This window comes from Vipera ursinii, assembly GCF_947247035.1.
Source record: "Vipera ursinii genome assembly, chromosome: 3".
Lineage (NCBI taxonomy): Eukaryota > Metazoa > Chordata > Lepidosauria > Squamata > Viperidae > Vipera > Vipera ursinii.
Window position 1 is genome coordinate 79,156,417 of NC_139516.1, and position 144,179 is coordinate 79,300,595.

The 144,179-nt window shown below is 39.8% G+C and overlaps 4 protein-coding genes across 5 annotated transcripts in view; 1 reads left to right on the forward strand and 3 right to left on the reverse strand.

Annotated features, from left to right (window-relative positions):
- Nucleotides 1-8,502, reverse strand: part of MCOLN3 (mucolipin TRP cation channel 3) — an 18,265-nt gene extending 9,763 nt beyond the window's left edge. Inside the window, exons 1-4 of the mRNA XM_083359768.1 lie at nucleotides 8,300-8,502; nucleotides 4,213-4,436; nucleotides 2,544-2,711; nucleotides 1,956-2,109 (exon numbers count right to left, since the gene is read on the reverse strand). Of these exons, the coding sequence (XP_083215894.1) occupies nucleotides 1,956-2,109; nucleotides 2,544-2,711; nucleotides 4,213-4,434 (544 nt within the window). The 5' untranslated portion in view covers nucleotides 4,435-4,436; nucleotides 8,300-8,502. The remainder of the gene's footprint in view (nucleotides 1-1,955; nucleotides 2,110-2,543; nucleotides 2,712-4,212; nucleotides 4,437-8,299) is intronic.
- Nucleotides 8,503-25,758: 17,256 nt separating this feature from the next.
- On the forward strand, nucleotides 25,759-56,546 carry DNAI3 (dynein axonemal intermediate chain 3; the record flags this gene model as incomplete). Its single annotated transcript, XM_083360174.1, has 22 exons — nucleotides 25,759-26,023; nucleotides 28,022-28,063; nucleotides 29,188-29,369; nucleotides 29,723-29,827; nucleotides 29,987-30,127; nucleotides 32,210-32,409; nucleotides 33,145-33,261; nucleotides 33,849-34,039; nucleotides 34,796-34,920; nucleotides 35,052-35,141; nucleotides 35,957-36,040; nucleotides 37,232-37,360; nucleotides 39,036-39,109; nucleotides 40,888-41,035; nucleotides 43,130-43,217; nucleotides 44,409-44,545; nucleotides 47,868-47,931; nucleotides 50,379-50,509; nucleotides 51,108-51,312; nucleotides 53,047-53,138; nucleotides 53,968-54,090; nucleotides 56,353-56,546. 22 exons carry the CDS (start codon nucleotides 25,759-25,761, stop codon nucleotides 56,500-56,502), a joined length of 2,883 nt encoding a protein of 960 aa, XP_083216300.1. The 3' UTR covers nucleotides 56,503-56,546.
- A 1,939-nt stretch (nucleotides 56,547-58,485) lies between these two features.
- Nucleotides 58,486-109,855, reverse strand: SYDE2 (synapse defective Rho GTPase homolog 2). Of its 2 annotated transcripts, XM_083359770.1 has the most exons (8): nucleotides 107,911-109,855; nucleotides 99,900-100,604; nucleotides 84,731-85,818; nucleotides 81,886-82,012; nucleotides 72,965-73,146; nucleotides 67,442-67,673; nucleotides 63,686-63,740; nucleotides 63,048-63,268 (listed from the first exon to the last, which is right to left on the reverse strand). In XM_083359770.1, exons 1-7 carry the CDS (start codon nucleotides 109,496-109,498, stop codon nucleotides 63,730-63,732), a joined length of 3,933 nt encoding a protein of 1,310 aa, XP_083215896.1. In that variant the 5' UTR covers nucleotides 109,499-109,855; the 3' UTR covers nucleotides 63,048-63,268; nucleotides 63,686-63,729. The 2 variants fall into 2 exon arrangements, with proteins under 2 accessions (XP_083215895.1, XP_083215896.1); XM_083359769.1 differs by lacking the exon at nucleotides 63,686-63,740 and having other exon boundaries at nucleotides 58,486-63,268.
- Nucleotides 109,856-139,782: 29,927 nt separating this feature from the next.
- The window catches only part of LOC310637881 (UPF0690 protein C1orf52 homolog), a 5,985-nt gene continuing 1,588 nt past the window's right edge, over nucleotides 139,783-144,179 (reverse strand). Inside the window, exon 3 of the mRNA XM_083358485.1 lies at nucleotides 139,783-143,126. Coding sequence (XP_083214611.1) covers nucleotides 143,047-143,126 — 80 coding nt within the window. The 3' untranslated portion in view covers nucleotides 139,783-143,046. The remainder of the gene's footprint in view (nucleotides 143,127-144,179) is intronic.

A 144,179-nucleotide genomic window follows, 5' to 3' on the forward strand; every position in this document is an offset into this window, starting at 1 on the left:
CAGAAATGTTGTACAGATATGTTCACTAGAATAGTTCACTAACGCAGATCATTATTTATGTCGTTATTTTCAAACTCCAAAACAAAGTCCCAATGCTCTCTAGCCTGAAAGGCAGGGCAGAGTCAGCCAAGATATTTCAGTATTTGCCTGAAGCAAATGAATTAAAGAATGGCACCTGCCCAGCTCAGGTACACAAGTTAACTGGATTCGTAAGTACATTTAAGATGACATTTTGTTCCATACTTGAGGGCAACAGGGTAGGAGAGCAAAATAGTTCACACAGCAAACATTTCTGTCATTCAACAGGTTAGTAATGCTTATCTCCTGCTTGAGGTGACTTGTCTCACTTTGCATAATAGTAAATCTCACCCTGAGCCTGAATCACCAATCGGTGTTGAGATTACATGTCTGATGTCCGTCTGCACTGTTGAGTTGGCAAGAAACTTCTGTGCATGCCTCTTTCTGAAAGAGGGATGGCAATCTATTTCAATGTTGATTATACTACAGTATCTTGCAAGTAGATGCCCCCTTAACTCTGCTCAATAATTATAAAGAACCTGCTTTGGATACAATTACAATAGAGTCATTCACACTGGCCTCTGAGTCAGCAACTTTTATCAACAGAGTTATGAGGTCACTTGGAAATTAAAACAGGTATGGAACATATTAGGTCTGACTGAAGCTGACATAGTTTGAGTGACATGAGGCTTGCAAGGAATTAAGTGAAGTACATCACTACTGCAGTTTTCATAGTGACTTAAACAAGACAAAATGATCAAAGGCCTGGAGACTAAAACATATGAAGAGCAGGTGCAGGACTTGGGTTTGGCTAGCCCAGGGGTAGGCAACCTCGGCTCTTTTATGACTCATGGACTTCAACTCCCAGAATTCCTGAGCTGACTCAGGAATTCTGGGAGTTGAAGTCCATGAGTCATAAAAGAGCCAAGGTTGCCTATCCCTTGGCTAGCCTAAAGAAAAGAAGAAACAGGGGCGACATGATAGCAGTATTCCAGTATTTGAGGGGCTTCCACAAAGAAGAGGATATCAAATTATTCTCCAAAGCACCAGTGGGTAAGACAAGAAACAATGGTCGGAAACTGACCAAAGAGAGAAGCAACCTGGAATTAAGGAGAAACTTCCTAACAGTGAAGACAATTAACCAGTGGAGCAGCTTGCCTTCAGAAATCGTGGGGCGCTCCCTTACTGGAGATTTTTAAGAAGAGGCTAGACAGTCACTTGTCTAAGATGGTATAGGTTCTCCTGCCCGAGCAGGGGGCTGGACTAGAAGACCTCCAAGGTCCTTTCCAGCTCTTTTCTATTCTAATGGACAGGTAGTCCAACCACAGCTGCTAAGTCATAAAGTCATAAAGTGACTATATAAACATCACATGACTGTGCCATGCTCAGAATGTCAGTTCCACTGCGGTCATTAACCAAAAATCCTCACGTTGTTAAGCGAAATGTCATCTGACCATGATCTGTGACTTCTTGCCATCTTCCACAATGATTTTGCTTGTTGGAAGCCAGCTGCGAAGGTTCACAAATGGGAATCACATGATCCTGGGATGCTGCATCTATTATAAATGCATGCCAGTCGCAAAGCACCCAAATCGTGATTGTGTGACTGCAGGGATGCTGCAACAGCTGCAGGTTCAGGGAGGGGTCTTAAAATTACTTTTTCACTGCTGAATGCAGCAATTGGTAAGTGAGGACTATCTCTAGTACTTGAGTTTCTTCCTGCACAGTGTGCCTAATAAAATATCTGAAGTATCTATCCATTATAGTGCAATGTTACTGGAAATTACCATGTATTTGCTTTTTAAACACAACATCTTTCTTCAAGTTATCTCTCTCACACACACACCTCTTTCACTCTCTTTCTCTCGCCCTCATTCTCCTTTTTCTCTCTCACACACAGAAACAATCTATCTGATTTGAGTAGTTCAGTATATCACCAGTTTCAATTTCTGGGTCAATATCGAAAGTGTCATTCCCAGGGCTGATAATTCCTCTCTTGTAGAAGTACTGACATATTGCCATGGGCGTCTCTTCGGTTCCTCTCTTTTCATAGGCATGATTTCCAACAGAAATAGTACGCAGCTGTAAGAACTAAATGACAAGGGACAACCAGTTAATGGATTGGCCTGCTAATTAAAACTGAACTAATTAGACAGGCAAGAGAAGCAAGGATGTCTGTGAGGAAACATTCTGCTTTTCAGATTTATTGACCTCACGAATGGAATTACAAAAGCTAAGGTTCAAATGAAAGCAAAATTTATTCAATTTCAGAAAACCTCATTTTTATGGGCCAATTGGCTGTGTTACCTTTATCTCATGAGACTGTCATGAAATTATCAGGTCTGCATCTCTTGACTTGTTAGAGCCAATGCAAGCTATACAGTACAGGAAACCAATCTGATTTTCCTTCTACTTGTATCTGTTCACTTATACTGACTTGGCTTTTTTCAAGCTTAGTTTAAATTCAATGTATAATTTTACTTTTATACAAGGTAAGGATGCTTTTTATATATATAAAAAAATACCTGGTTTATTGTGAAGGAGATCTGGTCGTAGACCTCAGCTTGTGTGTACACTGCATAGGTGTCATCCATGCTGTCCATGTAACCTTTCAGGAATAGATGCTTAAAGGAAACCGTGTTTTCTTCTTTAAATGCAACCACCATTTGATTACTTAGCCCAAAAATGACAAGCTGAAAATATCCCCGCCCCCGAAAAGTTAGATATTAGCAGACTATAATGTAAATTTTTCTGCACAAATAGTTGGTCACGCATTGATAATTACAGCTCAGGTCATTAAATGTGGTACTCATATGTTGTATGAACTTAGAATCAGTATCAACAGAAAGGGAATAATTCAGCTAAAATATTCAATAATGCATAAATTCTGACAAGCACACTAATTTTTTATAGCTGGTGGAGCATTCTTAACCAGTTCTATCCCTTCCACTATTCCCTACTCCCTCCCTTGGTAGATTTTAAGAGTAAAAAAGGTATCTTGTAAATAAATCAGCAACTGAGCATATAGCTGGCTAGCATTCCCTCTTGTTTTACAAATGTTATTTTTATTCAGTGATCAAAGCCTTCTCCTATATTTACATAATTATTCTCTTGTTACACTTATAATGTAGCCCAGTTCAATATTACAGCTGTATTTTTCTTTTTGGTCATGGATCTGGTTTGCTGAATTGGATACTGTTAGTTAAAAGTTCATACTGGACATTTTCATATTGTATTCTGAACAAACCGAGAGACAATTTTCTCCTAGTTGGTGAGCAGTGAGCATTTAGTAAAAGATTGAGGGTTGCCATATATAATAATGAAATGAAATGAAACAAAACTGCAATTGTAAACCTGTTATTCTGTCAGTTACTCTAATTCAGCACCTATCAGATATTTGAAGTAAAAGTTCCATAGTTCCTAAACAAGGTAGCTATGTGGAGTTGGCATTCATGAAAGTTCTTATACAACACAGATGGAGAACATATGGTGAGTGTATGTATAATATTATTAAACTTGTCAATACTAAATGCTTGACAAAAATATTTTCCTCAAAAATATTCAGGATGCCAGAACACTTGGGGTCATTTCAATACTTACAGGTGATCCTCAACTTACGATCACAATTGTGACCAGAATTTCTGTCACTAAGCAAGGCAGTTATTACATAAGTTGCACCTGATTTTATAACCCTTTTTTGGGGCATGGTTGTTAAATGAATCACCACAGTTATTAATTGAATTATGAGGTTGCTAAACATGTCCAGCTTTCCCCATTGAGTTTGCTTGTTGAAAGCCAGCTGGGAAAATTGCAAATGCTCATCACATCTCCCTAGGATGCTGCAACCATCATTAGTACATGCTGGTTGCCAAGCACCCAAATTCTGATTATGTGACCATGGGGATGCTTGACGATTGTTAAGTGCTATAACCAATCATAAGTTGCTTTTTTCAATGCCATTGTAACTTCAAACGGTTGCTAAACAAATGGTTCTAAGTTGAGGGCTACCTATATTAAGTCTCAAGGTCTGCAAGTTCCAAGTAGCATACAGATGGTTCTGGAAACATAATTCTCAAAGGGACAATAAATCAGGGGTTGCCACTTAGCTGGTTATAACTTCTTGAATTTGTATTGCAGTAACTAAAAATGAGTGAGTTTAAAAAATAACAATTGTATTGCAGCTCTCTACCTCACCTGGATAGTAACCATGGCTATTTTCAGAATTTGTATGCCAAGCTTCCATGGTTTCCTCCCTCGGGCCCAGAATTTTTCACAGGGATTCATAAAGAAAAATTTAAGTTTCCTTCTCAATTGATCTTCCAGAAGCCGGCACATTGGTGGATGATGCTTTACATTGTATAAGTTTTCCTCATCCTGGTTATTGCAGCTGCTTACAAGCACTTCTGGATTTTCCATTGCTGGAACAGAAAAATATTAGCAGTATTGGAATGATTAACCAAACATACAATACTGTACATGTGTTTGTGAGCACATCTAAAATTCAGTCTGTTATTGTCTCCTTTAACAATGAGTGAGAGCTTCATCTGTGAACTACAAGTATTACAGCACCTTCCATGCTAAGTTATAGCCAGCTGATGTTATTACATCAGCTAATCATAGCAGTAAGAGATATTAACAGTGAAGAAAAATGAGTTCTCCCACAGTTCTCATGTTCCTGTCACAGAAAGCACTATTTTTGGAACCAAACGTAAGCAAGTTATTTTCCATAAACATATTATTTTGTATATCAGTTTTCCTGTTTAGATTTTACAGTTGGATATTGTTTCAAGGGTTATTTTTCAAAGCAGAATTCTTTTTCTTTTACATGTACATTCATCCTTGCCTCTTCCTTGATTTCTGCAACATGTAAGGGCTGAGAATCACGGCTTCTGAGTGGTCCAGAAGTCCAATAAATGAATAATTGTGCGGTTCTTCAAGACATATGTATTATATGGCACGCCATTCTATTAGTCTCATACAGATCAGAGAAAAGCCACAGAACAAACCAGTTTTTCAATCCAACTTTTTGAAATGCTGTGAGCCAACAAACTTTTAGCACATTGGGAGACTTCCATAAACAACTTTCTGGGTCCCTTAGTATTAGGAACTCTAGAAATTACAATACATTCTGTTTGCTCTTAGAATATAAATGTCACAGAATCTGCTTGGCCTTCCTTCTAGTTCTGTTGATCCTCTCCTTCACAGAAGGCACATGAATTATTGAGTGCTGTATTTGCAACATTGGCCTTAATAGGTCACAAGTTTTTGGTAGAGGGCGACACATTGAAAGTAGGTGCAGCTCCATTCCTAAGCAAGTGGTCAGAGGCAGGGCCCTCATCTGAACAATGGTGCTTTCTCCCATTTGTGTCTGGGTAGAAAGACAATAGGGAGGAAGCAGATCCACAGTGAGACAGATGAGAAGATATTATCAGCATCTTCAGTACTGAAGATACTAGGAGACCAGGTTAAGTAAATTCAATGAATGTACACTTGAGTGCTGTATAACTGCACTATTGGTATTGCTATGAAAAACAAAAGAAGCAATATTCGGAGAACAGTCCTATGTATGTGAAGGACAAAGAAGCTAATCTATAATGCAGTATCTCCCTTCCCTTCCCTCCCCTTGTCCAGCATCTATTCTATACTATGTGGCAGATTCTTCATCTCCTTCTCTCTCAAAAAAGCACCCACACACAATATCACATCAGTAGAAGAACAAAAACACAAAACGTATCCATGTCAGATTTTTTTTTATATCAGTGAGATATGTTGATATATGCAGATAAATGGGAGGAAAATCATCATAAGTTATCTCATTTGACACCAGCATTTAAACGAGAACTAATTTTCTGCTCATTCTAAAGCAGTATAAAAATATCTATACTGAAATATAAAATTGAAATCATTTTGTGGGACCTATAATATTTGTGCAAGGTGATTGTCTATTCCTATATGCTTACTAAAGTCGTATTGATCCTGTAATACTGCCAGCCCAAGAAGGATGCTTACAATCTCACAAGGTACAGTAAAACACACGCAAAACTGGGTCTGATCCCAAGGTATTTATATAAATGTTGCAGTCCACTTATCAAATATAATTGCAAACATTCTCTTTAATTATTTACCCTTAAACTGTCAAATTAGAGCCAGAGGAAGTATCTATGCATAGAGTCAACTAGTGAATATAAAGTCCCAGAATCCATTTTTTGGTACCATCATTTGAAAGTGATCAGAATTCAGAAAAATCTCGAAAGAATAGGAAGCCAGTAATGTAATTGTGTCCTGAGTTGAATTTTATTCCTGATGATAACATAGGCAGATTCTTAAGAGGCGGAGGGCTTGGCTACAATATGGAATTGGTCTTGCCACTGCCTTACAGGATTTTTTTAGCTAGTCTATACATGAGATTCTTCACAGACTTCCATCCACGTAGTAAGTACCAAATACTAAGTAATCCCTACTCCACTGTTCAACTAGACAAGATACTACCACTTGTTGAAACTTTTCATTTAGTTGTCCAGATTTTTCAATTCAATACAATTAGTATATTTTCCATGCATTTATTAGGTTTGCATTTAAGGAGTTCAGAATAGCTTTATAAAATAAATTAGCATGGTAGATTTATTTGGGCATCTATGTTTTGTCAACCCTACTAGATGTGTGTCTCACAGAAGCAGAATCTAACTTTCTGACACTCAGTCTCAATTATTCTAGCTACTAATGGATTATACCATACCCTGTAACTAAAATCCACTTCAAGGAACTGAACTGTTCTATAAGCTAAAATTAAAAAGCCAGTTGAATTTGAAAAAGTGTTTCTGATTAACCTCACACCACTCAGTTGAAGTTAAAAACAAAATTCTAGAAAACTTTTGTTTATTCACTAAGATATGCAAGCATTTTAGATTTTCCACAATTTTGAAAATTATTCAAATATCCTTCAAATAAAAAAATAGCCTCCAGAAAGATGTGGGTTTTTGTCCTTCTAAATGTGCAGCGTGATCATGCTTGTGGGAATGATAAATAGCCATGACTCATCTGCATAACCAAGTGTCATTCATTAAAATGAGGACATATAGAATTAACATTATCTCTACAATATAACATAAGGCAACAATAACTCTATAACAATTTTAATCTGATTGGGAAGGAAAATATTTTATCATCCAGGTGTTTTTTATTTAAGAACTCTCCTAAATTGTCCAGTTGAAGAAACTTAACACCAATTACTTAAAGAGAATTCTATAAAAAAGGGGCATATAGATTTAATATTACGTCCACAATAAAACATAACATAGCAATACTTTCATATAACTTTTTGGTTGAATGGGAAGGGATTTTATTATAATCCAGGGGGTTTTTTTAATTCAAGAAGTCTTTTAAAAATGTCAATCTAAGGAGGAATCTAAAACAACGCACACCTATCTAAGAACTTAACCTTAATTAGAGTAATGCAAATTTCCATTAAGTCAACATAGGCTTCCACTGATGAATTGAATTAGGTTTTAACAGTTAATGATCACTTCTATACACATCGGCATTTGAGTGAAACTATAATTTGAAAGGAAAAAAGGATGCCATCTTCATGTTTAGATGACATACGGAGCAGCAGAAGAGGGGGGGTGCGCGTGCAAACTTAAGAGTTGGTCCCAAGTACAGAAGCATCCCTTTTGAGAAAAAAAGGGATACTATAAGCACCGTAAGTAATAAATAATTATTATTTTTTTAAAAAAAATACTCAAAAATTCCCCACCTAAGAGGGAGAACAGCTTTTCAGTCCAGTAGAAAGGCTACGAAAATTAAAATTCAATATTTTGCCTTCCCTCCTTCCAGCCACCAGCTCTAAGTCCTGGAATTTTACTGCTTCGTCCTTAGAGGTTTAAGAGCAAAGATTCTCGGGGGGGGGGGACCACCACAGAAAAGCAAGCCCCCTAACCCCTAAAAGTCTGTTTTAAAAACACGGCTGGGACCCTCTCCCTGGCCAAGTAGTTCCATCATTCAGAAGCGCGATCAGATCCCACCAGAGGCAGCCCATGCTCGGGAAACCTTCCTCCCACCACCCAAAGGAAGGACATAAACATCTGTCACAAACACACACACAAACACACACACACCCAGACTCACCTTTCCAAAATAAAGTGGCACAACTCGTGCCAGGGCGCCCTAGCGCCTAGAGCCGGGAAGGTGCTTTTTTTTTTTTTTTTTAGCTCTACTTCAGCCCTGGCAGGTGAAGCTGGCTTCTCCAAGCCAAGCGATCAAGCGATCGCCGGGGTTCCCTTACATCGCCGCCAGGCAGAAGAGTCACCTGAGCCTCGCGGCAAGGCAAGGACGAGGCGACGCAGGACGTGGCGGCTTCCACCCGACTCGGCTGGCAGAGCCGTGCCTGGGGAGCATCCCCAGAAGCCGGGCGAAGGCAGCGGCAGTCGGGAGATTTGCAAGGAGGCAGAAAAGCTGCTCCTCTGCGCCGGCGCCACGTGACCGAGGACAGCTTCTGCTGCCGCCTCCTCCTCCTCCTCCTCCTCCTCTTCGCCCAAAGGCAAAGGCGATCCGAGGCCAGCCGCCCCGCCCGGCGGCAAAGCGCGCCACAGGCCTGACGGATCGCTTTTGGGAGAAGGTGGGATCTGCTCTCCGTCGTCCTAGATCTCCTAAGTCAGGGGTCTTCAAACTTGGCCCTTTTATGACTTGTGGACTTCAACTCCCAGAATTCCTCAGCCAGCTGAGGAATCCTGGGAGTTGAAGTCCACAAGTCATAAAAGGGCCAAGTTTGAAGACCCCTGTCCTAAATCGATCACTTCGCAAGCTGACTTTTCCTCTCTTCGGGCCAGAGTCAGGGTCGAGCGGCCTGAGCTATTGTGAATGGTGTCGCCAGGACAGGACTTTGGGGCGGAGATCCAGGAGAAGACCTGATGTACCAGATTTTGAATGTAGTAGCCCTTGGCCTTGAGAAATCTCCCTCGCGCTTAAATCGCTACTGGATTAAAGGGATTTGTTATTAAACATGTTACTAACCCTAGTTTGTTAGCCTTATTAAGTGCCCATCTGAAATTTGCCCCCAGTGTTTACAGTTTTCTGCTCTATACCTCTGTGTTGGTAGACCCACACAAGCTACAACAAAGGACTACACTTTCAAGCAACTATCCATTTTGTACCCACGTAATTTCATCAAAAAGCCCTTGACCACTCAACCCAATACAGCACAACCAACACAAACTCTAAAAAGAATTACACTGCTATACATCAAGAATATCTCAGAAACTCCAAATAGACTACCACAACCACATGGAATCAGTGTAGCACATAAGCCAACTAAAGCCCTTCAAAACATCCTAAGTAAATCCAAAGACCCAGCAACCCCAGAAGAAAAAACGAGTCATCCACAACATACAGTGTAAGAACTGCAACAACCACTATGTAGGACAAGCAAGCAGAAGATTGGCAGAACGCATCCATGAACACCAACTGGCAGTCAAAAGGCATGATGAAAATTCTTTAATTTCACAACATATAGATTTAACCATTGTTTCAATTGGGAAAATGTGACAGGCCAAGTCCACAAATGCCAGGAAATTTCTAGAAGCCTGGCACTCTAAATCAGCCATCAATAGACACAGACATTAACAACATCTATAGATTATGCAAAAGAGACAATCAACCAGCCCAAAACAGAACTTCTCCACTAGTAATCAGCACTCAGATCAGCATAGATTAAGGTCACATTCAGACCAACAATCAAGTAATCAATAACCCAATCAAGAAACTGCCACAGATCCATTAGTAAACACCCCAACCAAAGAATCCTTAAGACCACCCCCACCTTACTAGCACTGATGATACCTAATGTTAATTAGGTAATGAAACATCTGCAAGAAAACAAGATCAGAGAGCACCAAGGACCCCTCAATTTTATTTTATTTCAGATCCTTGGAGCTAGATTTCATAATGATTGCTGAATGATAATGGGAGGCATGTTATATTGAAATTACTATTATTTTCTTGGGATTATCACATTAAACCAAACCCATTTCTGTGCCAAAGAGCCTATAAAAACATTTAATCTGGAATCCTGGCAATTAAACATTGCACACTGATGCACAAAGGCTCACTTCAAGTAGAACACTGATCCAATAAATTATCAACAACCCAGAACTGGGCATATAATCTGTTTGGATTGAGATTTATTTATTTGCTTGTTTATTAGATTCCACCCATCTCCTTCCACTCTACTTGTGCGATCAATTGTGTAGACTGGCATGCTGTTAGATTTGCTACAGCTTTTGTGTGTTCAGATGTTAGCAAAGACTAAGGACACATTTGCCTAATTTATATAACAGATTACTCAATATAATTTTATGCTTGAAAACTATAGTTATTATAAGACTTGTGAATTACAATCCATACATTCTGTACTCTGGTTGCACAATGTGGATTTTAAAGTTACTCTGTAGTTTTTCCATTTTTTCTAAATCCAATCCAATTGAGAGTTCTGGTTCTTACCAATAAAATTATAAATATTTTAAGTCTAGGATTTCTGAAATTTTCCTCACATTTGTATCTGAATGTAATTTGGAGCCCAGTTGCATATACCAACTGCTTATATAAATTTGATTAATAAATAAAACCCAGTATTATCCAAAAGAGCTCTTGAGATATCTTTGGAACTTCAATTTCCCAAATTCCCAGCATCCATTTTTTTAAGTTGTATAATTTAGTCTTGGGTGGTTTTTAAATATAGATTGTTTCAAGTGCTAATTGAATAGAAAAGCAATGCTATAATAGGCACTCAAACATTATGAGATTTAGAAAATAGCTTCATGAACATCACAAGTCACCTTGTTAGTAGGGGCCATAAATTTTACTATGGCTACCAATGCCATAAGAAAAACTTCTCCTAAAATTTATAGATGTTATAGTTGCTACATATTGCAGGGTTAAGAAATCAATTATCTCCTGTGGTTGTACTGTATGCGTAGCAATTTGTGAGCTCCTCGGTCTCTAATGAAATCTTCTTTAGCTACTGAGAAAGATCTTCTGTATTGTACCTCCAGAAACGAAGACAAAGTAAAGCCAAAGTGTAATTAAGTTATTAAAGTGATTAGATCGGTTTAATGGAAGAAGTCAGCCATATATCCGAAGACAGATTTTGTTCCAAAAGAATTAAAGTCGGGGAATGCATTTTTTTAAAAAAAAAAAAATCCTAAAACACCGAGGGCGGGCAACAGAACAGAAGAAAATGATTACTGGAAAACAACATCGCTGCATTGATTCACACCTACAACCAGTCATCTGAACCTTAAAGCGAATTCAGAACCCAACAAAGCCGAATGAGCACAGTTCGCGCTTACACACCGACAGTTCATGAGCACGCTAAGGCAAAGCATGCCGGAATTTGTAGTTCGCTCTATGCTTTCGGCTCTTTTCTGTAAGAGGGGGAGGGTTAAGCGTAGAGAATGTTCATTCGTTCTTGGAGACGCCAATCTTGGGCGGCTGTTGACCATAGCAACTGAACGACGCCTGTTGCGGAAAGGAGCTTTAAGAGCCGAAAGAGAGAAAAGAAAGAAAAGGGGGGAAAGACGGAGGATAACTTCGTAAGCGGTAAGTAGCGATCTATGGGAGGAGGGAAAAGTGGTGTACTGGGAACAAAGCCCCATCGAGAGTATGAAGCAACAGACAGACTTGTACCGAACTGAAGCATCCTTTTCCCTGGACTACATAACAACACGTTCACAAGCTGTACTAAGTAGGAATTGTGAAAGTTGTAGCCCATTCCAAACGAAGGGGCCCAGACTGGCAAGAATGGTTTCAACATTTTCTCTTCGTTGTGCCAGGATTAAAACTAGATATTTGTGTGCCCATTGCATAAACAGGCAAATAGTGGCTTCCTTCCACCTTATCCAGTGTCAAACAGCTGAATGACTGAATGACTCCCGGACTCAGTCATATGTAGGAGTTTTGCAGCATTGGTGGCTTTTTGTTAATGGGACTATAGGGCAGATAGAGGGAGCTGAAACAAGAGATTTGGTTTATACCTTGATCAGGAGCATCCTAAGTCATTTTGCTGTCTAAAGCAGAGACTATATGTCCTTCTAGGAAGGAAGGAAGGAAGGAAGGAAGGAAGGAAGGAAGGAAGGAAGGAAGGAAGGAAGGAAGGAAGGAAGGAAGGAAGGAAGGAAGGAAGGAAGGAAGGAATTGATTTTCATGTCATTCCAACCAGCTAACACTATAGCTCATTAGATAAATTGAGATTTTAAATTCCTGGCTGAAAAGTGTTTCTTAACCATGGCAACTTCATGCTATATGGGCTTCATCTCTTTAGAATTGCCCAGCCAGTATTCTGGGAACTGAAGTCCATAAAGCTTAAAGTTGCCAAGGTTGAGAACCACTGACTTAGTGTGATGAGTTATCTGGCTCTGACGGATTTTAATAATACTGACAATCAGGTGGCAATATTTAACTGACTTTGGACCTAGTCCACATTTGGATGGGAGCCCTATGGAAAATCCCAGGGCTATATGTTTTTACCGGGAGGAGGAAAAATATATTGGAGTAGACAGCAGCAAATCACTCCTATATTGCTGATGAGAACATTATGGAGACATTTTCCTGGAATCACCAGGAACCAAATGTGACTCAAAGATGACTTTACATTTTCCTTAATCTAATACAATATTAAAAGTCCTTTTAAGATCCATTTTTTAAATAAATTTCCTCTGATTGCTTTATACCTCCAAGATGGAAAGGATTTGTGCAATTTCTGGGTTACAGTCTTCTCTTCTTGAGGAAGTATCTGGAGAGAGATAAGGGAAGAAATATGGGGAAAGGCAGCACATGCAGTTCAGATCCTAGTGGGTTATTCTTTCAAATAAGGATTATAAGTATTTAAGCCTAATGTGGGCATGTAGTCGACAGTTGAACAAAACATGAGTAATGTCTTCAAGGATTATGGCACTGCATATACACAAGTGCCAATTAGATACTTATGAAAAGGCCACAAGTAGACAAGGATAGCAGTATCTGCTCCTATGAATCTTAAAATGATACTGCTGATATTGGTGACAAGATAAGCCATCCTTACCATCATTCATTAATATTTTTATTTCCTGTGAATTTTTTAAATTGCCTGTGCAATTCATGACTATAATAGCAAGAAGCTGATGGATTACATCCCAGAGTTCTGAAGGAGCTGGCAGATATTATCTCAGAACCATTGTATCATATCTTTAAAAAATCTTGGAGCACTAAGGAACTACCAGAGGATTGGAAAACAGCTGATGTGGTTCTCATAATTTAAAAAAAGTGGGGGTGGGGGTGGAAAACAGATCCAGGAAACTACGGACCAATCAGCCTAACTTCAATACCTGGGAAGATACTGGAAAAATAATAAAAAAACAGATATGTGAACATCTAGAAACAAAGTTATAACTAGCAGCCAGCAAAGGTTTGTTAAAACTAGATCATGCCAAACCAATCTTATTTCATTCTTTGACAAAGTGATTAAGTTAGTAGACCAGTGAAATGCTGTGGACATAGTATAGTTAGATTTCAGCAAGGCATTTTGACAAAGTAGATTACAACCTACTTCATGGTAAGCTAGAAAAGCATCACCATCAGATGGATTTGTAACTATCTGAAAAACCATGCTCAACGTGTAGTCCTTAATGGTACTACATCTACATGGAGGGAAGTAAGAAGTGGGGTACCACAAGGTTCTGTCTTAGGTCCAGTGCTCTTCAATATCTTCATAAATGACTTAGATGAGGGTATAGAAGAGGAAATAATCAAATTTGCAGATGACACTAAGCTGGCAGGAATAGCCAACACCCCAGAAGTCAAGCTCAGGATCCAAAAAGACCTTGACAGACTTGAACAATGGGCCCTATCCAAAAAAAATAAAATTTAATGTGGGGAAAAGCAAAGTTTTACACCTGGGCAGGAAAAACAAAAGGTGCAAGTACAGATTAAGTGAAACCTGGCTCAAAAACAGTAATTGTGACAGGGACCTTGGAGTCCTAGTGGACAATCACTTAAATATGAGCCAGCAGCATGCAGCAGCACTCAAAAAAGCTAATACAATCCTTGATTGTATAAACAGGCATAGAATCAAGATCACATGAAGCATTAGTACCACTTTATAAACCCTTAGTAAGGCCACACCTGGAATACTGCATCCAGGTTGTTTTTTTAATCCCATTTATATCCCACCCTTCTCCGAAGACTCAGGGCGGCTTACAATCTAAGAAGCACAAATCAATGTGCATATTACAAAAAAGATGTTGAGAGTTTGGAAAAAGTGTGAAGAAGAGCAACTAAGATGATTAAAGGCCTGGAGACTAAAACATATTTATTTTATTTAATTTAATTTGTATACCGCCCTTCTCCCGAAGGACTCATATGAAGAACGGTTGCAGGATTTGGGTATGGCCAGTCTAGAGAAAAGAAGGACTAGGGGTGACATGATAGCAATATTCCAGTATATTTGAGAAGCTGCCACAAGGAGGAGGGGATCAATTTATTTTTGAAACCACCAGAAGGCAAGACAAGAAACAATGGATGAAAACTAATCAAGGAGACAAGCAACCTGGAATTATGGAGAAACTTTCTAACAGTGAGGACAATTAACCAGTGGAACAGCATGCTGTCAGACATTGTGAGTGCTTCATCACTGGAGGTTTTTAGGAAGAGACTGGACAGCCACTAGTCTGAAATGGTATAGGATCTCCTGCTTGAGCAGGGGGCTGGACTAGAAGACCTCCAAGGTCTCTCCCCAGCTCTATTTTGATTCTAAAGGAGGAAGAACATGGATTAAGTGACTGCTTTTTCTATAGTAGACCAGAGCTTTAGAACACATTTCCTCCAGAGATATATTAAACTCTCACTCTCTCTCCTTGCATTTTACAAGGGAATAAAAACTGTATTGTTTCATCATGGTCTAAGCTGATTGTGGTCACCCATCAAGAGTATGCATGTGTTTAAAATTTTTACTACTTTGCTTCTTGTGGTTTTGGTTTTATCTCTGTTTTGTTAATCACAATCTAATGTCTTCACTGATTGGACAGTCTGCAAATACTGTAAAACAAGCAAGTATCTTGTGGCAGTGAACATTATCATATATGTTTTATTAAAAACTAACTCCCTTTAGCTATAATGAATCTACTAACATTCAAGTTCACTGGAATAACATAGGTTCAAATGCTCTGAGATAGGAAGAAAAAGTCCTCTTCATCCATTTTCTCCCTACCATGCTCCTGTACCTATATTTGTCCTTTCATACTCAATTTTTAAAATAAAGGCTCAAACAATATTTTCTCATGGGAAAAAGTGCATTTTACCTTTTTACAGCTCTGCAATATTCTAGTGCAATAAGAGGAGTAATCCAAGATGTAGCCATTCCAGATTTGTATAATATGTGGCAACTTGGAACTGACAACCAAAAGCTCCTGCCCAGTAAGATGGGAGGATACCACCAAGCCACGGACTTCCCTCTTAGAGGACAAATGGGCCAAAGCCTCTTGGAACCACTTCACTCGCCAGGAGGCATTAGGATTTGTTGAAGGCCAACACAACCCAGATCATCTTGGTGCCCGCTGCCTTGGCGGCCCCCACCTCAGGGTCCCTATCCACCAGATCCTTGGACCTATGGAGCCCTAACCTTCAGTATGGTATGTAGCTTTTTCACAACAGCCGTAAACTAAGAAAGCTTAGCTCTGCATGTTATTCACTGGAATGAAATTTTCAAATAGATATAAATCAGGAACCATTTTTTTAAAAAAACTACAATAAAAATCAACAGCTACAAGAACAAATAATCATAAAAACTACGAAAGCCAAGTAACAACTATAATCTTATGATTGAAATATATTCAAAAGAATAGATAAGTAAAAAAAGGCACATAGCAAGAAGAAGAAACGCAACTGGTGCTCGACAGTTCCCCTAGAGCAGGGGTAGGCAACCTCGGCTCTTTTATGACTCATGGACTTCGACTCCCAGAATTCCTGAGCCAGCCATGCTGGCTCAGGAATTCTGGGAGTTGAAGTCCATGAGTCATAAAAGAGCCGAGGTTGCCTACCCCTGCCCTAGTGAGAGCATTTGAAAGACTAAGTGCAGCTAGAACAAAGAAGGCTACTGTAGATGGTGGATCTCCAAAGAAGGATCTCAAAAAGGATATGCTACAGCCAGGCAGATTCAAAGGCAGCAACTCTGCAGCATTTTATAGCAGATTGACAGCTACATATAATCAGCAGGAACAGTAATTTGATACAGGAGACTAGAGTAGCATCCATAGATATACACCTAGTTTTCATGTAAAAAAATAATATTTATGTTTTGGTATTTACTGAACGCCCTATTAACCTCTACAGAACAGGGGTTTTTTAATACAAAGTTTTAGTAGTTTATAATATACAATGGGACGCGGTGGCTCAGTGGGTTAGGACGCTGAGCTTGTCGATCAGAAGGTCGGCAGTTTGACGGGTCGAATCCCGAGTGCCGCGTAACAGAGTGAGTGCCTTTTAATCGTCCCAGCTTCTGCCAACCTAGCAGTTCGAAAGCACGTAAAAATGCAAGTAGAAAAATAGAGACCACTATGGTGGGAAGGTAACAGCGTTCCGTGCGCCTTTGGCGTCTAGATATGCCGGCCACATGACCACGGAGACGTCCTCGGACAAGCGCTGGCTCTTCGGCTTTGAAACGGAGATGAGCACCGGCCCCTAGTCGGAAACGACTAGCACGCATGTGCGGGGAACCTCTACCTTTACCTTTACTAATATACAATACAATCAAAATACAAAGTAAATAGCGGAAAAGATGGGGAAGGGAAAAGGGAGTAGAAAAGTGAGGTAAGGGAGAAACGTTAGAGTAAATTCACAAAATTGCCACCATTTAGAAACAAAGTCAAAGAGTAAAAAAATGTAAATGTAACAAAATAAAAAAGCAATAATTAAAAACTTAATACTAGACCCTTTTTATGTTTAGCACAAGAGCAGAAGGCATCTACCCAATGAAACAAACAGGGAACCCCAAAGGCTCATGTTGTGGTTACTCCTTTTTTAGGTTAAGACAGGATTTTTTTTTAACACCTGTGTCTTTTGATGATTCAGGGTTTTTGCCCCAAACTAATTGCAATCTTTAATGAGTAAAGTGCATACACTTGACATTGAAACAGTTCAATCCCAGTACCAATTAATCATTCTTCCTTCCTGGAACAAATAACATTCATGTTTTTGCTGATAACTAATTAAATGTTCCCATCCTTGCATACTTAGCAACATGCTGGTTCAGTTTGGTAAGGTTAAATATCTCACCCCATTAGCTAATTACAAGAATGTGCTCTTACTCTATTTTTCCCCCCTTCTGGCCTAAGATAACTTTTAGTTTTCTAGCACAACAACCATCTGTCAGTCATTTTTTAATACTGGAATGAGGGGAGTCGAATGCACAAATCAGTCCACACCACTTTACAAAGAAAACAAAAGACAGATGCCTTTGGGTCAAATAAAAGGTGATTGGAAAGATGGAATTATATTTTTGTTTTGTTCCAAAACATGAAATGTTGGCTTACAGCTGAAGTTGCGGGTTTGTGGAAACTGCCAGGAACTACTCCTCTTTAAATGAGCTTAATGATCTTTTATTTAATTCAGCTTATATAGCTGTGTATCTCAACAAGTGACCTTGGGTGGTGTACAAAATTAAAATAAAAACAATTACAGAAATTAAAATACAAAGCAATTGAAAAACATCCAACCCAAATCATTAGTCCAACTAAGAAGCAGGGAACCAGGTCTTCACGGTTTTATGAAAGGCCAGCAAGGTTAAGGGCATCCTGATCCCTGAAGGAAGAATGTCTACAAGGTGGATGCTATGGCAGAGAAGGCATATCTTCTAGGACTAGGCCCCGACAACCATCAGTTTTTGATGGAATCCAAAGCATGACCATCCTGCTTGACCAGATTGGATGGGTAGAAACAACTGAGAAGAGATGGTGTCCCTCAATAATGTGGTCCTAAGCCATGAAAGGTAAAGGTACGCGGTGGTGGTAAGGGATGCGGTGGCTCAGTGGGTTAGGATGCTGAGCTTGTCGATCAGAAGGTCAGCAGTTTGGTGGGTCAAATCCCGAGTGCCGCATAGCACAGTGAGCACCTGTTACTCGTCCCAGCTTCTGCCAACCTAGCAGTTCGAAAGCACGTAAAAATGCAAGTAGAAAAATAGGGACCACTACGGTGGGAAGGTAACAGGGTCCCGTGAGCCTTTGGCGTCTAGTCATGCCGGCCACATAACCACGGAGACGTCCTCGGACAAGCACTGGCTCTTTGGCTTTGAAAAGGAGATGAGCACCGGCCCCTAGAGTTGGAAACGACTAGTACGCATGTGCGGGGGAACCTTTACCTTTACCTTTATTTGGGGTGCAAAATAAATCGCTACAGTTAGCATCTTTTCTATCCCTTTCCTGAGGTCAAATGATTGCTGCTTTTAAATCTTAGATATAGTGCCCTCCATAATTACACCTTAAACTGTATTTGGTTTTACTGTATACATTTATATTTGAATTCTGTGGATTTAGTGTAGCATAAAATTAATTACCAGTATTATTAATTACAGATTGACAGAATATTAAAAGAGATAAATTGGATTTTTTTTAGACTGTATGCAATTTATATTTGCAATTTATATTTGCAATTCTCTACTGCACTATTTAATGCCAATAATCAAATACTTAAATTATTTAACGATTTTTTTTCTCCCTTTTTTTTGCTGGTTTGACATTAGACCGTTTCATATTCTATTAGACCGTTTCATATTCTATTAGAGGCTATAATCATAACACTATTAATATTAATATAGGAGCCTTGGTGGAGCAGTGGGCTAATGCCTCCTTAAGTAACACCAGCTGCCTGCAATTAGTGCAGGTTCGCATCCCACCAGGCTCAAGGTTGACTCAGCCTTCCATCCTTCTGAGGTTGGTAAAATGAGGGCACAGATTGTTGGGGGCAATTAAGCTGACTTTGTAATAATGCCGCTTGGGGGGGGGTGTGAAAGCCCTAATAAGCAGGCATATACATGGAATGAAGGCTACTGCTAAGCTTGTAAGCCGCCCTGAGTCTTCAGAGAAGGGCGGGATATAAATGGAATAAAAATAAAAATAAATAAATAAAAATAAATATTCATGGACACTGTTCTTAGGCTACTGCTGCTTTGGTATCATTATATCAGTAGTAAACAGTGTTGGGATTTATATTATGAGGCAATGATATCAGTTTGTAATTGCTCAGAATTTTGTGCTTTGATGTGAGCACCCTTGGAAAGAGTAATTTTGAAAGACAGCTTTATAATGAATAAATAGATGGCAATTAAAAGAAGGCTATATATATGGCCAGGGACGCGGTGGCTCAGTGGGTTAGGACACTGAGCTTGTCGATCAGAAGGTCGGCAGTTTGGCGGGTGGAATCCTGAGTGCCGCGTAACAGAGTGAGCGCCTGTTACTCATCCCAGCTTCTGCCAACCTAGCAGTTTGAAAACACGTAAAAATGCAAGTAGAAAAATAGGGACCACTATGGTGGGAAGGTAACAGCGTTCCGTGCGCCTTTAGCGTCTAGTCATGCCGGCCACATGACCACGTAGACGTCCTTGGACAAGCGCTGGCTCTTTGGCTTTGAAACAGAGATGAGCACCAGCCCCTAGAGTCGGAGATGACTAGCACGCATGTGCGGGGGAACCTTTACCTTTACCTTATATATATGGCCAGTTAATGATTTCTTTTTATAATGGCTATATAAAACCTCCAGGATTAGAAGTGGTGCAATTTTGAATATGGATTGCTGGAGAATAACAGCAGATGGGACCTGTTGCTTCTGTGTTCTGCTTACAAGTTACATTGAGAGGCTTCTGATTGGCCTTAATGGAAACATGATGGTGGAGTAAAGGATCCTTTAGCCTGGTCAAATAGGGCTCTTGTGATTCTTTCTCATTTTCTGTCTGCCTGACTGTCTGACAGTAGTGTAATATAAAGCAGATTTTCAGCCAAACACAGTAATTCAAATGTGAGCGTTCTTCCAACATTTCATTACTATTTTCCCTTTTGCTGTTGTTTGCAGAACTGTGACTTAGTATCTATTTGAACTGAATTTATTAATTGCAAAGAAATCTGCCCTTTGCTGTCTACGTGATCTAGGCATATCACTAAAAGGCATTCTTGACCTTTTACATTCTTGTCCTCTCCTCTACCTCAGCCTCCTTTGTTTTCCCTGCATCCTCTTCCCCTTTTTTTTCTGAATATAGAAAAAGAGCAAAGAAGCACTCCAGGCCTTTCCTGTGAGAAGGAGTCACTGCTGCACACAATACTTGTTTCAAAACCATTGCTGCCTTATGGGCACATGACAATGAGTACAGGCTTGCTCTGTTTACTTGGCGAGCACAAGTTGCACACAAATGCAGAGTGTTATATGTGAGGGAGAAGTAGCAGATGTTTGAAAATCATATGTCCATGATCATTAATGGCCTTACAGACTCCAGGTGCAGTAGAGTGTTCTTTGTGATAAGCAGGGCTTTTTTTCTCATAGAACGCTCAGAACGGAGTTCCGGCACCTTTTTTGGATGGAACCTTGTAGGATAAACAAGGTGGGTTGTATGACGTGTGAGTTCCGGCACCTTTTTCTTTTACAAAAAAAGCATTGGTGATAAGGGTACAATTTTTTTTTGTTAAAAAAGTATGCAAACAGTTCCTGCGCAAAGTAGATATAACAATTAATTATGGCACCACAACACCATTATTTGAGCTAGAAAGTAAGCAAGGTAGGACCTGGTTAATACTGGATGAGAAATTTCTAGAAATCCCCGGACTATAGTCTAGATTGGGAAGTAAAATAATAATAATAATAATAATAATAATAATAATAATAATAATAATAATAATAATAATAATAATAATGTCTCAGAAAAAAAGATATTGGAAAACCACACCCATATTTTTACCAAGTGATATATGGCCATTTCAAGTTTAATTGGATGAGTTTTTCTATTTTGTTCATGGCTTCATACTTTTACGGTCTCCATTTTTCTGATCTTAAATGTAATGGCAGCATCTACCTGTTGACCTAGAGTGGGCAGAATATATCCAATATCTCTTTATTCTTTACTCAACACTTTCTGGTTTCACTGCTTTGGTCAAATTAGGCATCCTTCCCTCATAAGTGATACTTTGCCATTTTGCCACACATCATTAACTGGTTAACTAAAACGTATAAATATATTTAGTTGCATCTCCCATCCAGCAGCTGGGCGCAAATGATGATTTCTGATTCAGTCTTAGATGAGATTTTACAGTAAATATAGTTATTATTTAGGATCTTATTAGTATGAAGGGCACTGTAGGATTACATTAAATGTGATATAAAACACTATATATTTTTGTTTTGATTAAAAAACAGCGCTTTAGCAACAGTAAGGATTTTTTTTTGTTTGGTTTTATATACAATAATTTCCAGTCTAACTCCGAGAATGTTATCAATACACAAAAAGTTAATCCTATTTTTCCTCTTTTTTCCACTTTATTCGCTTGGCTTTATTACAAATCATAATCATCTGCTAGTTAATTTATTCATTCTAGCTTGCTACCTTTTACTCATGTAAAAGTTTTATATATAGCTTAAGTTGTTCTGAAAATATTCATTATAACTATGTGAGATCAATCCCGTAGGAATAAGTAGGAACTTTCTGCATGGTTTTGTAAATTGTTTTCTAAAAATAGCTCGGTGATTAATCTCTGAAACTTCAATGTTGTTCATGTGACTGAAGTCTGGATGACTTGATAGAAACAATCATATTTTCCAATCTGTGGGTTATTTCAGTTCCTTATTGTCAAAACAATAGTCCTTGTTTCTACAATAACCCATTTTTTTATTTTCTATTTTGGACCATTGAGCATTCTTGTGTGTTCCTTCCATTTTCTGAAATCTGCTGTTACATCAGATTTAGTATTTACTTTGATGGTGATGAAGGAAAAGTCTTCATCAATGGGATGCCTGTTCTGTTGCAGGGAAGACATCCAAGCAAAGTTAAAGTCTTTTAATTAAATGAATACTAATGCTAATTTTGAAGTAAGTTAATGCTATTCCTGGGAAACTTTGGAAAGAAAACTTGTTTCTGTCCAATTATGCCATGTGATGTAGGCCATCTCCACACGATGGTGCTGCAGTTATTCTTTACTATTATCTCTACCCCCTCCCCCCCCTTCAATCTCACCATTTATGCTTTAGTAAGGAACAAAAGAACCATCTCAACAGACGTGATTTCTGACCCTGACATTTTAATAGTATTAAATGGCTATAATACTTAAGGGTCACTTAAAAATCATCTTATCTACATAAGAAATACAAGCAAGCTTTCACTAACATCCCTGCCCCATGCCTGGGGGAAAATTATGTTGTTATGCTCTCTGAATCTTCAAAGGGAGGCTGTTTGTGAAGCAGGTACTGTATCTTGGGATAGAAAGCACTGTTCCTCATTCCTATCTGTCAGCCCTGTGAGGTAGTCCAGATGAGAAACTGCTTCATTGAGGGGACACAGAACACATCCACTTTGCCTGATTGGACATATTTTGCTAGAAAACAAATTGAAAACCACTTCAGAGCTTTAATTATACGTGCAAGATGGGCGTGCATTGTTCTTCCAAAATCAGCATGGCTCCAACTTTGTGTCAGCTGGAGTGCTCGAATTAGACGTAAAGTCAGGATCCACATAGAACAGAGGTCCCCAACCTTTTGAGCACCAGGGACCGGTTCCGTGGAGAAAAGTTTTTCCACGGACCGGAGAGTACATGGGTTTGTGTGCTGCCTGCATCCCATGGATGGGGCTTTGCTTGTTTATGCGGCCCGGTTGCTGGCATGCTGCGGCCCGGGACCGGTCCATGGCCCGGGGTGGGACCCCTGACGTAGAATGCATTACAATGATCAAGGTTGTAGGCTACCAGCATGTGCCACAAATGACTGTTGTTAGCTGCGAAGTCGTGTCTGACCCATCGTGACCCTATGGACAACGTTCCTCCAGGCCTTCCTGTCCTCTACCATCTTCTGGAGTCCATTTAAGCTCACGCCTACTGCTTCTGTGACTCCATCCAGCCACCTCATTCTCTGTCGTCCCCTTCTTCTATTACCCTCAATCTTTCCCAGCATTAGGCTCTTCTCCAGTGGGTCCTTCCTTCTCATTAGGTGGCCAAAGTATTTGAGTTTCAACTTCAGGATCTGGCCTTCTAAAGAGCAGTCAGGGTTGATCTCCTCTAGGACTGACCGGTTTGATAGCCTTGCAGTCCAAGGGACTCGCAGGAGTCTTCTCCAGCACCAGAGTTCAAAGGCCTCAATTCTTTGGCGCTCAGCCTTTTTTATGGTCCAACTTTCACTGCCATACATTGCAACTGGGAAGACCATAGCCTTGACTATATGCACTTTTGTTGAAGGGTGATGTCTCTGCTTTTTAGTGTGCTGTCTCGATTTGCCATGGCTTTCCTCCCGAGGAGCAAGCGTCTTTTAATTTCTTGGCTACAGTACCCATCTGCAGTGATCTTGTAGCCCAGGAAAATAAAATCTGTCACTACCTCCATTTCTTCCCCATCTATTTGCCAGGAATTGAGAGGGCCGGATGCCATGATCTTGGTTTTCTTAATGTTAAGTTTCAACCCAGGTTTTACACTCTCCTTCTTCACCCGCAACAAGAGGCTCTTTAGTTCTTCTTCACTTTCTGCCATTAGAGTGGTATCATCTGCATATCTTAGGTTGTTGATATTTCTCCCAGCAATCTTAATTCCAACTTTTGATTCATCTAGCCCTGCCTTTCTCATGATGTGCTCTGCATATAAGTTAAATAGGCAAGGCGACAGTATACAGCCTTGCCGGACTCCTTTCCCAATTTTGAACCAATCAGTGGTTCCGTGTCCAGTTCTCACTGTTGCTTCTTGGCCCGCATATAGGTGGGACCCCTGACGTAGAATCCATTACAATGATCAAGCTTGTAGGCTACCAGCATGTGCCACAAATGATATGGTCTAATAATTGCCATCTTGAAGAAGGAGCCATCCTGCTCTCCTTCAGAGAGGCATTCATCTATCAGTTAAGGAACCCCCCCCAAGAACCCAATTCATTATTTTATTTTGCCTCTGACATTTCTAAGTTGTATAGTAATTTTATTTAAAAAAATATACTATCATACTAATGCAAACTAAAAAGAAAAGAAAGAAAAAGAAACAAATAGGCTCAGAAAATAAAAAAAGGACAAAAGCAAGAAAACTAAGAATGGAGAAAAGAAACAGAAAAGAAATACATAAAGAAATGACTTTCCAAAGATTAACTGTAATCTTTGGTTCCATCTACTTCCCTGTAGGGTCCAATCTTCAAAGATCCACTTAAGATTTTTCTAAAAAAAAAATTAAAACAACAGCATTTTCCATGGGAATATATTTTTATAATTAATTCCAAAATATTTTGCATATCACTGACATATTCAGGAAGATAGCAGGCATTGTGCCATGATCAAAGCCACTACTACTTGTGCTGTCTTCACACACACACACACACACACATACAAAAAGGACAGAGCTTGGGTTGTAACACTGTGCTCATCATTTTGTAGATTTTGACACACACACACACACACACACACACACCCTCTCCCTGCAGACCTCCCTGCAGAGCATGAAACCTGGGGAACTTTTTAACACAAAGTTTCTCCACCATTTTGAAAAAAAGCTCCAGAACGATGTGTTCCCACAACAGGACTAGCCTTGGCAAGTTAGCCCAATTTATTTCTAGCAAATAGCTGAAATTGAAATGTTCATTTAAAATCCCCCCTTGTTTTCAGTTTTAGACAAGACAAAGTGTTAAGTTAATTAGTTTATTTTTCCCCTTTTGTGTAGAGTGAGAATAAAGGGACCAATAAAAAAAATAAAAATAAAAAAATGATAATAATAAAGTTGGGAGGGACCATGGAGGTCTTCTAGTCCAACCCCCTGCTCAGGCAGGAAATCTATACCATTTCAGACAAGTGGTTGTCCAGTTTCTTCTTAAAGACATTCAGTGTTGGAGCATTCGCAACTGGAGGCAGGTTGTTCCACATCTGGAAGCAGGTTAATAGTTGGGATAGGCAGTGATTTTTCTCTTTTTTCCAGGATTTTAAAATTGGAAAAAAAAAGAAAAGTTAAGATAATCATAGATAACTTTCTAAATACTTCTGAAGACTTGGGAAATGAAAATGGTGATTAAAAACAGGGACCTTAAATGGAGAGTGATGGTGAAGACTATATTCTATTTGTGCATTGATTGGCAGTTAGCACTACATGTCATACTGCTTCCCTTTCTCATACAATTTATTCTCTTCTGCTTTGACTTTCAGAAACAAAATTTAAAGATAAATTGGGATGAAAAGCACAATTGGGCATATAATATTTTCAGGAGTCCCAGCAATATTTCACTCAAGGTATCTTGCAGAGTTTCAAATGGGCCCTTGAATTTCTCAGTTGAAATTGAAGTATTCTTTGTATTTTTGCAAAACCGATTCTAATTGATCCAAAACCACATCCCCATTGAAAGCAATGGTGAGGTTATTTAGATAACTCCTATTCTGCTCCTGACATTATATAGGAATTAATCATAATCAACTAGCTTAGTTATAAGTACAGACACTGGGAGGGGTCATTTGAGTTCTGTCTCGTTATCTGATTTTTGGGTTGTTGTTGTTGTCCACTTTTCAGAAGCATTTAAAAGATGGATGAAAGTCCAGCAACTACTGAACTGCGTACCTCACCTGATAGTGATGGTTCACCAAAAAAAGGTAAAGGCAAAGGTAAAGGATCACCAAAAGAAAAAGGAAGTCCTAAGGGGTCAGCCAAAGAAAAAGGAAGTCCTAAGGGATCAGCCAAAGGAAAAGGAAGTCCTAAGGGATCAGCCAAAGGAAAAGGAAGTCCTAAGGGGTCAGCCAAAGGAAAAGGAAGTCCTAAGGGGTCAGCCAAAGGAAAACCAAAATCTCCTGGTAAGTGTAATATTATATAGAACTGAAGAATGTTATTTGCCTTAATCTAAATATGAACACAAAAATATTCAAGAATGGATGAATGCAACTAATGCTTTGCCAATGTTTGTGTGTATTTATTTGAAAATTTTTGGATATCCTTCCTTCCTTCCTTCCTTCCTTCCTTCCTTCCTTCCTTCCTTCCTTCTTTCCTTCCTTCCTTCCTTCCTTCCTTCCTTCCTTCCTTCCTTCCTTCCTTCCTTCCTTCCTTCCTTCCTTCCTGCTGGTTACTTTCAGAAGGGCAGGCAAAAGTCAGAAGGTTTAAATTAATGGCTTTAAGGCAATCTCCGCACCTGAAATCAGGACACCAACATCTTATGGCAAACCAAACCAGAAACCATAGAGATCATGTAGCAGCAGGGACTGGAAATATTATGTCTGGCTCAAGTATAGATAAATACCATTTTAACTGAGTCGCAGGAAAAGGCCCACAAATTGTTGAGAAACAATGGATAAAGCCAGCATACAGAATGAATGTACTGTACAATGGTTGAATTCTGAGATTCAGAAATGAAAGAAAGCTTTTGGAAGGGACTTTTTTCTTTACTTTCTGTGATCACAGCAGCTGCTACTAAGACTCAGAGGATTTACTGGAAAGGTAACCATATCAGCCAGTAAAGAACTGATCACAGAACAAATAATGTTTGTAAGCCAAAAGCATGGTGCTTTTATGTGATTTTGAACCGTTCTCTACTCATGCTCCATTCTGCTCATTCCTGAGGAGTAGAGTCTTCCTTCAGTCAGAAAGTATTTTGTTATGTACTGGGCTTGTGGTGATACACCATGTGCGTCGCTGGAGCAGCCAACGGCTCTCCAGCAACCCAGACTGGCCGTCTCCGGTCCTGCAATTGGCTAGCCCCAGGCGGCAAGAGTGGGTTCAAACCCATTGGCTGCCGCCTAGGGGCTAGACTATATATTGTGGCTGGTTGCAGCCCAAGTTTCAGTGCAGTTCCAGCAAGAATAAAGTATGAGTTATCCTGTACTCAGCCTCATGTCATCATTCCTGCATCCAAGAGCCCACGACTTAACATATTTATTTCCCTTTGTGCTTTTCTCTGTTGGAATAACAAATGCACCCACACAAAGAGATATATATTTATTCTTAGTATATATTGCATACATATAATTTCATTACTTTTTAGAAGACATATACGGCCATCAAAATAGTGATCAGAATTCTAGGGAGTCAGACAGCATACAAGTGTAGTAAATCATGATCACATGAGCCTTGGTGGAGCAGTGGGCTAATGCCTCCTTAAGTAACACCAGCTGCCTGCAATTAGTGCAGGTTCGCATCCCACCAGGCTCAAGGTTGACTCAGCCTTCCATCCTTCCGAGGTAGGTAAAATGAGGACCCAGATTGTTGGGGGCAATTAAGCTGACTTTGTAATAATGCCGCTTGGGGTGTGTGTGAAAGCCCTAATAAGCAGGCATATACATAGAAAGAAGGCTACTGCTAAGCTTGTAAGCCGCCCTGAGTCTTCGGAGAAGGGCGGGATATAAATGGAATTTTAAAAAATAAATGAAAACACATCAAGATGCTGGTCTATCCTCTGCATAAGGAAAACTTAAAATGTTTGGAACTTTTTAGTTATGCGATGGAATGGGGGGGGGGTAGACTATTCCTGGCCTGGAATTAGAAATTTATAAAATCAAGATTGGAAAACTGTTTCAGCTTCCTTTTCTGTCATGATATTCAAACTCATCAAATAAAATTCATTGACAAAATCAAATAATATTTCAGGTCAAAGACAGTACATAAAATACACGGTGACACCCTACTAGTTTAGCCTTAATAGGAATTACAGCACATCGGCAGAGGGTAATTCTCACTAGTGGCTGCTAGTCCTGATAATTATCACTTGTAAAGTGAATTTTATATAGAAATGAAAAACACAACGCACACCCGCCTAGCTGATTCAGAAAGATTTACATTAAAACCCCTTTCTCTTATTTCAGTTAAAAAAGAAGAAGAGCCTGATCTATCTATGGCAAGCATGGGTAAGTTCAATGCTAAAGAAAAATATATAAATAAAGTATGCATAATGGTGCCAGCCAGAAATGACCGGAATGATCAATAAAAAAATATCTTCTTTACTTAGACTTAGCGGAGCTTGTAGTGAACAAAGCACAAAAATCATAACATTGCTTATCTTTGTCATAAGAGACAACAACCTAAGATAGGCAAAATAAATCTTGTTTTTATAAGAAGCTATTTATTTTTTTATAGTTACTTCCATAATCTGATAGTAAAAGTCAATGTTAACAAATTTAACCAGACCCTTGATACATTTATAATTTTCTTAGATTAGAATCTTATTTGGCTTCTTGCCGTTTATTTCAAATTCTTTAAGTTTTTAAGAAAGTGGAGATAATCTTGCTGAAGGAATGCAAGATCCATAGGGAAGAAAAATGACATGTGAGTCCTGAAACAAGGGATAGCGTGAGAAAGAAACCCCAAACAACCTTGCCTTGATTCCATTTGCTGTCAGATGGGACAGGGGAGAACTCTGACCAATAGTATTCCTGTAGTACTACCTTGGCCTATTTCAAAGGCTTGAAATTCCCTGGGACTGAAGTAATTCAGCTGATCATTTTATATCAAAATGCAGTTTTTCTGCAGCCTGAGTTTAAGGGACTATGATCCTCTTAGTTAATTTAATCAACATTTTCTAAAGAATGTTCTCTGGGAGCTCTCAATTTTTACCTGAAAAGAATCATCCAAGGGGAAGACAACATTTCGTTTCCATTGAAGTCCACACACACATAAACACACAAACATGCACACTTCCCTACAATACAAAGTTCTTCTGCAATGTAAAACAAACCTCTTCCATTTTCTTGGCTATTTGCTTACAATATCAGGCGACTAGCCATAATTTCATTTTGATGTGATTTCATCGAAGGCAGGGTCCTTCAAAATGTAGGGAAAAAGGATGTTGAGCTTAGTGAGAAATAACACTACACTATCATTTTAGAATGTTTGTGACATTGTGGAACTTTTGAGTGAATTACAGTAGACTTTCACTCTCTTTCTCTCTCTCTCTCTCTCACACACACACATGCACACATGCACAAACACAAAAACACACGCATTGAAGAAAAAGTTGCAATTTTTTTTTCAGGCCACCCAGAAATATTTCCCTTGGTCCTCACTGAAAAAACCCAGGAAATATTTAATTGCTCTGCTGATGTAGATGTAACAGCCGAAAATCCTTACAAGCTTCTTAAAAAGGAAGATATTATTAACGATATGAAGACAAGAGCTGCAATTTCTGACTTCCACCCTATCAAAAAAGTTATACTAGTAAGTTACTCTTCAAGGCATATTGTATGTACAATTCTCTGTTGGAAAATTGATGAACTTGACTATATCAATTATCCAAGATTTGCATTGGATTGGGCTTTTTGAGATCCTTGGGTTTGGTAATGGTGCTGGTTAAAAAAAACTACACAATATTGAAGAAGAGAATGTCTTATTTCTGTTATGCGTGTGAAAAATATAAATTAAAAAGCAAAAAAAGTTGGACTTTTAGATGATGGATAATAACTAACATAGGATCGATATATAAATTCAATCTTCCGCTCTCTTTTCTCAATTCTATTTGGAGGTTAGTATCTTTTCTAATTGCAAAAATCCACTTATCTGTATTCACATAGGATTATCCTGGCGAAGAACTCCTGCTAGTCTTCGACAGAGAATTAAAATATGGACAGATCTTTTATCTTGTTGCAACCGAAGAAGCCAAGGAAAACATTTTAAATGTAAGAGATAGCTCAGTTATTTGGTATGTGCATCATAGAGGGTCAAAATAGTCTTCTGAATAGAGAGTAATATAATTGTGTCACAATACTGTATTTACCTTTATTTTTTAAAAATCAATTAATTAAATATGAACATCCTTATTATTTTCCTCTCCACAGCCACCAGAGCCAGAGGAAGAAGAGGAAATTAAAGAAGGCGTGCCTGAAGAAATTTATAAACCTCCTGTGCGAAAACCTTGGGTTTCACTTGGAAGTGAAAAGGAAATTGAAGAAGAATCAGTCAGGGAATCAACAAGGAGGGTGAGAAGAATTAATTTTATTCAGCAAAATATAAGAGAGTAACCTTGTAATACTCTGTAGTGGTAGATTTCAGATACAGTGGTACCTTGGTACTCAACTGCTTTGAAACTCATCAAATTTGCTACTCAATACATTTTGACATGAACATTTTGTCTCTGTAGCACAAGCTAGAATTTGTCAGTTGGCTGCCTTGTGACTCACAACATTATTCCTTATGGGAAAAATTTGGTAATCATTGTTCCGCTCCTCCCAGAACCAATTAATGATGAGTACCGAGGTATGACTGTATTTATGAAAAAATTTAATGAGCCTCTTAAAAATCTCAACACGTTGATTCCATAACAAGCAAACCGTGAGGAAATTAAGGGAAAAGTCTATATGCATTTTTATCTATATTTATGTCAGAATCCATTTATATCACATTTCATAATTGTATAGGTAGAACAACGTGCTATTACTGGGGATTCTGCCATCTCTCCGAGGGGGGGGGGAGAGGATGGTTACTAAAGCGATTTTCAAACAACAGGGGATGTTTTAACGGGGGAAGGGAGGGGGACAGACAGGTCTGGTTTGTATCTTCATTTACAACTGAAAAGGAAAGCAATAACCATAAAACCAAGGAGAGTTCCCTTTCCCATGGAAGGACCTGACACCTAGCAACTGACGACAGCCTGACCAAATGGATGAGGGGAGGGGCTGAAATGGGAATGGTTTATATAGGATTGAAATGTAACTTTTGTCAGATTCCGTCTTGTATTCCCACAATCGATTCCATCCTAGTAAACATTTTCCTTTTGGACTAAACTTGCATCCAAGAGTTCTTATTTCCTAAGATGTGGATTGAGGTGGGTCCTGACAGTAGACGGAATCTGCTTTAAGATTTAAGATTTTTTAAGATTTTTTGCTTTAAGATTTTTTCTTTCTTTCTTTCTTTCTTTCTTCCTTCCTTCCTTCCTTTCTTTCTTTCTTTCTTTCTTTCTTTCTTTCTTTCTTTCTTTCTTTCTTTCTTTCTTCCTTCCTTCCTTCCTTCCTTCCTTCCTTTCTTTCTTTCTTCCTTCCTTCCTTTCTTTCTTTTTCTTTCTTTCTTTCTTTTTTCTTTCCTTTATTCTCTCTCTTCTCTCTCTCTCTCTCTCTCTCTTTCTCTCTCTCTGTTTCTCTCTTTTTTGATAATTTGATACAGTATTTATCTGGGCAAATATGGATTACTGCATGCCATTTTGGGGATAGTTGTTTAATCAAAATCACAAAATTCATTTGTGTTTATTTACATGCTAATTTAGGAATATAAATTAACTTCTGAATATACATGCATAGACTTATTGTTAATTGTATTGTGTATAACATAGGAAACAATGTGCAATATATTAGAGTTTACCTCACAGAAAAAATTATAAACGTACCCTTATGTACGGTTTAGTATTAAAATAATTTTTAAATACAGATAGCAAGTATTTCTTCTGTTACAAGGAATGTGTTGTCCTATATGATCAGAAAGTTCAGTTGTTCTCCCCGTGGGAGATAAGAAAAAAAATTCAGTGTGATTCTTTTTAAAATTCCCATCAAATGATACTACCTTCCTGATCATTTTGTTGTTAGCTGTGAAGTCATGTCTGACTCATCGTGACCCCATGGACAACGTTCTTCCAGGCCTTCCTGTCCTCTACCAACTTCTGGAGTCCATTGAAGCTCATGCCTACTGCTTCAGTGACTCCATCCAGCCACCTCATTCTCTGTCGTCCCTTTCTTCTATTGCCCTCAACCTTTCCCAGCATTAGCTCTTCTCCAGTGAGTCCTTCCTTCTCATTAGGTGGCCAAAGCATTTGAGTTTCAACTTCAGGATCTGGCCTTCTAAAGAGCAGTCAGGGTTGATCTCCTCTAGGATTCCTGATCATATGGACCTACTATAAAGGTGACCTCATATGTCTTTTGAGCTGTCGTATCAATGCAGCATTTTAAACATAATACCAGGTTAAAAGGAAGCACAAAAAAGCCAAGCCATATAACTGTCAGATCCTGACGCCTAGGACTGACATTGCTCCAAAGCAATCCTTTCATTAAGAAATATTTTTATTGGACTTTCAGATAAAATATATGATTTCTCGGCCACACAAAGAATTTGGAATTCGGGTTAGGTTCCAAAACAGAAATGCGACCCTTGATAAAAATGCATATGTGGAGTGTATGCCCTATCAAGACAAGAACTTCACCATTCGGCAGCTAGAGAAACATGTTGGCATCCAGGTAGTTCCAGAAGAAGAAAACACCGGAACTCAGACAAAATGGTATAAAACTCATAATTTATTTTTTGTTTTAAAAAGGGAAGAAAAACTGTGTGTGGGGGGGGGGGGGGGTTGGGGGGAGGAGATTTTTTTGGGAAGGGGGAGAGAATAACAACTTCTACTTTCTTTGACCTTGAAAGAATGTAGGTGAGAGATTTCAGATATACTAATTTCATCTGTATTCTGTCTTTTGCCTTTGATAGAATTCAGAACAATATACATGGAGGTCTGGTGGCTGTCCATTCAGTGGTTACTGATCAGACTCAGATTTACTTTACTTTACTGTGAGTTCAGGGTCTGGCCTCATGCCCAGGGAATAATAGATCATGAGTCTGCAGCTGGGGATTATGGAAATTGAAATCTAACCAATCAGGGAAATATCAAACCAATGGATTTTATTGGATAAGCCATAGAGCTCCCATACGCATTTAGCACTAAAACCAAAACCTTGCTTCAGAAATCATACATCATCATAAACAAAACGTACCAATGAAACCACACCTGATTGTGCTTCAAAAAAAACATGGCTCCCATATTTCTCTGTCTTTTTCAGTTATAGTCACCTATGTTTCCTCAACTCTACAGCATCAGCCAATACTGTGGAATGGTTGCCAAAATTCTGTGGAATTAGTAAATGCTATAGGACAAACATCATTTAAATTATGATATCTAGCGTTGGGAAGAACTTTTTCTCCCACTCTCCGTTTTTTTTTAAACAATGGAATTCATGTGCTTTAGGACCTATCCCAAAAATGCAACGACACAATATTACCCGAGAGAATTTTCAGAACATGAAAAAGAGGCTTACTTGTCATCAGAAGAGCTGAAAAACTTTATCGTATCTGTGGCTTTACGGTTAGTATCATGCTCCACTAATGTAATGTGCTGAGATACAAGCAATAATACGCAAACAAAAAACACCCCCCCCACACACACACACAGCCCTCCCCATCCACATTCTACCCTGCTTTGGTGACAGATGCAACTTTTCAGAATTAATTCCCTAACTTTATACCTGATTTGAGCAGTGTCACTTTAGCGTGATTTGCAGTTATTAAACCGAAGAGGCATCCCCTGATATCCTCTGAAAGAAAAAAAAAAGGATCTCTACATGGCTCTGCCAATAAGTCGGATGGGATGAACTCTGCTTCTGGCTTACAGCAAGCATTGGTTGATTTGGACCCATTAGTACTGATCATTTAGTAGTGAAGTAATTGGAAGGGAGACGTCAGATGGGGACACTCCTTGACCAGCTGCAGGCAATAACGCCAGCAGTCCAAAAGAGGGCATTTGCAGGGGACCCACATGGCTGGAAGGATGGCCCTTCCCCTGTAAATTTTCATCAGAACCCATTGATGCCTAATGTAGTAACCCCTTAAGTATTTTAATCCCTCTCTCTCCCCACCCACCCGCCCTCTCTCTCTCATTTTCCTCTGCTGCAGAGTTGAAGTGGCACTGCAACAAAATGAAATAATGAATGTTTTTTTCGATGACTGGAAAGCTCTTGCAGAAGAGGAAAGTGGTTTTGCAGGTAAATCTGATGTCACCATGAAGGAATATCAGTCCTTTACAGATCTGCATTACCTCAAGGACAGAACTGTTAGCTGCATCTGCTGGCACCCGACCATTTATGGTAAGGCTTACAAAAAATTGGTTCAGCTTTACAATAATTGTGATAGGCATCTGGAGGCCTTCAAAAGGCAGCCACTCTTGTATTTTATCTATTTTGCCCTCTCTGAAAAAAAAAACCAAGCAGGAAGTACAGCAAGAAAGGCATTTGAAATGCTTAGCTGATAATTTATAATACTGTGGAATTGGAATCACCATCCTAACTAGCGGGGAGTGTTGGCTGAGTGTGAACATTTGATAGATATTGAAAGCAGTTATTGGGTAAAATCTGCAGATAGCTTTTTCTAAAAGAGTGGAAAACTTTAAACTTGGGATGACAAGCAAAAGTAACACCATTTTTGTTGTTCTAAAAAAAAATCAGAAAAAGAGAGAAAAGAGAGAGCAAGATGGATGCATCTTGACCTTCCCAAAAGTTAGTGCCTGTGACTGAAAAGTCTAACACTGCCTCAAGCCTGTGCACCAAGGGTGTCATCGTATCCCCAAGCCCAGGGATAGGCAACCTCGGCTCTTTTATGACTCATGGACTTCAACTCCCAGAATTCCTGAGTCAGCTATGCTGACTGAGGAATTCTGGGAGTTGAAGTCCATGAGTCATAAAAGAGCTGAGGTTGCCTACCCCTGCCCAAGCCTATCAACCTTGACTGTTGAAGAATTGAAAAAAATGAGAAGGGAAATGAAGGGAAGGGAAGGATAGCCTTCAGCTACATAAAGATTTCTCTTTTCTGCTGTACTGAAGAAATAGTATTTTGTCTTCATTCAGGGATAATTGTCGTGGCAGTGACCGAGCGGCTCACTTATGAGGAACGAGTAGCCCAGTCTGGGAAACTGCTCTTATGGAAAGCCCCAATTCTGTTCTGGAGTTTTGCTGACCCAATTCACCCTCAGGTATTCTCTGTTTTTGACGACTTGACTATTTCTGAACATTGCTTAACCAACAAAGACACAATCACTTTAGTTTGTGGAAAATGGTGCTCAAAATTGATGGATCTCTCCCTCCTTCCTAATGTTATTTCTAGCTAATGCTGGAGTGCCCTGAAGATGTTTATTGCTTTGAGTTTTCTCCAAGTGATCCCAACATCATTGTTGGAGGCTGTCTGAATGGACAGGTTAGCAACTGGATTTGCACACTTCATTTCTCTCTCCCTCTCCCTTTCTCTCTTTCTCTCACTTCTTTAAAGTGAGCATTGAACTATATGTTTGTATGCATCTTGTATCTTTTTTGCATTGTGTAATAAGTTACACCCGCCTCCCCCAATATTTTCTAATAATGTTTCAAAGCATTTTAAAAAGATTGAGAGAATCTGGGGCTGCAAATGACCAATCCTACTCTCAAACTTCCAAAGCACATGGTAATAGAACTGTGAATGTCACTACTGTATTTCCACATCCGAAGTTCAGTCTGCTACTTTTCAACTTTTATAACTTCTACTTTTCTGAAATTGAAACAAAAAAATCCTTCATTTCTATACCTAAAAATATAATCCCAGCATTGTCATTTGCAACAGAGTCAGGAAAGGCTCTTTCTTAATCTCACTAGAATTTGGGAGATTTAATAGTCCCAGCACAATTGGAAGGGACACATTCTTCATGGAAGGAATACAGATAGTTCTCGACTTACGACCATAACTGAGCCCAAAATTTTGGTTGCTAAGTGAGACATTTGCTATGTGAATTTTGTCCCATTTCACAACCTTTTTTTGCCACAGTTGTTAAGTGAATCACTGCAGTTGCTAAGTTAGTAGCATGGCTGTCAAGTGAATCTGGTTTTCCCCATTGATTTTGGTTCTCAGAAAGTCATAGAAGGTGATCCCATGAACCCAGGACACTGCAGCTGTCATAAATATGGACCAGTTGCCAAGCATGTTTTGAACACCTCTGCTGCACTAGATTTATCAGATCTGTTGTTCTGCTCCAATGCCAGGTTGTGTTGTGGGACATTTCAGAATATGAAGAAAGGTTAAAAAGCGCAAAGTCAGGCATTGCTGCTAGCACAGCAATTAATATGGTGAGTATTGCATACTTATTCTTCTTACATGCTGTCAATTGCCTAATGATTTTTGATTTAAGACTGATAGCTCTGGGATCTGGCCCTTCTGCACATGAATATTATGTGTCCTGTAGCACATTTACTTGAAAAAAATCTACCTGTAAGGTTAGAATAAGTCAACAAATATAAGCACTAGAATCCTTGCTTTTAAGACAACTGGAAAAAATTGTATATTCTGTGCGTACCCTGGTATTCTCTAAACTACTACTGCTAAGTTTGTAAAGCCGCCCTGAGTCTTCGGAGAAGGGCAGGATATAAATGGAATTAAAATAAAATAAAATAAAATAAAATAAACTCTGTTGCATTAAATGGAGTTGTATCATTTGTGTAGTATAACAGTAAAATGAAATGAAATGAATGACACTTACTCCTAGATAACTAAATACTTCTATGTCACGGGTGTCAAATTCGCCGCGTCACATAACGTGTTGTGACATATCGCGACTTTTTTTGCATTGCTGGAACCGGGGTGGGCGCGGCCTCCATACGATGCAACCGGCCCACGGGCCGGCAGTTTGACACCCCTGCTCTATGTGAATAAGCTTGCAAGTGTCTTGGATTTGTGGGTCTCCTACACCTCCTCCTATAGAGCTATGTAGAGATTAGAAATTTTCACTTGCACTTTTAAACAAACACAAGTTCCATATTAAATCCAAAATTGGCTGAAAACTTTGTTTCAACTGTGGTTTCAGAATGAGCCAAAAAAAATCAAGAGTCGGTTCAACGGTACTGTTGTTTAAACAAATCTCAGTTTGACACAAGAGAAAACTGTGTTTTATTTAAAACTGAATGTTTCAAACCTTATGGCTCTTGGACAGGAGAGGAAAGTGAAAAGGAAAATGTGAGGTTTGTATAGCTGTTACAAGAAATATACATGTTACATATATACATGTTACAAGAAATGATGACTTTGGGCCTCCCACAAACCAATATATTTTCCTTATTTCCTCCCATTGACGATGGCATATACACCGTCAATTTCTGTGAATTTTAGAGGATCCTTATACTTTAAAGAAAGGATTTATTTATTTGTTTCTTTATTAAACTTATACAGTATGTCACCCATCTCGCGTATGGGCTTAGTTTTGGTTTTTAAAAAAGTGATAGCTGGTTTCTTCTTAAGTATTAACAGGTCATGTTCAATTTTAGCCCAGTTTCATGCTGGAACAACAAATGGGGAAGGAACCACACTTGGTGAGGTACTGCGCAGTCTCATCTATAGAATACGGCCATAAATCTATAATAACTGACATACACTGGTTGCCAGATTTTTTTGAGGTAAGATTCAGACATTACTCTTTCCTCTTGGGGCACTAAAGGGGGAAAAAAATCCAGACACCACCAGACTTTTCTGCTCTTCTTACTTCAAGAGGTGGTTGTTGTGAAAGCAAGATAAGAGAAGATCCAGCTATGTGTTGTTTTGAGGAAGTATTGGATATAAATGTAGTCTATATAAAAGGGTTTGCAGATTATCGGTATGACACCCCCCCCCTCTGGGGTATCATGAGCAACTTGGAAGGGCAGGTTGCAAAACCTGTTGGACCTGTGCAGGAAAAGGACCATCAAAACTTGGTCTTGATTTGTTTGGACAAGCCTAAGCTAGTTTTAAGAGAAGCTTAAACAATGGTACATATACAGATCGAGGCAGTATTTGCCTATTTTTCTTTAACTTTATGGTGTGGGATTTGCACAAATTCACTTATCACTATGGTGGTCCCAGGGAATTCCTAGATTGCAGTACTAGGTCAGAGAAACCGAACTTCCACAAATTGTCATAGAAGCTCTCTTTGTACCTTCAAAATCATCACTAGCTGACCCCTCCTACAAACAGATCAACTAGAGGACATAGTGTTCTCTCTGCCTCTTCAGATTCTTGAAACAAAAGGTGGGTTAACAAATAAATACTTAAAATACAATCTCTGTGTCTCAATTTGCAATAAACAACAAACCCAGCATTATTTATTCCTGTAGAATTTAAGAGCTGATTCCCAAGAACATTTCTTCCACATGGTGTGGAAGAAATTTACATATGTATAGTTTCAGAAAAATATTGTAAAGCATTAGGATGATCATCATTTGTGCCCAACTACAGTGCTCACTAACTAATGTACAGTATGTTCACTTTTTACTTTCTCAACTGGGAATTTATTTATTTATTTATTTATTTTATTACATTTATATACCGCCCTTTCCCGAAGGACTCAGGGTGGTTTACAGGGTGATTAAAAACAAAAATACAAAAGTTAAAAACAAATTTAAAAAAATTATATCCATCCCTGAATAAGTAAAACCCCAGTTAAAATTAAAATTAAAATTCTCAGCCTCGGCCAGAGAGCTCGAAGAGCCAGGTCTTCAGGTCTTGGCGGAATGAACGGAGGTCGGGGGCAGTCCTAAGCTCCACTGGCAGCTGGTTCCAAAGGGCAGGCGCACCCACTGAGAAGGCCCTATCCCTGGGTGTCGTCCGCCGGCAATCTCTTACCGGTGGCACCCTGAGAAGATCCTCGCTGTGGGAGTGCACTGGACGAAGGGAGCTTGATGCCGGCAGCAGGTGTTCCCTCAGATATTGATGTTACTTTTATTGTACTTTCTACTGTACTAAAGTAAAAATCAAGTACAGGGTACAGGTGAACCAAGAACAATTGGCTGTAACAAATTAGCAAGCCTCTTACAAAACTGGTGTTTTTAAATATGGTAAATAAACATGAACATTTCTAGAATATCTGTGTAAGGACTTCTGCTTTCTTTTAATTGGAAACATCATGTAACCTTGAATAAATCTGGGAGAATGTAATTCCTGGCCAAAAGAACAAAAAACACAATCTCCACATTTGACCACTGTCTTCTCCAACTTCTGAGTTTGCCCATCCTGGAACATTTGTCTCTTTGTGTTGTTATGTTGTTGTTGTTATTCCTGCTTCTAATGTGAAATGTCATTTTGGTTGATCTTTCTTAGGTGAACAGGATGGGTACTGTTTTTGAAAACAGAGCTGGAATTTGTGTGCAGCTTATGACCTGTTCACCAGACTGGTAACATTCAAAAACTTATTATATCAAGATGCAGTTATATACCTCTGTGTTCCCTCCTCCTATTAGTTCTTATGTGCCCAAATTAGCAAAAATATTCTAGATTCTTATATGACTGTTTCCAGTGATTCAGTCAGGGAGGTATGATTTAAATATATCTTCGAACCAGGATTGTAATTTATTGAATCATGATGTCAAAATTGGCAGGATATAAATAATCTCCATTATTTCTTTGATTTCACAACCCTTTTCTTGTTCTTTTCATATTTTTCCCAGTCCATTACCATTCTTTTGTTAAGCAGATACCGATTCCAATTCAAAGACAGGTAGAACCAGTGACCATCCTGATGTTCTGAATTGCCATTTGAACAGTTCTAAGAACTGTCACTTGCAAAGTTCAGCTGTATAGAAAATGAGAACAGCCAGTGTACGGTGGTAAAAAACAAAAACAAACCCAGGATACTGACTGAGCAAATGTGATGAAGTCCTACTCCTTTTTTACATGGGTCATATAAAAGAGGAGCAGAGGATCTGTCACCTAGTCATGGTGATCATGACTTTTTTGATCCTTCCCTGCAGACATCCTAGTTATAGAACATGGTTTTTAGGGGGCAGAAACACTTGCACCCAAGAGCCGCCTTGCAGTTGAGTTTAGAATGTTGTGTAACTTTGAGTCTTATAGAGCCAATGTTCAAAAGAATTGTTTAAACCCAACCCCTATTCTGGGTAACTGAAGCACCCATGACAGATGACTGTTCAGGCTCTACTCAACTACAGTAGGAGCATCTGCCCCTTGGGATCTGATTTTCAACTTCTGTTACTGCCTGAAAGTGTTTTGTTTTCTAAACATATGAGCAGGGTATTTTTAAAAAATCTTAAAAATGGAGATCTAGTGATTGGGTAGTGCTTCACCCTTCTGTATCAAAATGGCTTCCTAAGTGAAGAAACTTTCAAGGCTGGTTTACTCTCACTTTGTTCCACTTTCCAAAATTATGTCTGCTCCAAGTTGACGGCATTTCGTATGTCATTGATGGCAAGTCACCAGGGACCTGGTAGCCTTTGGGGTTCTAGGTCCTGCTTAGAGCCACAGAAGCAGCAGCAACCCCAGTGTCAAGAGGTCAGCCTGACCATTAGCTTCTGAAGGCCAGGACCTCAGAAAGACCCATTCATAGTTCTGATGCACTGCTGCCATTGAGCCTGTCATAGCCACTATCTATGGCTGTCACTTGCTGCTACTGACATTTCTTGCCATAGTAGTTGCTCACTTCACTTACCCATTCTGACAAATGTTCCTGGAAGCAGTCAAGACACTGCTGAAAGCACACAAAGCAGTGCTCAGCCTGGCCTGCCTATTCATGTGCTGGTCATTTGATACCAATGTTGCCTTAAGCATTAAATGTTGAAGGAACTACAAAGATGGCTACATGGCACGTGAAGCAGCTGAGGATGAGCACAGCTTCTTTTCAGAAATGCTACTACTGTACTGACCCGTTAAATAGTGCTACTAGACATGATCGTATAATGTGAGGAGGAAATGAATTATTGGTGGTTCTAGGTCTTGAGACAACAGCCTAGAGAGTGCATTGAAGGCCATAATAGCAGGCCATAATGAAGGCTATTGATATCCTTTCTGACTGTCAAACCACACAGCATAATTTTTCCCCTCCTGTATCTACCTACTCTGGATACTGATTAGATATAGCAGAAACTACTCAAATACTCAGACTTAGTTTAGATACAGAACCTGCAGTCTTCCAGTTATATTATTTCCATCTATCTAGCACAATATATATTTGGGATCTCCGAGTTTACAGGCCTACCTTACAATCTTCAGCTGAGAAGAAAAAGGAAGAGGGCATTATTACTGTTCCACCTGATGTTCCCACTACATTTAAACACCTAGACCTTGCCTGGAAACCTCTCATTAAGGTACAGCAGAGATCTACAGAGAACTTTAAAGAAAGACTAAGATGGAGGGAAAATGCATAATTTCAACCTAATTTTTAGTCCTTTCTTCTCCCCTCCCCTCCCCCTCTCCTCTCCTTTCCTCTCAAGATGAAATTTGTTTCATATTGAAACATTGCTACAATGGAAGATCATGTGTGACCTCCATATGACAGAAACCTGGAAGCTCAATCTTACTTCCTCAGAGGCATTGAGAAAGAAAAGGCAATGCAAGTTTAGTCTTAAAAAAAAAGGAAATTCCCGGATAGTGTGCATAATTTTTTATAAAGCAATTAAAGAGTTTTATATAATTGTTTTATAAAACCTGAGGATATCAGGTCCCCCAGATAATTGTTGTTGTCAGTTTAAATCTAGAACCAAATTGGAATAAAACTTGATGGAAAAAGTTCAACCGCCCCCAAATGTTCACCATGCGTATCACCAGAAATGTAACCTAATAGAGATATGAACACAATTTAATTTAATTGTCAATTTAAAATATGCAAAAGGACACATTTCCCATCTAATCCACATGGCACGAGACTAGATTATTCTTCAATATCTCAGTTGATGGGTATTTTGTTTGAGAAATGGTGCAATTTTAAATTGTCATTATCCAACAGCAAAAGGGGAGGGGAAATTACAATTATTGGAAGTGGTGTTTTAGCCCTCCTTTTTTGGAAGACATCAGGGCAATTCTACATTCTATCCTTAAACTACTTCTGTCCCATGGTTGTGCCAGCTGGATTCTAAGCCTGTCCTGCTTGGGATATTGTGGTGTGATATCCTCAGGCACAAAAGATCAAGACCACACAATAAGTACTAGCTAAACTTGATTTATTGCTGATGCCTGTGCACAAGAATCTAAGTCAACAAATGGTCAACAATAAATTAGTGCTAAATAAGAGTTAACAGAATTCAAGAGGGGATCTTAATTCCCCTGATACTGTGCCTCCCAGCTTCCATGCCAGGAAAGCAGTTAGAAAAATAAATGTTGTTTATAAAATTAAATTATCAACATGCCAACTGGGTATACATCCAGTGAACAACCTTAAAATAAACATTTTTCTTGTATTTTCCCAAATTGCTCCCTAATCTTTACCTCAGTTAGAATGTTAGGAATGTCATTCTAGTATTGCAGTTATAACATTTATCTAATATAAAGGGAGCTATGAATTAAATATATATATATATATATATATATATATATATATATATATATATATATATATATATATATATATATATATATATATATATATATATATTTGGGATTAGGTTTCTTTCCTTTCTATTATTCTTTCTCTGAGCTATTTCTCCATTTCTTTTTTAAATCAGTTCACTAATGATGAAGTTAAAACCAATCTACCAGGATAAAGTTAATCATTAGAAAATCTTGTACCATGTTTATCGAGCTCCTTAAATAATGTTTTAAGAAGATTAGATAACAAGTTTTGTGTGTTGGTATTGCATGACTATTTTGGTTTCAAGTTGTTACCTATGTTAAAGCTTTATTTGTTTTGTTTAATATAAGTTCATGTCTTGCTTTCAAAGCCAATAATATTTTTATATGAGTTATATAATACATATATATTTATGACTACCTTTTACTAATGTGAAATGTCTTTTTTTAAAAATTAACAGTACTGTAATATCTTTAAATGCAATATGCCAAAAATAGTTTTATCTTAACAGGAAATAGCCAAATTTTATTGAAAGAAAAAATAATTAAACTGATACTGATCTTAGAAGATTTAATAGCATCAAATTCTTCTGAGTTTGTCTTTCATATTGTTTTAAAATGTATTTTTAAAAATGGAAACGAATCAAGCAGTCAGACACTAATTACAGCATCAATTAATAGTGTGTCTATAATTATTATGAATTAGGATTAGGAACCATAAATTATCTTAGAAAAATATTGGTTGATTTGTATTCTATATTTGCAACCCAAACACTGTGTTTTTAAGAGAACTGTAGTAGCCTAAATAGGTTTCTGGCATTGTTTTTCAATGAACATAACTCAGTTTTTCCCCATTGTGCATCTTGTTTAATGCCTTTTCTAAAATCCTAAAACAGATCAATCTGCCCAAGGCAGATACAAGTGCTGAATATAGTCCAATAAGATTTAGCTTCAGAGAAGAGCACTATCATACCAAAATTCAAGGTAAATAATTTTTATGTTTTGGGAAAGTATATCAACAATTCGCATAAAAGAAATGTGTGGCAGAGAGAATAGCAAAAGAGAAAAATCTTACCCAAATGATCAATATGGGTTCGTAATAGAGAGACATCTGCTGCAACATGACGGAGGTACAAAAGATGCAGAGCTTGTGTTGCATCAATGCAATTCCATATTTATCATTTGACCCCTCGATTCCCTCTGTGGATGCTTCCATTTCCTAATAAATAATCTGAGTAGTTTTTGTACATTTGTAAGGTATGATGGAAAGTGTACCTGCGGAAGAAGTTGGGAAGACTTTTGGCATGATAGAACTTTCCCAGATAGAGGCTCAGATTAAGAGACTGCACAGTCCTGAGCTGGATGGGGAAGTAGGGAATTGGTTCAGAGTAGCCATGGAGTCACTGAAGCAGTAGGCGTGAGCTTAAATGGACTCCAGAAGATGGTAGAGGACAGGAAGGCCTGGAGGGACGTTGTCCATAGGGTCGCGATGGGTCGGACACGACTTCGCAACTAACAACAAAGCCATACCCTAGCATCTCTCAGGATATACTGTATCTAGTAAATTCTAAATTAAATTATAAATTAAAATTCAGCTTATAGCTTGAGTTTAGCAAGATTCTAAATGTCCACTAGATCTAAGCAAATAAAGGATTGAACTCAATTGGATCTTGATTATGAACTTTGGTTTCATTAAGCTGAAATCTAGTAAATAATATTAAGTACCGGTATAATTTATATTCCTACAGTTTTATAACTAATGGTTCATTATTGTACCACACCCAGAGTCATTAATTGTATGCTGCCCAGAGTCACATACCCCAGAGATAGGTAGCTGTATAAATCAAATAAATAAATAAATAAATAAATAAATAAATAAATAAATAAATAAATAAATAAATCAGAAGTATTTTACAACTTTTCTAAATTGAAGATTGTGAAGTGTCTTCATTTCTTTTTTCTGTCAGGGCCAGGAACCTAAAGCATTCAGTTAGTAAGGACTCAGAGCTATTTATGTAGTACAATAAGAAAGTTGACTAGTTTCCCATTCACCTTTGTCATTTTTAAAACATATCTCGCCCCCCCCTCCAGTCATCTAGCCTGCTTTGACGAATGAGAAAAAATAATTGATTATGTAAGTTTTATTCACAATAACCTTATTCCAATTATTTTTAGACAAAACGGCCCTCCCAAGCAAGCAAAGCAAAGAGGCACCTATAGAAAAAATTTCATATGCGGAGATTCAGGGCACAACGATGAAACCTCTTAAGCTGCTAGAACATATAAACACCAGTTTTTTTGTTGGAACCGAAGTAAGTTTTTCTTTGGGGTGCAAATATTGTTTACCTTCAGAAAGATGGGAGAACTGGAGAATGCTGGACAGAATGCCAGTAATTGTAAGCTGATCAGTGAAATTCCTATTACAAAGCAGCATCATTAGAAAAATGAGTTATTGTGAATCTATTTACATTGGCCCATATATGGGTTTGATTACCATTGCTAGAATTCAACATGGGGTTAGATTCTGTTTGGCTGTTGTTGTTTTTCCTATAAACAGAAGAGTTGTGTTCAATAGCCCAGCTCAAAAAAGTTACCCTGAATAAAAGTAATTGCTGCCATTGTAATGCTATTGGAAAATCTAAGGCAGGTGATGTTGTTATGGAGCTTATAAAACAACTCCCGTTTAGGACATGCATTTAATTGAGAAAGCATCAACAAATACACTAATTAGCAAAGAAGGCAAGAGGAAAAAATGATGGTTCATTTGGACTTTTCTGGTTAGGCCTCTACAGCTGGAAATTTGTGGAAATGGTTTTTATAAGTAGTCACTAAGAATCAGCTTGTAGTCACACTGGATCACATATTTCACATGAAAACACTGGGGCAAGAGGAATATTGTTTTAGATCAATCAAATCTGTCTAGACTCTAGACAGATATGGGATTATTTGTAGCAGGTATGATCTATCTATCTATTTCTTTCTCTTTCTCTTTCTGAAATATCTTTGTTATTTTTTGAAACTTGGCCTCTCTGGCATGTTCGCATAGGAAACTTAATTTTAGTCTACCTTACTTAGACTATTGTAATTAATTTGGTGTATGCAGCTTGGGAGGGGACACGAGGCTGGCTCCAGGCAGAAATAACTGCTTCTTTGAGGGAGGGTAGCTTCCCTGCCGCCTTGAAGGAGGCGGTGGTGAGGCCCCTCCTCAAGAAGCCTGCCCTGGACCCGGCTATTTTGAACAACTATCTTGCGAAGGTTGTTGAGAGCATGGTGGCTCATCAGCTCCCTCTGTTCCTGGAGGAAACTGACTATCTGGACCCGTACCAATCGGGTTTTAGGCCTGGGTACAGCACGGAGACGGCATTGGTCGTGCTGGTGAATGATCTCTGGCGGGCTCGGGACAGGGGTTGTTCCTCTGTCCTAGTCCTATTAGACCTCTCAGTGGCTTTTGCTACCATCGACCATGGTATCTTACTGTGGCGCCTCAGGGGGTTGGGAGTGGTTGGCACTGTTTTACAGTGGTTCTCCTCCTACCTCCTGGGTCGTTTGCAGTCAGTGTTGGCAGGAGGGCAGAGGTCGACCTCAAGGCCTCTTGTTTGCAGAGTTCCTCAGGGGTCGGTCCTCTCGCCCCTCCTGTTCAACATCTATATGAAGCTGCTGGGTGAGATCATTCGTGGTTTTGGGGTGGGATATCATCAGTATGCTGATGATACCCAGCTTTTCATCTCCACCCCAAATCAACCCAGTGATGCCCTCAACGTGATGTCTTGTTGCCTGGAGGCGGTTTGGGTCTGGATGGGGAGGAACAGGCTTCGACTTAATCTCGATAAGACCGAGTGGTTGTACATACCGGCATCTCGAGTAATCCAGCCTATTCCATCTTTAACTTGGGCGTCCTCCTTGACTCACAGCTCAGTTTGAAAGATCACATAGGAGCTGTGACCAGGGGGGCTTTTGCCCAGGTTCGCCTGGTGCACCAGTTGCGGCCCTATCTGGACCGAGATGCCCTACGTACAGTCACTCATGCGCTCGTGACCTCTCGAATAGACTACTACAATGCTTTTTACATGGGGCTGCCCTGGAGGACCACTCGGAGACTCCAGCTGGTGCAGAATGCGGCCACGCGAGTTGTGATGGGGGTCTCCCGATACTCCCATGTAACAACTCTTCTCCGCGAGCTGCATTGGCTTCCAGTTGCCCTCCGGGTGAAATTCAAGGTGCTGGTGATGACCTACAAAGCCCTAAATGACATGGGTCCGGATTATTTACGGGAGCACCTTCTGCCGGCGTCAACTTCCCATCGTCCTGTGTGCTCCCACAGAGAGGGCTTCCTCAGGGTGCCGTCGGTCAGGGAGTGCCGGCTGGCGGCCCCCAGGGGGAGAGCATTCTCTGTGGGCACGCCTGCCCTCTGGAATCAGCTCCCTGTTGAGCTCCAGATGGCTCCCGACCTTTGCTCTTTTCGCCGTGACCTGAAAACCTGGTTATTCGAGCTTGCCGGCCTGGACTGAGGGATTGGGATTTTAAATTTTAGAATCTGATTTACTTGGTTTGGGGCTAAATTTAATTTAATTTATTTTTAACTTTGTATGCCATGTTTTAATTGCCCTGTACACCGCCCCGAGTCCTTTGGGAGAGGGGCGGTATATAAATCTAATAAAATAAATAAATAAATAAATAAATAAATAAATTTACTACTAATTTAGTAGACTAGATTAGATATTTGGAATTCCATCAGTGGTTTTCTGCATGAAAATAGAGACTAACCATCCTACTTGTATCCATTGTGTGTAATGATAAGAAATGTACAAAACATTTTGTGAGTGTTCAAGTTTAAAAGCCTTTAGTCCTGAGCATCAAATATGTTCATATTCTCTGAAATGATACAACTTTTGTTTTAAGTGGAATCTACATTTTCATTATCACAATGCAGAGAATTAATAAAGAAGAATGTTGTCTTATTTTTTTAATAAAATATAAGTAAGACAGTCTTCTCTTCTTTTAAAGCTATCCCTTCCGTGAAGTCTTTCACTAACTTCTAGCTATAAATCTCACTGTGTCAACCCCTGCATATGTTTTTTGCAGAACACGGTGTCATTGACTTCCATATGAACATGAAAAACATCATACAGTACTGTAAATATAACTAAAATAGATTATTATCCTGTAATTTTTTTATCATGCTGTTTTTTTAAACCCATTTAAACAAACAATAGCAAAATTCACTATTCTGAAAGTATGATGTTTCAGAAATATAATGGAGCACATTAAAGAGTTGGTGAGGATGTATGCAAGATGAAAAGAGCTTTTTGTCAGATTTAAGAAAACTGAGCTTTCAGATGTCTATAGAACAGATTAAGGCTTTGTTATTTTGGCCATAAATACAAGTACCTTGCCAAAAATTCTTTTTTAAAAAGGGGTCGTATTATAAAGCATATTTTCAAAATGCTTTTTAAAGTATCAGCACTGAATCGTGGTAGCTTTCAGACTGCAAAGATCTAAATGTCAAGATAATGATGAAAATACTTTCCATTTGCACGGAGTTCTGTAAACTTCAAAGGCGATCAGATTCTGTAACCAATATTTCATCTGAACTCCTGCTCTCCTTGCTAATTATATTTTTTTGTGGCATTGCAGGACGGCGAAGTTCTTTATTCAGACTGGAAGATGGAAAGGGATGGTGACTCAGGAAGACTGCTTAGTATGTCTTAAATTTCTCAAGGTTTCTAAAACTGCTGTAGGACCCAGATAGTGAGTTTTAAAGCACAACATACATTGGATTTCCTTAAATATTGATCAACTTGTTGTTCTGAATTAGTATGAAAAATTGATTGTCTGAATACACTAGTAATTGGCAATTATCATTTGAGGAACCATCTGTCCCTTTGGTTTCTGCCATCAGGTGATATTCAGTGATATCCGTCAGCTAGACACACTTTAGGTCAGCCAGTGTCAGCAAGCTGACACTAGAAGCAAGCTTTCCTTATGGAATGATCTCTCTCCAGAGACTCTCATGGTTTCCCTCCCCACATTAAATTCTTTTTTGAGTGGTGGGACTGATCAAGACAGGGTTTTTTTGTTGTTTTTTTTACTCCTCCAGACTGTCTGGACTAGTTCTTCAGTTTACTCAGCAATGTTACCTTCTTCTACAGCTGAGAATGAATGTCTGGCCCAAAATCACTCAGTAGGCTGACAGACCGGAACTTATAATCTTCTGGGTTCTAGCCTGGTTCCTTAACGCTACACCAAACTGGTGCTCCCAGTGACATTAAAGTTATTAAAAACCGGGTTTTTCTCCCAAGCTATGCTGGAAGAGGTGGGAGGAAAGTTGGTCATATGTTGTCTCTGAGCTATTTATGAACTGCCTATCACTTTTTGTACTTGTAAGTGCCCAGAGCCATAGATGATTGTAATGGAATATGGGAATGATCTAGGCTAGGGGAAAGGGGGGGGGGGGAAAGATGCTCTCTTGGAAACCATCAGACAAGAGAGGCAGGAACCCCCAGTGGCTAAACAGTCAGAAAAAGAAATTTAGAGAAATCTACCTTACTGAATCAAGGAGTGAAAAATGACAGTGGGAAGTCTATACTTTCAAACTTGCAAGATTCTGTTAATGTAGCCTTAAAATGAAGTACATTTAGCTCATCTGGTCTTCTTCCATGCCTGGTTTTAGCCAAGAGGGTTGACAATTGTAGATAAAGATAGGATAGAGATAGATGATAGATAGATAGATAGATAGATAGATAGATAGATAGATAGATAGATAGATAGATAGATGATAGATAGATAGATAGATAGATAGATAATAAATAAGAGATAGATAGATAGATAGATAGATAGATAGATAGATAGATAGATAGATAGATAGATAATAGATAAATAAGATAGATGATAAATAGAGATAGATAGATAGATGATAGATAGATAGATAGATAGATGATAGATGATAGATAGATAATAGAGAAATAAGAGATAGATAGATAGATAGATAATAGATAAATAAGATAGATGATTGATAGATAGATAGATAATAGAGAAATAAGAGATAGATAGATAATAGAGAAATAAGAGATAGATAGATAATAGATAAATAAGATAGATGATAGATAGATAGATAGATAATAGATAAATAAGATAGATAGATAGATAGATAGATAGATAGATAATAGATAAATTAGACAATAGATAGATAGATAGATAGATAGATAGATAGATAGATAGATAGATAGATAGATAGATAGATCAAAGACAGATCAAAGACAGATCAAAGATGGATGGATGGGTAGATGAATGAAAGATAGAGATATGATAGAATAAAGTTACAGGGTGATCTAGAAAGATAGAAGAATAGTTAAAATACTTCTTACAGCAGCTTCTCCCAGCCTGGTTTGTTTTAAAAGTGGTGGATTTCAATCCACATAATCTCACAGTCAGCATAGACTTGAAATTCAAACTGAGAGCACAATTTCACAAAGGCTGACTTAAAACAATTAAACAGCCTTCAAATCACCATGAATCCCATGGAAGGAGTGGAAAATAGTAGTGCAGACAACATTCAGTATACCGGTAGTATCTCTTTTTAAGACAATTAGATGGTCAAGACTAGAAGGAATTGATAATCCATTTTTTCAATACTTAATCATCAATTAAAATAAGTATAAAGTTACTAGAGGCTAATTTGGATGAGAACTCCTCATCCTGATTTCCCTTGATAGGGAAATGAGTTGATTATGGGGTTCTTGGTGCTCTCTGAGCTTGGTTGTTTTCTTGCAGATATTTCATTACCCAAATACCTAACATCATCAGTGCTAGCACTGGAGATCACAGATTCCGCAGTTCAACCCTGAACTACAAATATTCCCTTCTATTGATGCCTCAACTAAGTTGAGCATTTCACAACAGCCATGTGAACTAGGAAGATGAATTGAGTCGACCAGAGTATAATGTCAGTGTTTCAGGTACTGGATTAGGAATAAGGAGATAAGGGTTAACATCCACCCTTAGCCAGGAGACTCACTAAGTAAATTATGCCAGCCTCTTAGCCCAAATCTGTGAGGGGGAAAAAAAGCAAATGTTAGCAAGTAAATACAAATAATAAAATTTTGTATTCATGTACAAAAGCTTACCTTTTCTTTTCTTCTGCTTCAGGTCAGAAACCATCTAACATACACAGCATCCATGATGGACTTGTTCACACTGTGCAAAGATCACCATTTTTCAAAGATATCATTCTCACAATTGGAGGTTGGAATTTTGCAATATGGAAAGAAGGTGTTACGGTAAAGATTTCTGGAATTAGAAATCTCGCAAAAGAAGTTGCAGATCAAAATTTTTAATGGAAGGCAACTCAGAGGTGTACAAACATGTTGCAGCCTCTTTTGAATTTAGGAGTAGCTCTGCACCTCAAAAACTTAAAGTTTTCACTATAGTACAATCCTTACAGAGGATGTGGCAAAATTGCTGGTGATTAAATCCATTGAGATTTTTAAAAAATAAATATTGCTTCTTACTAGGGCTTAATTTTCTTGTGTGTGTGTGTGTGTGTGTGTGTGTAGTGTAGTGTAGTGTAGTATAGTGTAATGTAGTGTAGTGTAGTGTAGTGTAGTGTAATGTAGTGTGTGTGTAATGTAGAAGCGAGCAGCTTTGTGTGTTAATAGTGGTTTTGGGCACATTTTGCCTTTCTCGCTAAATTAACTTTTAGAAACTTGCTGTCATAAAAATAGACCAAAATTTGTAGAACTTAAGGTGTTATAATTAGATGAGCAAAACTGTAGAATGTGTATGGAATTCCATCTGAGCGTACAGTGTAAGGTTTTTGTGACCTGTGATGGGAAATAGTTGAGAAAATATTAAACATTTCTGTTGCTTTCAACTCAGGGTGGACCGCTCCTTAAGTCAAACTGTGCAGCAAAGAGGTATACTGTTGGACATTGGTCTTTATCAAGACCAGGAGTTTTCTTTATTGGACGAGAAGATGGAAATGTTGACATTTGGGACCTGTTGGAGAAAACCCATGAAGCATCTCAGACCCAAAATATCAGCATTGCACATATTACTTACATTAAGCCCTGGATCTATTCTTGTACGTCAGTACGGTTTGCTATAATTCTACTTCTCTATTTAAAATATAATTTTGCAATCTTTCTTTAGTAAATGGGCATTGCAGCACCCCCATGGTCACGTGATCAAAATTCAGACCGTTGGCAGCCCGTGCACTTAAAGCCGCAGGGGCATTCCCTATCTCCCCCCTCCATCACTGTCTTTTTGACTCCTGCACTCTGCAGCCCTTACTGCCCTTGCACTCCACTTCCCCCAGCTGACCTTTGCCCTCTTCTTGCTCCTGCTGCTGACCAAGGCATACCTGGCCTGGTCTTCTGTCAGGCAAAGATCTCCTCCCAAGATGGCATGCAGCAGTTTCCTTACCAGACCTGGGCAAGGAGGCCTTGCGCTGCCACAGCTGCCTTGCAAAGGGCCAGGCTAGGCACACCTCGTCAGCATCGGAAACAAGATCATAGAATCATACGATCTTAAGATCTAGAAGGGGCTTTGGAGGTCTTCTATCTAGTCCAACTTCCTGCCCAAGGAAGAAGTCCTTATATCATCCTGGACAAATGGTTGTCCAATCTTTTCTTGAAAACATCCAGCAATGGAACATCTGCAACTTCAGGAGGCAAATGGTTCCACTGATTAACCATCCTCACTATCAGAAAATTCCTCTTTATTTCCAGGTTGAATCTCCCTCTGAGGACAAGCACTGCTAGACAGTGAAGGCGGGTAAATACGAGGCTGCATGGGCCTTGAAGTGTTGGGTTGGCAAGCGAGCTGTGACTGGAGCATCACCCTATGCTGTTGGACTGAGCAAGGCTTGGAGGGACAGGGGCCTTGTGCTTAGCGCTGATGGGCTGGGGCAGCTGCCATGTTTTTTTATACAACCCCAGAAACTCCCAAAGTCACCTTTCAAAGGAGATGGGCGGCATAAAAATTTAATTCATGAAATAATAGTATTGCAAGCAGATCCAGAACCACACATTGTGGTGCTGCTTGCTGCCCCACAAGGCAGAGTACAGGACAGAGTTGCAATAGGGTACCGGGGTTGCCATCGTTAAGCGATGCAGCTGCAGGACTTACGACCGCAACATTTAACAATGAAAATTCCAGTCCCAATTGCTATCTACAGGACTACCTGTAATTTATTCTGTGAGTTAGCCTCTGCCACTTTCTAACAACTAAAACCTAGGTTTCTGGCCCCACCATTATACAGTATATGCTTTGTATTCACAATAAAATATTTGCTCTCAATTTATTGGTCTATAGCTGTATTTCTCAAACTTGAGAACTTTAAGATGGGTGGACTTCAACTCTTACAAGTTCCCAAGGTGGAGAAATATGCTATAGAGCAGAGGTAGGCAACCTTGGCTCTTTTATGACTCGTGGACTTCAACTCCCAGAATTCCTGAGCCAGCTGGCTCAGGAATTCTGGGAGTTGAAGTCCACGAGTCATAAAAGAGCCAAGGTTGCCTACCCCTGCTATAGAGTATACATCAGATTTACTTATCATTGGGATTCTATGTAAGAGTTTTAACTAGGAGCAAAAATCTGTCAAATCTATTCCAAAGTCATGAACTTATATATTTTAGCAAGTTATATCTGTCTAACAGGTTTTAGTACCATTTGCTTGTGGAACAAGGTAGAATGTATTCTGGAAATGAGCATTTCACACCAATTCGCCAACATAAATAATGGAAGCAAATATTCTATCAGTGGTTAGAAGTTGTATGTTTACACCCTCAGTAATATTTTCTGTCTTCTCCTACAGCAAAGCAACACTTCCTAGCAGTTGCTGATGATTTTGGCACCTTGCATATTTTAGAAATCTCATGGTCATTAATTCACCCTTCCAGCAATGAGGTTTGTAACCCATTTCATAAATTTTTGTGGGTGGGTATTAAAAATTGCAGAATGGAGTTGGCCAACTTGTGGCACTTTAGGCAAGAGACATCCAATTCAAGAAAGGCAATAGGATGGTGCAAATGAAACTTTGCATCCCCCATCAGTGAATCTGCTATCCCACAGATCAATTGCTAAGGTCAGAAAAGATGAAGAATTTAATTATGTATAAATTATAGTATCAGTCAGCTATACAGTAAGAAAGTGCCTGGATAGCATCTTAAGAGCTCCAAATGATCAGTAAAATTATCACATTTGCAGCAACTGAATTTTAATTTTTTATTTATATCCCACCTCTATTCTTTTTATAAATCACTCAAGGCAGAAAATATACCTAATAATTTTTCCTCCTTCCATTTTCTCCAAAACAACAACTCTGTGAGATGGGCTGGGCTGAGAGAGAGTGATTGGCCCAAAGTCACCCAAAACACCTTCCATGCCTAAGGCAGGACTAGAATTCACCATCTCCTGGTTTTTATACTGGTGAACAATTACACTTGGGTTTGGCAAATGGTGTTCTCCAGATATTCTGGATTTCAGCATCCATTAACAATTACTAGCAAGATTTTTGTTGAAAACATCTGGATGGCACTGGCGTGCCTATTCTCCAAGCCTAAGAAAAATATTCATTCATTTTTATTTCTTACATTTATATCCTACTCTTCCACTGTGAAATGCAGGGCAGGTAGTATTCATGTTTCTTCAGTTCTTGTAGCTGTATAAAGATAAGCATGTTTTATGAATGGACAAACCATGCTCATCATAATTAAACATACATTGGAAATGTCAGCATTCCAGTGTTCTCCATTACTTTGAGCGAGAAGTCAAACATCTGGAGTATTTTGAGCAGCGGCAGGAATTCAGAGAACAAGAAAAGGTGGCACTTGAGCATGAAAAGCTGATGAAGAGAACGGTAAGATCAAAAGTTAAGATGTGGCTGTTATGGATGTTATTTAATTTACAAACGTCTTGGGCAAATGAACTATGAAAAAGTACAGTTAAAGTAAGTAGGTTTATGGTATAGAGGATTATGTCCAATTGAATATCCTCAGGACCCATGTTTTCTGTAACAAATAATATTTTCATTGGTCTACTCCTTAATTATTATTTTTACATTATTATTAAACTTTTATTCATAAAACATGAAACTCAGTCAACTGAACACTCAAATTGACTGACACTAACAGTTGACACGGGTTGCTGCCAACATCCTAGGTATCAACCTGGTATCTCCTTAAAATGTAAGATGTTCCGAGTAACGCAGTTTCTTGTAGCTTTGCTGGAGTTATTGCAGGAAGTTGCAATTTCTTGATGTGTTTTGTAAAGTTTTTGGACATAGTTCCCAGTGCCCCGATGACAATGGTTATCACTGTTACACGTTTCATCCATAATCGCGCAGTTTTGATGGCCAGGTTGCGGTATTTTGTAATTTTTCCCAGTTGTTTTTCTTCGACTCTGGCATCTCCTGGTACAGCGATATCAATCAACTGTATCATTATTATTATTATTATTATTATTGTTGTTGTTGTTGTTGTTGTTATTTTCTATTCTTCTCTTCAGCCAACAACTTTCTCAAAGTAACTTACAAACCAATACAAACTTAAACATTCCTTACTCTTAGATTTACAATCTGTGGAAAAAAATTATAAGGAAAGGGGAAAAAATATAAAATGCAAGTTTTTACTTTATTTTAATTTCCCTTCAGCAACGAGAAGTTTTTTATAAAAAAAATAAATGGCCACAATACTATATTTTAGTTAATAGATCCAAAATCAAATGATGGTTTGGGCTAATTGCAGTTAATCCATACTTTGCTTTGCACTTCTGGAAGCAGAAAAGCCAAAAATGGGCTGAGTCTCTAGTCTGCTTTCTTTTCTTATTTTGCCCCTATAATTGTCTCTATCACATTGTACTCCTGGCTGGTAGAACAATAGTCGTAGTACACAAATTAAATCCTATTACTTAGTGCAGATGTTTGCAAATATTTTGGAAACCTATAAAAAGTGGCTTGCATTCATACATTAAAATAAAACATCAACTTTTCCTACCTGGATTAGCGTGAGTGGACATCAGTTGGTTTTTATTTGCCACATGTGCTTTTTATCTTTATATAATATTTGAGTCTATGATATATAGACTCAGACATAATATATGGGATATGCTTTGAAAAGCTGACTGTCGACCCTGTTATTTGGGGTTTTGGCACATTGTTATACCAGCATGTGACTGCTGGTATATTAAATATAATAGACATAAAATGGTTATGAGGTTCTGTTGCCTGCATGAGTTAGCAAATGATTTTCTATTTCCATAGTCTCAACCTTCATATCCTTTCAGACAATTGTGTAACTTTTGAAGAGAGGAAATTCAGTGGAGTGATCTTCCCCAGGGCAAGGAGTCCTTGACTTACAACCCCAATTGGGATCAGAATTTTCATTGCTTAGCAAGGTGATCATTAAGTGAATTGTGCCAGGTCTGACATCCTTTTTTTGCCAGCTGTTAAGAGAATCACTGCGGTTGTTAAGTGAATAACACAGTCGTTAAATAAATCCAGTTTCCCCCATCAGCTTTGCTTGTCAGAAGTCAGCTGGGAAGATCGCAAATGGCGATCCCATGACCCTGGGATGTCACAACTGTCATAAATACATGCCAGTTGCCAAGTGCCTGAATTTTGATCACATGACCGTTGGGTTGCTTTAATGGTTGTAAGTGTGAGGACCAGTTGCAAGTCACTTTTTTTCAGTGCAGTTGCAACTTCAAACAGTTGCTAAACAAATGGTTGTAAGTCAAGGACTACCTGCACGATGCCCTCCAGCCAAAGTGGAACTATGATCTCAGAATTCCCAGCTATCCCATAACCATGCTGATTAGGAATTCTGGAAGTTGTATGCCCAACATTCTGGGAAATCAAGCTGGGAAAGCTGTTCTAAAAAAATATACGTAACTATTAACTTAAATTATTACAACCGCCCAGCCCCATAGGACTTCTCTTGAGTACTAAGTTACTTTAAAAATAACATTTAGCATATGATCTTGCTGGCTATTTTGAAAGTAGATATCGTCTCAGGAATGTAAAGATGGAATCTGGTGAGACTTGGAAAAAATGCTTGTTTTGTAGGGTAGCTTATTATTCCTTCCCTCCCCCTCCTCCCCCATTCTTTTCTTCTCTTTGCAGAAAGTGGTTGGTGGCCAGCGATCAAGAGAATTAATGGAAGAACAGACCAGTCAAAATTATGTAGAATATTTGGATTTGGAGAAAACCATATTGGTTCGGCTTGGATTACTCAAGGGACCAGATAAATTTACCCCCTCGAGAAACATGTAGTTTTACTACTTAACAATAATGAAAAACTTCAGAATAGCTGTGACTCCAACATATATAATTTATACTGCTGCAAGTTCTTTCACAAAACAGACACCCAGCTATTTTTATTTCACCGCTACTTGTGCCTTCGTCAGTGAGAATGGCCAAAGATAGCAAACATGTATGTGCTGTTCTTCCCTATCCCTATATTATGTATAATAAATGTATACTCAAGCAACATTTATTGTTAATTCGCTCTAGTGTCATAAGGCAGATTTAATAAACTCCTGTTTCTTTGTAAAATACGGGATTGTGGAAGCTGTCGTGTTAAAAGAAAACAAAAATAAAGGTAACTCAAGAGTGCATCTTGTATTAGGACGACTAGATGACCTCCAAGGTCCCTTCCAACATCATCATCATCATCATTTCTTCTTCTTCATCATCATCATCATCTTACAAGCGAGTCTCACCTTTCACCCAGGTCAACATTCTGAGTTCATACACAGCCACGCTCATGTTATAGTTTCCATGTTTGAAAATGTAGCAGGAGGTAAAGTCCTGTACAATATTGCAGTGGGGCTACTGCAGGATAAAGAATGGAGCCACTTTTGCATCAGTGTGCTGCACTTCTTTTTGTAATGCAGCTGCTACACATCACATGAACGAACGATACACTAAAGAATTTACTGCACATTTGTACATGGGGACAGAAATTTTCAAAGCCAATACATTTCTGGGGTATGTTAAATGCCTAAAGTCATGTCCTAATCACCATACAGCAGGGAAAGTGGGATGCTGCATTAATATGCTTGCTAGTGATTGTCTCATCCAGGTCATCTATAAAACGTTATGGATTGCCGAATATAAAGATGACACTTGTTTGATTTGTGCATAGTGCTTGCACTCTGGTTTCTAACATTAGAGAGGTCAAAATGTAAGTATCTTAGGAGTGATTCAAGAGCATCCTATTTAAAGAATGTTCAGTAATATTGGAATAATCTACAGTAGATTTGCCAGTTTGGTTCAGGCCATCAGGTGCACTTATTTGGCACCAAGGACTGTCACCAGCACAATATCACTGAAAAAGAAAAAGAAGAAATTCAAGAAGAAACCAGCATGACTGCATAAAGATCTCTCTGACAAACTGAAAGACAAAAAGGACAAATACAAAAAATGGAAAGAGGGGCACATAAGGCCAATTATCAGCAGACAGCCAGAACATGCAAAGATGAAGTCAGGAAAGCACAGGCTCAGAACAAACAAAGACTTGCAACAGAAATCATGGATAATAATAAAAAAAAATTCTTCCAACATATTAACAAGAAGAAAAAAGTCAAGGAAACTGTAAGTCCACTAAAGAGAGAAGGTGACAAGGAAATAACAGGCAACAGGGAGAAAGCAGAGCTGCTTAATTCGTACTTTGCATCAGTCTTCACACAAAAAGAAACTATAGCCCAACACGCACACACACACAAAACCACTGCAAAAGACATACTAGAAACAAAAAATAAGCAAGAAAATGGTAAGAGAACACCTATGTGACCTTGACGAATATAAACCACTGGGACCTGACAGATTACATTGTACAATCAGAACACCAAATAATACAATGACAAACAGCTTTCGTACTGTTTATCACAAAGGAGCATGGGTGTCCTCAAGTTAAGGAGACCTGAAGAAAATCCTGGTCCCACTTTTTATCCCTCTCATAGCATTTGCTGGAGAAATCAGTGAGGGAGAATAGGGACTTAAGTTGTGGTTATGATTGTCCCACTGGCGTCTGCTTGGCTACCATGGAAACAGGATTCTGGAGAAGATGGACTCTGACCTGATAAAAGGGCCATCTGCTCTTATCAATTGTGAAAGGTTTGCCCCTCCAAATCATTACCCAAACATTAGATTAAGCCTGTGTTCTTCCCATTTCACAGGGAAGCAGACCAACAACCCTGGAAATAAAAACTCTTTTCACACACCTTAACAGTCTTATCTTTAAAATGTATTCTTAACATAATAACATTTTAACAAAATTACAAAATCAAGTTATTTTCAGTGTTGGGTTTTATTCAGAATTAACATAGTTCAAAAATAATTCACTTCCTGTACATACGCTTTAAAAAAATACATCAGCTTATCAATAAATGCTTCAGGTTAAAATATATATTTTTAAACTGTACCACTATATTGAAATGAGTGTAGTTGTGTACCGCCACTCTAATCATCATCATCATCATCATTATCATCATAATAATAAATTAACCAGACTGTATAAAATGCTGAAATATTTCTTTAAGGAAAATGTGGCAAAAATCATGCACCAAATTCAGTCATCCTATTGTCAATAAATAGCTAAAATAATTATAATAGACAATATCAAGAAACAAATTAAATAGCACTTGTACCAGGTCCATAAGGAGAAAAAAAAAGAGAACCGATAATGTAAATAAACAGAGAGAAAAAAACCAGACCTATAATACAGGGTATCCTTTCCTTGTCCTCCAACTATCTTAAGAGTATAATTCCCAGAATTCCTAGCTGGAATTGAGGAAGTTGTGATTCCCCAAACAACTGAAGACATCAGTTGGTGAAGGTTGATGCAAAGCAAATAAGTTTTCAAAACAGTCTTTAAAAAATAATGGCTTCCCCTGCTTGTTAACTAATATTTTTAAAGGAATCCCATTTAAGACATACTATACTCCAGGGGTCTTCAAACTTGGCCCCTTTATGACTTGTGGACTTCCAGAATTCCTCAGGCAGGCATGCTACCTGAGGAATTCTGGGAGTTGAAGTCCACAAGTCATAAAAGGGCCAAGTTTGAAGACCCCTGCTCTACTCCAATGCTATCTCTTTTTTTAATAAGCACCTGGTTGTAATTTATTGCTGCCATTGGGTCTTATTGCTTGACTGCAGACAGAACTTAAATTTGCATCAGGCTTCTATTTACTTTGGTTCACAGTGAATATCAAAAAAAAAATCTGCAGACCAATCCAATCAGCATTTATTAAATTCACCATGCTTACAGCAAACCGAAAGAACTACCAATATTCAGTTAAGAAAACTGGCAAGATTGATTGATTGATCGTCTTAGCACTTAATGACATACTTGGGATTAAAGAAGCTAGACCAATTGGAATGAAGACCTTCAAAATGTTTCAGGCCATTTGAAACACATTACTTTAAAAGGCACTTTCTTCATTCATATCAACCTTTGAAAAAGAGGTGAACTCTTTGGGGGTCGCCCTACAGTGAATGAACATGTAGAAATGTATTAGGGGGACAGGCTTAAAGTATATAATAAGTGGTTCCTTATCACAAAATAAGGAAGCAGCACAACTGGCAAAATTAAGGAGCTTCCCATTAGCACAGCAGAAGGCAAAAGTCTCTGTTCAGAAATGAAACTGGACAAGGTGCACAATAAGGTACTCCTCAACTTATGACCATTAATTTAATGATGGTTCAAAATTACAAAGGCCTTAGAAAGAATGACTTATGATCCATCCTCAAAGTTACAACCATCTCACTAGCCCCCACCCCACCCCCCACCCTGTTACGTGATCAACATTTAGGCACTTGGCAACTGGCTTGACTTTACAATTATGTGACAGACTTAACAACCACAAAATTCACTTAATGACCACAGTGATTTGCTTAATGACCATGGTGAAATGGTTGTAAAATCGGGTCTGGTCATGTGATGACTTGCAGTACCACATTGCTTAGCAACCAAAATTCCATGCTCATAAATCAAGGATTACCTGTAATGATGTAGAGTTAGACCAGGGGTCTTCAAACTTGGCCCTTTTTATGACTTGTAGACTTCAACTCCCAGAATTCCTCAGCCAGGAATTCTGGGAGTTGAAGTCCACAAGTCATAAAAGGGCCAAGTTTGAAGACCCCTGAGTTAGACATTTCCAATCCAATTGGGCTGATATGATAATGCCCAAGCATGTTTCACTATATCTGGAAAGGCCTTAACAAAGTCTGCTGCCTTGATTGCATTAACACAGTGCTAACATTAGGCCGGTGAGGCTAAAGATCTGCATTTAAGGTCATTACATTTTTTTTAAAAAAATGTGCATATTTGTGGACAATTTGGCACAATAACTCTGTTGGACCACAATAAAAAATTATTTTGATTTGGTAGAATAGCTGCTATGGTATCTCCCAAGCAATCAGTCTCCCAAGCATCTCTAGAAACATATATTTTTAGTTTCACAACGAGAATTTCAGAAAGGTGTGACAAATAGGCCATCGTGTCTGGACAATTTGTTATCAGAGATAACTTAAAGTAATTTGTATGCTTTTAGTTGCAGCCTTTGCAATGTATGGCAGTGAAAGTTGGACCAGAAAGGCTGAGCGCCAAAGAATTGAGGCCTTTGAACTATGGTGCTGGAGAAGACTCCTGCGAGTCCCTTGGACTGCAAGGCGATGAAACCGGTCAGTCCTAGAGGAGATCAACCCAGACTGCTCTTTAGAAGGCCAGATCCTGAAGCTAAAACTCAAATACTTTGGCCACCTAATAAGAAGGAAGGACTCACTGGAGAAGAGCCTAATGCTGGGAAAGATCGAGGGCAATAGAAGAAGGGGACGACAGAGAATGAGGTGGCTGGATGGAGTCACTGAAGCAGTAGGCGTGAGCTTAAATGAACTCCAGAAGATGGTAGAGGACAGGAAGGCCTGGAGGAACGTTGTCTATAGGGTCACGATGGGTCAGACACGACTTCGCAGCTAACAACAACAAGTTGCAGCCTTCATATATCTCAGTGTTCAACACTTTCTTGTCCAGGATATGACACAACTGCCTATGTGTGATTGTTTGACACCACAATGGGCAAGTCTCTTTTCAAGCTCTCTTTAGTCAGATTTAGATTAGGCCAGATGGGCACAGTGCTGTCAGGTGGAGTCCTTGGTGCTCTCTGAGCTTGTTTGCTTGCAGACATTTCATTACCCATTAAAATGCTGATGTTACTTAGCTGGATAAACATTTGCAAACAAACAGCCAAACTCAAGAGAGCACCAAGGACTCCACAATTCAACCCTGAACTATACATACTCTTTTCTACAGTGCTCTTTTCTACATCTCCAATAGGGCATAAAAAATACTAACCTCCCCCATCAGCAATTTTACTTGACTGACACGGGGCGGGGGGGGGGAAGCTGGGCAAAGTATAGAAGTAGTGCACAATCATCTAATACAGTATCAGCGGCTGCTCTGTAGGAAGATATGATATTTCCTACGCTAATCTACCCCCACCTGTTGGTCTCTTAATTTCTGTTTCTTTCTCTCTCACAGACACACACTCGCACACCACACACACCATCATCACTATGCTGGGAAATGAAAGAATTGTAGTTTACTGCAGGTGTCCCCCAATCCTCAGGCCGCGGCCCACTACCGGGATGCGGCCTGTTTCAAACCGGGCCATGCAAGCGATGGACAAGCATGAGCGGTGGGCCCTTGCGCTTGCATACAAAGCTCCATTCGCATAAGTGGAGGGCCGCGAGACTGCTGCTCACACCAATGGAGTTGTGCATACACGCATGCATCTGTCACTCACCCACCTGCCCCCCCGCCCCGGCACTGGGCTGCCAAGCTGGAAAAGTTGGGGAGCACTGGTTTAACATATCTTCAGAGCATCAGGCTGGAGAAGAGAGAAGAAACTCTTATCCTGCGGAACAAAACATATTGCAACTAGACAGACCCAAGTCATGCCTGTTTTTCCACATATATATATATCTACAAAACAAAAGTTAGAAAGATATTTTTGCAGTTTTAAATAGTTGCGTGAAAGTGTTACTACAGGGATACATCAATATTCATACAAACTAACTATCAAAAAGCCTTTTTTCCATAGCAGCTTTTGCATTGCAAGTGAGAAGGTGTCAATATAATAGAACGTGACCTACACACAGTTTGTGCCGCATATTAACACTTAAGTAGTAATATTAATCTTTTCTCTTCTGGGAGAACATATGTACCAGGGCTAAGGTTTCAGGAACAAACTGTACTGTTCCAGTGTAACAAAGATAGAGATGGTGCATTATACATCTTGGATAAACTGTTCAAATTTCCTAAGTGCATAGTACCTTGACAAGGAATATTGTTGCATTGTTTTATAAAAAGTAACACACTTTCAAATGGAGAAAGCAAGACTATAATATGAATGTTTAACTTACACAGCGATCTTCAACATTGCCCAATGCAATTATAATACAGATCCCCATCCAAAACTCTTCCTTGTTTTCTCCTGGTAGAATACAACAGATGGGACATACAAAACTGGAGATATGGCAAAGCAAAGTGATCAATAACTAACGTTGAGCTTGTTTTTATTGAGTTCCCTTTCCAGGTTGCCTATCAGAGTATCAATGCTTTCTTGCAAGTTTTTGAGGTTAACTTGATGGTTCACTGCAGAATCCATTGTTTGCATTGTCAGATAGGCCTGAAAGGTATGTTCTTTGGATACACAAATGGGCCGCCGGAGCAGTGTTCTGGAAGCATCTGCTTTGCTGCCATCATCCCCACTTTCTGCCTCTTCTGAAGGGACATCATCATAGTCTGCTTCGCTCAGAGCTTCTTTGGGACTGACAAAATAGTTCTCTCCACAAGCTGTCCAGTCTCCAGCATAGCGGTTGCTTGAAGGGCTGTCCAGTCTGGCTGGCCTGGATCGCAAAATCCCAGACACTTCGCTTAAATTTAACATTTGAGGCCGCTGTTTCTTAGGCCTCAGATAGTTCAGAGAGGACTGCTGCTCCAGCAAGGCTGACTCTTCAGCTGATGGATGTTGCACTATGATAAAGCATAATTGGAACTCATGTTAGCTTAACAGTACGTCTTAAAAGGAAGCAGTAATATTACATTGGTTTTTTCCCACTGGTCTATGACTTGGAACATGCATTTATGCATGCACACTGAACAGCCAATAATTCTATTGTACTAATTTTGGTACCAGCCAGTCAAGTTATATTGAAAAGAAAAAGCCAACTAGTAAATATTTCATCTTAAAACTACCATGCCTAATGCCGCTGGAGGAATCTATTAAAACTGTTTAATCTATTAACCTGATTAACTCTGCAAGTTAATTTTGCAAGTTAATCGCAGTCCAAAATCACAGTACAGTTCAAAGAAGAGCTTCCAAATGCGATCTACAATCAACTATGTAAGAAAAAGCAGGCAGAACAGACACACATTTGGCACTTTTGTTACCTGAACTCACGGTTTTACCGCTCTAGAAACTAAGTCTCCTCTTGTTATCGCCTTCCTATGATAAACAGTACAAATGTTTTATTCACCAACAACTGCTACATAATTCAACTGTAAAAGTTTCTCTTCCAAGCATCTCTCTGTAGTATTGGTTCTGTTATTAATAATATTTGTTCTACAATTATGATTTTTGGTTCTACTATTACTATTATGGGTTCTATTGTTATTTTTGCTTATAACAATATTCTGGTTGACAATGGAACACAGAAGAGACATTATTCCTACCAAGAAGGCTGAACTCTCTCAGTAACACTTGATAAAAGGAATGGCGAGAAAACGGCAGCACAGTCTAATGGGAATTAGGTCCAAAAGAAGCTGGGGGAGCTTTGAATTGTCTCAACAGATGGATGGAGTTTGTATCTCCCTAGCTAGTCTTGTCAGAAGATGCGAAAACTGATGAATGTGCAGTGGAAGCTTGTTGTAAAGAATGTAGAAGGAAGGTAGCGTGAAAGGATCTTGTTATGACCAGGAAAGCCACTGAGTGAGGATTAAATGCCATCATAGTGGGTGAACAGTTAGGAAAAGAAAAGTGCACTTTCAAGACTTAAACGAGTAGTCCTCAACTTATGAACCTTCATTTCATTTTTGTTTACAACAGTGCTGAAAAAATGGGACTTACAGCCAACTTCTGCCATTGCAGCATTCCTGCAGTGATGTGATGTTATTTCTAGTGCTTGGCAACTGTGGTGCATATACAATGGTGGTCATGTGATCACCATCTGTAACCTTCCCAGGTGGCTTCTGACAAGCAAAGTCAATGGGGCAAACCAGCCATGAAGGTCGCAATTCAGGATCATATGATGTCTTGCTTAACGATCATGGCAGAAAAGGTCGTAAAATGGGGCGTGACAAATTATCTGGTCCCTTATTGTCATAAGTTGAGGACTACCTATATATTCAGCCTCTTCAAGTTACAGATGGAAAACATTTTGGTAAACACCAAGCATATCTTTCCTGCTGGGTTGGCATTTCTGTCCTCCGAGGCTTTATGGGATATCTTTCTTCAAAGCCCATCATGAACTGCAGTAGCTCTGCAATTTCCAACAGTATCTGCCAGGGGTTATATTATTTATGTATTTGTTATATTTAATCATGATTTTCCCTTTAGAACAAGGGTCCCCAACCTATGGGTCATGGCCTACCATCCACCGGGCTGCGGGACAGTGCGCACACACACCCCTATTCGTGTTAGTGCTGCAGCTGCGGGGCGCAAAAATGGGCCTCTGCCGCACCTCAAGGTGCAAAACGGGGCTGCCACTGTACCGCGGGGTATGGAAACGGGGTGCTGCACCACGCAAGAACGGAGCAGGGCTAGTGAGTATCATGTGGGCATTAGTCCCACCCTGTTTGTGTTGCGCACATACTTGCAGCCCCACGTGCGCGTGCTCACACACACGTGTAAAATGCTTCCCCCTCCCTTTCCCTCCGGTCCGCCAACTGCAAAAGATTGGTGACCTCTGCTTTAGAAGGAAAGGGAGCTTGTTGTGATATAAAAAAGCTAACTCCAGCATATAACAAGAAGCCAACAAATGCAACCTGCCACTTACTTGATCACATGAGTAAACTTTCAATCCGGTTCAAATATCTCCCTAGAAGTAGTATATCTTACTTGTCTAACAACTCTGTTTTTTTTGTTTTAAAAAGATGAGAAAACATGTACATCAACAAAAGCTCTTCGGATTAGGATTTTTTTCTTTGAAACAAAGGGCTCATGTGTTAAACCTTAAGTGGAAGCATTATTAAGTTTTCTGAATAAACAAGGGCCATGGTTTTTCAATAAACAAAGAGATACGTAAATGAAAAGCTGAAATGGGTCACAAGCATAGTTATCAAGTTTTTCATATACATCCGTGGATTAATGTTTGGCTTCACTCCTTCACAGGAACACAGCTCACTTGACAATGTTTAGTTACATTTTTGAAAAGCCAAAGAACTTGGCATGGTATCTGGTAGTTACAGAAGACGATGAAATTCTTAAGCTTATTTTAGTTCACTTCTTTGACAACATATATATACCCAGTCATCCAGGAGATATCTTTACAAAGAAATCCTTCTTCAAGAATCTGACTGTTAATAACTCAATTTTGAATAACCAGTCAAGCAGCTATATTGCTTATTTCCATATGTTTTGCCTGAGCAGATAATATCAGTTGTCCACATTCAGGGGAAACAAAAAAAATCTTGGCTTTCGTTCAACTGACAACCTGACCATCGTGGTAGCAATGAGCCTTCAAAGTAAAATTGAAAATAACTTTGTCTTTCCAAAAAGTGAAAAGTTATACATGTGACCACCAGAATATGCTATTGCTAAAGCAGAGATCAGCTGCTCCAAAAACACTTTGGACTGTGTAGTGTAACCTATTCATATCTGTTTTTTTAAAAAAAAAATAGCTGCTAAAGTTAAACCAAGGCCAAAAGCTAAGTCCCTGAATATCTGCCTGAGAGAAGCAAGGTATCAAATAATAAGCATAGAGAAAGAAGGAAATGGCAGAAGTCCAAGAAAGAAAGAAAGAAAGAAAGAAAGAAAGAAAGAAAGAAAGAAAGAAAGAAAGAAAGAAAGAAAGAGAGAGAGAGAGAGAGAGAGAGAAGAAAGAAAGAAAGAAAGAAAGAAAGAAAGAAAGAAAGAAAGAAAGAAAGAAAGAAAGAAAGAAAGACTCATGAAAAAGAGATGCTCTTTGGACATAGAGACAGTGGCCCTGAGTATAATCTATGAGCCAAGTCAATGGGGATGACTATCTTCTTACTTTGTAGTTTCCTGCCATTGACTAAGTCAGGGGTGTCAAACTTGCAATATCACATGACGTGTCACGACGTATAGTGACTTTTTTTCCATTGCCGGTAATGAGGTGGGCACGGTTTCGCTATGATGCATCCAGCCCACAGGCCACCATTTTGACACCCCTGGACTAAGTAATACAGGCCCAAAGGTAAGGTAAAGTACAGTTTTCCCCGCACATGCGTGCTAGTCGTTTCCGACTCTAGGGGCCAGTGCTCATCTCCGTTTCAAAGTCGAAGAGCCAGCGCTTGTCTGAGGACGTCTCCGTGGTCATGTGGCCAGCATGACTAGACACCAAAGGTGCACGGAACGCTGTTACCTTCCCACCGTAGTGGTCCCTATTTTCCCGACTTGCATTTTTATGTGCTTTCGAACTGCTAGGTTGGCAGAAGCTGGGACAAGTAACAGGTGCTCACTCTGTTATGCGGCATTCGGGATTTGACCCGCCAAACTGCCGACCTTCTGATCGACAAGCTCAGTGTCCTAACCCACTGAGCCACTGCATCCCTCACAGGCCCAAAACACACAGCTAAATTCTGGCAAGGGCACTGGTAATAAACACACAGTTCGTATCTTCTTACTATGGGTGCAAAAAAAAATTCTCATTCATCTTTATTTTACTGAAATTTAAGGACAAAATACACAAGCCTGGAAGGGATGCAAAAGTAAAAGGATACATTAGCAAAGTATTACTTTATATAACTAATGAAGTGATAAAATGGTTACAATAGCATAAAGTTATATAATTGATAAGCCATAATAACAAGTATAAGTAATATGGCATAATACATGTGTCTTTGTAAGTTTATGCTACAAAAAAGGTTTGAACAATGCAAGGGATTCCACTGCTTTTACTGCAACAGAATAACACATTGCTTTGAAAGAAATTAAATATTCTCCATTAATGAGATGATTTTTTTTACCTGTCCACAACTGGAGCAGATAATGTAAAACTTCTATATGTTTTTTGAAATCCAAGGCACTGGCCAGTTCTTCTGAATCAGTGAACACTCTGTTGTTGTGGCTCATAGTTTCCTGCCACTGACTAAGTAATACAGGCCCAAAACACACCGCTAAATTCTGGCAAGTCATTCTGTTTACTTCATGGTATGAGGCCACCAGTTTCAGATGGTCCAAGAGCATCTTTAGGGTTGCCTAAAGAAAAAGAGGAACAGTATTAGTTCATTAACCACAGGGAGGAAAAAATGTAATTAAGAGAGACAGTGGCAATGTTACTGAAGGCCTTGTTCCTTTAATTCCATCACAACGTTGTCATTCATGCCCACTAGCGGTGTCCACTTAAGATAACATTTCAATTATACCTTTTTGTAAAGCAGAAGAGCACACAGATCTGAGGATTTTGCAGCTGCTCACTATCCTATAGATGCCCTTAAGGAAATATTTTGCAAAGGCCAATGAACTGTAATTTTCTGCATACTCACTTGGAAATAAGCCACACAAAACACCGATCTTCAGCCTGAAGAAAGGCTTTAACGATCAGCCTGGTCTCGTGAATTAATTTAATAGCACTGCATTTAAATACAACTAAATAACACAGAAATTCTGCCCCATAATTGGTACTAAATTAAATGGCCGGAAATTTTTTGTTGGGGCTCATTTCTCTTGCAAAAAGATCCTTTTCCCCTGATTTGTTTGCCCTTTGGGGTCACAGGCAAACTTTGTATGAAACTATAATTTTTCCTGTGCCGAAACCAACAAACATAGTAAGATATTCCCACTGCTTCATTAAGAACACAGGAAGTTGCATTACCAAAATTGGAATACCACACAATCCAGCTCATAATTATTATCTGATTAGACCCTCTGAAGTTTCAGAAAAATGTCTTTCCCAGCCTAATTGGATTTTTTTGGTTTTGGCTTTATTGTGATTTATAGCTCTTTATTTGCAAAAGCTATTGCAGATCGCCAGGTGAATAAATTATCTCTTTTTTTAAAAAGGTACCATACTAGTGAAAGCAGATATAAAATCAATGTTGGCATTCCATTGCAAAGACAGAAGATAATTTAATCAAAATTTGGGGGTTGTGGGGGGGGTTTGTTGCTATTTCTTTATCAGCTGAAAGCAATAGTTTATGAAATGCCCTATCATGAACAAACTTACTCAGGAAAGGGAATGTATTGTCAAGTAACATGTCTAGGGTTAAATACAAAGCATAGTCAAAAAGAAGGGGAGAGATGCTGATGATAAATAAAACCATATTTTTGTAACATCTGAGGGAAGCAACTCTAGTGAGAAAAATGTTTTGTCTAGCTTCCTGCCCATAAAAGGCCACAGCTGGTTTCTTTCATTAGGTTCTCTTCAACAGATGGTTAAGTTTCCACATTGTAGTTCAGCATATTATGACAGCATATAAAAATAATTAAGGAGCATGTTTTAGGCACAGGTGTCCAAAAATGGTAGCTTGCCTTGTGTATAGTACCTTGTGTATAGTACCTTATTGCCCAGAGTTGCTGGGAGTTTAATAAATTATTATTAGCAAATCAAAACCATTACAGGTAGTCCTCAGTGACAATTGGGACCACAATTTCCCTTGCTAAGCAAGGCAGTTGTTAAGCATGAGTACCTATTGTAAATCACGTTTTTCTTTGAACAGTCACTAAACAAATGGTTGTTGAGGACTAGCTGTATTGTTAATATTCATTAAGTATTCACTGTGTTCAACTTTGCTTGAAAACCATTTGTTTCTACCAATAACTCTGAATTATTCAGTATTATCTGACAGTGCAAAAATGTGATTTGAAGATCCGATTTAAGGAAACCATTAGATCAAATTATTACCTCCAAACTGATCTGATTAGTTCATTGCTTTGCACATGCATAAACAAGTCTCTCTCCTCCCCACACTGTCCAGGATAAATGTTTCTCAGTCCAAATCCATAATGCTTGCCCCAGCTTGGACTCCTGATGAGAATTGCCAAGTGGGAGCCCTTAAAGGCACAAGTTCCCTTTCATGTGCTTCTCTTTGCTTATTATATGGGACCTGCTGTGTGGAATAATGGGAACACAGAGAAAAACTCTGATTTCTGGCAGTGGATACGCTTAGCAACAAAGCTAAAAGAGGCTGCACAAACAGCGGCACCTGCACAATCAGGCTAAAGGAGCAAAGGGCTCCAGGTGGTTGTGTCCCTTAGTGTAGGTAAGTATGGGCACTTCCCATACGCAGCCTAACTTCCAAAGCATATAAAACATTAAACCTCTATAACAGTGATGGTGAACCTTTTAGAGACCGAGAGCCCGAACCACAACCCAAAACCCACTTATTTATCGCAAAGTGCCAGGGCTGCAAAAGCATTGTGGTGCCCTCAGGGGGGCATAGGGGTGTGGCCCACTGGGTAGGCATGGCTGCGGTTGTCACGGCAGACTGGGTGGACGTGGCTGGGGTGGGCATGGCCACCTCAATGTTGCTCAAGGGGAGGAACGTTTGTGGAGGCCGGGCAGGGTTGGGGGAGATCCAGGGGGTCTCTGGGAGGTGGGGTGGTGGGCAGGAGGCCCAGCATAGATGGGGGGGAGGCACGCAATCCTAGCTGGGACTGGAGGGGGGGGCATGGTGCTGATGGGGATCTGGCTTTTCCTGCACGGGGTGGCCTTTGGCTTGCTGGGTGTAGGCGTGCTCTACCACTTCTACTCGAGCTTGCTAGCTGGCTGCTTCGCCTCCCTTGTGCTGGGTGGGGCTGCCACTCTGGGCAGCGGTGGCAGCCTAATGGACCTGTGCAAGCTGCTGGCAGCAGCAGCTCATGTGCCCACAGAGAGGGCTCTGAGTGCCACCTCTGGCACGCGTGCCATAGGTTCGCCACCACTGCTCTATAATCTGGGGGAATAACCCCATGCCTATATTAATTATTGGTGTCCTGAGCCATAATGATGCCTCTTTCCCCCATCTCCAGCATATCTACACTTTTCTAACATCAAAAGAAGTTGAATGAAGTGCCTCCAAAATAAGATTGCTTACCAAAATAATACTGGTTCGTATTTGCTTGACAGCCACTGTTCATCTCTCAAACAGAACTTTATTTTCTTGGTTTTTTTTACACATACCTATTACCTAGATAATCAGCTCACAATCTGTTTTACCTGAAGCTGTCTGATCTGGGCTATAAAACACAGTCTCCAAAAGCCAAAAATAAAACAAAGCAAGTTAGTTTTATGCCATATCAAGGATATCTTGATCTTTGTGGATTTCACAACCCTTGTTCTAATTTACCAGCAAAATCCAACTTGCCTCAATAATTGGACAACTGTGTTAGTGAGCTGCTGCCAATCTGCTATTATCAACCTTGAGTAGCTTCAGGCAATGTTTTACTGTTGATCTATATCATATTTTTTTCCTGGAAGTTGCAGCAGCAAACAGTTCAAGGAGAGGAATGGTTATATAACTGTCTACCTTTAGCTGGCATCAGACAATAGCAGCAAGGGAAAGCCCCCAAAGTCACTGTTCACATCACTTCCTCATACTTGTTAGGGAGAAGGGAATTAAACAACTTACTGAGGGGTTTGGAAGGATTAAGGTTAGGCAGACTGGTGAATCTTTTTAAAGGAATGCTTAAGTAGTCCTTCTTTGAATGCAACTGCATGCAGGTTTCGTGCTGGATCTATCCTGCTATAACATATAGAGTGGCTTGATTATACAATAATTCCAACAAATCTTCTTAAAAAGTGACTTTGCAAACCTAATGGCAAAGCTGAGTTACTGCCAGAACTTGCTCCTATTCTGCCTGGACAAGCCGGCAGCCAACCTGCCCAGTGGGCATAGAGCAAATTGAATATGGTCTAATGGTTTTCATGTGCAAAGCTGGATCACCTCTGGTGATTCTGCCTGGACAAACCAACAGCTGCATTGTACAAGCAACATCAAAGCAGATTCTGACAATCTCCACCAAGAGGCATGCAAGTCCAGCTCAGAATTGGCTCCATCAACAAGCTGGCAGCGTAATCCTCATTTTCTCCAACTGCTGCTATAAAAAGCAAAAATCAATCCAAAATAAATGTAGAATACAACTGAGAGTCGCCTTGTCAAAAATAAAGTCCAGATTTGCAACAGAAATGAAATTCATCTTTCCTATTAAAAACAGGACTTTACATGTCATTCATTTATTATATCAGTAAAAACTGATAAAAGTTGCAAGGTTCTATTGTCCTTTTATCTGATATAGAGATTAAATGGTAATGATTAAAAATAATGAAATCATTAGTATTATTGGGGGGAGGGGGAGGCTACACAAATGTATTTATTTGAGATCGTGGTATCACAAATATTGAGAATCCTTGATGTGGTCTAATATCTTGTGAATTAATTCACTGAGCCGACTTAGCTGAAGTCAATGAAAGTCAAGTCAAAGTTTTATTCTGAAAGAGGAGAAAAGTTTAGTTTAGTTTAGTTTTATTAAATTTTTATACCGCCCTTCTCCCGAAGGACTCAGGGCGGTGTACAGGGCAATAAATATCAGAATATAAATACAAAAGTTAAAAGAAGTTAAAAGAATTAAATAATCATGCCCATTATAATACAATGATTAAAACTATGTTAAAATTAGATCCAACCCCAAACCCATCAAACCAGGTCAGATTGTTCAAATAAAAAAGTTTTTAAATCGCGCCGAAAGGAGCGAAGGTCGGGAGCCATCCGGAGCTCAACCGGCAAGCGGTTCCACAGGTCTGGCACGCCCACAGAGAACGCCCTCCGCCTGGGGGCCACCAATCGACATTCTCTGATCAGAGGCACCCTGAGGAGGCCCACTCTGTGGGAGCGCACTGGACGGAGGGAGGTTGATGCCGGCAGCAGGTGCTGCCGTAGGTAATCCGGACCCATGCCATGTAGGGCTTTATAGGTCATTACCAGCACCTTGGGAGGGAGGGAGGGAGAAAGTGAAGGGATACAGGTAGTCCTTGACTTAGGACCACAAATGAGCCCAAGACAGTTGTTAAATGAGTTTTGCCCCATTTTATGACCTTTATGCCACAGCTGTTAAGCAAATCACTGCAGATGTTAAGCAAATCATGCAATCCTTAAGCAAATCTGGCTTCCCCCATTGACTTTGCTTGTCAGAAGCTGGCTGGGAAGGTTACAAATGTTGATCACATGACCCTGGGACAGTGCAACCATCATAAATACATGCCAAGCACCTGTATTTTGATCACATGATCATGGGGATGCTGCAACAATCATAAGTGTGAACACTGCTCATAAGTCACTTTTTCCAGTGCTGTTGTAACTTCAAGCAGTCACCAAATGAATGGTGGTAAGGCAAGGACTACCTACTCCTTAAGGCAGGGGTAGGCAACCTTGGCTCTTTTATGACTCGTGGACTTCAACTCCCATGCTGGCTCAGGAATTCTGGGAGTTGAAGTCCACGAGTCATAAAAGAGCCAAGGTTGCCTACCCCCACCTTAAGCCATGTTCTAAGTTTGATGGGTTAATAATACTTACTTTCTCAACTTCTGGCAGGCAATCCAAGAGAGCCATTGTATATTCTGAATCATTCAAATCATTTTCACATCCATTTGCTGTCATTTTCAAAGGTCTTTTTACCATGGCATCCAACACTGCTTCATAAAGTTGCTTGGTTATCAACGGAGAAGGCAACTCCCTTAAATAATCTTTGAGGATACCTAAACAAGGCATGCAGAGTAAACAAAGTGTAATGAATTTACCAGAAAGTCACATTAAAGCAGGACAATCAGTAGTGCTCAAGCAGAAATTATCTCAAAATTGGGTATCTTGGTAATACATATATATCAAATTATGCTGATTCTCAATTTTGAAAATCATTTACATCTCTGAATGTTAATTCTTATTCCTTTTATTCTATCTATATACTGTGTGCTCCTTAAAGGAAATGCCAACATTAATTTAACAATGCTCTTAATTGGGGATAGCAGTCATAGCATTAAATCACTTATTTTAATACACTTAATATTTTATTAGAATATTTTTTAAATACAATGCTTCATAGTAGTCATAACCACAAGTGAATACAGGTTGTTCTGTCCCGGGCTCAGAACTGTTGCAAATGTTTGATTGACTCTTATTTACATATGTTAATTCCACTGTGTCTCATCTCATTTAAAACCAAATTTCAGAACTGGACATTCAGGACAAAGCTGCTAACAAAGCTGTTGCAATGTCTTAACTACCCTTCCTTCACACATACACCACCCACTCTAGTTCCGGCCCTATGCAGGTCAGTGGCATTTTTAAAAAAAACTCAACACATACACTGCTGCCAAATGCCACTGCCCCAGTAAAGATCTGCCACTGCTGTTTTGATTGTTCCCTTACACCAGGGGTCTTCAAACTTAGCCCTTTTATGACTTGAGGACTTCAACTCCCAGAAGTCCTCAGTCCACAAGTCATAAAAGGGCCAAATTTGAAGACCCCTGCCTTACACTCTCCAGCATTGCCAGCTCCGCTGCTGCTGCTGCTCTGCTAGATGCCAAACAGCTGATCAGTGCCCCAGCTATTCCTTTGTGGCCCACCTTTATTTTTAATTTACCAGCCTGGCCCCGTCTTCTCTACAAATTGTGCAGGCCATTCCAATGCATAATCCACAAATCCTGAAACAGGTGCAGTCCCTCCCAGATCATGGGCATCATTTCCAGCAGTTGCAGCTACTTACAAATTTTAATTAAACAGAAGTTTGAAATTATTAACTACATGGGGAGTAGTCATGTATACTGGCTAAACTTAATCTAATGTCCATTAAATTAAGTTTTCTTTGGAGGAGGACACTCAAATGCCATGTGTAACCCTTAGCTGAAGGTGGACTTATATTTATGACAATTTGTTTAGGTATTTGTTTTATTTGTTGTACACTGCCTAAAGTCACATGTTTATGAGATGGATGGCTATATAAATTGGATAAATAAATAGATGTTATACTAAGACATTCAAGCCCAAGCAGCAGAGTTCCTAAAAGTAAAACAGCAAAGTAGCTGAAAATAAAAGAAGGCATAGCTGAACCCATATCATGGTTATGTTAATTATGGTTGATTGGTTTTTTTTTATCTCAGTTGCAGCATGTTATATATTGATTTATTAAGTGTTGCTTTGAAACATTGCTAGCCACCTGAGTTACGTATTTGAGATGGGAAGCTGTACAAACTGAGTAAATACACACATACATATACACCACAACTACCTCCTCCAAAGGCTAAACACTGCAAAACAGATCTTATCAAGTGAAAAATTTGCCATGTTAGTTTGATTGTTCTCTTAAGATTAAAAATAGTTCTTGGTGGAAACAAAAATACCAAGCTAGGTTTTTAAAAATGGTCTGTCTCTTTGTCTATTGTCTATTCTTTTTTTTTTTTGAAAATAATGATTGAATTAGGGGAGAATTCAAAACTGAATTCAATCACAGCCTTTTAATTCAGAAAAATCAGTTAGAATAGGAACAGAGTTTCACCATAATACTGGTCCTGCTGAATCCAACCTTTCCTTTTATTCTGAGAGTGGAAGCAGTCTCATTTCTTCTTGGCTATCACAATGCAAAAGTTATTTTACTTTTTTTAAATCAGACAATAGCCCTTTTATTACACAGATGTTTTGAAAGATATGATACCATCACTAGGTAAATGCCTTCAGGTCCTATGAGCAATATGGTCCCTGAGGTCTCCTCAGGCTACTTTTTACATTGTTAAATCTCCCTTTATCTTTTTTTTTAAAAAATATAATCTGATTTTGATAAAAATAAATTGAATTAATTGATTGCTTCTTCCCTATGACTAGATGGCATCCTATGTTTACTTAAAAGGCTGAAAAGCTTATTTGCACCTCTTCACCCTCTTCAACATTGCCCACCACTATCTTAGACAAAACAACACAATCTCTACGCTTGTGCAGCTGAAACACAACATCCTGTTTATTTCAGGAATCTCTCTAATCCAACACTACATTTTGGGCTATAAAATATCAAGGCCCAAAAACAGATGCATCATTTCCCCAAACTATTAAAATCTAAACTCAGATATTAATTGCTTTGCTCCCCATTTTGTTCATGCATGCCACTTGAATATAAGCTGTGCCTTAATTAATAGTACTGTTTAATGCACAATGAAAACAAAGAGCTGAAAGTAGGAAGCTGAGATACCAATTTAAGTATCTGCCAAATAAAGGCCTCGTTAATCCCCAAACCATGACAGAAATACCACTGCTGAATTTTTCTTAACAAAGCAAAACTTGTTGCAAGTCTCAGTGTGCCTACCACGAATCTTACCCTATGACCCAACTGTAATGTGAACTGTGTTAATTGAAGACTTTGTTAAGAGAACAGAATGTTTAAGAGTAAAGTAAAGGGGCTCCATTTCTACTCTTCATAGAGGGGAATTAGAGAAAGTTTCTGGGACTACATAATTTCACTGCCACCCTCAGAATCTTCCAGGTTAAAGGGCTGTTTTTTGTCTAAATGTTTCAAGTAAAGGTTGTCCACAAATTAGCAATCTAAACCAACCTTTCCTCAACCTGATGCTGTGCAGGTAGCTTCAACTAACTTTGCTATAATCTCCAGACATAAAAGGTAAAGGTTCCCCCGCACATGCATGCTAGTCGTTTCCAACTCTAGGAGCCGGTGCTCATCTCCATTTCAAAGCCAAAGAGCCAGCGCTTGTCCGAGGACATCTATGTGGACATATGGCCGGCATGACTAGATGCCAAAGGCGCACGGAATGCTGTTACCTTCCCACCGTAGTGGTCCCTATTTTTCTACTTGCATTTTTACGTGCTTTCAAACTGCTAGGTTGGCAGAAGCTGGGATGAGTAACAGGCGCTCACTCTGTTACGCAGCACCTGGGATTCGACCCGCCAAACTGCTGACCTTCTGATCAACAAGCTCACCGTCCTAACCCACTGAGCCACCGCGTCCCTTCTCCAGACATACTATAATCCAAAAATTTAGATCAGAGGTGTCCAAACCTTGGCAACCTTTGAGACATATGGACTTGAACTCCCAGAATGCTGGCTGGGGAATTGTGGAAGTTGAAGTCTACAAGTCTTAAAAGTTGCCACGGTTGGACATCTCTGCTTTAGATAATCCCAGTTTAGGAAAGGCTTAAATCAACAGCAGGATCAAATGTTTGTAAGTAACACTTCTGGGCCGGGTATATATTGAAGTTTAGGAGTAGGGGAAACTAATCACGAACGAGTTTTACTATCTTTCTAGCAAAAAAGCTGCTCTACAGACAGCCCAAAATACCCAAGTAGTGGGAAAGGAGTCTGCTACGCCTTTTTGAAAGTGCTCAACGGGAAGGCACTTTTGGAATGTTTTTTCAAAGGATTCACACTGAGCTCTGCAATCAAGTCACCTGGTCTTTCCTTTTCAAAACACTTTCTCTTGCTTCATTCTTCTCCAAAGAAGTTATCAGCCCTCTGACCCCCCTACACTCTCTCCTTTTAGAGACTTTTAAGAGAAGGCAGTTATTTTTATGGACTAGCATCTCCTGACAGCTTTATTTTTCTTGTTCCAACCATCGCTGGCACAGAATATAGGCAGTAACCAGAGAAAATGCATACTTCTCCAGTCCACCTCATTAATTTCTCATTTTTCTAACCCACTGAACTGTCAACTATGTGGTGTGCTTTACTACAAGAGAGTTCACATGGCTGGAAGCAGACATGAGGCAGAAATATCAGAAATTAGCCAGCTGCTAAATTTGCTAAGGCACAATATTCTGAATGACATGTGCATTTCACTGTAAGCCAGTGCCAGCCATACAAAAAAATTCTGAGTCAAGGTTTAATAATTAAATGTGCATTTCCTGACCAACAGAACAGTTCTTCAAAAGAGCCACACAAGAGAGCTCTGAGACTTGAAAAAGTGATCTTCCGTGGCATTTGACTTTAAAAGGAAAATGCAAAGTGGTTTTTCACTGAAGAGGAATTCTGAAGATTGGCAAATTACTAGTATCGAGAGCCATGCTTACTACTTTATTAGGGATGCACAAGTCTCTTAACAAGTGCTTCTCTTTCAACAAAGTGCCCTTTGAAAGACCTTTCTCAATATCCAGAAGCCACTCCTTGATCTGATTCAAAACCCTCCTAGGAGAGCAGACAACCCACCCCAAAAAACTCTAATACTATGCTCCAGCCTAACCTTTACAAATGTAAATACTGACGTGTCCATTCCACAGCAGTGCTCATTTTAATTAGATCAGCAAGAGATATTTTCCTCCCTTTTACTAGTCCATATTCTAAGAACAGGATTCATAATTTGGTATCACCTGCAATCTTCTCTCTGTTGAGGATTCATAATAAACTAGACACTACGGTGGGGACTGAGAGCCAGAGGTGAATTCTGGCTGGCTCGGTCTATCTATCCAGATAAAGAGAGAGATTGTGAGATCACCCACTTAACCTCAGGACAGCTGCTCCTCATGACTAGACAAAGGAAGTTGAGTTTTGAGTTGAACAGCTGGGAGTTGAGGGATTTCAATCAAGCTAATAGTTGTAATGAGCTTTTCTGGCTGGAAACAGAGAGCCCCATATGAGCAATACCATCAACAGTTCTGCTACCCACCACAGAACTCAAATAAATTTCATTTCTAATGATCCAAAGCAGAATAGGTTGGATGAGGAATTTATCAAGTTTGCCCCCTAAGGCAGAAGTACCCTTCTACATTAGCCAAGCAGCCGCTGAACAATCAATATCCTTTTTTTCAGGTCTGATAGTAAGGAATGATGGGAACTGTCTGTGTATGTGGGGGGGGGGAAATCACTGCAGCTTTGAAGTTGAGAAAAGTCTGATTGCTTGGCATTCTCACCAAAGAGAAGAACTTCACTTGCTATGAGAAATAAATAATCAAATCAACTCCTTCCAGTTACTGAACTTTCAACAGGCGCTGCTTGGTAAACTAAGATTAATCATGACTGAGAGGTATCTTTTTAAACTTGAAAGCTGGGGTTTTTAGGACATGAAACTCAGCAGCTGGTTCCAGTTTCTATTCTTGCTACTATAAGACATAAAACTATCCCTGCATTGCTACATGCCCCAAATAAATCATACGTAAGGGCTTTGACGATTTACAAGACAAGATTAACAATTCGGTAGTCTCATATTAAACATTCAAGCACTTGAATATATGTGGCAGGCAGAAAACATGTGCTATTTTTACCATTCTTGAGTACAAAATTCTATTTTGCTCTAGGGACAGGAGACCATCTGCACAGACTATTGACTTCTGAGGACTGCAAGGACTTTTTGATGTCACTAGATTGGGCCAAGGGTTGCAGTTTTAAAACATGAAAATAATTGCCTACAACCTCACAGATTACAATACAACCATTAGACTACAAGGCTTTTTCTTCAAAGGCTTATATATCAAAAGTTGCTATCTGTTATGTAACTCTGACCTGTTCAGAGGTGAATAACAGAGGCTAAGGACATGCAAGAAGTGTGGTCTATTCCTCAGAAGTGTTGTGTGTAGACTTCCCACAAAAATTGGCTGGTCTCTGATGAAAACAGGATACTAGTTCTAAGGATGGATGCTTGTTCTAAGACAGCAAAACTCTTTATGGGGAACACTATAATTCAGAGTCCGTGCATATAAATAAAAGCAGCTGCGACCGCTCAAAAGAAAAGAGACAAAATGACAAGAGACTTTCTAATTCCAAAACAGCTGTAATTCAAACAATGTTGCTTGAAACTGTCCATCCCCACAGGAAATTCCATTCTGGAGACCTTCATGTCCTCCAAGAAGAGTAAAACAGAAATTTTACTTAAAAAGGAAGTTGTGAACATTTTATTCAACTGTGCAACAATGTAAAAACAGTGAGAAAATTTAGCCGATGATTCAAGATGGTATCCCAAGAATGAATTTCTAATCATTTATACTGGGGATGATGATACTTTAGAACAGGGTTGTCAAACTCACAACATCACATGACATGTAGCAACATATCATGACTTTTTTGCCATTGCTGGCAATGGTGTGGGTGCGGTTTCGCTATGATGCATCTGGCCCGCAGGCCAGCAGTTTGACACCCCTGCTTTAGATTGTAAGAAAATGTTGTTGGGTAGAGTTCTCTCCTTAAGGGTGCAGATCCTCCACCTGTTTCTTGCCTGCAAAAATACACACTATTGATTTGTACCTTGCAAACTCAGTCCTTACTTTTTGGAGGCAAAATCCTATTGAGATGTTTCTACCACCAAAGCCTTTTGACTCTCTGCACACCTACAAATGCTCTATTGAATATTTTTTGAGGTGCATAAGAAATGCTATTCACAGTCCAAACATTTCAAATGAAAGAAATAATTAACTTTCTTGCATAAGAAACCAAGAAGGTACAGTTTTTTGAAACAAATGTACGACTGCACAGACTCAAGTACAATAAATATTTAAGAAAGACTCATGCAAACCTATGGCAAAGAGCAGGGAAGCTATTTGGGGCATAATATAGAATATGATTATTTACATTTCCCCCTTCTGATTTATAAGACAGTAGATAATATGAACATGTATAATTTTCAGTGTGCGTGTAGCTGATACGTTAATTATCTCGGAAATAATAATTTTCCATCCTTATTGCCAGATGTAAAGGAAGTTCTCAAAAGATTCATAGCTCCAGAACTTCTTGACCAAAAAAATAATTTGGATTCATACAAAGCTTGCATTGGTTTCAAAAGAAGAGAATGGAAAAAATGTACACTAGTTTATTTGTTCACTAGAGCAAGCTTATTTCCTTGTTACAAAAAGAAAATTGAAGAAACCTACATGTTCAGCTACCTCTCTCAGACAATGTAGAACTGGAGAGAGAAAACTGGGGAGAAGGAAACAGCCACAGCACCTAACAGGAGCCCTAAAGAAACCATCTTTTCTCCTCTATAGCTTTGTCTACTATGCACACTTTAAGCAATCCAAGATCAGAACCTTGGGTGAAAAAAAGCAAAGATTATACATATATATTATTATATATTAAATTTGCTTGCCACCCACCTGGGTGACTTACAACATTAAACTGAAACCATAAATACATAAAATCACATTGAAATTGGAATAAAATATAACTAAACAGGAAGAGGAAGAGAGGAGAATATATAGGGAGTGAGGTGGGAACTGCTATTAGTTGATCAATCACCTCCAGTGTGAAATTTGCCCATTGGGACCCCAAGCCAACTGGTAGAGCCAGGTCTCCAAGCTCTTGTAGAAAATCATGAGGGTGGCACTAAAATGTAGATTTTAAGCCGGAACTATTTCTATAAGGTATAATTTCAGGAAAATATGAGAAAAGAGAATGGATACATAATGGTACATGTATTAACAGCAGCAAGAATTGTTTTTGCGCAGCATTGGAAAAATGAAGAAAATGCCATCTGAAGATGACATACTTAAGAAAATACTGGATTGTGCAGAAATGTATAGACTTACATTGAAGATTAAAGAAAAATGAGATACAGAATACTTTCAAACATGGGATGTATTTTACCAGTGGCTGGAAAAATGGGGTAGAGATTAGGATTTTAATATATATTATTAAGCTAAGACCCAGACAACACATTGTTTATTAAGCACTTATGAACTGTAAACATAAAAAAACTAATAAATAATTTTTAAAAAATCAGGAGGGTGGAAGCCAATGTCACCTCAGAGTGCTAGATGCTCCAAAGGGCCGGAGTCATGGCAGAGGCGGCTTTCTCCTGGATTCCGCCAGCCCAAATTCTTTGACAGGATCAACAGCATATATCATAGACAAGCTATGTTCAGCCAAGTTTCCCATCAGTATACTGGGGTTGGCAACTGAAATCAGATAACTCATTGATTCATGCCTTTAGAATTTCTGCTTTCATTGAAATATGAACAAATCCTCACTTTCTTCATTAAAAATGGGTTTCATAAGATTCTTACAGCTGATTTAGCCTTTATATTAAGATGTGACAGCCATTGAATAGTAATTGTTACACCTTTTTTAATTAAGCTTTGAATATACTGATAGTAGATACCATAAAGCACTTTCCATGCTTTCTTTAATGTGCCTATGCTTAGGTTCCATTCATAACAACTGACTAAAATCTAGAACAGGATTTCTCAACCTTGGCAATTTTAAGACATGTGGACTTCAACTTCCAGAATTCTCCAGCCAGCACTCATCTGGAGCCAAAATTATTCCAGAATCCAGAACAAAAAGGAATCTAGATCAAAACTAACAATATTGTTTTTAGAAAGTTAAAAATACTCTCAACTTGTGTTTAGTGACAAGGTTTCCAGAGTGGGCAGATGTCAGTTCAAAAGGCTCAGTTTTAGGACATCATTTGTTAAAAACATCTTTTAATATTTACTTATACGATACACTGCACAATAAAACCCTGATGACATTCTGAGCATTTATTTGTCCTTCTATGAAAAAAGCAAATTTGTTACCTGTTATCACATTTATATCTGGGTACTGAGTTTCACACAGAGTAACTGCTTTGCTATCCTTCTCAAATGCCTCTCGGAGTTCTTTCTTCACAGCTGCCGACCCACATAAACGGTACAGCCCTACAACCTAGAAATAAAATATAAATTTTACCAGAGCAACCTCATTTAGTTTAACGAATCAAATCAAATATCCAACAGAAATGGGATTTTTAATAGGCTCAAGATACCAAGATATCCATGAAAGACCCTAAGAGGACTAGAAAGGAACCCTGTATGAAATAAAGCCTATCAGGGGAAAAAACAAGATTATTCATGTTGCATTAAGTATATTGACTGCACTAAGCAAGAGAGAGGAAAGAGCTATTTTAATTGTAATGAATGCAGTGGTATAATAGGATAGGGGAGACTCAAGTCCATCCATATTCAGTCACAAAAGCTTACAGCTTGTACACTTACAGTGTGACTTTACATTCAGTCCTAATCATCAACCTGATGGCTTAAGTCCACAACTTCATCACTGTCTAACCTAATAGATTTTATTATTTATTTATTTATTTTATTTTAATTCCATTTATATCCCGCCCTTCTCCAAAGACTCAGGGCGGCTTACAAGCTTAGCAGTAGCCTGCCAACTCTATTAGAATTCTTCCTCAAGGGTTGTCTCCACTGAATTTGAGCTGTAAAGTAAGATTTATAGATGAGAGTGCTATGGAAAACCAGATATTTAGGTTAAATATCTAATTCAAATAAGGTTAAATAACCTATTGGTTACCATAATATGCAAACCCAGTCTTTAGCCCTTGATGCAGCACACCTGGCATGGTTATTATTGTTACGGGGAGAAAATGAAAAAAAAAACACTGTTATCATTGTCTTTTTTATAATAAATTAATTACATGCATTTACTGCAGCTTTGACAAAGAAATTTTGTCTATTTTTAGAGAAGCATTTCTTTCTGCACAGTATGGCCAAATATCATGTAACTCTCAAGAAATTGTATGCAGGCAATTTGCTAGCAGTATAACTTATTTATTTATTTATTTATTTATTTATTTATTTATTTATTTATTATTTTATTTTAATTCCATTTATATCCCGCCCTTTTCCGAAGACTCAGGGCGGCTTACAAGCTTAAAAGGCTCCTCAGATTAGGAACTCTTCTAATTACGAATACGGTATGTATGCCTCAAGGAATGGACCAACATAGTTTCAGCACAAAACAAAACAAAAATCTAAATCATACCGTGAAAGATTGCTTCTTTCCTAGCAAAAGTATAATTAATCTCTAAGAGTTTTTTCAAAAGGCAATTCCATTAAAGGTAACATAAAAATACAGCAAAAAAGATGTATTGTCTTAGCATTTTTAATGGAAGGTGGAATACAAGTTTAACTAATAACCGCGGCACCTCATGTAGAAACTATGTGTAACACTCACTCTTTTAGATGCATCATTATTACAAATTAACGTTATTTCAGTTGTAGGATGAAGCATTGTTACTGTACGATGCAATGTAAGAGAGTGAGACACTGAATATAATATAATATTAGATGAGAAAATATTTCTCATCTAAATACATCCTGTTACAGTTATACAGTCCAAACCAGAACTAAATGTTTACATGCTACTTGAAATTCAGGATTACATTTTCTCTAACAAATGGAGAATTTGGATAAACAATTGTTTTATAATATAAACTAAAGCAGTATAAAAAAGCTTCAGTCATCAACATTAAATACCAAAGAGTATTATGGTACTTTAAATATTAACTCATTTATTACATTTTTCCCTAGAACCTAGACCACAAAAACTTCAACCACAATATATTTGCTAGTCTTATTTTTTTCAATCCCCTTTTGGAAATTTCTAGATTAATGGTCTTTAAAAGCACTACATTCTTGTGGGCTAAGGGACAAGGTAAAGCACATGGCTGCATTTACAACCTGAGATATAAAGGCTTAAACACAAGGCATTTAGCTTTCCCATAATAGGAAATCTTGCTCTCAGTGAGTAAAGACTTCCAGTGACACCCATTTACTGAATACTGGGGTGAGGTTTGTGGGTGTTCCTGGACTCTTATTACCCACTTATGTTTTTAACCCGCAAGTACATATTCTACATGTATTAAGGCTGCCCTGGACCATCTTCTTAACCCTGTCAAACACCCACACTGTGATTTTAAAGGCATGGTGGTTGATAGGCTACCTGTTATACTGAAAAATAAATTCCCTACAGCTCATGCCAAACATTTGCTATAGTCATGTTAGACAACTTTTTAAAATAATTTGGCTTCCCACAAATTTCAGGAAGGCAGGAAGAAATCATTTTAATGGGCTTCCTGATTTCTAAGCTTTTGAGATGGGGAAAAAATCAGATATAGGTTGCCTGAACTGAAGGTAAAAAAATCCTATTATGACTGAATGATGCAACAGTCCTGTGATACTAGCAACACTGTAGGGCAGTGTCTACAATTCCCACAGAAGCAACATATAAAGTTACCCTACAAGAAAAACCCTCTACCCTCAGTTTTGTTTAATTACAATTTCCGAACCCTACATCCTGTTTGACATTTTTTTCCCCTTATAAATACAAATGCCACCATCTGGAAATCCTAAAGGCTAGTCACCTAAAATTTGACAAACACAAAAGGATTGTAGGCTTCTCAAAAGATGATTCTTTTTATTCATCTCATCTTGTACCATAATGTTAAGAAGAGCGTAATGATGGCCAGCTATCCAAATGAAGAAGATGAAGGGCTATAGGATGTTGTATTCTTTGGATTTAAACGGCAACGTATATAGTGCAATGACAATGAAATATTGACAGAGCAAAACTTTACTTCTTTACCTGGCAACCTCTTTTTTCAATCTCTGTAATGCACTTTTTCATCAAAAGAGGAACCATCAAACCTTCATTTTCCTTCTCAACAACTTTCCGAGCATCAATTCCAAAGAGTATCGGTTCTCGTTCTCCATTTGTTCCACCAAGAGAATTCTCCCACTGTTCCAGAAGAGTTAGCTTGACATAGATAAGACCTCTGGGCTCCAGTTTTACTGCCAACTGATGAGTCTTTGTCACACGAAAAAGAGCAGGAAGAACTACCGTACCATGGCAGCAAACCCGGTTTTTCCTTGGCATGGGCTCCCAGCTAAAAACCACTAATTTTAAATGCTGAGCGTTTTCTATCTCTATGTTGAAAGTGTGATCCATGTCCAAAAATGTTGTTCTGCAAGTCAGCAAAGCGGTCCTTGCTTTATTTACTGAATCTACCTGAATTGCACAGAAGACATCTTTTGAGTCCATTCTTGGTGGTTTCAGATCCTCTGCACCATAGAAATGAATGTTCATGAGTCCAGATATGTACTGGGAACATTTGGGTTGGTCAGCAAAAGTGTAGTGTCGAAAAGCATCAATGTCTATTTCTGATTTATTACCCATGTTACCTGCAAATACTTCCTTTCCTTTCCTTTCAGCTGCATATTTCCCTGATTTTACTATAAGCTCAGGAGAGTCTCCATCACTGAGGTAGCCCCCTTTACTGGAGGATTTGGAAGTCCCCCTGTTTTTCTTTTTATAGCTGTGTTGAGAGGATACACTGCTATCAAGATGATACCGGCTTATGACATTCCTGCTAGCAGCTGCTGTTACATTTCCAGAAGAAGCTAACGGTGCATGGCTTACTTCCTGGCAATTATTTTTAAGCAACAAAGAATTGTCTGAGCTATTATGGCTTGAATTGACTTTGACACTGAGCTTCCTGCTGAGCTCAGGCAATTTTTTCATCTTCATGGAAAGTTTCCTGACGGTTCTTGGGGATTTTATTTTATCAGGGAAAGTCCAGTTTATGGAGCCACCTTTTTTCAATGGGCTTGGGCTTGGAGGAGAATATTCTGCAGTTCCTGTCTCTGCCTTGTTTGCAGACGTGATTCCAGGACCTTTGAAAAAAAGAAAAGAAAGAAAAGATAAAAGAAGAATACTCGGAAATAAAAAAAACTACTTCCTTGTTGTGGTCTGGAAAAGTCTATTTAGACCAGGGGTAGGCAACCTCAGCTCTTTTATGACTCATGGACTTCAACTCCCAGAATTCCTGAGTCAGCATAGCTGACTCAGGAATTCTGGGAGTTGAAGTCCATGAGTCATAAAAGAGCCGAGATTGCCTACCCCTGATTTAGACAGATGCTGAGCATCACCTACATCAGAGTTCCCCAACCTTCCTGGATTTGCGGACTGGGTAGGGGGGGGAGGAAGGAAGAAAGGAGATGGTTCTGCGCGAACAGCAAGCATGCATGCACAGCTCCATTTGCACTTGCCCACTACCTCTGTGGCCTGCGGCCCAGTCCCGAAGGGCTCAAGGCCCTGTAGTGGGCTGTAGCCCAGGGGTTGGGGACCCCTGGTCTACATTATTCCCATAAATACGCCTTCCTGTGTGCCAGAACAACCAAGAACATGTGTCCCCCTTTCCTTAAAAGAGACAAAGGAGACTGATGCTACCAAGACCATCCCTCTGCTGATGGACCATTTCTGCTTGTTCTGATGTCTTGCATATGTTAAAATCGATGTCTTTCAAAGGAGAAGCTGAATGCAGCTGGGTTTTTTTTTCCAGCAACTCTTCTGAAAATAAAATTCTATGTTTTGTCTACGCTCTGAAGTTCGGAAAAAGATTGGAGGGGGAAAAATGGAACTACTTTGCTTTAGGGCTCCTGTGCATTTCAAAGATAGGTTCAAAGGTACTGCTATTTCACAGTGAATTGCTTTTTTATGGGTTGTTTTTTTTTCTTTGCAAACAAACACATATGCCTCTTCTCATTATGGCAGAGTGAACGTACGATATATTTGGAATCAATTCTCCAGAAAGTTCCAACATGAACTTATCTCTTTGAATCCACTAGTAAATCCTTTCTTAAACAATGTTTATTACATTTATCAAAGAAATCTGACTATCATAAACAACCAATGAAATAAGTTAATCAACATTAGATTCATAATTAGTTATTTGCTTATTCAAAGTATTTTGTAAGAAAAAAAACCATTTAACAGGAGGAAATAAATAAAAATATAAAACTGGAATACAGCATACAATAGTAGCAATTCATACACCATAGTTTTTCATAGTGAAAGATGAGCCTCCATAACCTTTTGTTCATGGCTTTTACCTCATGGGAGTGGAAAGCTCACCTAAACATCTTCACATCATAACCATGTTTACTGTCCAATAAGTCTGTCTAATTCAGTGGTTCCCAAACCTTTTCTATACCCCGTACCCCTAGAACGCTTCTGATATACTCTCGCACTCTCTTACAAAAGATCGAAATAACGGCAAAAAATTATGCATATACACTACAATTTTGAAAACCCAAGTTTTCGCACCCCCTGGAATATCGTCTCGCACCCCCAGGGGGCGCAAGCACCCCTGGCTGGGAACCCCTGGTCTAAATCTATGATAGACGTAATAGAAATATTCTATTTCTAGAATATTCAAATATTCAATAACTCTACTGTGTTCTAAATTCAACAATTTCATATACCTAAGAGTTAAAAGCAGATGTTCAGTACAGACTGTCAACTGTAATTCAATATAATTGGGTGGAGGGGCCTACCTTGTGAGACAACAGGACATCACTAGATCACACTGCCAGAATATGAAGGGGGGAAAATGCTGACTTTCAGCCATGCAGTTTGTCAAGTTGGTATTCTTCTGTATGTATTTCAAAAATAAAGGGACTTTGGAAAGCTTTATGGATACATTTTACCTTACACCACAAACTACAAAACCATTTTTCCTATAGAACTGGGAGACAATAAAAAGAATTTATTCTTTAATTTTTCCTCTAGCATTCTAAAATATACTCAAAGGGACAAGAAATAACATCTGGAAAGCACAAAACCTAGCCTAACCAAAATCATCAAAGGGACCAGAATGGGCCTCCAGATCATCTTTTGCTCATTTGTACCATAAATACTACAGAGAGCATATTTACTCACTAAAAAGTAAAGCAAATGTGCATCTGACCCTTAATTTAATTTTGCTTTCCCATCCAAATAAGCAACCAGGTCTGACTGCCTAGTTAGACATTCCAAAGGAAAAATAACCAAGCAAAAACTAAGCAGATGCTTATAAAAACATTATCAAATCCCCCTATCACTACTCAGATACCTATATTATGGTCTGGGGTCCCCTTATAAGAAACCTGGGCAACATAAGCGTTAAATAAACAAATAAACAAATTTTAGGATGCTGCTGATTGCAGCCCTGTTGCTTAGTGACCAAGTAGGCACTGTGTTTCTACATCATCACACAAATCATTCCATTTTTTTCTGCAGCCCACCCAATTAGAAACTGAGGCTCAAATAAATAGCACCTATCCACCTTCTACAAAGCCCGTTATTTTCTTTAAACAAGAGCTAAATAACTCTCTTTCTTGCTGGAAATTGACAATTAGGCCTTGTTTTTTAAAAATGAGGAAGTTTATACTGCACAAAGTATGTTTCCAGAGCCTCAGTGAAAGTTCTTGTTTTGCTCAGCTGCTTTACTTGTATTGAGGCTATTTCCTTACATGGAATAGACTATTTCTAGCATACCCGCTGTGCTTTTCTGGCAACAGCTCATAAAAAATGTGGTATTTGATAAAACTGGACAAAGGTCTCTCTTGTACTGCAAATCACCACACAGCCTCACTAGTGGGTTGCACTGAGGCATTCCATAGTAATCAGGGCAAAGTTTTAATTAATTCACATTAATCTATCTCTGTCAGAAGCCTCTGGCAAAGGCTTAGAAAAGCAAGCCAAAATATAAAAAACTGAGAAGTCAATCTAACATTCCTGACATTTTATCTCAAACTTCCAGTGGCTTCATGAAGAATTATAAAGAATTCCTATTCTTTAATTGTTGGAATGGTAAATAATGTCAAAAGGACACTTGAACCTTTCTTGCCATTATAGTAACCACATATTACATACACAGAGAGGGCACAGACAACTTTTTGAAATCCACTAAAACTATTTTACCAACTGATAATTGTAAGTGATATAGGCTGTCAGCAGTTGGTATTTCTAACTTTGTATTCCATTTTACAAATTATTTTTAAATCCTACTAAAAGGAAAATGGGTGTTTTCTCCATTAGGTCATATGATTGATCAAATCAGAAAATCTCCTTTCAGCATAAACAGTTTCAAACACAGTATATTAAAAATTATGCAACAGGTATGCCTGTTCTTTCTGTACAAACTTATGATTTCACTTATTTAATAAAAGCCCTATTTTTTTTAAGGATTTAAATCCACCAGAGTTTCTAAAAGCCAAAAGTGTTTATGATTAACAAATTCAATAATTAATTATGCAATGTAGACTTATGAAATGGTCCAATATTCATAGTACTCCTTTTTGTAATATTTTGTAATATAATGTTTGTATTAGTAGATATTTATTAAATTTATATTCCACCATCTCACTGTTGAAATTTTTCTACAAAAAGAAAATTATGAAAAATCATGTAACTATAACTTTATTACCAAGCAACTCCCAATTTATCCAATGTATTGATCCTAAATCAGAAGTCTATATAAGTGATATCCATAATCTACCTGCCTGTCTTAATTATCTGTCTATCTGCAATACTTCAGAATCTGTTCCAAAAAGACAAATGTAGCACTGGTCTACAACTCTTTAAGCAGCCACATTTTCTCCTGAAATGTCTGGCAGCTGCACAAAGCAGTTGTGCAAGCACCTGAAGCACCTCTTCCAAATTATTTCTAAAGCAGTGCACAGCTTTTTTGCCTGTGTATGTGTGTATGTACATGCAAGAATTTTATAAAATCCTCATTATAGAATTGAGTTGCTGTTGCAGAAGACAGACATACAATTCCAGGCAAAGACACCTCTGCTAAGGATATCCAGACAGATGGCATGACTCCCACACAAAGTACAGTACAACCTTTTACCATGATCCAAAATACTGCAAAGTCCTAATTTCAAGATGTAACTGGAAAGATGCTTTGAGAAAGGGCTTTTTTGCCTTTCCTATAAGCAGTTCCATCAGAAGCCTTTACCTCCAATCACCTGAATCATATGTGAACACTAGTTGTCTATCCCCACCCTGTTTCCCCATAATAAACAGCCTAAGTGTGAGGTTAGTTCTAATTGTTTGGAAAAAAATGGACGGAACCTTTCCTCTGGGCACTTGTGAGGCCATCCTGTTGTGACCCATCGCAGGACTCTGCTGAGCGTGTTGTCCTTAACGGAGTTGTCAGCAATGATTTTTGCTGTTAGGGGGCATTCTGGTAGTTCATTGATAGCCAGTATGCCGCCTGCGGGGGCTGGGTCTGGGTCGAAACGCTGTATTGGAAGTCTGCTTAAACAGTCTGCATGTCCAAGTTCCCTGCCTGGCTTGTATATCAGTTTGTAAGAGTATGCTGATAAGAAGGTTGACCAGCGCAGGATTCTAGGGAATAATATTTGGGGAGTTGTTTTATTCCAGGTAAAGATGCCTAATAGGGGTTTGTGGTCCGTGAAGATAGTGAAAGGTCTGCCATACAAATAGTCGTGAAATTTTTTAACTCCGGCCACGATGGCCAGAGCCTCCCTATCAATTTGGGCGTAATTCCTTTCAGTTTTTGTAAGTGTTCGGGAATAGAATGCGATGGGTCTTTGAGTGTCATCCTGGTCTAGGTGACTTAAGACGGCTCCTATTCCATATGGAGATGCATCGCACGCGATGCAGACAGGGGCGTCCTCTTTGAATAAGGTGACAGTGGAGCTTTTGCAAATAATGTTTTTTAGTGACTGGAAACTATTCTCGTGTACTTTTGACCAGGACCAGGGGCTGCCCTTGTCTAATAATCTATGAAGCGGTTCAGCAATTGTAGCCTTGTGGGGCAGGAAGGCGTGATAAAAATTTAATAGCCCTAAAAACGCCTGAAGTTCTTGTTTGTTTTTGGGGCTGGGGGCTGCTTGAATAGCTTTTAATTTGTCATTGGTAGGGTGGATGCCCTGGGCATCGATTTTATACCCGAGGAATTCCGTAGACGGAACTCCTATGGAGCACTTTTCTCTCTTTAGTTTAAATCCGGCCGTTCTGAACCGGTCTAAAACAGCTGACAGCCTGTCAGCTAAAATGGCTTCTGTTTCTCCGGCGATGAGTACATCGTCGAAGTAAGGGGAAACTCCTGGGATTCCTTTTAAAGTTTTTTCCATGATACTTTGAAATATGCCTGGGGCTGCCGAGATGCCAAATTGTAGTCTTGTCACTTTAAATGCACCGCGGTGTGTGACAATTGTCTGGGCGACCGCAGTGTCATCTGTCACAGGCAACTGCAAATACGCCTGCGTGAGGTCTAATTTCGCAAAAATGGCGCCTGAGCGAATAGAAGCTAGGACATCTCTTACTGCTGGAATGGGGTAAGAATGGGCATTAAGTGCTAAGTTCACGGTCCCTTTATAGTCAGCGCATATTCTGATTTGTCCATTAGGTTTTACTGGTGTTACGATGGGGGTTTCCCAGCTGCCCCCTTCCGTAGGTACTAAAACCCCCAGCTTGACGAGGCGTTCCAATTCATCCTCAATTTTTTGTTTGAGGGCGAAGGGAACCCTCCTGGCCCTAATTTTGACAGGTTGTATGGCGGGGTTTAAGTTAAGGTTGATGGGCGGACCTGTATATTTGCCTAAAGAACCGTCAAATACGTCTGCATACTTTCTGCAGACGGCCTCGAGGGTTGACGTTTGTACCGCGTTAACGCCAGTAATGGCGATTCCTAAGGGGTTAAACCAATTTAACCCTATCAGATTAGTGCGGTTTCCACTGGTGACTATTACTTCTAGGGGTCCCTTGAATTTTTTGTACTCCACCCAGACCTTAGCTTTACCCTTGAGCTGAATTGGAGTTTTCTGGTAGTCTGCCAATTGAACCTGAGGAGGTTCTAACGGTATTATTTTTTTACTGTTCCGACAGACTTCCCTAAATGTCTTAAATGAGATTAGTGTTACAGCTGAGCCTGAATCCACCTCCATATCACAAGGGACCCCTTGCAGCCTAGTTTTGATTTTTACCTTAGGGCTCAAATTGTGCACCCTGTCGATTGCCTCTATTAACACTTCTGGCATTTTGCCCTTACTGGCTCGGTAGGAGATCGTACCTGGGGTGGTAGCCTCAACTTCATGCAGATTGTCACGGGGGCGGCTTCGGCAGACGGGTTTGATGTGGCCCGTCTTGCCACAGTTGTGGCATTTAGCGCTCTTAAACCGGCAATTGGCCCGGGCATGGTTGCCCCCACAACTGGCACAGGCGTTGCGTTGTTCACTTGGCGCGAAGTTTCTTGGCTTGGGCCGGACGTTGGTGTCACTGCGCCTGTTTTGCCTTCTTTCCATACGGCGTTGTATGGCATCCGTGTCGGTCAAGTCTATGGATTCTTCGTCGCTGAAAGATGCTTCGTCCTGGTGGACGCTGCTCTGGGGTTCCGTCACTGTTCGGTTGAGGGACTTCTTATGGTTGTCCTCGTATGCCAAAATCTCCCGTGAGACCTGGGCAAGCGTCATCTCAGGTTTTGACGTGAGTTTCTTTCTGAGGCGTTCGTCTCTCAGGCCGATGACCACCTGGTCCCGGATCCGCTCTTCTAAATCAGGGAAGTTGCAGCTTCGGGCGGCGTGCCGGACTCCTGCGATGAAGTCGTTCGCAGCTTCATCCGGCCGCTGTCTTCGCTGGGCGAACTGTACTCGCCAGTACAGTTCCGAGCGAGCCGGCATGTAGTGTTTGCTAAGCCGGTCGATGAGTTCAGCATATGGGACCTCGGTAATCGGTACGGGGCTGAATAGCCCGACAGCAGCATCATAGACGGGTGGCCCGCTGATGTAGAGAAGGGCTGCTGCTTTGGCTCTGTCATCCGTGATCTTGCTGACGAGGAGAAACCCCTCGACCTGCCCCAGGTGCGATTCCCATCGCTCGGGGTAGTGAGTGTCGAATTCTCTCACTCGTCCGAAATTAGCCATGCTGTCAAAGTTCGGTGGTCCGCTTCACTGTGGAAGTTAAAACTTCCAGTGACTAGCTCAGTTGGCCGGAACTGCCTTCCTGGCCGTGACTTCAGCTCGTGAAGCGGATCCCACCCTCGTCGCCAGTAAAGTGGCTGGACAGACCACTCCAGACAGCTGGTAACCTTAACACGTTTATTAGAACAGAGCAAACAAGTAATAGGAACACTTGGCTATTTATAGTCTGGTGCCGGTCGAATAGTCCAATCACTACCCGGTCTTCTTCCCGCTTCTTTTCTCCTCCAATCAGCTTTGCGGTTCGTTTGACAGTTCGGATCCTCGTGCGGCGGCTTGTGTTATTTTGACAGCCGAGAGCTGTCACTCGTGCGCATGCGCGAGTCCGGAGTTTTGACAGCTGTCAAAACTCCCTCGTGTTCCGCTGTCAGCGTTTTACCTCATGTACCGTTTGTTAATTGTTTAACCTTATGAACCATTGACGTTAACATATTAACTGCCCCCCATAACTGTATTCTGTATACATATAATACAGTAACTGGAAAGATGCTTTGAGAAAGGGCTTTTTTGCCTTTCCTATAAGCAGTTCCATCAGAAGCCTTTACCTCCAATCACCTGAATCATATGTGAACACTAGTTGTCTATCCCCATGTGCATCTATTTTTATGTAGTAGTTATAAGCTTTGGCAGTCCTCACAGTGAACAAGTACAGTAGCTCCTGAACAAGTAGCTCCTGAGGTAATGTGGCCAGAAATGTTTTCCCATTATTTCAGAAGGCCAAAGCTATGTTTCTACACCTGCTTCAAAAGCCTTAACAATTCAAAAGGACCACAACTCTTGTGCAAAAAAAGGGAAACGGTATGATAAAAATTACAAGCAATATAGACTACTAGAGTTCAGGAAGTTCAATACAGATTCTAGTTCATTTCAGTCTCTCCCTTAGCTTAAAATAGTACCTGCTCTAATTTTCTAAAAGAAGCCTGAAAGGAACTAGCCATAGTTCTATAAACATTGTCTCCAAAATCCTCACCATTAAACACTATAGTTAAGATGGAAATAGCAATTGCAATGAAAAGACAACTTATTTTGAGAAGCTTGCAATTGCCTAAAAAGGGTTTTTTTCCCCGCTAGGACAAGCAGTGCTTATACTTTGTGATAAGAAAAAGCTGCTCTTTTGCTCTAGAATGTGTTTTAATGGCAAGAGGAATGACAAGCTGCTGCATTAGGGAAAATAAAACAATAAATTCTAAGGGATTTAAGAGTCTGTAGCAATTTAAGCACCATGCCATATTCTGGGAATGCAAATCCGGAAGCACTTCTGTGCCATGTAGTTTAAGACTGTTTTTAGTCATCCTTGAAGAGGAACAGTTCTGGGGCCAGATTTAGATATCTGAATAAAGTCACAGCATTGAAAGAAAAATCTACGACACTTTTTTTTTTATACAGAGGAGTCAGTAAGTCACCTTTGTATCCAGAACTTTGAAGGTAATGCTGGTGGTGCAGAATCGACACCAGCACAGAAGGGGTAAAAGAGAACAAGTGATGAAACATGCACTGTTACGTTACAAAGCATATGCCCTTTGGGACTTGTGTGTAATGCTACAACCTAAGTTTAAAAAATACAGAACTTGCATCATGATGTTACCACTGCAGCTTTTGTTAGTCATTATTATAATGGGCTGTGGATGGGGCATAGGGTAAGAGAGAGATGGGGGAAATGGAATAGAGTAGTGCTTCTCAACATTGGCAAGCTTAAGATGTCTAGACTTCAATTCCCAGAATTCCTCAGCCAGCCATGTTGCCAAAGTTGGAACAGAGTAAGTGGATAACGCATGATGAAAGCATTCATTGTTCTATAATACAGGTAGTCCTCATTTAGCAACTATAATTGGGACCAACAACTCTTGTTAATAGCAAAGCGGTCGCTAAGCGAAAGCACAAATATGCTTATGATCTTACTTCAGCTTTCCTTTGCTTAAAGACTTGCAAAGGTGGCAAATGTGAAGATTAGTCATAAAGTCAAAAAAGGAGTCACTTTTAAAGTTGCTTTTTCATTTGTGTTGTAACTGTGAATGGTCAATAAATGAGGACTACCTGCATTAAATCTTTTCTAACATCTCCACAGTGCATTTTCCCCTCACTTCTCTACCAACAACCAAGACATGCAAACGTACTGTATGAGAACTGGGTTTGGCTTATCTATATGTGGCACTGGACGATAAAACAAATACAGCACATAATTTTATATTATTAGTTTGCCTAAGCAAAAAATTCAAGCAATAGTTTTCATCACACAATCAAAGTTAAGGTTATATTGAACAATAGGATCTTAATTCAATTCAACCAAAGGGAATATATGTAGTTCAAGGTTGAACTGTGGAGCCCTTGATGGTAGTTTTCTTGCAGATGTTTTGTCTGTAAAACTTCAATCCATTTTAATATATTTTCCATTGGTTATCATTCCAATATAGTAACTCTTCCTTTGCCCGAGCATGGGTTGTTTTCTGATGCCTGTATAGATAAATGCTCATTGTCCTGAATTGTTTTAGTAATAGCTCAAAGTTCTTCCCCTTCCTTCAACTTTCCTTTATCAGAACAACTTTGGGCATATAACACAGGCAGAATTGTTATGCCCAATGTATGTAAGTTTCTGCATAGGATGGAAGAAAACCAGATCATTTTTTATGCTATCTCATCTACAGAAAAGCAGTAAGCCGTAAGAAGGACCATTACAAAGAGCCTTCAGCTTACAACCATTCGTTCAGTGGCCTATCAATGTTACAATGGCATTCAACGAGAGGAACTTATAACGGATCCTTGAAATTCCATCTGTCACAGGGTCGGATGGTCACATGATCACAATTCCAATGTTCCTGTCTGGCTTTCCACAAGCAAAGTCAATGAAGAAGCCAGCAGGAAGTCAGCACTCATATGAGGTCATTGCTTAATGATCTGTGCAGTTCTCACTTAAAAATGGCAACCAGGATTGCAGTAATTCCTTTTATTAAGCAGTATGGGTCACATGATGTCACACTTTACAACCATGTTTCTTTGGAACAACAATTGCAGTTGATGTCATAAGCCAAGGACTACATGTACTTACCATAAACATATTTATTGCTCCTCGTCAACCACAGGACATAGGCTTTTGCTGATGATTAAATTTGAAGAAAGTAATATAGTTATCAGCATTTATTACTTTCGGGAGCCAGTTTGGTGTAGTGCTAAGACATTGGTCTAGGTAGGAACTGGGAGACCATGAATTCTAGTGAGAGAGAGAGAGAGAGAGAGAGAGAGAGAGAGAGAAAGAAAGAGAGAGAGAGAGAGAGAGAGGGGGGGGGCTGATCAGGCCCTTTATAATCATTTTGATTTAAAATGTTTATTGCCTGTATGTACTTTTCTCTGATAGCATCAATTTAATTTTGGATATTTGAATACAATTTTCTTTAGCTGGTTTATTAAACTGCAGTAAAGGAGAGAGAGAGTGAGAGAGATACATGTATCTCTAACATAACTTACATATAAACCTAACTTACATACATGTATGTTACTAGAATAGTGAAGCAGGATTACAAAATTGATAGATTACAGAAATCTAGCAAACAAAATGTAGATATTAGAATGATTCTATCTTATTGTGTTTAAAATATCACCGTAGCAAAAGAATGATCAATTCCACCTTAAATCCATATAAGCCTAACACATTTTGCTTACTGCTTCACAGTCACACAGTGTAAGCTTCCTTTGGCCTACTGTCCTTTATGTAGTCATTTTGACTAGGTAAAGTGTCACCTTCAGTTTAACTAAAATTAATAGTTATTATAGATACCTTAACAGGATTAAATGAAATCTTAAATATTCTTTAGCAATAGACTCAATTACTTAGCAGTAGGGAGTCTCCTCATCAATTATTTCATTCAAAGATATCCTCATTCAATGCACACAAAACCCCAAGAGGCAAAACTATACTTAAAATAGATTCATTAAGTCCATACACAAGAGACAGTGTAGGATAAACTCAGAAACAATGTCACCAGAGTTCATTATAATCTCATAATCAACACATTCAATAAAGCAATGACTTTTTGCCTATGATACGAAAGTTCCTATTTTTTTCTCTAGTAAAGGAGATGTTACAAACTTCAACAAAAACTAGTAAAAAATCCATTGAATTACACTGCAGTACAAATACAGTTTACAATATTCCAGTTAGTAAATAAAATCCATTATTAACATTTTAGCAAAAGCCATAAAAATAAGAATGTACCAAAAAACGCCTCATAAATAGTGCTGCTACAGAAGATGTAAACCCTCTTAATGTTAATCATCTCTCCTCAAACACATCAACCTTGAGATTACAGTGCTATGTTCATACATTAGGAGTAAAGTCTTCCTGAGCTTCATGAGACCTGCTTCTGGGAATACACACACACACACACACACACACACACACACACACACACACACACAGGACATACTTATTTTCCATCTTATGAAGAAATATATTTTTAGGTAATAACATTAAGTTATTATAACCGTTGTTGTTCCAATGTATGACGAAAGATACGATATCTCCTCTAAAGGAATTCAAAGATTAATTAAAAGACATTTATTTTCAAACCAATGGAAATAAAAACATAATTTGAGAATTGCTTTTGCCTTTCTGTAACAGGAGATGTGTAAAGATAAAGCTCACAGACCGCTATGTGACTACAAAGCGATGACATAAGCATTTAGAATGAATAAGAGAAACAGAAATATGATGCCCCCCCCAAAACTAGTTCAATTTTACCAGTTATAATTGATTTAACAAGGGACGCGGTGGCTCAGTGGGTTAGGACACTGAGCTTGTCGATCAGAAGGTCAGCAGTTTGGCGGGTTGAATCCCGAGTGCCACGTAACAGAGTGAGCACCTGTTACTCGTCCCAGCTTCTGCCAACCTAGCAGTTTGAAAGCACGTAAAAATGCAAGTAGAAAAATAGGGACCACTACGGTGGGAAGGTAACAGCATTCCGTGCGCCTTTGCCGTCTAGTCATGCCGGCCACATGACCACAGAGATGTCCTCGGACAAGCGCTGGCTCTTCGGCTTTGAAACGGAGATGAGCACCGTCCCCTAGAGTCGGAAACGACTAGCACACATGTGCGGGGGAACCTTTACCTTTACCTAATTGATTTAACTACTTATTGAAAGAGGTATTTTAGAACAAGAAGGATTCTACTCTTCATTCATTCATTCATTCATTCATTCATTCAAGGTGCCACATTTTTTTCCAATTCATGGAAACCACCCTGGCTGGCTGTGCACACAAGTGCATACATAGATACTTTACTAAGGGAAAAAAATGAAGGGGCAATTCATACACACGTGTGAAGTTTCCAAATTTTAAAAACAATCGTATAAGCCTGGAAAAAGTCATGGCTGTATATAAGCATTCCAAAGCATCTTTGATGAAACATCTGCAGAGATGTATGTTCAAGATTATATGAATCATTCAGAAGTCAGCTAAAATTGATGGAGTGAGTGGTTTAATACTTTATACAATTATGATGCATACTAGACTATATTAAGCAATTTTCCTTCTGACATTTGGAAATGAGGATAACACGTAGAAAATCATGTAAATTATCCTGATATTTTTCCATGGACATCCTCTCTTTAATATTATACGATAAAATGTAAAGTCCATGAACTTTCATACTTCAAGCCAAAATTTCATTGACATATCCAGTCCTTCAGGCTTAATATAACTTACAGGAATAACATTTAGGCATGTGATTGAAACTTTACTAAGATGTGATCTCCAAAGACACAGTTTAAAATAAATTATGATGAACACAGCATTTATGTTCAAACTTGAGTAATAAATAAGCATTAAAATTAAAATGTAAAAGGATATACAAATTATCTCAAAGCAGATAAACTGTCAAGCTATGAAAATGTTAAAATAAATCAACAGAAGTAGAGCTTCCTATAGTAGTTAAGATTCAAAAAGCAAAATTAATTAGTTGGTATTTAATGAGATAAAATATGTACTCTAAGTCTTTTTCTCAGCCTACTTTTTTTCAGAAAAGATTGCACCATGTAGGCTCAGAAAGTATTGGTTAGAGACCCCATAAATGATTAGAGAATAATCATAAATATATTTTTTTAAAAAGTAAATGTAGGTAACATGAAATCCAGCTTAATTTTGGAGGGAAGCTGTCAATACTCCAAGTTACCCATGAAGACACGATTACCATTTGCAATTTTCATTGCTGGCTTCTGACGAGTAAATTAGTGGGGAAGCTGGCAAGTCACATATAGTGAACACATAACCATGGGAGTCTGTAACCATGCAAGATTCACCTAACAATAGCAACTGAGACTGCTAGATCTGTTGCTGTAAGTTAATGCAGTCATATCACATTGCGTCTTAGTGATAGACTTCCTGGTTCCAATTAGCATTGATAATTGAGGAGGACCACCTATTTTAGAAGTGCAATTTACCTTTCCGCAGGAGAAAAAAAAAATCAACATTTTTGTAGCAGTTATTGATTCTTAATGGACCACTTCACAGAATGACGCCAAATAAATTTCATTCCGGCTCTATAGAATAGTTACATTTTAATGATTTTATAATCTTACCAGATTAAACAATAAATTGCCACCTTAGCACATGTGTGACTTAAATTTTTAAAAAATGAAGCCAAGAGTTATTGTGAAGCCTAAAAAACCAGCTGTGATTCACAGATTTGCTTCCTAACCAATCTGACAGAGTAGAACACCAAGATTTCCCACAGGCCTGAGATATGGTGAAATCTTATAAAAATGTACTCTGATGCACACACATTATTAGGAGATGCATATATTATATGTACAAATAATTATTTCAGCTCAACATGCTACTCAAGTGAAACAAACATCTATGCCTCTAAGTAGGTTATGCATAATTAGTCCCAAGTTAAGTTTTGAATTTTCACCTGTCTAAAACATGACTGTACTACATTGGTAGGGGTGCCAGACATAATTGTACTATAAGTTAAATGTTTACATTGCTCTTACCTCCTGTAGTAGCTTTAAGAAGACCTTCATCCATTGCAGAGCCAGTCAGAGTATCGCATACAGGCTTTGGCTTTTGTGTTTGCAAATATTCCACGGAATGCACATTTTCTATTTGATTCGTTTCTTTAGGCTGACCATTTCCAGAACAGTCTAAGAATTGAGGAAGGCCTTCATTATGCCCTATGACTTTGATTAAATCATTCCCAGGTGCTATTTTGTAATTCAAGGCTTGGGGGTCCAAGTGATTATTATGGCTACTTAGGAAACAGGGGAACTCGGGCTCATCATCTTCAGGGATAGGATTGTACCATATTTCTCCTTCATCATCTGCATCGTTATCTTCACCAAAATCTAAAGGACAGTTTTGTAATGCCAAAGGTCTTGTTCCATTCTCAGCAGCATGTACAGAATTGACTCTTCCTCTAGGGTTTTCCTGACCTAGAAATTTGGAAAAAGTCTGAGGCATTTTTGGCTCAAAGAAAGGACTGGAAGATTTCAGTACCTGGTAATTTTTTCCTGAAATTTTCTTGTAAGAGTTTCCTCTTTCCAAACTAGGTACTCTCAGAGAACTTTGATGTAACCAGTTCCGCTTCTTGGACACAGTAATGCTAGCAATCTGAGGCCTGCACTCGGAAACTTCACTGGATTTCAAGTTCTTAAGTTCTCTTCTGCTCGCAGAAGGTATGTAAACATTTTCGATCAGCTCTATAAAATGGAAGAGGGAACAGAAGAGTGTGTTAGATGCCATCAAGTCGTCATTATTCGTCTCAGTTGCACATAGAATGTTGTAATATTAAAAAGAGCCATAAAATGACACAATGCAATCAGATTTCATCCATGAAGATAATAATAGTCCAGTTGCAAAATGGCAAAACTTATTCTGTCTGTGTAATAGCATCAAGGGTGATATGATTAAATACTATACAATAAAATGTGCGGAAAGAAATACAGCAATCTGTTTTAAAGATAACAGTCCAGATGAACCACAGGCACCTATCAAATATAAACTACCACAGAAAAAGAACTTGCAAAGCTAGTCGTCCATCAAGATGATGGCCAAATTATTACCAAAATCTTGATAACCTTTTCTCTACTGCCATCCATGCAACTTTGTAAGACTGGTTATTAAATCTCAAGTACTTCATTAAGCATGGCTTACATATTTGGTACAGAATTACAGTATTTTTTTCAGAACATGGTCAACATAATACATCGGATTCAGTCTTAACCATGACTACCCTTATATCTATCTATTTTAATGAGTCGCTGGCAAATTTTATTTAGTGCACTAAACCCAATAAATAAATTTAGCTTTTACTCAACTGCCTGATAATATATTTCATAAACTGTAGGATTATGTCCTCAAGATTATGTAGATTTACTTCTCTTTCTCCCTATCCTGTGAGCAGGATCCAATCTGGGTCGGTCACTGGGAGCAGAGGTTTTGTCTTCCAAGATTTGGGATTCGTGCTGGAGACCATCCTCAGGAAACCTCTCTCTGGCAGAGTGTGTCAGAGAGCAATTCCCTGAAGATGAGCTCCAGCACGAGTCCCAAAACTCGGAACCTCTGCTCCCAGTGACCGACCCAGATTGGATCCTGCAACATTATCCTGGGACACGTATGTTTGTCTTCATTCATGAATATTATGAGCAATCTCAAAATACGTTTATAGCTGAAGGCAGTTCAGCTTCCTTAATAGCCCTTCAAATCCCATTAAACTCACTGGGATTTAATTCCAAGGAAATGTTAAGTAAGATCTGGACGCATACATCTGTAAAGCAAGAGTGAAATATGTACGGACTGAATGATGTTGGAAAACCACAAAACATACATACCCTGCATACATATCCTGCATATGATGGCTGAAGTTACTGGGAAATGTATTTCAAAAACTATCTGGAAAAACAGATTGCCCAAACCACTGTATATTTAGTTAGAAATCAATGTGATTTTTGTTGTATTAGAAACCAATGAATACTAGGATCAACATGTCACACCTTTACATTGTGTATGGCATGTTTTTCATGCATTATATCTAGTTACCATTGAGGTCACTATGGATACATTTCATTAATGCATGTGAGTTTGTGTTTCACTTCAAGGTTTAAAATAAATGCCACTAAATTGATTACACAGGCTGGAAAGGATTTTTTTTTTAAGTAGTGAGGAGCAGGCAATAGCAACCTACAATGTTAAGAGAAACAGCACAACACACATCTACCTAAAAATGCTAAAAATGCCACTTTCACATATAAAAGACTAAATTCAAACTGGCTGGTAATTTCATTTGCTTATGGAAGGCATCAAGATGAGAAAGGACAAGCTTGACTCAAGAGTCAGGCAATCTCTTAAGAGAAACTACATTATGTATAAACGATGTAATCTGATATATTGGCAGCAGTAACAGACATGATATAACCACTCAACAAATGTTATTATGCTAATATCAGAATTTGTATCATTTTCCAAGAATACTGATAATGCCAAAAAAGAGAGGACAAACCCTTTCTCCCTCTGCTAACAACAATACATATCACTTGTCCATTGCATCCTTTAATAAATGCTCAATAAATGCTCACTTAGTAAGGATGTTTTGCTTCAACCAGTAGAAGAGCAGCAAGGCTCTTGAATGGAACGACCCTTGCTTTTCTGGAAGTAAGATATTCCTACCTAACAAGTCCTATTTACTATGGATTTTTAAATAAAACTATTCCTCCTGCTTCTAATCAAACAAATATGGGGACATATCCCTTTTAGAATTATTTAAAAATCAGTTTTAGTCACACAAAACATAGAAAAACAAGACAATTGTATAATCACTTACAGCAGGGTTAGACAACCTTTTTTGAGCTAGTGCACACAATTCTGGGCTTAATTAGGTGGGTCCCAGCTGATCTTAAAATTAAGCAAGTTCAGACCTGATTAGGACTCCAAAGGGAAACCATAAGAAAAATCTCAAGTATTTGGTCTAGACCAGAAAAAGAAAATCTCAGAAGAAAGTACTGGCAAATCCCTTCTACCTTCTTGGCAAGAATACTTGAAATGTCCATGAAATGACCAAGAATCATACTTAACTGAATTACCATGTCCTCTGGAAGGATAAGACGGCATACATGATGGATCATCTGTACTTTTACCGGTATCTCCTTGAAAGGATAGGCAGAGAACGAACAAATGAACGTTACCCAGTGAACTCTATAATTTGTCAAGGACTTGAATCTGCATCTTCCAAGTTCAATATCTTAAAAAAGAAATGGGGAGCTCACCTCTTGTTCAGATATTTAATTCAATGAGCTCCTTTAAGTTAACTGCAAAGTTTAAGGTTTCATGATATTACACTTACTTAAGAGAAAATTCAAGTAATAGTTAACACTATTCAATGAAAGCTAAGGCTGTTTTTAGTAATTTATAGTTCTATCCCTGTCTTCAAATTCCATTTATCAGGATGACTTTGGGCATATGATAGAGGCAGAATTATATATCCAATATACAGTATAAGTTTCTGCTTGCTGGTTTCAAGAGATGAGTTTGACATTATTTGGTCTGGGACTGATTGCTGTTTCTTGATCACTTGTAGTAGCCAATTCCAAACTCATAATTTGAAGTACACAGTAAACAGCTTTCACAATTGTACAGTACCACTCTAAGACCCCTGCTTTAACCAGTACTCTTTACTAAAATGACCTGATCCTTTATGATCTTGCCCACATTTGTACTGCATTGGTTTTAAGATTAAACCCATCGTTATGTCTCAAGCACAATGCCCATCTTTATTCTTCAGTTTAAGAAAACATTATTTCTTATCTTCACTGTCAAGTGTAAACTTGTGTATGCTGATATTACCTTATCTTCTTTGTATTTAAAATTAACACAGATTTTTCACTTTCTGCTTTTATTCTCATAATACGGTAAGCTCTTCTAAGTCTCCTTTAAAGGTGGAGGAATCCTTGTTTTTAAATACAATTCATTCTAAATTGAATTTGCTATCATTTAATACCTCACTGTGCTAGTTTTTATATTTTGCTTGTAATTCCAAAAAAGATGTTATAGGCTAAAAATCATTCACAGCACAGCGAATCTTACTTCTTCAACATATCTGCTTTTCTTACTGTGCCTACTCAACTCTGTACAATTAAAAGGTACATTATAATTATATACACTGTAACCTCCCTACTCCTGTAAAACAATACGTGAAATATAATAATATTTTGCAACCAATACTTAGAATGCTTTTACTAATTATATTTTTCTGAAGAAGTGTTTTGTAATAAATCTAGGAGGATTTAAAGCAATGAAACTTTAAACCTGGTATAATCCTAAAACAGAACATAAAACAAAATGTAGCTACACATTTGAAAAGCATTTTCTACTACAGTAATTTAGTATGTACTTACATGGAAAAGTGGTAACATGAAAGAAAGAGAAACCATACCAAAATGAAACTGATTCTACAGTTAACGAGAGACCACACACTGCTAAAAGGGCAAGATAAGGAATGCCTATTAATGTAATTTAGTCTCTCTTCAAACATTATGAAAAGCATAAACACCTGTAAAGAGCCTTTTCTCCTGAACACAGTAATGTTGGGGGATGGGACCTTCTTGGATTTTCCAGCAATACCCAGAGAGAATTTATACAAAGACATGTAAAATTCCTGGAAATTCAAGATACTTTGTAGGCAGTTGTACCAGCTGAATTTTTTGTCCCTAGCCTCTTTTTCTAGCTGCTCACCTAAATAAAATTATTAATTTTATACAGAGGCTAAAGTCAGTGCAATAACCCTATAGCAAGAACTTTAAGCACCTTTATTTGGAAGACCTCGCTGAAATCATTGGGTATTGATTCCAATTCATCTATGAAGAAAGTATGCATAATTTGGGGAGGCTAAGCAAATATTTGTATTGTCCCACACCCACACCATTAAAAAAGCGCTTAATCAACTCAAGATAAGGTAGCTTGGAAGCCATATTTTTTCACTCAAAGAAGGAATCAGAGGGTGGATATGGAACACCCATGCAGCACTTATCCAATTTTATGATTAAGCATGGTAGATTAAACAAATGCAACTTTGAATGCTTCTGAGATGTGGACAATCAACCTGATGTCCTCCAGGTATTTTGAATTTGTGAAATTCAGTGTGGGCATATAATTCTGCGTGCATCGTGTTGTGGTAAAGTGCCGGATTGGCACTAGGAAGACCCATGTTAAAGTCTACCCTTAGCTATGGAAATTTTCTAAATAACTCTGGGCCACTCCATCTTGCTTAGCCCACCCTATATCACAGATAGACTGCTGTAGAAAAAAGGGGAGAAGAGAATACTATTTCACTCTGAGCTCCTGAATGAAAGACAGGAGACATATCTAACAAATGCATAAACTCCACAAATGCATAAACCTGACTATTACCTATGCTAACTCATGGGAATTGAAGTTCAAGATACAAGGAAGCCACCAAACTGCCTAATTCTATAGTATGATAAATATCTCTGTTTTTGAAGGCTAACGTAGCAATAGAAATCATCCTTTTTTATTACAGTTCAATTCTGTCCAATTCTCGAACACTGCCTGGTTAAGTCCCTGCAGTTTTCTTGGCAAGGTCCTTCAAAAGTGGTTTGGCATTCCTTCCTTTCTAGGGCTGAGAAAAAGTGACTGGCTCAAGGTCACCCAGTGCTTCCTTCCTAACGTGGGACTGTACCAAACTAACTCCCAATCTACAAATCAGAAGGTATTAAAACAGAAGATGGTTATTCTTACATTATACCTACAATACCTGTGATTCTGAAGAGTGGATTCTGAACACATAACTTGTTTCCATAACCATTCACACTAACCATGCATGTAAAAAGACTGTGTTTAGTTATTAAAGAACAAAAATAATTTACCCGATCCAGAATCATTCAATAATGCAAGTGATCGAATTAAAGATTTGGTAAAGCCACATATTTCTGAGATAACCCTTCTTGCCTACTATATAGGCATGTAAAAGCAATGTGGTACAGTGCTTAAGGTGTTGGGAGCATGGAGGTGTAGGTTCTAGTCCTCCCTTAGGTACAGGAGCTGATTGGGTGACTTGGGGTAGTCACTCTCTCTCAAACCTAGCCTATAAAATCTAAAAAAACTGAAACAGACCAATAGATTTGGTCCATAATGTTTAATGAAGATGCTTTCATATTGTAATGAACTGATTCAGGATGATGATAAGATAGACATGCACATTTTTTTTTAAAAAAAATCATTATCCCAACAAGTAATTAACCAGATTGCCATTTTAAAAATCTACAATTTCTAATTTCCGCACATAAGAGTAGACCAGGTCTGGAGCCAAGGCATAGTTAGCTCTCCAATTTTTTCCCCTGCATTGTAATTTTGTCATTAAAAGATGACAGAGAGTTCATTCCACTTTGTCCCATCTTCCTCCCTGACCCCTTTATTAATATTTAGTGAGATTCAGGCTGATGCTGAATTATTGTAATGCTGGGAAAAAGAAATAAATGGAATGAGACTTAGAAAGATTGCTTCACATATGGGTACTTGAAATAAGTGAGTTATTAACTCACTTTAGCCACACATGCACAATTAATATACAAAGGAAGCCATTTTCTAGAAATGGCCATGCTGAGTTGGCAGCTCTTCCTAGAATATTTCACCCCTCAGAATAGAAAGAATAAAATGAGGTCACAGGGCTTCACCAGACATACAACTTCTGCTCCTGCTTGAAAGCAGGGGTTTTGAAAGAGATGAGAAAAGTATTTATATGTCACAGATATTTCCAGGAGTCTATGAAAATCAAATAGTCAATTCAGTTTTTTAAAAGTTCCTATGTGGGTATGCAAAATATCCAAAATAACCAAAACCAATTCAAATCAGTTTACCCAAATCAGCTTTTTGAACTGACTCTGCAAATCAAATATTCACACAGCCTTTATTTCAACTTCTGAAACCACTTCCCTAATTATGTATCAAATACAGTCTAGCTGTGTTGGACTATCATGCTCATTACCCCGTCCAATTTTATTAGCTTCATCCATTTTTCAATTTACTGTCCTAAGTGTGTTGGATGGCAGCTCAGAGAATTCCTAGCCACTACTACAGTATGCTCAATCTAGAGATCATTCAAATAGAGAAAGTCGAAATATCCATATTAATTGGTGAACTCATATTAATTTGGGGAAATAAGAAGTAGGTGCATAGCAAATACCATGTGGAAACCCCTAACTCCCTACACCTGGTATCCAAATTCCTTAAACAGCAACTTCTATATTACATGTAACATGTTAGTATACATTGTTGTCATGGCAATTTTTCACAGGTTATGATACTAACTACATAAAGATTGTCAAATATGCTGATTTCTCATCCTCACTTGCACTCTTAACAATAGGAGTTCCAGAAGCATGACACCATATGTTTCAATCTATAATAATGCAGCAAAAAAGACACACATTTAAACTGTCAAAATTGAACAGAAGTTTATACAAGTATCAACATTTAACCAGACTGTATAATGCAGCAGGTTATGCCAAAAGGAACTCAACTGTGGTATGTTCCCTATGGAAAATGTCTAGCTGTGTTCTACAAACATGGACAGAGACTTCTTCTGTCCTGCAAACATAGCCTGCTATTTACATTTTAGGATTTGGCATAGGATTTTGCATGCCTTCTAGGTTAAAAATTAGGAGGATTGTATAATATTGTGTAAACAAGATTCAATCACTTTCACTGCATAAATCCTGTATTCCAGGCTGGAAAAGTGAAGCTATCTTTTGCCTCTGGAAGCTACTGAAGAGATAAGCCAATTGGAAAAAAGACCACAGGTACATGAGGCTTTGATATGGTTATCAGCTTTCAAAACGGCTGGTTTCCTAGACGTAGCAGACATTCAACAAGCTAAGTCTTTCACAACCATGGAGAAGCAAGACAGTGGGAAAAACATCTTAACAGTAAAAGTGGGACAAAGCCCTTAGGCTCCAAGGCCCTTGAAAGGAAAACAAGAGCCCACAGAAATATTACCTGCCAGCAAGATTCTTTGGTCTGAAGGTGATACTCGGGCCTTGGACCCTGGGCCATTCAAGTGAGCAGGGGGCGAAAGTGTGAGCCCCTCTCCTCTGCTAAGAAGTGGCCTGCAGCTCCCAGTGACCTTGGTGCGGGAAGATGGGGGGGCCATCCCAGCTGTTCCACCCCGGCCTTTCATGCCCAAGGAGAGCAGGCGTCCTTTGTACATCCACTTCTGTAGCTTCCGAACAGTCACAGCGGGTGGCTTGAAGGGGCCTGGGGAGGCATCTGCTGGGGGGTGCTGGGGACTTCCCTCATGGCTACACCTGGTTGCTCTTGCTGGATCCACCATTTTGCCCTGGGCAGCATACAGCTCAGGAGCCAAAAGCTCCTCCAGGTCTTCTCGGAGCCCTGAGGGATGAGCTTCTTGGCTGCTGAGGCTCTTCTCACAGCTGCTGTCACCAGAGCCGTGTGCGGCAGCTGCAAGGAAGCAGGTTTCCCGGCTGGCGCCAAATTCTTGGCCAAGTTCTTGAGGTTCGAGCAGCAGGTGGCCAAGGGGCTCCAGCGGCTCTTGAGGCAGAGACTGGAGCGCACCTTCACTCCGACATCTGGGCAGGAGCAGCAGTTTGGAAGTGGAAGGCTGGGCAAAGCAGAGGCTCTCCAGGCTCTTGCTGATGCCCTGGCGCCAGATGGGATGCTTGGCTGAGCCTCGGGCCCCGCCGGGATCGGATCTTTGCAACTGGGAGCATCCGTCCCCGCAAGAGAAAGACCAGCCTAAAGCATCACTCCCGGCAACCTCAGAGGCGGGCAGATGACGGCTAGCAGGCTGGGCCGAGGGACCTCCAGCGGTGGGGCTGGCCGGAGGCAGGTCGTGCATGGCGTGGATCAACAGGTAGTAGGCCTCCTGGAGCTGGCTTCGCAGTTTGCCGGTGCTCTCTCTCGCTCTGTTGGCCCTGCTGCCGCCGCCGCCTGCACCCGAAACGGCGGCCGCGCTGCCTTGCTTGTTCCCCCGCGCTGCTTCTTCGGCCGTTCGGGCCGTCCCTTGGCAGCCCCAGCCAGGCAGCCTCTGGTTATCGTAATAGTCGTCGTCTTCGCTCCCGCCAGAGCACTCCAGGGCCGGCCGAGGCTCCGCGCCCCTCGGGAAAAAGGAAGACGAGGAGAAGCAGAGTTCGGCGGCCAGCGGAGGCGCGCGGAGTTCCGGGGGGCTCGGCGGCGGCGGCTGCTGCTGCAGCGCCGTGCCTTCCGCGGGCTTTCTCGGAGGGCAAGCGCGGGCCACGGCGGTTCCCGGGAACTTGACGCCAGGCATCTCCGCTTTGGCCCGCCGGGACCAGGCAGCCGACTCCCGCAAGCCCGGCTCTTCCAGCGGGGACACGAGGAGCACCTCACAACCGCCCAGCTGGCTTGCCAGCCCAGGGCAGGCTTCGCTCGCCGCTCCGTTTTCCCGGCAGGAGCGATGGAGGGGCAGGTTCCGCTGGGCTTTCCCTCGAAGGGTTCCGACGCCCGGGCCGCCGCTCTCCCCGGCAGCTTCCCCGGCGCCCGTGGCTCTTACTCGCTGCGACCTCCTACTCCGCAGCTTGGAGAAAGTCCTACGCAGAGGGTCAGCCATGCCTGGTCGTCTCCCTTCAGTTCACTGCCGTCGAGCGCAGGGCTGCTAGGGTTGCTGCTGCTGCTGCTGCTTGGTGGCGCCTTGAGCAAAGCGGAGGCGGCGGCGGCGGCGGCAACGACAAGCGCAACAGCTTGGTGCGCGGCTGGCTAAAGCACGCCATGATCTAGTAGTTGGTCCTTGAGCGCCTCTCGCTCTTCGCTGTTGCTGCTGCTGCTGGGGCTCACATACTTGGCATAACTGAGCGGGGTGAGAGGGCGCTCTGCAATGCGCATGTCCGACGGCCAGCAGCTGGGCTGGAGCGCTTTTTTACCGGAGCGCACGCGGCCTTGCCTTCCAACCCCCGAGGCTGTCCAGCCCGAGTCGAGACGGCGGAGAACAACAGGAGAGACCAGGTTTGCCCGGCTCCCTACACACGCGCGCACGCGCGCGCGACTTCCACACACAAACATGCGCGCGCGCGGGATGGGGGGGCGGGGCGCCGAGACGACTCTTCCAGCCTTCGCCCCTCTCTCGCTTCCCTTTTTCCAAACTTAACCCTTTCCTCGGCCCTCGAATAATCAAATAAAGCAGGGGTCTTCAAACTTGGCCCTTTTGTGACTTGTGGACTTCAACTCCCAGAATTCCTCAGCCAGCCATGCTGGCTGAGGAATTCTGGGAGTTGAAGTCCACAAGTCACAAAAGGGCCAAGTTTGAAGACCCCCTGAAATAAAGCCATGGGTGCTGAACCCCGAGAGAAGCCAAGTTGGATTAAAGCCGGCTCTTGAAACCCCCCAGAGAAGCCAGTTGGATTAAACCCGGTTCTTTTCGGTTCGAGAAGCTTCTTCCCCCTCCCCCCCCCTTGCCGGCACTCAAAAGTTCTCAAAGTTTGGAAATTAAAAATAAAGACCAATTGGGTTACTACAAAATTTGGAATAAATTTTATCTTTGGCGCGGAACAAAAGGAAGGTCTCTGTTAGAATTTATAGATTGGTTGATTGTTCTAAGTATTGTATTATATATCATTGGTTTGTATCTTAAGTGTATTTTATGTGTACATATACATATATGAATATGGTAGACAAGAAGGTGTGTCAGTCCGTTTGTACCGTGTCCAATGTTTTAAATAATAAATTTAATAATTAAAAAGTTCTCAAAGTTGAAATGTGCAAGCTGACGAAATACCTGCCTCTTATACGGCAGGGAATGAGAGTTAGAGGATCAGGGCAAGAGATTATTAAAACAGCCAAAGTGTCTTGGAGAAGGCAACTTGTTCCATGGATAAGACCTTACATGTACCCTCCCTCGCACAACCCATATATCTATGTGCTCCAATGAGACTCCCGCTACTGCAGTTAAGAAATGGGACATTTGTTTCCCAACCATTTTATTCAGCTTGCTTGGAGCGACCCAGAAGATTTCTGGACTTGCGTTATGCAGGAAATAAAGAGGTACGGTTCAGAAAGTGGGGATGGTTTCTTCCAACTACAGAGATTTGATTGCGTCCCATCATTTTCGATTCCTAGCTACCGTATGGATTTTCTCTGTGACAATCTATCCCTAACCTGTTCTTGCAAGTTTCTCGATGGGGGTCGCCACTCTTGAGTCCATCCACTTCCTGTTGGTTGTCCTGTTCTCTTTCCTTTCACGTTTCCCAGCCGGGGACCCTTTTCCAGACAGCTGGATCTTCACATAATACATCTGAAGAAGGAATGTAAATATAGAGAAAGAGGAAGCCAGATTTCTCTCTCCCACCCAGCTGCTCAAATCAGAATAGAATCATAGTTCTTACATTTCCCATTTTTTTAAAAAAAACAGCCAGCTTTTGAAATCACCTTTTTTGCTCCTAAACATAGTCTATATTCGGTCTCATACTTTGGAATCCACTGCGAATCTGCAACATCCTCTTCTCATTAATCACTATCAGGAAAAGGGTCTCAACTGCCTTTGGTTCTGCCAGAAAGCCTTTTTTTCATATTGATAAAGCAGCTGGCCAACCAGAGGAGTTGGCTGGGGCAGTTACTGTCTCCTGGCCCTTCCTAGGTTAAGTAAGGATACTGTGTTGATTAGACAGCGTCTCAAAAGACTGGGATCCTTGTGCCAGAGGAAACTGCAAGGTAAGGACTGAACTGAGTTACAAAAGGAAGTGAATTATACAATAGTAGGAGTGGGCAGGACAAGGCTTTTGTGATATGTGTGTGTGTGTAGGGTTGAAATGGAAGACTATTTACAGTAAAAACCTCTTATTTTGCAGTAATTGTTACTGCTTTGTTGTTTTCCTATGCCAAATTAGGAGGAAATCATTACTCCCAAATGTTAACAGGTCATTTTATGAGGACCAGGCTCCAAAAAAAAAGGTTCAGAAGCTACGCTGCTCTCATTAAATTAAAACTGTTTTCCAGTTGACCTCAAAAATTACAAAAAGATTAGAATGAAACAGTTATCTGGCAATTGTCAGGGCTATAAAATTATGTACAGACATGTATTTTTTTTTTTTTCTATTTGGAATGTTGTTTTTGTGGGGAAACAGCATATCCGGAAAAATAAATAAACAAAAAACAACATACATCAAGAAAAATATATGACTAGTCTTATACTCTTTTAACATCTACAAAGAATGTTGCAAAGGAGCTGAGATTGGTTTTCCCCCCAATATTTTCTCCTTTCTTTAGTGGCATATTCATTAATGCACTATGCATAGATATCCATAAATGCTGGTAAACCTGTTGCAATATAATGTAACGAATTAAACCTAGTACACAGTGTACTATAAACATGATGCAACAATTAGTTCTTCCTGGTATTTAACTTTCAAGCCAGCTTTTCCCTCCCACAACTGCACAAAAGAAAGAATCATCAGGTGATCATGGAGTTTCAGAATGTGTGCGCTTTTTTTGTTTGCTTTTGTGTGAGGATACTAACAAAGAAGACAAACAGATGCAACAGCTGGCCTTGTGTAGCAGCAAATGTGCCATGGAATTGATCACAATGTGGTTTGGAGGAAAAACCTTTTGAACAGGCTTCACAAACTATCTTAAAAATTCTGTCAGTTGTCTCCCACTGACACAACTTCATCATGGGAGATCATTTGATTGAAAACAACTTTGAACCAGGGTACCAGATGTCCCCTATTTAAAATGGATGGCTATAGAAGCCATTTATAAACACAACATCTTCACAGAACACCCTGTAGCCTGCTGATTTATCTTCATCTGATTGGAACTTTTAATATAAGCTAAAGTGCCAGCTACAAAGAACAATTCACTTGCCTGAGTTCATTGAATGCTTCTTGAATGAGAATTTTTTTAAAAAAAACATAGAAAGGAATTACCTTTAATTTTCAGTGCAAATGAGAAAATAAACCACTGCAAATTGCACTGAGGAATCATGAGATCGGATAACTTATTTTTAACCCTATACAGTACATGGAAAAATAGTTATGCATATGTATGTGAAAGAATGATAATTTGAATGAGTAGCAATCATGCAGACCTACCAGCTGAAGCTGATGTTTTTGATAGCCACATGAAGGTGTTTCTCTCCTGTCATAGGAAATATATAAATATGAATTGTGCTGGTCCAAGAGCCTGTCTTTACCATGCCTGCACAATGAAAGTAGGCAGTGTGGCTGGTCTCACCCAATTTAATGTGGGGAAGGTCAGGATTGCAATTAGTGGATTCTCTGCCAATTTTTTCACCTACTCACAGAATGTCACCAAATGTAAGAATTGGTTTTTCTGAATATGTGCTACAGCAGGATTGGGCTTCCAAGCCTTAATTTTTACTTTTGCATGCTTATTTTGACACAACTATTGATCTCTCATAAGACTGAGGGTCCTATGAAATTACTTTCTGGAAACTGAAATCTACAGATTATCAAGATTATTGCAGGGCCTGGGAGTTTGATAGTTCTCTTAAATAAATAAATAGATTGATAAACCCATATTAAAGAGGCCCCCTCCAGGAAAAAAAAAATCTGCCTGAATTATCAGAAAACCTCAGAAAGCAGAGGAACCCAAAACAGAAATCCTGCAATATGTCCTTTTCTTTTTTCATCTTCCTCTTGAAGTCAATTTCCCTGGGATTCATTTTTCCTCATGTGTGTTTTGCTTGTGAGTGTATGTCCTATGTACTTTCCATACTTTAGGGCAGGGGTTTTCAAACTTGGCCCTTTTGTGACTTGTGGACTTCAACTCCCAGAATTCCTCAGCCAGCGTGCCTGGCCGAGGAATTGTGGGAGTTGAAGTTCACAAGTCATAAAAGGGCCAAGTTTGAAGACCCCTGCTTTAGGGTCTTCCCAACACACACAAACACACACACACAAAATCAGCATGGGATTTCAAGCTGACAGATCTATCTCAGTCTTCTGGGATTTTGATAGGCCAGTGTAAACAGAATGGTATGTCTTGCAATCAAAATACTCATGGAGGGATGTTTCCAAAAAAATACTTGCTGGGCCAACTGGAGCTCAGTAGATTATTGTCCCATCATTTACTTATTTAAAAATGTATATGGCCAACTGTCTTACAACAGATAATTCATGGCAGCTCACAATAACATTAAATAAAAACAGCAAACTAATCCAGCAACCCCACTTATCTGAAAGCTCAGCACTGGAACATCATACAGTCATGCTCTTACATTTGCTGGGTTCATTTCTATCCTAGGTCTTCACAACCCTCTGAAAGTCAAATAGAGGAAGACTCTGAATCTCAGGGGAAGAAGCTGTTCTAAAGGGCCAGGATAGCCAGAGCATCTCAATCTTCTCCTGAAAACTCATTAGATTGCCCGGATAGGACGTTTTGTGCTGGGAGAAGAAGAAAAACATTCTTTCCAAACCAGAACAATTAAAAATGATTCTAGGCTGCCTCAACTAAACAGAAAGTTAGATTGTTGGTTTTTTTTACATTGACAGAATACAGCTTGAGAAGGAATTGCTGTCTGGAAAAAAAAAAGAACATGATCCAGGTAAAGTTAAGCATTTTTGCTTGATTCCAGTAAGAAAGTTCAGCACGTTTAAATTATTTCGACTCAGCCTTAAAAAACCCCTCTGATTTGTGATGGTAATATCTATCTATCGATCATAAAAAAATTAACTTTAGTTTGATTAACAAATTAACCAGTGGAACAGCTTCCCTGCAGAAATCGTGGATGCTCCATCAGTGGAGATTTTTAAGAAGAGGCTAGACAGTCACTTGTCTGAGATGGTATAGGTTCTCCTGCTTGAGCAGGGGGCTGGACTGGAAGACCTCCAAGGTCCCTTCCAAATTCTATTCTATTCTATTCTATTCTATTCTATTCTCTTTCAATAGATTGCTCACAGGAAAAACAGTACATAAAATAAAATTACTACTTTGTTTTACTTTGCTTTTTTTGCAGATGTTTTATAGAAATCAGATCATACCGAAAACTAGTCTTAAATTGATTTGAATGAAATAATCCAGAATCTTATTGTTACATATTTGATAGAGTTTGTGCAAACAAAAAAGCTTAATATCCTCAAAGGCAAATTGGATGCTGTTTGAAAAACACTGTTTGGAGCTTGGACTGAATTTGCTCATACATTAACACAGCAATGCTAAAAATCTAAATGCATATTCAGTCACATATTTTTGTAAGAAGTTGCAGATCGAGCCTTGCCAGATTCAACTAGAATCTCAGCTTGCATTTATTAAGTGTCTCAGCTATCAGATATGCAGTAATCAAGTGAGAATACTAATGACTGCCCATAGGCAAGAGATTCAAGACACGTGAGTGATAGATAACATTCCCTCATAAAACAAAACTCCAGCCGCACAGGAGCAACCTAAACTCATGCATTCAAATTGCAGCCTAAGATTTCAGCTCAAACACTCGGGAATGATTCTTTGGGATGATTGCTAATATGCTTTCTTTTTCATCACCTCTCTACATTTGGGTATGTCTATCGTTCAATGGCTTTTGAACCCCAAGGAAAATAAAACTGAATGAAGATTCTCCTAACAAAACATCAGAGAGAGATGCTCCACAAGTAATTGCCCAATTTACATACCGATAGTAATGCCCTTGGACCTTGACTAGCAAATGGGAGGACCAAATGTTAGGACTTGGGATCCAAGCAGCTACTATACTGTAGTTGCCCAAAGTATATTCTCTACTGTTTTAGTGCTAATGAATATTCTATTACATATCATCTGATTCAAACTGTAAAATAGGTTGATATTCTGCACTCTAATGTAACTAACGTTTGGTTAGTTAGACTGTAATAGGCCTGTTTGGGACACAAAATAAAGCAAACCAACTATACTAGGGTTACACTATTGAGATACAAAACTTTTAAAATGCTACACAAGGGTCTAATTCTATTAAAGTTTCATCTAAAAACAGAGCCAACACCTCAGTCTTACAAACTAGGTTTAAATTGCAGTTGAGCACTGTAAACATTAATTTAGAATGGAAAGTTGATAGTGTTGCGCACTTCCAGCAACTCTAAGCAGAGAGAAATTTCAGGAGCTACGTGCACCAAGTTCAGTTTTTTTTAGAAGGACAAGTTAATAGGGATTTTCTTCGTTTCTAGGTGTGTTTTTTTCTTCCTGTGGCATCATTTCTACATCCCAAGGTCTGCAAGCTATTTTGAAGCTGGCTTTATATAAGCATTTTCATTCCGAAGTCTCAGAATAGAGAAGACAAGCAGGCAATTAGCCAGAGTCCTCGCTGTAAATGTGTATGTGTGTGTGTGGGGGGGGGAAAAACATTCAGTCATTCCACCTAAAACGCACTGCAGGTCCCTGAAGCAACAAAAATCTGCTCACACCCCTTCCCACGCAAATAAATAAATATATGGCACATTTCCAGAACATACTGTGTGCATATGTCTGACCTTTTGCAAAAAGCAAACACATTTGCTATAAAAGTATAGCAACAAAGTACACAAGCCACAATTTCTCTCTTTGCATTTACATAAAAGCCCTAAAACTACTGTTTTTCTGGGGAGACAGTCCCAAAGCAGTAATTGGCCCTTGTTCTCTCTCCCTCCCTCTCCCTCTCCCTCTCCCTCCCTCCCTCCCTCCCTCGAGCCTGGTGTTTTGCAGCCAGATGGCTCCTGCAGAAAGAGGAGATAGAATTCTGATCTAGCCCCTCTTGAGAATAAAGGTAAAGGTAAAGTTTCCCCCGCACATGTGTGCTAGTCGTTTCCGACTCTAGGGGCCGGTGCTCATCTCCGTTTCAAAGCCGAAGAGCCAGCGCTTGTCCAAGGACGTCTCCGTGGTCATGTGGCCAGCATGACTAGACGCCAAAGGCGCACGGAACGCTGTTACCTTCCCACCATAGTGGTCCCTATTTTTCTACTTGCATTTTTACGTGCTTTCGAACTGCTAGGTTGGCAGAAGCTGGAACGAGTAACAGGCGCTCACTCTGTTACGCAGCACTCGGGATTCAACCCACCAAACTGCCGACCATCTGATCGACAAGCTCAACGTCCTAACCCACTGAGCCACTGCGTCCCCTCTTGAGAATAGTTGTGCAAAATGGAAACAAGGCAGATCAATTCCTAGGAGGGTATCATGTAGTGCAGGGGTGTCAAACTGAAATTTCATTGAGGGCTGCATCAGCATTGCGGTTGCCCTCAGGGGGCCGGGTGGGTATGGCCAGGGTGGGTGTGGCCTACTGGGTGGGTGTGGCTAGAGTGTGTATGGCCTACTGGGTGGGCGTGGCCAGCTCTACTTCGTTCGCATCAAGGGTGCCTATGGGGGCCTGGGCAGGAGTGGGACAGATCTGAGGGTGTCTGGCAGAAGGAGGGTCTCTGGGCCAGGGCCAGGGCAGTGGGGGGCCGTTCCCTCACTGTTTCCAGGATGCCTTCACGGGCCACATGAAACCACTTAACGGGCCAGATCCGGCCCCCGGGCCTTGTGTTTGACATGTAGTGGAATTAGCATGTGGTGGTAGGCATTTGTTTGACCAAATACAAAAACTCTGAGTGATTGTTGGCGATGAGGGGGACAGGGGACTGAACGTGACATTTTCAAAGGTTCTCTAAAGACCAGGGGAAGGGGAAGGGGATGTTTCAGAGGCAAAAGTTCAGGAAACTTCTCATCAGTGGGAACATGAAACAGACTGCATACGTTAGGTATGCAGTCCCAAGCAGACCTTCACTGCTGCAAAGGGAAAGGGTGCTTTGGGAGAGATCCTGGATATAACGATAGCAATAGCACTTAGACTTATATACTGCTTCATAGTGCTTTAGAACCCTCTCTAAGCGGTTTACAGTGTCAGCATATTGTCCCCCAACAATCTGGGTCCTCATTTTACCAACCTCAGAAGGATGGAAGGCTGAGTCAATCATGAGCCAGTCAGAATCAAACTCCTATACTTTTTTTTCCCCCAGTACTGGAAAAATGAAGAAACGCCATTGGATGTAGGGCTTGAGGGTTGTCTATAGAGATGGGTGCCTTCAGCTTTACACTCCAATAAAGCAAACAGGCTGGCTTGCCGCAGTTTTCCAAAGAGTTGCTTCTATATCTTCAAATATTGATGCACCACAGCTCAACATGCACTCAGTATACCTCTACTTCTCCCATTGGGCTAACCAGTAATTGGACTAATGATGACTGGTTGAATCAGGTAAAGTTAGCTAGGTTCAACACGTTAAATCCTAAAGCAGGAGTCTTCAAACGTGGCGCTTTTGTGGACTTCAACTCCCAGAATTCCTCAATCAGTGCCTGGCTGAGGAATTCTGGGAGTTGAAGTCCACAAGTCACAAAAGGGCCACGTTTGAAGACCCCTGTCCTAAAGTATGGTTGAGAAAGATAATAACTAGATTCCTAAAACATGCTAAGCCATAAGCCACAAGCCAATACTGAATTGTGGTTTAGTCCATTCTTTCTTATTTTCTACTGTGCCAAGAAAAGAGGATACAACAATGACTGACTTTCCACATCAATATGTAGAATTAGTAGAATTAAAACTATGAAATAACCCCTATAAACCTTTGATTGTTTCTTCTTTAACTAATCACAGCTTGTCTTACCCATGATTTCTGATGTAAGCCAGGCAATATCAAAATTAAATCCTAGAAAAGTGTTTTCCCCCCCCATGCATGCAACCTATTCACCATTGCAGAAACTCAGCCACTCAACGCTAAATTTTAGTTTAGCTTCTCTTGGCTTTTTCTTCTTCTCTTTTGGCATACATTATACTTAGGAAATTTGGGGAATGGGGTGAGCAGGAGAAAATACACCAAAGTATTTTTCACCTTCTAGCAGTTACCCGCTTTTTCTTTTCTGTAGTGAGTTTACCCAAAATTAGGCTAGATTCGTTGTATATGAATCTAGTCACTGTGGTTTATTTGAATTAGGTCCAAATAGACACTTGGATTAGCTCAGCAACTCAGTCACATCTTAACATGACCATGGTAGGCTTTTTGTAATTTCTTTAACAAAAAGATGCAGAGGACAAACTTGATCTGTTGAATTTTGATGGCTTTAACTCATTTATTTTACTCTCTCATATCCAAATGTTAACATGGTTATTCAGGGTTTGTAACGACCATGACCAAAACAAATGTTCTTCCTTGCTTACTGAGCAAGCTTGTCCATGTTCAGTCCAAATGTGATCCAATGGAGTTCATTCCAACATAGATGAGTTGAATAGTGTAGGTTCCATGATAAATAGTGATAGGCCATTAAGGATTGTCCAAGATATTGCAGCATGGATTACTACTCCGCATCCTCCTGTTAGTATGCCAACCCAACAGCTATGCCTTCTGTTGGACTCTGTTCCCCATGCCTAACAAGTGTTCACTGTGGTATAAGTGCCAAGCATGTTCAGTCCTAATTTTGGGGACTCCCACCCTGTTTTGTTCTGTTGTTTTTATTATTTTGTGTGCTGCCTAGATTTATTGTTATAATATGGGCTGCTATACGTCTTTTAAAATAAAATGCATAAAGATGGTCCTCAACTTATGACCACAATTGAGTCCAAAATTTCTGTTGCTAAGTGAAACCTTTGTTAAGTGAATTTTGTCCCATTTTACGACCTTTCTTATTAAGTGAACCACTGCGTTGTTAAGTAACAGGATTATTAAGTGATTCCGGTTTCCCCATTGACTTTGCTTGTCGAAAGGTCGCAAAAGCTGATCACATGACCCCTGGCTATTGCAACCATAATCATAAATATACATCAGTTGCCAAGAGTCTGAATTTTGGTCATGTGACCATGGGGATGCTGCAATGGTTGTAAGTGTGAAAAACAATCATAAGTCACTTTTTTTCAGTGCCGTCGTAACTTTGAATGGTCACTAAATGAACTGTTGTAACTACCTGTCCTGACGCCTGTTTCATTTTATTTTTTTATGTGGATGCTGGTATTCCTGGTATAGGAAGATTAGCATTCAGGGACTGCGTTTCTTATTAGTAAATACAATAATTTTGTTGAGGATTCTATGGGATAGCAAACCCTGACCTTTTTCATTGGACCTGAAAGTGATCCGATGGCGAACCTTTTAGAGTCCGAGTGCCCAAAGTGCAACCCAAAACCCACTTATATATTGTCGGGTGCCGGGTTGGTGTGGCCTATTGGGTGGGTGTGGCCAATTGGGTGGGCGTGGCTGCGGTGGTAACGGCAGACTGGGTGGGACTAAAAAGTTCAATCAATCAATTCCAACTTTGCGAGATCTTTTTTTTTCCCCCTGCAAGAAGTTGAAATTGATTGATTGAACCTTTTTTTCCCCCCACACAGTGGCGGAGGCCTAAAGCAAAAAGGTTTTATAAAAGCCAGCTGAAGGCCCAGGATTGGGGCGGCACGCATGCCCACAGAGAGGGCTCTGCGTGCCACGTGCCATAGGTTCGCCAACATGGTCCTAGAGTTTCCTAGATAATAAATGAATTGGGGGGAAAAATAGTAATCCAATTTTGCCAGAAGAGGCTTAGAACAAAGATCCAATCTAGAAAAGTCTAATGTTGTAAATTTTCAAAAGACAGGATTAATGCATTAGTGCCTTAATCTGAGCTTGAGCCAACAAAAGTGCTGCTGTTTGGGATATGAGAGAGGCACTTTGTAAATGGCCCTTTAAAAGGCTTTGTTCATAAAAACAAGAAATGTCCTCTGTGATTGAGAGGTGACATAGGTCAGACACCTTGTTATGTTTAATAGTACTTTGCTCTGGGAAGGCTTTTGGAAGTGAAGTCAATTTAGGGATCAGTGTTATGATGTAATAGCTTGCTCCTTTTCTTTTTTCTTTTCCCTACCTTGTTTATGTTAACACTGGTCAGCTAGGTTTAAGGTGACACCTGAAGTGTCCAATGCCTCCTTTACCGTATTTCTGTTTCTATATTTCACCATTTTATTAAATAGGGAACGTTTTCAATCAGGGCTGGTTTAGAGGCAATTTCAGCAGCCCACACACACAAGGATGCTAAACCAGACAGAGAATTACAAAGCCAGCTAGCAAAGTCCAAAGCTTCAACTTCATCTGCCTGGAGGCATGTGGAATTCTAGGTCTGTTTACTCTGCTGTGCAATTAAACAAATGAAATATTTTACATGTGAGTCACCCCTAAGTTACACACACAGGTTCTTTTTTTTTAAGCTATTCTTTCACTGAAAGCAGAAGAAGACCTTATTCATTCCTTGACTGTAGGCAGTGCTGCTTCTGTGCAAAAGCTGAATCTGTCCATTAACATACTGTATGATTATGTCAAATGTCTTTCATGTTTTAACAGTGGACCTCTCATAGCCATAACTATGATATGGCTAGAAGGTTAATAATAAAAAATGTGTGTTGATGGTCATCATCTTCATTAGTAAACTAGGTGAAGTTAGTGGAATGATTAATACTCGGAGAGCAGATCACTATGAAATACAACTGCTGTAAGCTAGTCTGGAACAACAAAAGATATCCCAGAGGGGAATAGTAAATCACTTCCCTCTTGTTGCAGACAAAATTGTATGCATGTCTTCCTGAAGTCATGAAAGTTTGCCTTTTATTTTTTTTTCCTCTGAGAGCTCAAGCAAAGTCATTGGGATTGAAACACAGCATATGCAAGGCTCATTAACTTCAAACTGTTTATTTATTTATTTATTTATTTATTTATTTATTTATTTATTTATTTATTTATTTATTTATTTATTATTTTGACTTATATACCGCCCTATTTCTGTAGGACTCAGGGCAGTTTACAGGGCAATTAAAATCATACCATACAAAAGTTAAAAAATTTAAAACAATTAACTAAATTTAAGCCCAAAATTTAAAAAGTTAAAACATTAAAACCCCTCAGTCTAGGCCCGACAGCTCAAAGAGCCAAGTTTTCAGGTCCCGGCGGAATGAGCGGAGTTTGGAGGCAGCCCTAAGTTCCATCAGAAGTTGGTTCCAAAGGGCAGGCGCACCCACAGAGAAGGCCCTCTCTCTGGGAGTCACCCGCCGGCAATCCTTCACCAGTGGTACCCTAAGAAGGCACTCCCTGTGGGAGCGCACAGGACGATGGGAAGTTGATGCTGGCAGCAGGTGTTCCCTCAGATAATCCGGACCCAAGCCATTTAGGGCTTTATAGGTCATCACCAGCACCTTGAATCTCACTCGGAAGGCAACCGGAAGCCAATGCAGCTCGCGGAGAAGAGGTGTTACACGGGAGTATCGGGAGACTTCCATCACAACTCGCGCGGCTGCATTCTGCACCAGTTGAAGACTGTGCAGAAAGATTTCCAATGTGTATTTTAATAAATGAATCAGAGAATTGCCCTTGAAATGTGCTCTTATATTTATTTTTCCACATAATCGCCACCTTTTGCAACATACTTCTGCAACAATGGACGAGGTACTTAAAGCTGTGATGAAAGAACTCCACACATTGTGTCCCTTCAGCCAAGTCCCGACAGTCATTTCCACTTTTTCGTTTGAGTCACAAACAGGCATCCGTGATTCTTTCAATTCTGGAAAAGTGGAAGTCACACAGCACCAAGTCTGCACTAAAAGGTGAATGGAGTAAGATAATGAAAGTCAATTTTGCAATTGCCTCCTGGGTGGCTTGTGGGGTGTGAGGCTTAACTTTGTCATGTCATAGCAAAATTTTCTTGTTGTGTTTTCTAAAATCTACTTAATCATGTTTTCAAAGTTTTCACAGCTGCATGTAGCACCCTGACTGATAATGGTGCCAGATTCAAGAAAATCCTTATGAACAATATCCATGTCTCAGAAGATTTGACTCTTCTGCTAAAGCCTGGGTTTTGAATTTGATTTTGTAGGAGAAGCTTTATGATAATATTCCATGGACTGCCACTTTATTTCTGGGTCATAATGAGGAGCCTATGTTTCACTAGTTGTCCCAATCCATACCTTGATTCTCATAGCATGACAACTGGCAAATTTCAGCTTCTGAAGCTTTCATGTCTGCTGCCATCACCATAAGTAGCTTGCAATGTGTGGTAAATTTCAGCTGGAAAGACTCCCAGAGTTTTAAAAAAAAAATCAATCATGGCATGTTGCTTAAAGCATTGTGACAAGTTATTGCAGGCTTCTGTTTCACAAACAATAGCTACACAATCTTTTCTTGTAACAACTCCTCATCATCTCAAATGAAAGAACAGATGCTAAAGAACATGTCAGATATTTTAGCACATCAGTACTGCCATCTGTTGGCAATTTATAACATTGGAGGCATTACTTTTCATTTGGTCTTCATAAAACATTTAAACAGGAGGAAGGTCATTTAGATCATTATTTAAGCCCCAATATATATTCACACACAAATAGGCATATATAGAAAACCAAGTGTATGATTCTCTACTCACCACCCCTAGGATTGTCACACTAAACCTGCTCTGCTGGTGAGGATTCAGTGTTTGAAAGGTCAAGGATATTCAAAATATTTTTATTTCCCCTATGAATAGAAACACTGGTTTATTCTAATGTTGTTTCTAGCAGAGTTTGATTTCACAGTCCTCTTTCAGCATAATCTTTCCTATTCATTCCTAAAAAAACCTGCAACACTTTGGTATAATTTTTTAAAAGGGGTTGTGCTGTGTAGCCCAGGTTATGTAGTAATTCAATATTTATAACTAGTGCCATTTTAAGGTTAATGGCTGCAATCCAGAAACCACTAACTACAAATAATCCAGATGGCTTCATTGGTGAATAGCTTGTTTCAAGCTTGCATATTTGTAGAACTGCTGTTAAGCCTAATAATTAAAATCTGTTTCATAAATTGCACAGAGATGTCTAGGAATGGCTCAGGAAATACTATTCATTTTGCATAATACTGAAATTGTTGACTGATACAGCACAAATTTGACTTGAGAAACAAAGTGGGGGTTGCATTTCAATAAATGGGTGAGGCCAAGACAAATCAATAGGTAGGGTAGGTAGATAGTCGATAAGTTAGGCAAAAGAAAGTTAATGTTGTTGTTGTTGTTAGTTGCAAAGTCATGCGACCCCATGGACAACGTTCCTCCAGGCCTTCCTGTCCTCTACCATCTTCTGGAGTCCATTTAAGCTCACGCCTACTGCTTCAGTGACTCCATCTAGCCACCTCATTCTCTGTCGTCCCCTTCTTCTCTTGCCCTCAATTTTTCCTACCCTTAGGCTCTTCTCCAGTGAGTCCTTCCTTCTCATTAGGTGGTCAAAGTATCTGAGTTTCAACTTCAGGATCTGGCCTTCTAAAGAGAAGAAAGTTAATAGAATAGTCAAAGAAATAGTAAAAAAAATTCAGTTTGTTTAAAATGTAAATGTGTTGTTCAGTGGGATTGTGTCCAACTCTTCACAGCACCCATGGACCATAGCACACCATGTCACCCCCACCCCCATCCTCCATTGTCTCCCAGACTTGGCCCAAATTCAAGTTCATTGCATCAATGACCCTATCTAACCATCTCATCCTCTGCTGTCCCCTTCTTTTTTGTTAAAAAGTCCTCTTACTGCAGAGCTGAAGAGGAGGACTATTAAGGTTCTATAAAGAAAACTTGGTCCCACAATATATTCAGGTATTCTCTTGAGTGGTAAAGGTAAAGGTTCCTCCGCACATGTGTGCTAGTCGTTTCGAACTCTGGGGGCCAGTGCTCATCTCCATTTCAAAGCCAAAGAGTCAGCGCTTGTCCGAGGACGTCTCCGTGGTCATGTGGCCGGCATGACTAGACGCCAAAGGCGCACGGAACACTGTTACCTTCCCACCATAGTGGTACTAATTTTTCTACTTGCATTTTTATGTGCTTTCGAAGTGCTAGGTTGGCAGAAGCTAGGATGAGTAACAGGCGCTCACTCTGTTACGCAGCACTCGGGATTCAACCCGCCAAACTGCTGACCATCTGATCAACAAGCTCAGTGTCCTAACCCACTGAGCCACTGCGTCCCTACCAGAGGGATTAATTTTACACATTAAGCACAGGGGGAATAGAATGGGCTGAAAAGCTTAACTTAAATGTATGTAACACAGTTTTCATCCAGGAGAGAAATTAGTTAGGGCTAGGATTTATCTTTATAGTTGTATTTACAGAGTTCCACTGCACATCTACACAACTTTCACCCTCCATCTCTACAATTTGAAACTAATTTGGTTTCAGGACACAATCCTATGAAGACTTTGATTGCACTCCCAAGCCTGCAGAGGGCACCCTCTTCAAAGCAACATGGCAGGTTTTAATGGATTACAAATACCTATGCAAGTGGCTTAAGAAATGTGAGAATTCCCTGCTATCCAAAGACCAATAAGGAAAACCTAATTCTTACGACTTCACCCTGGCTAGCCTTCATTCCGTTCAGCTTCACACCTACAATACCACATTCTACTGTATTCTGCTTGTAGGCAAAACTATGTGATAAGGGACAAGCATTGCATTGCAGTTTTTTTTCTGATTCAATATAGTTGCATACCTGTGTGACTGATGGGCCCCTGTTTGGGCACCTCTCAGCAGGTCAAAGCCTGTAGATCTTGAAAGGAAGAATCCTGGAGACAGGCACACACAAATGTATACTCCGTCTTAGACAGCTTAAACCCGTTCAACCTGTTCTGTAGCTACTACATGCTGTTGAAGCAGTCAGGTAAAACTCCAAGTGAGAAGAATCAGGATTCTTCCATATAATCAGCCATTTGATTGGCCGGATCTAATTTCACAATTAAAATGCAGCAAAAATAAAATGGGCTTTTCTCACCATCTACATACCAGAAATGGGCTAACTTATAGAATGCATCCAATATCCAGAACCCATAACTCTTGTGGAACTGAAATTTGGCAAATGTTATAAAACTTTTTATGACATAAAAATAAAGCATGAAACATTTCCTGTGGCCAACTGCTGAAGTTTAACTGTGCTATACAGTTCATCATGGGCTACTTTCAAGGCAGATATATTGTCTGAACATCACCCTGAATTTTAAAGAACCTTTTCAGCCCTGCCACTGTTGAAGCCATTGAAGAATCCGGTACCTTTGAAACAATGACCCAACGAGTCCTGGGTTTTCTAGTTTTAACCATGAGTATATAATATTAATTAATTAATTACTTTATTGATTAGTCCATGGGCCATATCAAGGTGGAGAGTTCCAAACACATGTTATTACTAAAATGCAGTAAAAACGATTTAAAATGGAATTGGTTAAAATACAATTTAAAATGAAATAGGCGTGAGGATATAATAGATATTTCTGTGCCACACATTTGCCAACCTCACAGCCAATCAGAATATAACTTTCCTAGATGTCTCAGCCACTCAGTGTTCAGCTATAGCTAATAACTATTTCACGTCATCTGTTTAGTTTTGCATATAAAAATAAATTACTTCCCTCTCAGTCAAATAGGAAAAGAGTATGAATAAGAAAAGTGATGGGAGGGGAGTTTGCTATATTTTTTGCCATTTATCTAGGCCTGCCATCTTGACATCATGCTAAGAGACCAGCCACTCAATTAGCCATTTTGACCATCTTACACAAACAATTGAAGTGAAATGCAGGCATTTCTGTGACTACAACTGGTTCCACATTTAGCCTGGTAACTAATGTTACAGTAGAAAAGAGAGAGCAATGGCATCACCATATATTGGCTGTGAAATTCTGGGAGCTGAAAACCACACATCTTAAAGTTAAAGAACCTACTACAACTAATGTAATTTGAATCCATACCAACTTTTAATTAATTCTGAAGATTGCTCTAGGTCAGGGGTGTCAAACTCAATTTCATTGAGGGCCGCATCAGCATTGCGGTTGCCCTCAGGGGGCCGGGTGGGTGTGGCCTACTGAGTGGGCGTGGCTAGAGTGTGTATGGCCTACTGGGTGGGCGTGGCTAGAGTGTGTATGGCCTACTGAGTGGGCGTGGCTAGAGTGTGTATGGCCTACTGAGTGGGCGTGGCTAGAGTGCGTATGGCCTACTGGGTGGGCGTGGCCAGCTCTACATCGTTGGCATCAAGGGTGCCTATGGGGGCCTGGGCAGGAGTGGGACAGATCTGAGGGTCTCTGGCAGAAGGAGGGTCTCTGGGCCAGGGCCAAGGCAGTGGGGGCCGTTCCCTCACTGTTTCCAGGATGGCTTCATGGGCCACATGAAACCACTTCGCGGGCCACATCCGGCCCCCGGGCCTTGTGTTTGACATGTCTGCTCTAGGTGTTTGTCCTGCCACCTTTGCTTTGGCCTTCTGTGTGGGCATTTGCCATTGATGTTAAAGTGATAGGTGGTACAGAGAGTGGCATGAGATGCTACTTGTAGAACATGGTCAAACCACTATAGGCAGTATGTAATTACTTTACTACTTATTCTTGGGTTTTTTAAAATCCCATTTATATTCCGCCCTTCTCCGAAGACTCAGGGTGGCTTACACTCTAAGCACAAATCAATGTGCTTAGCAATAGCCTTCATTCTATGTATATGCCTGCTTATTAGGGCTTTCTCCCCCCCCAGCGGCATTAATACAAAGTCAGCTTATTGCCCCCAACAATCTGGGCCCTCACTTTACCTACCTCGGAAGGATGGAAGGCTGAGTCAACCTTGAGCCTGGTGGGATGCGAACCTGCACTAATTGCAGGCAGCTGGTGTTACTTAAGGTGTTCCTCCCCCCACAAAGACTCAATCGGTCCTCCATTTAAGAGACAAGGTTTCAAAAGTGTCACCCCTTGCAAGCATCGCCAATATTCAGGGGTGGTAGAAACTCTGGTCCAACAGATCTAGAGCACTACACAGGTTGTCCATACTTGGCAATGCTTAGAGTACAGTGAAAGGGATTTCATGTATACTAGAAGCAGATGTTTGTACCACATTATGCTTATTGTGTTTCAATGTTTTGAATACCCCATCTGCTGCTTAAGTTTGGAATATTAGCCATGTGAAAAGAGTAGGAGTTATCTCCACCCATCATGTTCCAATTCTCTCCATTTTTGGTTCTTTTCCCACATTCCTTTCCCACAGATCAATCCAGAGAAGAGGATTGAGCTGCTTGCTGTGTTTACCTTGTTTCACGGCTGCTCAAACAGACAAATAGTGAATTCTTTGCAAGGCCCAAAAGTATAAATCCAGTTGATAAACCAGTAAAAGGAAGGAAGAGATGTTTTGTTCACACATTCGCCTATAGAACAGCAAAAGAAATGTAATTCATCATCATGATAATTTGGAACTTTAAAGAAATGTTTGACCTGGCCAATTAGTACAAGCTATCCAACCTCTTAATATAACCTCTCTTGGGGAAAGAGATGAGCGTAGCACATAGATGGGTCCTGGGTAAAGGTAGGAAATGCGTCTTCTCCTTCAAGGAAATTACACTAAGAGGACTAGCAGTGGCATGATAGCAGTATTCCAGTATTTGAGGGGCTGCCACAAAAAAGAAAGGGGCAACTTATTTTCCAAAGCCCCAGAAGGCAAGACAAGAAACAATGGATGGAAACTAATCAAGGAGAGAAGCAAAATGGAATTAAGGAGAAACGTTTTAACAGTGAAGGCAATTAACCAGCGGAACAGCTTGCCTTCCGAAAATCGAAGTGCTTCATCACTGGAGGTTTTTAAGAAAAAACTGGACAGCCACTGTTCTGAAATAGGGTCTCCTTGCTTGAGCAGGGGGTTAAACTAGAAGTGCTTTGTCCGTCGTAAGGATTACGCGAGACAGCTGGCTCAAAGTAACACTTTATTCGTGAGGAACCGGGCAGGGAACAGAATCACAGCACCTCTATTTATACCTCAGCTGGCAGGCTGGCGACCAATCCGAGCCGTGCCGGTTTCCCGCTGTCAGCGCGGACCAATCGGCGGTGGTGAGCTCTGACAGCCCTGAGCTGTCAAGCTGTGTCGCGCCTGCGCAGTTACCTGCATCTTTGACAGCTGAGAGCTGTCAAGCAGTTGCGCTTGCGCAGTGGCTACTGGCAGCTTTGACAGCTGTCAAAGCTGCCCTTTGTGCTCAGTTGGTTTTACCTCATAACTATTTACATGTACTACATAACCATTAACCATAACATATTAATACACAACACCCCTTACCCCTCCCCCCGAACTGGTTGTTGATCATCCTGGTTGCTTTTACATTGTGTGCCCCATTCGTAGTCTTTTAAGTAGGCCAGGGGTTTCCTGGTTCTCTTAGAATGGCGGAGGGGTGTTGCTGCTGTAGGCTCCCCTTCCCCTGGTTCTGGATGCGCCGATTCTTGACTAGGGTCTGGATCTGGAGCTTCGAGGGTTCCCTCGTTAGAAGTGCTTTTTTGGGGGGGGTGTTTGTTCCTGGCGTGGTGCATGGCATCAAATTTGCCTTGCTTCCCCTTTCCCCCGTGTTTTGACGGCTGCGTTGTCATAATTGGTCAATGTGTCGACGTATGTGGCAGTTATTTCCGGTATCTATTATGTATGATAAGGGTCCAGTTTGCTCGATTACAACCCCCTGAATCCATTTGTTCCCTCCCCCATAGTTAGGGCCTTCTCAGTGGGTGCGCCTGCCCTGTGGAACCAGCTGCCTGTGGAGCTTAGGACTGCCCCCAACCTCCGTTCATTCCGCCGGGACCTGAAGACCTGGCTCTTCGAGCTCTCTGGCCCAGGCTGAGAATATTTTTAATTCTAATTTTAACTGGGTTTTAATTTTCTCAGGGTTCTATTTAGTCTCTTTTAATTTGTTTTAACGTTTGTATTGACTGTTTTTTAAATGCCCTGTAAACCACCCTGAGTCCTTCGGGAAAGGGCGGTATATAAATCTAAATAAAATAAATAAAATAAAATAGTTTCTTGCCCAGACGGTTTGTCCGTTAGCCAAGGTTCTGTGATGAAGGGGTTGTTCTGGTTCTGCCGTTATCCTGTCAGGGTGTAACCTGTCAAGCCTAGCCACCAGTCGTCTCCCCCAACGCAGTTCTGCTGGTGACTTCCCCGTAGTGCAGGGGGTGGTGTGTTGTGCTAGTAAGAATTGAGCTAACCTGTGGTGCCAGTTTCTCGTGATGATTTTCCGTAGTGCGTCTTTAGTGGACTTCACCATAACCTCAGCCAAGCCATTCAATGAGGGGTGGAACAGAGCCGTCGTGATGTGTCTAATAGAGTTCTCCGTGGTAAAAGTCTGGAATTCACGGGAAGTAAATTGGGGGCTGTTATCGAAGACCAAGACATCCGGCAGGCCGTGTGTGGCAAAAAGCCCCCTTAGTACCTGTACAGGGGCAGCCGTAGTCATGCTACTGACCGGCACGACCTCCAGCCACCTGGAGTAACTGTCTACTGCTATTAAAAATACCTGTCCTTGAAAGGGTCCCGCAAAGTCTAAGTGCACCTGAGACCAGAGATTTTTGGTTGTCTCCCATTTGTGGACGGGGGCTTGCGGTTGTGCGGGTATGACAGCCTGGCAGGGGTAGCAGCCGGCTACGTGTGTCTCAATATCTTAATCTATGCCCGGCCACCAAACGTAGCTCCTTGCCAATGCCTTCATTTTTACTGTCCCTGGGTGCCCTTCATGTAGAGTGTTCAAAACCTTGGGTCTATGTTTCTCAGGGACTATGACCCTATTCCCCTACAGTATGCACCCCAGATGGGATGAAAGTTCCATTCTCCTGGAGAAATATGCCTGGAACTCAGGGCCGGGGGATTTTGATTGCCAACCGGAGGCAATCCAGTTTAGTATCCTGCTAAGGGTCTTATCCGTAGTTGTGGCAGCGGCGATGTCTGTAGCTGATAGGGGGCATTCTGGTAATTCTGAAATTGCTAGGATGTTGCCGGCTGGGGCGGGGTCGGGGTCTATTATCGGTAGGGGAAGTCTACTTAGCCCATCGGCATGCCCCATTTCCTTCCCTGGCTTGTGGATTATTCTGAACGAATAAGCAGATAAAAAGGTAGACCATCTTAAAATTTGGGGGGACAGAATTTGGGGCATCTGCTTATCCCATGTGAATATTCCTAATAGTGGTTTGTGGTCAGTGAAGATAGTGAATTGCCGTCCGTAGAGGTAGTCGTGAAATTTTTCCACGCCTGCAACAATTGCTAAAGCCTCCCTGTCAATTTGAGCATAGTTGCACTGCGGTTTTGAAAGTGTTCTGGAATAAAATGCTATTGGCTTTTGGGTTCCAGTCTGCATTAGAACTGCCCCGATTCCGTATGGAGAAGCATCGCATGCTATACATAGGGGCATTCCTTCCTTGAAAAGTGTTACAGTGGAATTATTGGTGAGTAGGTTCTTTAGGAGTTGGAAACTGGTGTCTTGCTGGGGAGACCAGGACCAGGGGGTACCCTTGTCGAGCAGTCTGTGCAGGGGTTCCGCAATCGTTGCCTTGTGGGGCAAGAATGCATGATAAAAATTTAGCAGTCCTAAAAAGGCTTGCAGTTCCTGCTTGTTTTTTGGAGTGGGTACGGTTTTGATGGCTTTGATTTTAGAGTCAGTGGGGTGAATTCCTCGAGAGTCGATTTTATATCCCAAAAACTTGGTAGAGGGTACCCCTATAGAGCACTTATCTCTTTTTAGTTTGAGCCCCGCTGCTCTGAACCTGCTTAGAACTTTCCACAATTTGTCTGCTAAATCCCCTTCTGACTTGCCAGCTATAAGTACATCGTCAAAATAAGGGCAGACCCCGGGAATTCCTTTAAGGGTTTTTTCCATAATTTCCTGGAAAATTCCCGGGGCTGCAGATATGCTGAATTGCAGGCGCTTCACTTTGAAAGCCCCGCGGTGCATAACGATGGTCTGCGCATTTGCGGTTTCCTGGGTGATGGGTAGTTGCAAATACGCCTGTGCCAAGTCCAGTTTCGCAAAGATGGCGCCGGACCTTATGGCCGCGAGGACATCTTTCACTGCTGGGACAGGGTAAGCGTGCGAATTCAACGTTCGGTTTAGGGTGGCCTTATACTTGGCGCAAATTCTAATTTGGCCGTTAGGTTTAATTGTGGTTATAATTGGTGTTTCCCACTCGCCCCCCTCGACTGGTTCTAAAACTCCTAGATTAACAAGTCGGTCCAGTTCGTTCTCAATTTTACTTTTGAGTGCGAACGGGACTCTCCTAGCTTTTATTCTAACCGGTAAAATTTCGGGGTTTAATTTTAGTGCTACTGGTGGCCCTGTATATCTTCCCAACGAGCCATCGAAGACGTCTGCGAACTGATGGCAGACGGCTTCGAGGCTTGCAGCCTGGGTTGTGTTAATTCCCGTTAATGCAATTCCTAATGCCTCGAACCAGTCGAGACCTAATAGACTGGTTCGGTTTCCCTGCGTTACTAAAATTGTTAGGAATCCCCGGAATTGCCTAAATTCCACCGGAATCTTGGCTTTTCCCCTGAGTATGATCGGGGTTTTTTGGAAATCGGCAAGGTGTATACTGGTGGGTTGTAAAGGAATTTGCTGCTTGCTGTGGCGGCAAATATCCTTATAGGTCTTCCACGAAATGAGGGAGACCGAAGATCCCAAGTCAACTTCCATTTCACAGGGAACCCCGTGCAGCTGGACATTGATTTTAACTTTAACACTTGATGGACCGCTCCCGCCCCCTTATTCCTCCCTACAGCTAGTACTAGGGACCTAGGGGGCTTTTTCCTGTTGGCCGTGGTCGGGCTCGTACCTGCGGATGTCACTTCCAACTCGTGCAGGTTCTCCCGGTTCTGGCTACGGCATACGGCTCTGAGGTGTCCGGTTTTGCCACAGCCGTGGCATTTGGCACTGCAAAAATGGCAGGAAGCTCTTGGGTGGTTTCCTCCGCAGCTGGCGCATTTGACCCGATTTCCTTGAGGGCTGCCACCTTGATAATTGGTCTTTTTGCTGTTTGGTGGGCCCCCACGGCCGTCGCGGCGGGTCTGGAGTTTTTCAAACCTACATTGGACGGCGTCTATATCGGTTGAACCGTTGATTTCCCCTAAGTTGCTGGGGCCAACGTCCTCCTGGTGTACGGACCCGTATGGTCCGTTTTCTAGTGGTCCGGTTTTCTCGCAGTGGCTATCCTCGTAAGCCATGACTTCCATGGTGACCTCGGCCAAACTCATGGTGGGCTTCGTGACCAGCTTCTTCTGTAGGCGCTCGTCCTTCAGCCCGATGACTACCTGGTCGCGAATCCGGTCCTCCAGATCCGGGAACCGGCATCTTTGTGCGGAATGCCGGACCCCTGCTATAAAGTCAGTGGCTGATTCGTCCAGGAGTTGACAACACCGCGCGAAGTTTACGCGCCAGAATAGTTCTGATTTGGTCAGCATGAAATGCTTACTGAGTCCTTCTGTGAGTTCCGCATATGGTACGGAGGCGATGGGTTCTGGACTGAAAAGTCCTACGGCCACGTCGTACACGGCTGGCCCACTGAGGCAAAGGAGTGCCGCTGCCTTGGACCGGTCGTCCGTGGTCTTGTTGACCAGCAGGAACCCTTCGACCTGGCCCCAGTGTGACTCCCAGCACTCTGGGTGGCGTATATTGAACTCGCGGATGTGGCCGAGGTTGGCCATACTGTCCCGGTCTTGGGTACTGCTTCGCGGGCGTTGAGGAAGTTGTACGTCCTGCCCAGTGACTTCAGCTGTGACTAGCTCTGAGCCACGGAAAAAATTCTCTTCCTTCGGCTAGTGACTTTAGCTATGCGAAGCAGTGAATCCCACCTTCGTCGCCAGTGCTTTGTCCGTTGTAAGGATTACGCGAGACAGCTGGCTCAAAGTAACACTTTATTCATGAGGAACCGGGCAGGGAACAGAATCACAGCACCTCTATTTATACCCCAGCTGGCAGGCTGGCAACCAATCCGAGCCGCGCCGGTTTCCCGCTGTCAGCGCGGACCAATCGGCGGTGGTGAGCTCTGACAGCCCTGAGCTGTCAAGCTGTGTCGCGCCTGCGCAGTTACCTGCGTCTTTGACAGCTCAGAGCTGTCAAGCGGTTGCGCTTGCGCTTGCGCAGTGGCTACTGGCAGCTTTGACAGCTGTCAAAGCTGCCATTTGTGCTCGGTTGGTTTTACCTAATAACTATTTACATGTACTACATAACCGTTAACCATAACATATTAATACACTCCAAAATCCCTTCCAGCTCTATTCTGATTATAAACTTCTCGGTATGTGCCACAGCTGAACCCTGAACATATAGCCCACAAGGCAAACACCCTGACTGCTAGAGCTGCTTTAAGGAGACCATATTGATTTACATTTAAATCTGGTTAATGTTTGAAGTAAGCAGCTTAATTCAAACTTCAGCTTATTAGCAAATGCTACCAGAAGACATTTTGCTCCCTGAGGTGATGAACAGCATGGCAAATGCTTCCTATTCCAGGTGAGTTGGAGCTGAATCACACATTGTGATATTATTCACCACTAGGCTACTTTCAGAAACCCAGAACAGCTTCTGTCAGAATCCATTTATATCACATTCATAAATGTATGTTTAAAACATTATTCCCCCCCCATGGATTCTGCCATCTCCTGAGGAAGGAGGAGCGCATGTGGATTCAGCCTGCCTTAGGTTATTTCAAAGACCAAGGGAAACCTTTTGAACTGGGGGAACAAAGGGGACGGTTAGGGAAGAAGGCATCTGGCCTGTGTCTCCATTTGAATCTGTAAAGGAAGGCAATAACCATAAAGATTCAAAGTTCCCTTTTTTCCACGAAAGGGATGACACAAAGTAAAATGATGGGGGGCTGACCAAATGGGGTTGAGGGAAGGGGGGTTGAACCGGGAACTCTTTATAAAGTTTCAATCTGTAAAACAATACCAAGTCCTGTCTTGTATTTCCACAACCAAGCATATCCTAGTAAAAATTCCTTTTGGACTAGAACTGACTCCAAGAGTTTTTGTTTTCCTAAGACGTGGATTGGGGTGGGTCCTGACAGCTTCTGTAATTCATGCAACTTTGCCATATAAAAGGTTCAGGAGCATCTATTGTCTGAAACCATACTTTACTCTCTTTCCTGATACAGCAGCTTTCTTCTTGGATATTTTCCCAAAATATGTATGTGTTTGCTGCTTATATTACATTTAGCCTTGGCAGTTTTATCACAGAAATACTCTTCTTCCATATGTGACAGAAATTTCTCTCTCATACTGAAGAAGAGTATTTTTCTCAAGATTTGCTCAGATGAAAAACGAAGGGTTGTGCTAAGTGCATGGCTTACAGAACCAGAGGAGGAGCAGATTACCAGCAAATAAAGTTTGAAATAAATGTTTCGATGCAGCAAAGGAAATGTAATTCAAAGCCTCTTGCAAATTTGACAGAGGTAAATACAGTATATTCTTCAAATATCTACAGGTTCAAAGGTTTGGTCCTCCGTGGAAGAAAAACGGTGAAGGATAGATCATTCTTGGTTGTCATTTACGAGTACTTTTATTAGTATTGGTTTTGTATTTGTGCTTGGTATTTGCCTTTGTACTTGTCTTTTAAACTGTAACTAAATTATTTGATGGACTGTTTAGATTTTTTCAGATTTTCAGAATAAGCTTCTAGATCAGACTGGACATTAAAGATCTGAATGTTTTGACTGGTCTTTTTTTTATTAAAAAGTTTTAACATACAATTTTTCCCTTAAAAAATCCCCCCTCCCCCCCTTCTCCCTCCCCCCTTCCTCTCCCCCCTCCCCCCCTCCCCCCCCGACTTCCCAGAGCTAAGTACAAGGTATATATATAAAAAAAACAATCATAAACAACCATATACTAACAACCATAAACTCTAAAATCTATCACTCTCTAGCTTATATAGGATAAAACAAACCTTAGTAATATTAAATATACATAAATATATATATAAAAAACCAATATAGAAAAAAAAATAAAGAAAGAAGAAAGAAGACTTATTCAAATATAAAACTTCTTAACCCTATACTTATTCTGAGTAAACTCAAGCCATTTTCTCCCTTCCATAATATAGCGTTCCTGCGAGTAATCTTTCAAATAGGCCGAAATCTTCACCATTTCGACCAAGTCGGAAACCTTTAAAATCCACTCTTCTATGGTCGGCAGTTCCTCTTTCCAGTACTATCCTATCAAAAGTCTTGCTGCCGTAATTAAATTCAACATCAACTTAGTATATTCCATCAAATTTTTATCCAAAAAGCCTTAACCTTTTTGCAGGTCTACTATATATGAAAATATGAAAATATATTACGTCTTTATCACCGCACCTCCAACATTTAGGCTAATAATTCAGATACATGCTTAGCTTTTTAAAGTCTAAATACCATCTATAAAACATTTTGTAAAAATTCTCTCTTAGATTTCAAACTTATATAAATTTTACATTCCTCATCCAAATCTTTTCCCACCTCCCACTACTTGGCTGTAAGTACGTTGTGAAAGTTCCATAGACTTCTGCTGATCTTGTTCTTTTATCTTTTTTGATCGTTTTAAAGCAGCACGCGTCACCCTCTGTTCTCTGGGATCATCCAAAAGTGTTATAACTTGATCTCCTGCAGCACCATTCTCCTCTATCTGTCCATCTTCAGCCTCTTGATATTCTCCTTCTCCAGATCCCTTTGCAGCTTCCAGAAGTGTTAATGGGGTTGCTTTTAAAACATTATTGTAAAAATCACGCGCTTGCATCACAGTAACCAAACGGTACCTTTTACCTTCATACATCACCATCAACCCAGCTGGAATCTCCCATCTGAACCTTATATCTCGTTGCTTGAGCTCTTGCACCAGAAATGTAAAATCCTTCCTTCTCCTTAAAATCTTTGGAGGAATTTCTTTTAGAACCAGAACTTCTTGATCAGCAATCACGACTTTAGTATCATAGGCAGCTTGTATAACTTCATCTCTAATTTCCCTTTTTGCAAAATAAACCACCACATCTCTAGGCAGCTTTCTCTGTCTAGCAATCCATGAGTTCACACGATACACTTTATCCATGCCTCCTTTTATTTCAGATGCTGGCTGATTCAATACCACTTCGAGAGCCTCAGAAACCAGCTGCTTTAAATCTTCCTTAATATTCTCCTTTAAACCTCTAATTCTAATGGCAAACTGCATCTGGAAATATTGAGCAAGACTTAATTCTCTATCCATTTTGTCTCTTAAATCTTCATTCTCCAATACTTTTGCTTCTAATATAGCATTCTTTTGAGTCAAATCTTTGACTTTTTCATCCAAATCTTCCACACATTCAGCCACTTTATACACTGAAGACAAAATGTCTACCTTCATCACGCTGAACTTCTGTTCCATCCTCTCTTCTATTCTCTCCTCCAATTTCTCCAATTTCTCCTCCATCTTAGCAAATTTATCATCCATTGATTGATTAATTGATTCCAAAAGTTTATCCAGAGCATCTCGTAAGTCCTTCGATGTCACTACATCAGGAGGATGTAATGCCTGCAATGATGATTGTTGCACCAGGGAAGTTCCAGCACTCCTAAGAGTTTTAGGGGGAGGTTTAGCCGCCATCTTTTACTTTCGATTGTGACGCACTTTCACTTAGAGTTTAAAAAATCCATCAAGCTCGAGAGTAGAATAAAATAGTCCTCTTCACCTTTCCCTCTTGTACCGCTCTGCCTGCTCTTTTTATTCCATAGTCCTTCCTTCAGGCAGGGGTGGTCGCAGACGCCTGGCTCTGCTCCATAAAGTCAGGAGCAGAGGCGCTGGCCAGCTGGGAGCGACCCAGGCTACGGGGGAGTTCGATCCTTCGGCCGCCCAAGCTGCAAGCTCAGGCGGCCCCGGAGAACTCAACCCCTACCTGGGGCCTCACCCCCTCCTCTTCTCCCGAGGAGGGGGCTTCAAATTCTCCCGAACAGCTGATCGGCGCTGTTTCGGGCGAAAAAAAACTCAGCTGAGCCGCGGGCAGCCCGGGAAGGCTGTCTCCGTCGCCGCGGAGCCACCGGAAGTCTGTTTTGACTGGTCTTTAATGTAAACCTATACTACACAAATATGTGTGTTTATGTGTGTATGTTTCACTAATTCATTACATTTATTTTATGCTTTCAACATTGTAGACTGCTTTGATGAGGTTTCTCTTTGGGATGTTTTATATATAAATGAACCTTGTACTCCATGCTGAAAGCAAAGTGCCAAGAAAGAACTAAGTCTGGAAGAGGCTTGAATCCCAAATACCTTTTCTTTAACTCCTCAAATGACTGAAACCTAAGAGTTAAGTCATTATCTATAAATATTTTTTAGTTAAGAAATGCAAACACTGCTATTTGAAATACATAAAAGACATTTGAAACAAGTCACTAGAACAAATAAAAAATAACTTAGCAAGGACTGTTAAGCAAATTTCTGGGTCATACTTGCACTCAAAACAACACAGTGCTTGGAAGACTGTCGACCAAAAGAAGTATATTTGCATTATTAAGACTTTTTAACTGAATGGAAAAGTATTAATACAGTAACCAGCACCCTCTAGTGGAATAAATTTCCTCCTAACCTGCTCCTAACAGTTTGGGCCATAATATGTAATATGTTTATTTACATATTTGTTTATTTATTATCCTGTATTTCATCTGTTGTAAATCCAGTCTGTTGTCTGCAACAATATTCAAAGTCTCTGTAAGTTCAGAAGCCAAGTGCAAGTGTGTTGCTGCTGAACAGGAAAGAGGAATTTAAAACACGCATTTTCTGCTAGGTTATCTAGTTCAGGGGTCCCTAACCCCCGATCCGTGGACCGGCACCAGTCTGCAGCATGCCAGCAAGGGGGCCAGACAAGCAGGCAAAGCTCCATCCTCGGGATGCAGGCAGTATTCAAAACCACACCCCCTGTGGTCCGTGGAAAAACCTTTCTCCATGACACCGGTCCCTGGTGCCCAAAAGGTTGGGGACCTCTGATCTAGTTGATAGCCAATTCCTAGCTCAGCAATGTTTTCCAGAAATTATTTTTTGCATTTTGTAAGTGGAGGGGCGAGGAGTCCATTTTCAAAGTTGGCAGGTAGATTCTCATCGGTGTCTGAAAGAACACAACAATCCAGGTTATTTACTACATTTATTGTTCTCCGAGAACACAAGACTGCCCGAGGAGAACATCTGTCACTTCCAAATGGGCCAAATGGAAGCAGTTGGCATTTTTGCACAAGCAGGTTCCTGAAGTTGGAATGGGTCCTTTTAAGCAAAGGCATATCCTACATGAACGAACGCTACTTTTACAGACATATTAGCATTTCTATTTACTCTTGTTTATCAGCTACAGATGGAGAAGGAATTCATGGAGGAGGATGTGCTTTCAGTAGGAAAAAGGGAATTGTTACCCAGACCCAGCACTGTAAAGTGATAGTGTCACAGGTACAAATTTCAAGTGTATTTAGAACAGTTCCTGCAGTCTTTTCAAAAAGGCAAACTCTGTGATACATCTCCACCCCTAACTTTTGTTTAAAACCAATGCTACAAGAATATACCACGAGTGTGTTTAAATGTTTCTTTTAAGCCCAGCAATTGCATCCGTATTATAGTCTCAGATATAGTGAACACTGAAATAGCTACCTTAAATCATCTGAAAATCTGAATGAAGTTAATGGCTAAATGAAACTCGTAGTTTTTAAAATAAATTTCAGAGAAATCTCATTCTAGCTTATTAAATATAATTTACTTCACCTTCCTTATTTTTAGATTGTATCTCAGAAAATACCCAATTGTCTGTCAGAAATCTGGGTCATTTTTTAAACTATTAAGACATTTAACTAGGTATTTTTCAATAAAATAAAATAAAATAACATTAAAATAACATTAACAGAGGGAGACCACAGATTTGATAACTCCACTAAAAGATAGCCATTTGTCCATTAAAAAACATCACAAGGTTTTCTCTTTAGGAGAGCTATCCCCCCCCCCTCTCTCTCTCTCTCTCTCTCTCTCTCTCTCGTCTACTGTATCTACACTAGATGGACGAGAGAGAGAGAGAGAGAGAGAGAGAGAGAGAGAGAGAGAGAGAGAGATCTCAGCATGGAAGTGTTATTTGGACTTTATTACTAACAAAAAATATATCGTTATATCACGCTAACAGAAGTGAATAGTCTCATACTCATTATACCACTAATTTTTGTTTTACCTTTTTGAATAATAATTTCAATAATATTACATTGGATATATAAAACTAATACAAAGTACAAAAAAGAAAAAGTGCGAAGGAAAAAAGAAAGAGAAGCAATAATTTTCTTTTACCCTATAGTTTTAATAATTTATTATAATTTATCAACTTCTTAAAATACAACAGTCTCTTCATCCCATGTAACACCTCATTCCCTATAAACAAATTTTTAAAACTTCATCATCCACCCTAATAAGCCAAAGTCCATTAAAGGCTACCAGAAATAACAACTCAGCATTATAAACTTGATCTAGTAGATCCACTTGAATTCCTTCCTTTTATATCTTATTTTTTGTCATAAAACAAATTCCCCCAAACCTCATCATTAGTCCAGTCATTAAAAATCCCACCAGTGTAACTGTTTTAACCTTAACCTGATAAATTTAAAGTACAGCAAATAAACACTGTCCTATATAAGTCTTTATCTATAAACAAAACCTTAAACATCATCATTCACTCCTGGTAAGAAAAAAAAACATTAAAAATTTCCAGAAGTAACAACCTATCTATTTTAAACAACTTTATATTCCTTCCCCTTTCTCCCAACCATTTTAATCTTTAGTCCTTTCAAATGGTGTCCAAATACCGTACTTGGCTTCAGTTGTCATAAAATGATTGGCAACATTAACAAATCCCATTAGTGGTTCCAAAATGGAGAGGTTACCCAATACACTCTCCCAGTGTGTTATTTGTATGCCCTTTTTAGTTATCAAAACATCAGTTGATTTCATTTGTATATTCAGTATTACATCTTTCGCTATTTCCTTCAGATAGGTTGTCATTATTAAATCCACATTTGAATCAATGTCAGCCTTGTTCAGTAAAACTTGTTCTCTAGCATCAATTAAGTCTATTAATAATGGCAGAGAGTTTAAGTATTCTTCCTTTTAATTATAATCCTACAGGAAACTATTTAATTTATTATTGTTTATTTAATTTCAGTATATTTTTAATCCATCTGGACCTTTAGTCCATTTATAACTTTCTAAAATCAACACTCTGATCACTCTTTTGCTGTTAATTCTAAATAAAATAAAATAAACTATGTATATAGAGTTATAATCCAAAAAAAGTTCCCAACTTGAGCTATATTCAATTACTTTTGAAATGTGGTTTTATTTTACACATCACACCCAGACTTTGGCCGTTCTTTTGCAGTAACATTTTCCCTTGAAAATACAAAACATCCTTTTAAAGTCCATTAAATTATATTAACATTAACACTGATACAGAATGCTGTCACTGCTCTTGTATATCATCTGGGATCATTGAAATTGATGCAGTTTATTAAATAAATGAACAAACAAGATAACTTCTCATACGAAGATCCAGCAGGATAATTTTTACCTGTTTAAAAACAATTCACTTCAGAAAATATAGAGGTAATATATAAAAACACACATCCAGAGTACAGAAGAAATAGTCCCTGGAATGCTATATATTCATGTTTGTTTTTTTTAATTCCATTTATATCCCGCCCTTCTCCAAAGACTCAGGGCGGCTTACAAGCTTAGCAGTAGCCTTCATTCTATGTATATGCCTGCTTATTAGGGCTTTTACACACCCCCAAGCGGCATTATTACAAAGTCAGCTTAATTGCCCCCAACAATCTGGGTCCTCATTTTACCTACCTCGGAAGGATGGAAGGCTGAGTCAACCTTGAGCCTGGTGGGATGCGAACCTGCACTAATTGCAGACAGCTGGTGTTACTTAAGGAGGCATTAGCCCACTGCTCCACCAAGGCTCCTTGTCAATCAACAATTGAAGCATCTTAATCCTCCTCCTCCTTTATATAATTTTATTTCTATTTCATATAGAATTGTATCCCAAAAATGGGATACAGTATGAAAGAAGTTCTATTTCATATACCACCAAAGTGGAAACAAAGTTTATTTTACATGCAAGAGTATAAAAAGGAGAGAAATATCAAATATTTTTTTCTAATTACTTGAACTGTGCCCATGAATATTGTTAATTGCTCAAACCATGAATATTGTTAACTGCTCAATCTGTTCTTAATATGGTTTAAACAGAAAAACAAAGCTTTTAAGACTGACATACTAAAAATTAAAATTGGAAATATAACCAGAAAATCAGTGCTTGGAGATATTTTACTGAGCAAATAACCTAATATGAACTCAAACAAAAATAATTAGAAAGCCTTGAGTATAACGATTGTATGAGTTAATCCCATAGAATTAACTCCTATTATGGGAAGTAGCCATGAAGTTCCCAAGATATAAACGGGGCAATCACTTTCAGAGAGACATTTTAGTACTTTATCAAAATTGCCTAAACAATCTTGGGATAATTGTTGGACAATAGCAAGTCAATTTGTAATATAAAACCAAAGGAACTGTATATAAAACAAATAGATTCACAGCCATACAAATTCTCTGTAAATATCAAAGATTTGATCCACAATTGCAGGCCAAGACATGTCTCAAGGGAAAAGACAAGTGATGCAGGGAAAAAATCTAACTTAAATTCTGTCCATTTAATATCATGAGAATATTTTCTATCTCCCTAAAATCGTACTTATATTCGTATGGCTGTCAGACTGTTTCTAGATTACGGTAAGCTGATTGTGCTAAGCATCCTTGGAAACTATGGAGCAAAATATTTGTGAATTTAGTCTCCAAGCTATCACTAATTCATCTTAAATAAACACATGTTTTTCTTAACACTACAGAGAAATACAGTTTTCAGTTACAATTTCAATCGGTGAAATTTGCAATAAATGTACTTTTGACACATGCAGCTTTATTTTAGTAAACTATTTACAAACATTTCAAAAAAATTCATTTTCACAATGCAGTTAAAAACTCCCTCCTCCCAAAATAGCATTTTTATTAAGAAAAAAAATCCATCAAAATAGTAGCTCAGTAAACAGTTATTACATTTACATTTCACATATCACCATTGTTCATATGTAGTAGGTTTTGTAATATTTGCTTATTGCTCCAAATATTAAAATTTAAATGCCAACAAATCTGTAACACGTATGTTAAGGTTTATAGTGTCACAAGAATTTGTCTTAAGTAGGAAGAGATTATGACAAACTTCCAAAATCTGTATGAGCAAAAATACTGTATTACGTTTTAAAAGTGTTGCAATTAAAAGGTTTCCACTAGAAACATTTGCATTAATAGACCTGACATTTATATCAAACATCAACCAGATCAGAACTTGGACATAGATAAATTAATGAGTCTTTATCCAATTCTTCATTGCTTTTTCTTCTTTGGCTGCTCGTCAGCGTTTAATTTGCGTTTCTTAAATGAGCTGGGTTCATCTTTTTCATCATCTTCAAAGAAGAGACATTGTATGTAAGCCAAAGTTTGCAAAAGCCACATTTGGAAAATATTATCGATAGTATCGGCTTTTGATGATTACATTGGCCTGGCATCCATGCAGCCTCACTTACATCAATATAAAGGGAGCTCAAAGTTGTCACTTCCTAGATTCTCTCCCCCCCACCCCCAATGACCAAATCTAGAAAACAGACCTGGGAATTTTGTATAAACCATCCAAATATTAATCAGGCCCAATCCTTCTTAGTCTCTTCATCATTGAATTGCTTTTATTATTAAGAAGTTACAGGAAAGGAGATTAGGGAACTTCCTTAGTCATAACAGCAGTCCAATTATGACTTCAATGACTAAGGGTCTTCCATCAATGGTGATGTTTGAAAAGAGGTTAAACAGGTCACTATTATGGGTATTCCAACTAAGCCTCCTATAACCTGGCTTTTCAGATGTGTTAGATCAATATTTCTCAAACTTGACAACTTTAAGGCACATGGACGTCAACTGTGGAGCTGAAGTCTCCATGTTTTAAAGTTGCCAAGTTTGAGAAACACTGTGTTAGACTTTAACCACAGCTGTGGGCTGAGACTGGGAGAGGCTATTCCAGCACTGGGGTGGTATTTGCTTTTGAATCTTTCCTTTCTCAAACAACTCATTGTTTAATTTAATCTTTAAAGACTGTTCCTGCTTATTAAAAGCATGTTCAATTTCAAATCATTCATCATCTTTAGAAACGGGTAGATAAGGCTACTCTTAGACATTAAGCATCATGACTCTGTGGCCAGCAAGAAATATTATTAGCTGTTAGTAAAAATTCCCTGGGGAATACAGGAATTTCATCTAGGTGTTGAGGCATAAAACTGAATGCATTAATCATGCTAATCAAAATACGCATAACAGTATGCAAAGAAAGATTTGGACATTCTATACATCTACATTTCATAGGAAGCTGCTCTCAAGTCTAGGTTTAAGTTTAACATTACTAACATTATAACTGGATTCACGACTCTTCTACATAAATTCATGTAAGAGATGCCAAGGCCATATTTTCC

What these genes read in the sequence shown, in the direction of transcription:
- SYDE2 (XM_083359769.1), bottom strand. Translation starts at nt 109,498, where the DNA reads ATGGCTGACCCTCTGCGTAGGACTTTCTCCAAGCTGCGGAGTAGGAGG. An exon ending in CCAAAGAATCTTGCTGGCAG is followed by an intron (nt 100,605 to 107,910) that starts GTAATATTTCTG and finishes TCCATTTTATAG; the next exon opens with AGCTGATCGAAAATGTTTAC. An exon ending in AGATATAAATGTGATAACAG is followed by an intron (nt 73,147 to 81,885) that starts GTAACAAATTTG and finishes TGCCTTGTTTAG; the next exon opens with GTATCCTCAAAGATTATTTA.